Below are 144,179 nucleotides of genomic sequence, written 5' to 3'. Positions count from 1 at the left end.
CCCAGCTCCTACAGCCTGGGCACAGGGTTGGGGGAGGCAGGGATGGCAAAACAGGACACGGGGCTCCCTTGGCTCCTGGAGATGTCTGGGCGGCTCATCAGGCCCCTCTGGTCCTCGGAAGCCACCACTTGTTCCCTGAAGTGGCTGGGAACCCTGGGGCGGTATGCCTGCCTCCGAGCATAGTGCACTGGGATTCTATCCTCTGGGAGGCTTGTTCCTAGACTCCCCCACCCCGGGCCAGCACCCACCAGACCAGCTGGATTTTAAGAAGCACAGGAGGGAGGTCTTCTGAAGGCCTGCCACACGGCTCCTGCCTCCCCTCCCATCTCATTCCCAGGGCTCCTTTTTCTCATTACCCCTTGCCCCTGCACCTATGCCACTAGCCCTTGCCCACAGCTAAGACACTCCCTCCACACACTCCCGCCCCATCCAGCAGAGAGAGCCGTGGGGGCATCTTCTCCCATAGCCCTGTCCTAGCCACCCTGCTTGGCTAAGGAAGATGGACCACCTCGGTCCTGGAGGGTCTCACCCCTTCCCTCCCCACGGCATCTCCCCCGCCCCCCAGAGTGCTGCACCCGCTTGTACTACTCTCAGTGGCTGGCTCTCAGGCAAGTCCCCTGACCTGACCTCTCTGGGCCTCCATTTCCTTTCTTATCACACCTGGGGGTTGACAGCATGATAACAATACCTTCCAGCTCTGACCTCCAGTGATTTTTTTTCAAGGTCACAGAACTGGGCCAAGAATTTCCTAATCCCAAACCCCCTTGTTCATTCCAGTGAAAATATCACCATTCTGTTTACACTAGGACGCCTCCAATGGAGTGCTGGTCATCTGCAGAACAAATCACTTTATCACAGATTTTAAGGTTCCACAATTTCCCTGACCTTCATGGTGCCCTGAGATATGGAGCTGGTGCTTCTGCTTTTCAGGGAAGGGAATGAAAGAAAAGCAGGTTCTAGGACTTGTCGGGTTGGAATGGAAGAGCTATGCAGCTCTCTGCCTTCTCTGACATGATAAGGACTAGTCGGTGTGGAGAGACACAGGCCAGAGCACGCACATGTGGCCACCTGCCCTCTTCACATGACCTGTTACCCACGGAAGCCACAGCCCCACCTTTAGGTTTGTCATCAGGACTTCTAAGATGCAACAGCCAGCACCCCGAGGCCTCTGGAGGCTGCAAACACTTCATTCATCAGAATCCAGTGAGTTTTCCAGAATCCAGTGGAACATTTTTGTTGTTTTAAGGTCTCCCCCCTCACTTGTCCCAGACCTGTGCAACCTTATAGTCCCTCAGAGGGATGGAAGATGAGTGACCAGTGGAATTGTGGTGAGCAGAGCCAGGAGACCCACCATTAGACCCAGCTGTGTGACCCTCTGAGAAATGACTACACCCTATGCCTACATGCAGAACATTCCAGAAGTGCCCACGGAGTCCATGCTCCCATTCCCTGGTGAAATCCCCTACCTCCCTCTGTCATGCAGCGTACAATAAGACCTTCCTCCTCCCACCCCTCCCATGTCCCTACAAAGTTCAGCCTCTGATTAAGGGGAATGCAGACCTCAGGAGGACCTGGAGGAAACCACACCCTAACCAGGGCCTCAGACATGGCCCCACAGTGGCGAAGAGCAAAACGGTATGATCACCAGCCTGCAGGAATGAGGAGTACCTGAGCAAGATGGGGACAAATGTGTCCCTGTCCACAGATGACGTCAACCCACATGGACTTGGACTGAAGCAGGAGGGACTTAGGTGAGGTACAAGACAGAACTTTCTGGTGATGGAAGTTGTTGGACTAGCTTACAGAGAAAGATCCGTTTTTCTGGAGGACTCTCAGATCAGATAGAAAGCCATGTGCCAAGAGTGGCTATGACGCTGCCCTCAGTAGAGGCAGGAGAATGGTATAAATGACCCCGTGGTCTCTTCCAATCCTGCTCAGTGTCCAGACAAGGAAACCAAATGAGTCATCTGTAATCCCCCTGGCCATATTGTAGGTCTGTCCCCTTATATCTCCCAAACAAGCAATCCCAGTACAACAATTGCATAGTTCCAGATTTTTCAAACTAGTACCAGCTTCCAAGCCTAAAAAAACAAAAACAAAAACAAAAAAAAACCTCAATTGTTTAAAGAAACCTGAAATAGACAATAGGTATCCTGTACATGCATAGAAACTTTATGATTTCTCAAGTATCTACAAATCCACCATTTCCTTAGATGAAACAACAGGTTCAGGGATTTACTCAAATCCTAATTAAAATCCAGTGATGTGGTAACGTCAGACCTCTAGGTTCAGGCATTTTCCAGACACCCTCCTAGAGTGTTTAGAACTCTGAGTGCCCTGTGAATACAGCCAGCAGTGTATTGAGGTGTATTGAGGGACTCAGAAACCAACCCAACTGCCTTGCTGATAGAATAATCCTTTCCCCTGCGTAGTAACTTGATGCTCAGAGAAGGACATGCCATCCATGGTGTTTAGGCAAAGGAACACTCACAACTTGCCAATGGAAACCAGCAGCAAGCACATAATAGGTCCTCAGAAAGACAAAGCCACCATGACAAGTGAAGCCAATTGAGCATGATTTAAGTCACTCATAAGTAGTCTTCAGGTGTTTTAATTCTTCCTGTTAAGAAAGAGTTAGTTCATTCTGGGAATTGAATGGAAGCATTTTGTGCCTTCACTACCAATTGAGACTCTTTGGGAAACCCAACACACCAGCAGTTGAAGCAAAAGCTGTAAACCTGTTCGTAGGTCTAGATCTGGTGATACCTTGCTGGAAGACTAGCCAAAGATATAAACAAGTAAATGTTAACTGCAGTGTTATTTATAGTGGAAAAAAAGAAAAGTGGAAAATCGAATATGGTGAAACTTTTATGTTTCCTATGACTTTTGAGAGAATAAAGCCAAATACCAGTGGTACCTATATCTACACTGTGATCACACCAGGTACAATTTTGAAGACACAAATACAAGACTAAGAAGTTCGGCATACCAACATGACTATATTGAATATAGCTATGTCAAAGTCATGGAGTGGCTAATTTTTCTTTTTTCCAAATTGCCATTTCAACTGGAAAGAAAATACCTCTTACAGAAAAACTAAGTCTACAGCACAGGAAAATGTTTACTTAATATTAGTGAATAAAAATGTCTATTATAAAAGACATACGCATACATAGAGTTAGACAAAAAAAGATTTTTTAAAGACTGGATGGACATATGTAAAAAAAAAATTACCAGCAATGTCTTGAAGTTATGAATAATAGATTATCTTTTTTCTCTAAACTTTCCACAAAGACTTTCTCTTTTAAGAATTTAAATATCAATAGGAGATAGATAGATGATAGATATGGATGGATGCATAGGATGGATGGATGGATAGATTAAAAAGATGGATGGACTAAGGTAGATAGATGATAGATGATAGATGATGATAGATAAATAGATAGATGATAGATAGATAGATAGATGATAGATAGATAGATAGATAGATAGATAGATAGATAGATAATAGATAGTGTGTGTGTCTTTTCTCCCTTTTTCCTTCTCTCTCCCCCTCCCCTCTCCCTTCCTTCCAAATCCCCTTCTCTGGGAGAAAATCAAGAGCCTAATTTTCAAAAGGAAAGCAAGCAGTTACAAACATTACAAAGCCAGCTCTATCCAGCTGCTCTGGGATGGGATGGTAGAAGAGATCATCCTGCAGTACACTTGTGCCCCTTCCTGACCTGTTTACTACAGACTACAATCTAGCAGGTGAGAGTGACTAGCCATAGATGTATCTCCAGCCTCAGAGCCCTGAGAATTAGACACACACAAAGGCTCCAGGTGTTGGTGTGCAGAGAGATAGGCAAGGAAATGGGGACCCAGGAAGTCTTAGGCCTTTACCAAGAAGATTAACTGGAATACTTCAGATGTTTATTCATTCATTCATTCCTTCATTCCTTCATGTTACTTTTGAGCGACTACTATGTGTCTATCTTGCTGGGGAAGATGCATATGGATGGGGGATTCCACCGCCAAGCAGTAAGCACTGTCACCAAGGTCTGCTCAAGTCCCATAAGAGCTCAGGGAGGTCAGTGACTGGCCCCTCCACCAGGCAAAGTTGGGGACATATAAGCTGGGTTTGGACAGTGTATGGGATGTCGTCAGACAGGTGTTGGGAGTAAGAGCTCCCCCCTCACTGGGATAAACACAGAAGTATGGGGAAGGAAAGTATCTCAGAGAACAATAAACTTTTTGTACAATAGGTACCCAGTGGTGGGTAGGGAGATGCTCTGAAAGGCTTCTGGAAAGAGGAAAAAGATTAGCTACCGGGGCACTCACATGGAGCCAAGCCAGGTGCCACGGGCGTTGAAGTTCATACAGTTGGGAAGGCAGGGGCTGGGGGCATATGAATACATTACCAGAGCTAATAAGTGAGAAACCCAGAAGCAGGAACTTCATTGCATTCACATGACCCCACTTCTGTGTTCACCCTGGGTGCTGTGGGTGATGAGCAGGTACTGAAGGATCTTTAGGAAGAGTGAGATAGTAACATCTACATTTGAGAAACGAAGGACAACTGTGCACACCCATCAATTCTCATCACCAAAGCGGAAGATGCTCTTGTCCCTGGGGACAGATAGGTTCTCAGAATGGGCAGCTAAAACTCTAAGATACTCCTGGCTTCTGAGCACAAGAATTTCACTCACAGCTGAGCAAAGTGAAAGAGCAGCCCTGTCGCCTGCCTGTTTCCTGCCCTCCCAGAGGCACAGACAACGTCCCTGCCCCCACAGTATGTCCTGCAAAGAAATATGCCCATTTGGCAGTGCCAAGGGCGATGTCCTGTGCAGACGCTGCCCAGTGAGTCCTCCAGACAGCTGATGACCCTGCAGGCGGCCACAACGGTGGGCCTGGAAGGCCATGAATTCAGGTTTTATCTAACTCTGACCCTATAATTTTCTCTTTTCTCTTTCTTTCTTTCCCCGAAGCTGTGATAGGTCTGAATTGGACTGCGTGTCATTCCATGCCATGGTGAAGCACTAAAAGAGTCATGAAGTCTCTAGACTACTCAGCTGACGCTGCCAACAAATGTATCTGATGAAATGCTGGAACTCCAGCCTCCACCAACTGAGCAGGGTGAGCTACAATGCACCACCTCCCACCTGGGCCTCAGTATCCCTGGCTGCACCATGAGGTGGATGGATGACAGGGCCCCACCTAGGATTGTGAGTGAGGATTAGCCCATAAAACTGGCCATAAATGTCCCTACACCTATAAAGTGCCATTAAAGTAATGACTATAGATTATGATCAGAATTGAAGGATGAACATATGCCCATTTGGGCCCTCCCAGAACCCACTCCTTGGCCCAGAGAGCCTGGAAGACACAGGGCTACCCTTGACTTGAACAAGTTACAACTGCCTCCCCACATAGAGAAGCCAGGTACCATGACCTGCAAGGGGACTGAGTAATCATCAGCTTTTTCCAGGCCATCTTTGGCTGAGATTTTAATCCTAAACCTCACAAGATGTTACATCCTTTAATTACCGATCCGGGTGCTTCTCTACCTTCTCCACAGCATTCCAGCAGGTTTTGAGAGCCTGCGATGTCTTGTTAAACCACATCAATAAATGCAGAGTAAAGAGAGAAAGCTAGGTATTTTTCTAGATTATTTCAAAAAAGGAAAAAGTGTGGCAGCCTTAAGTAAGCAAGCAATTGGGCAGAACTTACGTCCTATTACGTCCTATCTTGAGAGTGCCTGATAATTACCTCATTCCACTTTATAAATGTGAAGTCATCCTGAGGAGAAAATTGTTCTGCAGGTAAATTATGAACTGGTCTTTTCTTACGATTTTTACAACAACAACGCTGTTTCCAATGTGTCAAATAAGGCTTTATCTCTTGAGCACAATTCATAAAATAAACCAACCCTACTAGATAACATTTTTAAAATAAAAAAATTACTGTAGAAAGTATTTTGACCACTACTATAAAGGAGAACCGGGCATAATATCTATGCCTCCCTGGAACACCTTTTCTGTGTGCAAAACTATATTTCAAATGATAGAATGGTCATGGTACAAAAACATTTATTTAAATTAAATATTTTAGACAGATCAATATCTACAACCGTTCCGAAGCATGTATAGTTCTTACAAAAAAAAAAGTGGAACAGTTTAGCTTAATATCTGTGACGATGTTTTACAAGATTATTAATATACATTCTGGACTGCACCAGTCAATCATATTGTCAACGATTTACTATTTATTGCCAAATGTCATATACAGCAATAGCATAAAGATTAATTATATCTTATAAGTAATTTTATAGTAGGACACCTTGGAAGGAAAAAAAAGGATCTCTCAACAATATAAAATATAAGCTAAAAATAGGAGAATATATAAAACACATATTTCATACAGGCAATAATATGCTGCAATTAAAAGATAAAACAGCTGCCTTTTCACGCACTGCTAGGTATGTTCCTTCCAAGGAGGTTTGAGAGAAGGATGGAAATGTTTTTGGGGTGGGTCAGGGCTCAGAAACATTTTCTGAATCACAGTGCGTTTCTGTTCTTTGGGAAGTCTGTATAGTGAAGGGAAAGTTGAAGTGTTGGCTGAAGATGTTACCGAGAACCAGCTGTCTGGTGAGAAGAAGGGATTGCCATCTCAGCCGTAGTAGGAATCATGTTTAGTATTTTGAAGCCAGGGGATCTTTGAATTTGTGGCCAATTCAGGGAAGGAGGAAGAACAGTGCAGAAGAGAAGAAATCCTGGGAAAGGAAGAAGGGGAGTCGGAGACAGTGAGAAAGAAGCTCCTTTTGCACGTGCAGAGGGGAGAGTATGCTGAAATTTTGCTCAAGCAATCCACACATTCAGATTGGAGGTAAGTGATGTTGCTGTGCAGAAATCCTTTTTGGGCTCCCTGCTCTTTGGGTCGTTAAGAATATTGCCAACATCAACCAGAGTATCTGATGTAGGGTGGACAGACGTGCATTTAAGGGTGTGCATGCAGGTGTGTGTGTGGTGCACATCCCACATACACGGACTGTATATATTCAGGCTGTGTGTATTCTCTTGAAATGCGTGTGTAATAAAAAATAATTTATCTTTAAAAATAGGTTTAAAAACCAGTGGCTTGAATTCAATCCCATTTTCAATGGTGCAGTCAACCTTAGTGGTTAATTCCCCAAATCAAGACGAATGTTTTGTTTTGTTTTGTTTTGTTTTGTTTTTTCTCAAATTGGAAGAGTCCTTTTGCAAGACCATGATCATTCTGGAAGGCAGCCAAATGCACAAAGCCAGTGTTCTTGGGCTGCGCGCACGGAGTTATCGCCGGGTTGGCCGTTAATGAACTTGCTAAGTCAAACTTCGTCTTCCTTTTAATTAGCCTCGAAAGAATACTAGGTCAGAAAACCCTGGAGCAGAAGGAGCCTTAGATGTCAAGTCTGTCCCCCCACTTTACAGACTGCGGGAGGGGCCTGAAGGGGAAGAGAGAGGGGTGGGGGTTGCACCGGCCCTCCAAGGCCGAACCGGGACCGGATCCGGGGTCCTCGGGATCCCAGCCCAGGGCTCTCCTCACCTGGAGGACCCAGAGATCAGGCCCGCTGTACCCCATGCGTCTGGGTCAGAAGCTGGAGAGGTGTGAATGCGGCGGAGAGTTTGACACGTTCCTTCCCGCGATGGGGACCGGGAGAAGGGAATGAACCTCTACCGGTTAACCATCTTTCAGCAACTACCCTGCCTTACTCCCGGGGTGTGGAGCCAATGAGAACCCATCTGAAGGAATGCACTCAAAACGCAGGCGGCCGGGAGCGCGGAGACGCTCAGCTCGGCAGAGCCCCCTCTGCGCCGCGCACGGTCAGGCCTGCACGCCCCGCGGCGGTCGCAGGAGAGCGGGGAGCCCCGCGCGGTGGCCTCGGTGCTCCGCGCTCGCTCGGGAGGCGGAGGACGGCGGCGACGCAGGGCTGGGCTGGTTGCCTCGGGCTCTATGACACGCTGTAGCTGTTGTAGTACGTGGCCGTGGCATCGGCCAGCACGGAGATGAGGCTGGTCTCTGTGGGGCCTGTTGATGTCACCTGGGAGCCCGGGGCATGCCCACTGAGGGCCACAGCCCCTGCGGCAGAGTCCGGGTGGCCAGGAGTGTTCAAATACTGGTCGAACTCATTGCGATCCATGTCCCCCAGCAGTTCCACCTGGCTCAGCTGATCCAGGGCATCAAAGCCGGGGTGTTCGGGAGGGGGGGAGAGCTGGCCAAGGTGGGCGTGGAGGTTGGAGTGGAGAGGGTGGTAGGTGGCAGGGGAGTAATAGGCAGGAGACGGGGGGCAGGCGGGTACGGTGGACATCATAGAGACGCCCGGGGACTGCCCGAGGGCCAGGGAGCCCAGGGGGTGGCCGCAGTGGAGGGGGCTGGGGGCGTACTCCGGTGAGTAAGGGGGCCCCGGCAGGTGCGGGATGCGGCGGGAGTGCGCATGCTCCTCCTGGCAGGGGGAGGAGAAGAAGGTCTGCTCCGGCTCCAGGACGTCCAGGGGCGACATTTCTGGGGGCGTGGGCAGCCCGTACGGGTACGTGTCCACGCTGCCGGGGGTGCCGCCGCCGCCGCCGCCGCTCGGCCCCTCGTGGTAGCAGCCCCGCAGGCTGGGCAGGGCGGAGCCCGGGGAGTACTCACCCCTGTCCTCCTTCTCCCCCAGCGCCCCGCGGCCGCCGCCCCTCTTCTCGGGCAGAGCGTTCTGGTCCCGGGACAGCGAGCTCAGGAGGAAGCCCGGGTCCACGCGCTTGCAGAGGCGCTTGGCCTGCTTCTTCCTGCGCGGGCGGTACTTGTAGTTGGGGTAGTCCTGCATGTGCTGCAGGCGCAGCCGCTCCGCCTCGTCCACGTAGGGCCTCTTCTGGGACAGCGTGAGCGCCTTCCACGACTTTCCTGCTCACACAAGTCAGAGAAGGACGCTTTCAGCATCTGCGCCACCTGGGGAGGCCGGCGCACCTGTCTCAGGAGCCCGTGCCTCCCTCCCGGCATCCCACATGCACCTCCGCCTCGGTCCCCCATCCCAGCCGCGGGTCCCCCCGCCCCCAACCCACTGCAAGGACACCCACCGCGGACTCCTCGCACCCCGCTCCCAGCCCAGATCCCGGCTCTGCGAGGCCCAACCAACCTCGCCCCGCGTGCACCCCGCGAGACCACTAAGGCCCCCCACGCACTGGGTCACTTCACCTCCGCTGCAAAAGCCGCTAGGTGATGTAAACGTATAAACAATGCGGGATTCACAGCAAAAGGCCCGCCAGACCCCATGTCAGACACAGAATAAAGTATATAACGACCACATTGATTTAGGCTCTCTCTCTCTCTCTCTTTTAACCCTAAGTGGATCACGTCTAATCATCTGTGGCTTTTAATGAAAACCCTGTGCCTTGGCTGATTATCGCGCCTCTCAGGAAGCCAAGCTGTATTTTTTATGGCATAAATCCCACAGGCCTTCTTGTGAGGGAACTCAAGATCAGTCAATCTTTTCAGAGATATAAGTAAATTAGAGGATCTCACTTAGGGAACAGACCATTATCCCTCACATCTCAGGTTCAGTTAGGACCCTGCCATATAAAGCCCATTATGAGAATGCGAGCATCTGCCTGCAACACGCACAGGCACACTCGTACACAGTGCATGCACACATTTGCATTTGCATGCACACAGGTGCACACACTCATGCTAACAACGCTCCCTGCTGTCTCCTTAGCTAGTGGGCTTTGACTGTGGCAGGGGGCAACTGCTCAGCCATTGACTCTTCATACAGAAGCAAATTCTTTAGTTTCTCTGGGTCTCTCTTTTCCTCATTATAAAATGTGTTGCAATACTATCCAACTCAAAACTGTCTCTTTTAAGACGCACCCACACTTGTAGCCCACTGGTGCTAAAGAGCTGGGTTCACTTGCATTTTCTATCCATCCTTACTCCCTTTTGTGCTGTTTTGTAAATTGCTCTAGCATCGCTGTCTCATCTGTCAGTACGTTCATTGCACATCCCTCTGGCTGCTGGTTTTCTGAAGGTCATTTCTGGACACCTTACACTGTTCTCTCCTTGAGTGGACTCGGGATTCTGCAACTTTGAAAGTTCCCTCCTGATTAACATATCCTGAAGTTTGAGACTGACTAGCTCTGAGGTTAAGTACCCCCACCCAGAACAGCTGGCACAGGCACCAGTACAGAGCTATGTGTACTGCTGCCTTGGTACCCCCACTGGCTGACTCTGCATGCCTGGCCCTCAAAGGGCACTGAGGGAGGGCAATTATTAGAGGCGCTCTACCATTGGGATATAAGTTTATAACTATTGTGAGAGAGTTGTCAATTAATATAATTAGCCATCGCTTAAAAGGGCAACTCTAAAAGTGTCAGGAACTCTGGGTTTGGGGTTGGTCAGCAGTTCCCAGCCGTGGCTGAGACTGCAAAGTTGTTGCAAGAGGCCCAAGATCTAGGTACACCCCACACCCTGTCTGTGGACTGAATATAAAATGTGACTCTAGTTTCTAAGTGTACGTGGATGCCATAATTTGAATAAAATAGTCATTTTACATGCCATTAATGTATAACTGTCCTTATGTGCCTTCTCACTCACAGTATACTAAAAAGAGTGGTGATACCAGGTGATTTTTTTTATTTATGCATTTATTTCCAGGTGATGTTTCTAAGGTTAATGATTGGAAAGCTTATAGTTTAAAAAGTTGGGACTCTTGCCTAGGTCAGAAAGGAAAGGGCTGGGCAAGATCATGGGGTGGAAGGGGGACATCCTGCTGCCCCCTATTAAGAAAGTCCATATTTTTTGTTTGAAGATTTTATTTATTCATGAGAGACACACAGAGAGAGGCAGAGACATAGGCAGAGGGAGAAGCAAGCTCCCTTGATCCTAGGACCCCAGGATCATGACATGAGCCAAAAGCAGAGGCTCAACCACTGAGCCACCCAGGTGCCCTAAGAAAGTCCATATTTTAAAAAGCTCCTTGCCCAGGGCCAAGGCCTGCGTGGTTAAATGGGAAGGAATCAACATCTTCCTGCAAAATGAACTACACCCTCTGGAAACCTAAGTGCAAATTGCCAACAGAAATCAGCTCACTAGAGGCATTTGTCAGGCAGGTCCTCTCACCTGCCCTTTCCCTGGGAGCACACAGCCACAATCCTGCAAGGCTCCCCATCCTGAGCTCCTCTCCCACCTCTGGCCTGACACAGCAAGGGAAACCTCACTCTGTTCTGGTCACAGGAGCTGTGTTTGAGCAAAAGGCGCAGTGCCTGGGCCCACCAAAAAAAAAAAAAAAAAAATGTTGAGGGGCCACCACACACAAAAAAGTGTTTTCATTTCTTTAAAAACCTGAAGGAAAAAAGGAACTTTTTGGTAAATATTTTACTGTATTGTATATATATTGTATATATTAATATATTTGTCTTTATGCCCATACAGTATGAAATATAATTTTTAGTATTTTTTATGAAGAAAAGGGCTCCCTGAGACACTGATCCACCAGTGTGTCCTGGGCATATCTAGCCAGGGGACTAGACCATGGGTAGGAGGCTTTTAAAACCAGCAGCTTTGAAAGGGTTGGAACCCTCTCTGTGGGCCTATAGGTTTAGCCAGCAGAAAGGTGGGTGACAGCCCTCCCTCCATGGTACTGCGCTGAGGGAAAAGGAAAAAAGCTCAGTTCTGGGCAGGTGGGGTTGGGGAAGATCAGGCCAGCTTCAGGTGACCACATTCGGTCCCTTGTCTCAGGGCCTGGTGCCCACCATAACTACAAAACGCTTTGAAAGTTTCTACCACTTAAAATGAATAAAAACTCCGTGGAAAGGCAAAAAGGTTAGAAGTAGAGTGGAGTTGAAAGTGCTCAGCTCCAGACGTGGGAGAGAAGAAACCCCGAACTCCAACAAATTTTCCAACGTGCCCTAACATCCTTCCTCTGGCGTCCTGGGGTCTGGCTCCTCCCGGTCCCCAGGCCCGCTGCCCCCGCTGGAACCGGGCAGTGGCGGGCTCCAGGAGAGAGACTTCACTGCCGTCCTCAGCATCTCAATCACAGAATCTATGCTCCTGCTATTGAGAAATACACGATCGAATGGAGTCTATTTGCGTACTTTTTTTTTTTTTGCTGCAGGTTTAATAATTAAATTAAAAGAAGGGATGCGTTCCCTCAGGGTCTCTCTTCACGAATATTCGTTTGATAATAGTCACAGCTTCCTTCTGTGATTGTGCCAGTGGTAAAGTTCAGGGAATGGTGGCTTTCCCGCTTCAGTATCCCTGCCAAACCCCGGTTCCACCAGGCCTCTGCGTTTCCGTCCTGACCTGTGTGCGCGCAGGTCCCGGTCGCCAGGGCGACGGGGACCTGGCCGCCGTCGGCCCCGCCTGTCCCCGGGGACCCCACTCTCGGCTCCCGTTCCAGCCAGTGGGCTTCCTGGCCCACCCCAGCGGGCCGCGCGGTTTCACTCCGGGCCGCGTCCCGATGTCCCCGCTCTGAACCCGGGTGGCTGCGCGCACACCGCGCGCGCACAGATGCCCGACCCCGCGGGCACAGGAGCGCCCCGCGCGCCCCCGCCCCGAGCGTACCCACAGGCCGGGCCCCAGCCGCGAGCCCCCGGGATGGGGATGGGGGCCCCCGCCTCTGCCCCAGCCCTGGCCCTGGCCCGCCGACCTCCCGGGGCGCCCGGCCCGCCCGCCGCCTTACTCACCCAGCATCTTGCTGAGCTCGGCGTTGTGCAGGTCCGGGTTCTGCACCGCCAGACGTTTCCTCTCGTCCTTGGCCCACACCATGAAGGCGTTCATGGGCCGCCGGATGCGGCTCTCCGAGCCCTTGTCCCCTGGCTGGCGGGGGGCGGCGGGCGGCGACAGCCCGTCCGACAGCTCGGCTTCCAGGGCCGGACACTCGAGCCCCTCGGGCCACGGGTAAGCGCCCAACAGCGAGGCCATGGCCGCACGGGGGTCCCCTCCCTCGGCTCCCAGGGCAGGCGCTGACCTGGCCCTCGCGCGGCCCGGGCGTCCAACTTGGCTGGCAGCCGCGGCCCGTCCCCTTATTTATCAGCTTGGGGCGGCCGCGTCCTCCAATGACTCTCGAAGGCGGCGCGGCCCCTCCCTCCGTCTCGGCGCGGGCCCACTCCCGGCGTCCCGGGCCACCGCGTCCCCTCTCCGACCCGCCGGGGGGGGGGGGCCGCCTCCCCGCGCCCGCCCCGGCCCGCCCCGGCCCGCCCCCCGCCTCCCCAGTCCCTCCCGGAGTCCGCGCCCCGCCGCCTCCCGGCCCGCGCGCCCCGGGCGCAGGTGTCGCGGAGCCGGGAGCCGGGCGCCGCCCGCAGTCCCCTCGCCCCGGAGCGGAGCCGGACTCCGGGGCCCTGTCCCGACGGGCCGTGGCCTCCCGCGGCCACACTCCGCCAACTCCTCCCCGCCCGGAACGCCGCGGAGGACCGAAGCCAGACAGGTTTCGCTGGGCCTGGCCGGGCGCGAGGGACGAGGACCAGGAATCCCCCCGGAGCAGGCTGTGCGCCGTTCCCAAGAGAACACTCCTACTTTTTCCAGAATGACCCGGGCTTCAACAGCCTCGCCCCCAGCCAACCTTGGCGGCCGGACCCTGGCAAGGGCTGCGGATTCCTCCCGCCCGGGGTTGCACGCTGAGCTCCCGCAGCCCCCACCCTCCCTCGACGCCCCGGGCCGTGCGGACGGCGGTCCCGCGTCCTGGGTTCTCCTTTATTCACTCTGCCGTCTGACCTCTCTCCTCTGACACCCTCATCTCCACTAGTCTCCTAGGGCCCAGGGGTCTCCAGCTCCCACCTCTCCAGCTCTTCTCTCGGGGAATTTCCCTATGGTTGCCTTTTCTCCCGTCCCGCTGGCTCCTCCGGCTCCTCCGAGTGGAGTCGCTCAGACCCACCCCTCCCGCGCCCCCCAGGACTTTCCAGTTCCTCTCACCCCGACTCCCCAGGGTTGGACAGCAGCTGCAGGCTCTGGGCCGGCGCTCAGCTCGGAGGGCTGAGGGCTGGGAGCTCACCAGTCTCTCCAAGATGCCAGGCCCCTGCCTCCGAAGCCAGCTCACGCCCTACAATGCGTCGTGTCCTCCTGGTCCCTACTGCAGCACCAGAGCACAGTGGGCACTCAGCAACTGCCGAATAAATGAATAGGTGAGTGAGTGAACAAGGCTTAGACACACCCTACTGTAAAAACAACAACAACAACAAAAGCTTGATTAGATCCTGGAATTCAACCTACAAATATTTACTGAGGGCCATCCTTGTTGAAGGGCTTAGTAGAGGTGACCCTGGAAGGAGGTAGCATGGTCATGGGAAGACCCTGGGGTCTGGAGTCAGGACCTGTCTTCAGCGTTTGGTTACTTAACCACTCTGGGGAAGTCAGGTATCTCCCTAGGCCTTTTTTCCTAAACCTAAAATGAGGACGATATTAAGACTTGATCTCACAGGGCTGTTGTGAAGATTCAGTGAGAAAATACATGAAAGCTTAAACACTATATGATGCTTGATGTTACTATAACTCTAGATGTAAAGCATTGTAAATGCTAAGACCAAATTTCAATATCTTAGTATGCACTGAGTTCATAGGTGCCTTGTATACAACATGTGTTCCCAGACCGACCTCAGGGACCCCAAGGGAGGTGGATGGAGTAATGCAACTTCTCTGTTGTTGTTTTTTTTTTTTAAGATTTTATTTATTTATTCATGAGAGACACACGGGGGGGGGGGGGGGGGCAGAGACACAGGCAGAGGGAGAAGCAGGCTCCATGGAGGGAGCCTGATGTGGGACTTGATCCCAGGTCTCCAGGACCATCGCCTGGGCTGAAGGGAGCGCTAAACCGCAGAGCCACCCAGGCTGCCCAACTTCTCTGTTTTTAATTCCCAATTTAACCTACAGACCCCGGATGATAATTTTCATCCTAGAAGGGACTTTACTTCTAAAATAGGTTGCTTAATTTTCCTCTCCTTTCCCAGCAGGATCCAGCAGCAGCAGCCCCTGGGCCCTTGCGCTCCACCCACTATCCTCACAGGTCAGAGCTGATCAGCAAAGGGAGAGGGGAGCCGTGCTGGCTGCAAAGAGGGTGTCCCGCAGCCGGGAGAGCATCCTGGAACCCGAGGTGGAGCGGCAGGGCTGGCTGGCACCAGGGACCAAGCCGGGAACAGGGAGAAGAGGGGGGCGGTGCGGAGAGAATGTGTCCACGGTCGAGGCGGACATCCCTACCCCGGGAAGCTGAGGCCATTTCCCGTGTTGGACCCCTGTGCCAGAAATTCCTCAAGAAAAATCCTTAGGCCGGGACGGTCCAGGAGGAGCGGGGCGCTAGGGCTGTGCCAGGCCGCGGGAGCGCACCTCGTTGGGGGAAGGAGGGGAGGAGAAGGGATCTCATCCAGGGACCGGGGAGGAGGATTTGCGCTGCAGCCGTGGACCCCTGGAAGAAATCGGCTACCACCCTTTCTAAGCTCGTCGCTGCCGGGAGCAGACAGTGCATGCATGGCCTGGTCCCAGTGCGAGGCCCCTAGGGGACAGCGCCCCCTTGTCCGCCGCGGGCGTTCCCACTCCAGCCCCCAGCCTTGGCGCGGGGTCCGCCGGGTTCCCGAGCCCAGCGCGCTCGCAGAGGGGGCGGCGCCCAGGCACCAGCTTAGGAAGAGGCTCGGCCCGGGGAGCGCAGGGCGGTCAAGTGGGATTCCGGAGACCTTTGGCAAAATTGGAGAAAACAGCCGGGGGCGGGCGCAGAGAGAAACAAGTTGTGATTGCTGTTTCCAGTCGTTTCATTTCTTGCACTGCGTCTGGGGAGAGTGCACCAGACTTGAGTTGATCAGGGCCTGGGCGTTAAGGGCCACAGGGCTAGCATGGGTGCCGCCCTCTGCTCACGGGAACCTGGGCTCTTTTGCTCGCTCCATTCCTTCACTGCTTAATTTGCACCACACATTCATTTACCTGGGCAACTATATGTGAACGTGCCCCGGTGCAGGCGGTGCTAAGGGATGCGGGTCCCTGCGACCCCTCTGCCTCTCTCGTCATTGCGACCTTCAGTCCTCCCGAACTCCGTGTAGACCTCAAGCGTCCCCAAAGCCAGAGGCTCGAAGGGCTGAGCGGGGAGGGCCAAGACTGGCGACCCTCTTCCCTTCCCCCTCCCCTCACACCCAACAGCCCCAACACTTGCTGGGGACCCCCCAGGACTGCAGCCAGGTGCAGGATGAGGTTCCCAGTGGTGAATCCATAAGCAATCGACCAAGAAGTCTCAAGTAGGAGCTATGGAGTTGGGTTCACAGTGGAGGAATGGGGGTTCCTGCAGACATGGAAGAGCAGGGTTCCAGTAGCAGTCTGTGTGTGACTAGCAGGGACACAGTGGACACCACCTGAGTACCGGAGCACCATGCAGCTGGACCTGTCCGCCCACAGACGTGAGCCTTACCTTCCGGTGTGTATTGCATGAACTGGCTCTCCGCTCCTTCCAATGATTTTTGCATTCTTTCCTTCCTTTTCTTTTTCCTTTCCTCTTTCCCTAGTTCCCTCCAGCCCTCCCTCCTTCCTTCTTCTTTCTCTTCTCCTCCATATTTTCCCCTTTCTTTCCTCTCTCCCATGTCTTTCTTTAGCTCTGTAGTTGAACACCGGTTTTTAGGAACACAGATCTTGGAGTCTGAAACCCCCAGTGTAAATTGCTGCAACTTACTAGCCGTGTCACCATAGTTCATTTACTTGATCTCAGCCTCAGTTTCTTCATCTGTAAAAGGAGGATAAAATCACGATTACTGATATAGTAGTTGTGAAATCATCTCCTATACGTTAAAGAATTGTGAAATGTTATAATGAATGAATGACATTCTTAATAAAATTAATAGGTTTGGGCCTTCAAAACTTTCCCCTGGAGGAGTTTTCCTTACTCTATTCCAAACTTAAGAATTTTGGTGCCTCTAGGAGAAGGAGAAGGGGAACTGGGAGCACATTCCCTGCTCAAATTGGCAGCTCTGACACCAGAGCTGTGCATCTGGACTGAACTGGTAGAGCCAGAGCTGCCAGCTTTCATCTCTCCAGGGGTTTTGTGTGTATGTTTTGCTGGTGCATTTTGTCCCTCATACCAGGCTGGAAGTTGAAGTCATCATCACCACCATCATCTTGGCTCACACTAATTTATCTGTATTTGATTGACAGTCTTTGTAAAGGTCATTTGCTGACTCATCTGGGCTTCTATACAAATCCTCTTTGAAGCAGGCAGCCCAAATGGTGTTATTAAGCACTTTCCCTGATGAGGCAGGTGAGGCTCCAGCACGCAAGTGACAGAGCAGAGACGTGGCCACACATCTCTTGCCTTCCTGTCTTTGCTACCTGGTTGCAGGGCTCCCAGGGGTCAGCTCCTAGCTTCCCACGCTCAACAGAGCCCCAGGCTGGAGAGAAGGGCTCCTAACCAGCTGCTATGTCTTTCACTGTCCCTGTGCCCTCTCCAGTCTGGTGTCTCCAAGTTCCATGGGACCTTGCCTCATCCAAAAGGTGTTTGAAGTTCAAGGAAATGTGAAAAGCAAATGAGTAAACCCCATTGGCAGTGGGTGAAGTGCATGCTGGAGAGCCAGGAAACCTGTCCAGGCCTGCCAGCTGCCTCTCCCCCTACTCCTCAAGGCTGATCCAGCAACAAGAAGCCCTGACTTCCCTCTGAGAAGCTCTACTCAGAGTTTCTCTTTTCTAACCCAGAGGAAGTCTCTTCATAGTCATTTAGGAGAAATTCATCAAGGTCCCTAATTGAGAATAATTTGGGTAGGTGGGATTAAACCACACAGAACGGATTTAAGAGGTACCAGTGGGTTTACCAGAGCATAAGGAAACTCAGACAGAGCTTCATTGCATCTGAGGTTTAACTGCTTTTCTACAGGGGACAGAGGAAAGTAGAATAGGGTTTCTAAACGGCATTGTTCCTGAATGTGGCTAGTGTACACCTCCTGCCAATATCCAAGCCCCCTTGTAAGAAGGACTTCATACTAACAAAACACTGAGGTCCAGAAGCCCAGGTCTTCTTGAGATGGCCCAGATCAGACTTCCCATGCACAGAATCCCCCCTCTTCAAAAAAGTGCTCATCTCTGATTAGTCATGTCTCCCAACAAATGGTGGCAAGAACCCTGACTTGAAGTCAGAAGACACAAGTCCAGTCCATGGCCTACCACTGGCTGCACAGAGCTGAACTCTGTCACTTAACCAATGCACAGGGTGTAGAGTTATGTGAGATCCAGTGAGTTCATGAACGGCTTGCCTGTATTGTATGCACTCTCCGGGGTAAGGCAGAGAGAAGCCAGTGCTCATTCTGGGATTTGTGTTTGCTTCTCCCCAGCACTGAGGGCCAGGAGAGTTCCAAGCCAAGAACACACCTTTTCTACATTAATTTTCTCCTACTCCACTCTGAACAATGACCAGTTTTTCTCCTATAAGTACTATGTATGTAGGATTGCTGCACTGAAATGACCTCTATTTAGTCAGAAGCTAGACTTTCAGACTTTAGATGGAAAAAAAAACAACAAATTACAGGAAAAACCAATAGTTGTTTCAAGGGGGTATTTATCCTACTGCCTATTCTTTCCAAATGGAGGAGGAAGGGAAACTAAACTAGAAGTCATCTTTAAATAATACACAATGGCAATAGGAATAAATGGGAACAAGTCTTTTCTCAGACTATCTGTACATGAGTTTGATTTCTGGGTAAATAGTGGCAAGGTCATGACTGATGTCATGAGGTGATACTGATAGGGATCTCATCATGGAGAACTCTGTCATCAGCCAATGATTCTGGTATGAGAAGCTAAGAATACATCTTGTTTGTTTAGCTTATGAAATTGTCTTCATGGATGGATTTCAACTTAGCATTATTTTGTGTTGTGCTTTTTAATAAGGTATAACATGCCTATGGAGAAGTCTGTGGATGGTGACTGCTGGCTGAGATTTCACAAGGGGAACACAGCTGCATAAGTAATGCTCAGATCATGAAACAGAATGTTACTAGCCCTACTATTCTTTTTTATTTTTTTATTTTTAGCCCTACTATTTTAAGGCATCTCATTACCACCAAATTGTAAGTTCCCTTAGGGCAAGATTGAATATCATTCTATTTTATATTAATAGAAAATTTGAGGTATAGCAAAGCCAACATATCAGGGGACAGTTGCTATTGGAAAGGTAGTTACTCACAATTCCCAAGAGGGCACTCCATACTCTTGGAGACACATGGGGAAGCATTGGGAGAGGGGCAAAAGCCTTCATTGTGGTTTCCTTAGAAAGGCAGTGAGAGAGAGGAAGCAGGGTTAGGATTGGCTAGTCTGAAGAATTTGGGTGGGCTCTGGAGTATAAGAGCTGTCCCTGGTTATCTGGTACTGGCCTTGAGGTGATTTGGGCAGGTAGATAGTGGCCGAGAGTGCGAGATCTCCATAAAGGAGGTGGTTGTGGGTGTGGGTTTGTATCTGAAAAGTGCACTAGCAGTTGAGTTGTTTACTATGTCTAGGAATTGGCTAGCATTGGGAGGGGGCAGTCCCTTCAGAGTCAGCAAGGTCCCTGATATCAAAGCATTAAGATATAGACAACAAAGGACTCTGTTAATACACAGTTATTTTTGATACTCTAGAACCTAAAGTAATCTGTTGCACATAAAGGAAATTCAGTGGAAAGGGAAAGATGGAAGGAAAGAGGAAGAAAGGGAGGGAGAGCAGTGGGAACAATGTGCAGTGGGTGGGTGGCTAGGTGGACAACAAGACAGCTCACTTCCCACAAGCACTGAAGTAAGTTGCCCATAACAACTCATGTGAACAGGCTGCATTCAACAGCTCCTGGATTTATATTGAGAAAGATGGGATGTCTCGGCAGTCTTAGCTGTCCCTTTATGAAGACTTCACTGGGAAACACACCCCTCATTCAATATATCCACTTCACTGGGAAACACACCCCTCATTCAATATACCCACCCCATCATTCAATATATCCACTCAAGAACCATCTAAACTGGTTCTTGAATGATTTGCCCCACATTTCCACTAGTATGTAATAGTGATCCAGGAATGGATGTGCTCCAGTTTTCTACTGCTGTGTGATTAACCACCCTAATACGCTAGGTGACCCTGTGGGTCAGGATTTTGGATAGTGTACAGTGAAGGTGTCTGCTTCATGATATCTGAGGTCTCAGCTGGAAAGACACGAATAACTGAAAGTAACTTGAATGGTCAGGAGCTGAAGCTTATCTGGAAGGTTCTTCAGCCATGTGTTTGACACCAGGGCACTAGGGCACCAGGGCTGGGATCACTCAAAGGCTGAGCTAAGTGGAGACTGTTAACCAGAGTGTCTATTCATAAAATTCCATATTGTATTGGCTTCCTTTTAGCATGGTTGCCTGATTATAGATGGACTTCTTAAATGTTAACTAGGCTCCAAAAATGAGAGTTCCCACAAACAAGGCAAAAGCTACATAGTATTTTTTTACTTTGGCCCAGAAGTCATATGGCATCACCTCTAACCAATATTCTATTGGTCAAAGCAGTCACAAGCCTGCCCAGATTTAAGGGGAGGGAACATAGATCCTCAAGTCTCAATATGGGAAGGGTCAAATAATTGTGGCATGCTTTAAAACTACTATAAGATGTGTGTATGTGTGAAACGATGGTAGTAAGAACACCATAAATTTAAAATTGACAAATAACTAACTCATAACAACACTCCTTCCCACCCCAAGGTCAATGTCAAGACAAAGAAGTGTGTCACCCTCTTCTTCATGTCTTCTGCCCACATACATTACACAATACCATTCCTTTAAAAGTTCTTCAAAGCTTCCCTAAAGAAAATAATAGAAATAGGGTAATAATAATTTCATTTTTAAGATGGAGAATGCTGAGGCATAAGGTGTATAAGGGTCATAAAACAATTATAGAATGGGACTGGGTCTGGATATGGAAATTTCACTTGAAAAAAGCTTAATGAGTTATGAATCCACATTTGGAGCGGTAATTTGTAAAGTTTTATTGGAAGGGAAAAAAAAGTTTTATTGGAAGGGGTGGTTGAGGTATTTAGTAAGAACTGAAAGTGCAGATAAGGAAAATGGTTTCCAAGGCCTTCTTCAACTGGGTTTTTAACTGTTACCATCCTCTCACTTCCAACACTGGATCTAGTCAACATGTTTGGAGCAGAACTAGTAACAGTCCTGTTTACTTATATAAACAGGTATTTTACCTATTTATTTTTAGCTATTTATTTTTAAAAATAATTTGAAGTGCTCTTACAAATCACATCTTGGTTCATTTCCAAACATCCTACAGGGAAAGCAAGGAATGTATATTATTATCACCCTAGTTTTATAGATGAGCAGCTAAGAATAATAGACCTTAAATGACAGCTAGTGAGTGGCAGAATGGGTAAAATGATTCAGCCCAAGGCTCTCTCAAGACACATTTATTGCTTAATTCTCCACAAGATATAGGGCCTGAAAGAAATGAGGCTGGATCCAAATAAACAACATAATGTGTAAGAAAGTAAACTTTAAAATACAGAAACTTCCACTTCTGCCCATGATGGAGAAATAGGGATCAGATATATCTTCCCACCTTCAACCATTAAACTAGATGAAATATATAAAACTAGAGTTTTCAGACATTGTTCACAGACAGTGTGGAACAATAATGATGCTGGAAAAGATAAATAAACAAGGTGAACCCAATAAGGTGCCCTGCTCATTGTCTGGAGAAAGCTTCCAGATCATAGCACAGGGAAGAGAAACTGAAACACACCAGGGATTTTGCTGTGTCAAGGAGACAATGTTCTCAGCTCAGGGATGACAAAGCAAAGAAGAGACTACACAGAGGATGAGTCTGAAATGATTTGCAGAAGGGTCTCCTGGATATTTGGCTGAATATTCATCTGCACATGTATGTGAAAAAATATGAAGGCTGTATGGGGAAAAAATCTAGAAAAAAGTAGGATAAATAATCTGAGTTCACAAAGTTCCTGTCCCTACCGGCCAAGGTATAAAGACCTCTTAATACATGAGGCATCAGGTATTGTCCTCAGAAGAGTATTGCCTCATAAAAGAAGTACAACTCATAATCAGGATAAAAACAACAACAACAATAGAAATAGAATCAGAAATGGTAATGGAGATAGCAGATAAGTATTTTAAAAGAACTATTTTAAATGTACTCCATATGTTCAAGGAAGACAGAGGAAAACAAAAACATGATGGGGACAGAAATAAAAGATCTAAAAAAGACTCAAATAAAAATTTTAAAGGTGAAGTATACAATATTTGAAATACAAAATATACTAAGATTAACATCAGATTAGACATTATAGAAAAAATATTAGTAAACAAGAAACAACCTATTCATAATGAAAAGCAGAGAGAAAAATAACTGAAAATAGAGAAGCAATAACCCTGTGAGACAATATTAAGTGGCCTACCATAAAAGCAAGTGGAGTCCAGAATAAAAGGAGATACGGAAATCCATATTTGAGAAAATAATGGATAAAATATTTCCAGAGTTAATGGAAGCTATAAATCCACTGTTTCAATAAGATCAACAATCTTCAACCAGAAGAAATATAAAGAAACCACAAAAAGATACATCATGGATGAACTTCTGAAAATCTTAAAAGCAATCATAATTAAAATGACACAGAACTATAAAGAACAAAGATAAGAATTACAGCAGAGTCCATGCTTGAAACTATGCAATCCAGAAGACTACAGAATAACTTTTTAAAGTGATAGAAGAAAAAATTTTAAATTCACAACCTAGAATTCTATATCCAGCCAAAATATCCCTTAAAACAAAAGCAAAAGTAAAGACTTTTCAAACAGGCAGAAACTTAGCGAATTCATTTTCAGTAGCCTGGCACTACAAAAATTCTGAAGGAAATTCTTCAGGCAAAGGTAAGTGATACCAGATGGAAATTTGGATCCACATAAAGGAATGATAATATATGGGTAAATATAAAAGACAGCTTTCTACCTTAAGAACCTCTTTGAAAGATAATTGATTCTTTAAAACAAAACTAATAGCAACATATAATGGTACTTATAACATGTAGAAATAAAATATTATGACAATAGCCCCAAGGCCATGAGAAGGGAAATGAAAACATACTGTTGTGATGTTCTTATTTTATATGTGAGGTGATATTACAGTATTTAATGGTAGACTGATCAATTAAAGATAAATGTTGTAAACTCTATAGCAACCACTTTAAAAAAAGAGCAGAGTTACTGTTGACAAAATTATATCAGAAAAAGTTCAATTAATCTAATTTATCCAAGACATGAAAGGAGGAAAAAAAAAAGAGATAAAGACCAGATGGGACAAACAGAAAACACAGATTAAAACCCAATCATATTGATGATTACATCAACCATTTGTAGCTTAAACACTCCATTTAAAAGGAGGAAATTGTCAGATTGAAAAAAGAAGCAAGACTCAACTATATGGTGCCCATAAGAAAATCACTTTAGACACAAAAACACAGATAGATTAAAAATAAAAGCATGGGAATTCTAGTTTCCAGTCTGGCATGTAAGGAGCCTGGAAATCATCAATCCCATTCTAACGATAAGAAAAAAAAAAAAAAAAAACTGAAAATCAGCAACTCTTCTTAGATCCATCATAGAATTGAGGGTATGAAAAGTCATAGATATGAAATAATAAAAATATATATTCATCTCTGTCCTGGTTCCTAGGACAGAGCTTCTGAAACCCTTGCAATTTCCTAAAAAGGGCACTAGTAGCATCTTTGTTCTTTTGAGGTGATTCTGAGTGGGCATCTCGATGGCCCCTGGATAGAGGTTGGTCACCAGAAAGATCAAGCTTGGGAGGCACCTGGGTGGCTCAGTGGGTGAGCATCTGCCTTCCACTCAGGTCATGATCCTAGGGTCCTGGGGTCGAGTCCCACATCGGGCTCCCCACAGGGAGCCTGCTTCTCCCTCTGCCTATGTCTCTGCCTCTCTCTCTCTCTCTCTCTTTCTGTCTCACAAATAAATAAATAAAATCTTTTTAAAAAAAGAAAGAAAAATCAAGCTTGGAATTTTTCAGCCCCACTTTTACTTCCCCAGACATGGTAGTGGAGCTGCAAATGGAGTTAATAATTGATCTCGCCTACATGAGATAGCCTTCATAAAATCCCCAAAGTATGACATCTGGAGAGGTTCCAGGTGGGTGAACACATACATACCAGGAGGCTAGCGTGCCCCAAACTCCTTCGGGATAGACTCTCCTGTGCCCTACCACACCTTGCCCTATCTACCTCTTTATCTGGCTGTTCATCTGTATCCTTTATCATATCCCTTAATAAATTGGTAAACATAAGGGTTTTCCTGAGATCTATGAGTCATTCTAGCAATTCTGTGGAACCCAAGGAGGGGGGGGGTCATTGGAACCTCTGATCTATAGTCAGTTGTTCAGAAGCATAGGTAACAAGTGAGTTTGCAACTGGCATTTGAAGTGCATGTACACAGGAGGGGAGCAGTCTTGTGGAACTGGACCTTTAGCCTGTGAGATCTGATGCTATCTCTGGGTAGATAATGTCAGAATTCAAGTAAATTATAGGACAGCCTACAGGTGTTTCAGGGAATTGCTTGGTGTGGTGAAGAATTTCCACACATTTGGTGACCAGAAGTGAAATTCTTTGTGTGAGTAGTAAAGGAGACTCACAGGCAAGAAACATACAGTAGGGAAGAACTGGTACTTCCCCCCTAAGCAGAAGGAAGAAAACAGGTTTTTCCAAACACAAGGCTAACTGCTGTCCCCAAGACTGAAGAGTCAGATAGGTGGATACAAAGAATCACAACTTACCTGAGCAGAAACCCATAAGGAGAATCTTCCACAGGAACCAGTACCAGGTTCCTTTTACTCAGTACATCATATCTGGCTTTCAAGAAAAAAAAAATACAAGGCATACTAAAGGCAAAGAACACTGTTTGAAGAGACAGAGTGAGCATCAGAACCTAACTCAGATATGACAGGGATGTTGGTATTATCAGACTGGGAATTTCAAATAACTATGATTAATATGCTAAGCGTTCTAGTCTAACAAGTGGACAACATGCAAGAACAGATAGATAATGTAAACAGAGAGATGGGAATTCTAAGAAAGAATAAAAAGAAATGTTCAAAATCAAAGCACTATAACAAAATTGAAGAATATTTTGAGTCTTTTGGTTCATTAGTAGACTGGATATGACTAAGCAAAGAATCAGTGAGCTTGGGGATATGCTTTTTTTTTTTTTTAAGATTTTATTTATCCATTCACGAGAGACACACAGAGAGAGAGGCAGAGACACAGGCAGAGGGAGAAGCAGGCTCCATGCAGGGAGCTCCATGTGGGACTCAACCCCAGGACTCCAGGATCACACCTTGGGCCAAAGGCAGATGCTAAACTGCTGAGCCACCCAGGGATCCCTGGAAGATATGTCAATAGAAACTCCCCAAACTGAAAAGCAAATAGAAAAAAATGGAAAGAATATTCAAGAACTGTGGGACAACTACAAAATGTATAGCATATGTGTAAAGGAATTATATTCTCATGTAGCAGAATAAAAGAACAGAGAAAAAGGAACAGAAGAAATATCTGAATCAATAATGACCAAGAATTTCCCAAACCACATAATCCAGAATCTCAGAGAAGAGTTCCAAGAAGGATTAATGCCAAAAAAATCTATACCTAGGTGTATCATATTCAAAGTGCAGGAAATCAAAGACAAAGAAGAAAATCCTGATATAGGAAAACTTGCCTTACCTAGAGAGGAATAAGGATAAGAGTCACATTGGACTTCTCTTTAGAAATCATTCAAACAGGAAGAAAGTGGAGGAAATGGTCCAAGTTTTCCACATCCTCACTATACTTGTTACTTTTGGTTTTGTTTTCCTTTCCATAACAGCCATCTTAGTGGGTGCAAAACAGCTTCTTGTAGTTTTAACTCACATTTCCCTAGTGATGTTGAGCATTTTCTCATGTGCTTATTGGCCATTGGCAAATCTTCTTTGAAGAAATATATGTTCAAGTTCTTTGGGGATTTTTATTTTTTAAAATATTTTATTCATTTATTTAATTGAGAGAGAGAGTGGGAAAGGGCAGAGGGGACGAGAGAGGCACAAGTAAACTCCAGGGTGAGCATGGAGCCCCATGCAGGGCTTGGTCATGCGAGATCATGATCTTAGCTGAAATCAAGAGTCAGAGATTAACCAACAGAGCCACCTAGGTGGTCCTCCTTTGGACATTTTTAAATAGAGTTGTGTTTTGCTGTTGAGTTGTAGAATCTCTTGATATATCCTGGATATCAATTCATTACCAGATATACTATTTGCAAATATTTTCTCCCATTTCATGAGTTTCATTTTTATCATGTTCTTTCATACATAATTTTTTAAAAATTTTGATAAAGTCTAGCTTTCTCTTTTGCTGCCTATACTTATGAAGTCGTATCCAAGATATAAATGTCAAATCCAATGTCATGAATTTTTCCTTTATGTTTTCTTTCTAAAAGTTTTAGAATTTTAGCCCTACATTTACATCTTTGATACACTTTGTTAATTTTTATGTATGGTGGAAGGCAAGGATCCAACTTTTACTTTTTTGCATGTGAATATCCAGTTTTCTTTAATACTGTTTGCTCAAGACTGCCCGTTCCCCATTTAATGGTCTTTGTCACCCTTGTCAAAATTCATTTGGCCAGGCGTGCCTGGGTGACTCAGTTAAGTGTCTGATTTCAGCTTAGGTAATGATTTCGGGGTCTCGGGATCAAGCCCCAAGTTGGGTTCCTGGCTCAGCAAGGAGTCTGCTTCTCCTCTGCCCCTTTTCCTGCTCATACTCTCTTTCATAAATAAATAAATAAATAAATAAATAAATAAATAAAATCTTTTAAAAAAATGTTTGGCTATACAGGTAAGGGTTTATTTCTGGGGGTCTCTATTCCATTGGTTTATTTATCTTTCTTTAAGCCAGTACCACAGTATTTTAGTTACCACAACTTTGTAGCAAGTTTTGAAAGCAGAAAGTGGGAGACTTCCAACTTTTTTTTTTTTTTAATGATTTGTTTGACTATTTGAGTCCCTTGAGGTTCCATGCGAATTTTAGGATGGATTTTTCTATTTCTCCCAAAATATGTCCTTAGAATTTAATCAAGATTTCATTGAATCTGTAGATTGTTTGGGCAGTACTAACATCTTAAATATATTAAGTCTTCCAATCCATAAACATGGAATGTCTTTCCATTTATTTGTTTTCTTTAATTTCTTTCAGCAATATTTTGTAGTTTCTTAACCAAGCCTCCTGGGTTGATTTTACTACTAAGTATTTTATTCTTTCTGATGCTATGTTAAATGAAAATTGTCCCTTAATCTCCTCTTGCATTACTTATTGTTAGTGTATAGAAACCAACTGATCTTTGTGTGTTGATTTTGCATCCTGCAACTTTGATGAATTTGTTTATTCTAAGTTTTGAAAAATACATATATAATCTTTATATTTTTCTACATGTAAGATCATGTCACTATGAACTGAGATAGTTTTACTTCTTCCTTTGAATTCTGGATACCTTTTTTTTTTTTTTTTTTTTGGCCTACTTGCTCTATGATGTCCAGTCTTATGCTGAATAGAAATGGTGAGAGTGATAGTTAAGAGACCAAACCGATGGTGGATGGAGTGGAGGTGGGCGGGGTGATAGGTTAAGAGGATGACGAGTATTAAGGAGGGCACTTGTTGGGATGAGCACTGTGTGCTATATGTAAGTGATGAATCACTAAATTTTACTTCTGAAATGGTGAGAGTGGACATCATTAAATTGTTCCTGATATTAGAGGGAAAGCATTCAGGTCTTTCTTCTTTGACCATGATGCTGGTTTGTTCATATATGGCCTTCAGTATGTTGAGGTAGTTCCTTTCTATTCTTCACTGGTTGAGTGTTTTTACCATGAGAATGTTGAGCTTTATAAAATTCTTTTTTTTTTTAAATTCTTTTTTTTTTTATCAGTTGAGATAATCATTTCTTCCCTTTCATTCTGTTAATTATGTGTATTACATTGATTGACTTTGTATGTTGAATCATTCTGGCATTTCAGGAATCAATCCCACTTGGATTATTGTGTAATCCATTCAATATGCTGCTGAATTCCACTTGTGAGTATTTTGTTGAGTATTTTTGCATCTATATTCACAAGGGGTATTAGTTTGTAGTTTTCCTTGTGTCTTTGTCTGGCTTTTGTATCAGAATAATGCTGGCCTCATAGAACAAGTTTGGAAATGTTTCCCCCTCTTCCATCTTTAGAAGAATTTGAGAAAGATTGGTATTGATTATTTAAATGTTTGGTAGAATTCATCTGTGAAGCCATCCATTCCCAGGCTTTTCTTGGGAGACTTTTGGTTTCTGATTCAATCTCCTTTGTAGCTCTATTTGGATTTTCTATTTCTTCATGTTTCAGTCTTGATAGTTTGTGTGTTCCTAGGAATTTGTTCATTTAATCTAGGCTATCTGATTTGTTGGCATACAATTTTTCATAGTACTTTCTTATAAAAGAGTATTTATATATAATCCCTTTTATTTCTATAAAGTTGGTGGTAGTGTCCTCTCATTTCTGATTTTAATTATTTGAATCCTCTCATGTGTGTGTGCTCTCTTTCTTTTTATTAGTCAGTCTAGTTAAGGGCATACCAACTTTATTTATCTTTAATGAGAAACAATTCTTGGTTTTGTTGGTGCTCTCTATTGTTTTTCTATTTTCTATATTTCTTATCTCTGCTCCAATCTTTACCACTTCCTTCCTTCTGCTAGCTTTGGGTTTAGTTTGTTCTTCTTTTTCTAGTTCCTTAAGGTGTAGAATTAGATTGTTGATTTGAGACTTTTTTCTTTTATAATGTAAGCATTTATAGGTATAATTTTCCTTCTTAGAACTGCTTTCTTTCACTGTATCTGATAGATTTTGGTATGTTGTGCCTTAAATTTTGTTTGTATCAATATATATTCTAATTTGCCTTATGAGTTCTCAGAGTCATTGGTTGCTTAAAAATATGTTGTTCAGTTTCCACATATTTGAGAATTTACTAGTTTTTTTTCTGCTGTTGATTCCTAGTTTCATTCTATTATGACTGACAAAGATATGTTTCTGTGATTTCAGTCTTCTTAAATTTATTAAGATTTGTTTTGTGGCTTAGTATATGGTGTTTCCCAGAGAATGTTCCTTATGTACTTGAAAAAAACGTATATTCTGCTGTTGTTGGGTGGGGTATCTGTATACATCTGTTAGGTTCAATTGGTCCATACTGGACCAATTGTTTCTTTGTTGATCTTCTGTCTGATTGTTGTTATTGAAATTGGAGTTTTGAAATCTCCTACTATTATTGTAACTATCTATTGCTCTTTTCAATCCTGTCAATATTTGTTTCATATATTTTAGAGCTCTGACATTTGGTGAATGTCTTATTATAATTGTTATATGTTGGTGAATTGACCGTTTAATGTATAATATCCTTGTCTCTCATAAGTTTTCAACTTAAAATTTTTATATTTTAAAAAATGTTCTGGGGGATACCTGGGTGGCTCAGCGGTTTAGCACCTGCCTTTGGCCCAGGGCATGATGCTGGAGTCCTGGGATCGAGTCCCACATCGGGCTCCCTGTGTGGAGCCTGCTTCACCCTCCCTCTCTCTCTCTCTCTCTCTCCCTCTGTCTCTCATGAATAAATAAATAAAATCTTAAAAAAATGTTCTGTATGCTTATAGCTTCTCTTGGCCCTCATGTCCTCCATTACCACTTTTCTTTGTGTTCATCTAACTTGTAGTGATACATTTTGATTCTCATCTCCTTTTTGTATATTCTTTAGATATTTTTCTGTGGTTACCAAGATATACATCCTAAAGTCATTAGAGTCTACCTTGAATTGATACCAACTTAATTTCAATCACATATAAAAACTCTATTCCTTTACAGCTCTGTTCCTCTCAATCCTGTTATTGATATCACAACTGGCACCTTATATATTGCATAACCCCCGTCATAAATTTACATTTCTTTGTCTTTTAAATACCATAGAAAATAAGAGTTACAAATCAAAACTATAAAAATATTATTTTTTATATTTGTGTATTTATCTTTACTAGAGAACTTTATATTCTCTCTCTTTTTTAAAGATTCTATTTATTTATTCATGAGAGACAGAGAGACAGAGAGAGAGAGAGAGAAAGGCAGACGGAGAAGCAGGCTCCACACAGGGAGCCAGACATGGGACTGGATCCTGGGTCACCAGGATCATGCCCGGGGCTGAAGGCAGCGCTAAACCACTGAGCCACCTGGGTTGCCCTCTTTTTTTATTTTAAGATTTTTTTTTTTTTTTTATGAGAGACACAGAGAGAGAGAGGCAGAGACATAGGCAGATGGAGAAGCAGGCTCCACACAGGGAGCCCGATGTGGGACTCCATCCCAGGTCTCCAGGATCACGCCCTGGGCTGAAGGCAGACGTTCAACCACTGAGCCACCCAGGCATCCCAAGAACCTTATATTCTCATATAGCTTTGAATTATTCTCCAGTGTCCTTACATTTCAACTTGAAAGACTCTCTTTAGAATTTCTTATAGAACTGATCTAATGGCAGTGAACTCCCTCAGCTTTTGTTTGTCTGGGATTATCTTAATTTCTAGTTTTTGAAGGACAGTTTTACGGGATATAGAATTCTTGATTAATAGGTCATTTCCCCATCATCCCCCAATTTCATCATTTTAAATATATTGTCCCATTGCTTTCTCCTGCAAGATTTCTGCTGCGAAATCTACTGACAGTATTATTAGAGATCTCTTGTATGTGATGAGTCACTTTTCTCTTCCTGCTTTTCTCTATCTTTGGCTTTCAAACAGTTTGATTATAATATGTCTTGGATTTATCCTACTTGGAGTTTGTTAAGCTTCTTGGACTCATATCCATATATTTCCTCAAATTTAGTAAGTTTTCAGCTATTATTTCTTCAAATATTCTCTCTGTCCCTTTCATTCTTCTCCTTCTGGGACTCCCACAATGCTTATTTGGTATGCTTGTTCATATCTCACAAGTCTCTTAGGCTCTGTTCACTTTTCTTCCTTTTTCTTTTTGCTCCTTAGAGTTGATAATTTCAAATGTCCACTCTTCAAGTTTACTGACTTCTACATATTTGAATCTGCTGTTGAAACTCTCTAGTGAAAATTTAGATATTGTGTTTTGCAGCAGAGAATTTTGTTTGGTTCTTTTTAAATAATTTCTATATTTTTTATTATGCCATTTTGTTCACATATAATTTTCCCGAGTTACTTAGTTCTTTGTGTTTTCATTTAGCCTCTTAGCAAATTTAAGACAGTTGTTTTAAAGTCTTTGTCTAGTAAGTCCACAGTGTGTTTTTTCAGAGACTATTTCTGGATATTTTGTTCCTTCAAATGGGGCATATTTTCCTGTTTCTTTGCATGTCTTGTGATCTTTTGTTGAAAATTGGGCATTTGACACAGCAAAGGAAATAGTCAACAGAACTAAAAGACAACCTACAGAAAGGGAGAAGGTATTTGCAAATGACATATCAGATAAATGGCTAGTACCCAAGATCTACAAAGAACTTATCAAACTCAACACCCCAAAAAAAAGTAATCCAGGTCAAAAAATAGTCAGAAGACATTAACAGAAATGTTTCCAAGGAAGACATACAGATAGCCAACAGACACATGAAAAAAATGTTCAACTTTACTTGGTATCAGGGAAATACAAATTAAAACCACAACAAGATGCCACCTCACACCAGTCAGAATAGCTCAAATTAACAAGACAGGAAACAACAAATGTTGGTAAGGATGGGGAGAAAGGGGAATCCTCTTACACTGTTGGTGGGAATGCAAGCTGGTGCAGCCACTCTGGAAAACTGTATGGAGGTTCCTCAAGAGTTAAAAATAGAGCTACCCTACATCCCAGCAATTGCACTACTAGGGATTTACTCCAAAGATACAAATATAGTGATTCAAAGGGACACCTGCAACCCAATGTTCATAGCAGCAATGTCCACAATAGCCAAACTGGGAAGAGCTGAGATGTCCATGGACAGATGAATAAAGAAGATGTGATGTGTGTGTGTATATATATATATATATATATATATATATATATATACACACACACACACACACAATGGAATATTACTCAGCCATCAGAGAGGATGAATACTTACCATTTGCATTGATGTGGATGGAACTGGAGGGTGTTGTGCTGAGTAAAATAAGTCAATTGGAGAAAGACAATTATCACATGATTTCACTTATATGAGGAATGTGAGAAACAAAACAAGATCATATATTCCCTATGGGGAGGGAAAACTGAATGGGAAGTTACTAGAGTGGGGAAAAACCATGAGAGACTCTTAGCTAGAGAAAACAAACTGCGGGTTCCTTCCGGGGAGGTTGGGGTTGGTGGTGGATGGGGTAACTGGGTGATGGGCATTAAGGAGGGCCCGTGATGTGATGAGCACTGGGTGTTATATGCAACTGATAAATTGTTGAACTCTGCATCTGAACCAAATGATGTAGTATATGTTGGCTAATTGATTTAAGTTTAAAAAACAAAACTGGACATTTGAGAAAATGGCTGCCCTAAAAGTCTTTGCAGATTGGCACAGGAAACCTTTACTAATTAGCATGTCTCTGAGTCTGAAGATCAGCACAGGGTGAAGGCTTAAGAGTTTCTTAGGTCTTTTCTGGGCATGTGTCCTATCTGGGCTTATGTGTATATGCTCTCCTTGTATCGTTCCCTCCTCATTTTCGTTTATTGCTTTTAACCATCTTAATTTCCCTAAGAGTCTCAGCCCATCTTCTTTCAGGGCCTTAGATGTTCTGTTATATTCCTCTGCCCACAATCTCTTGTCTCCACACATCTGTACCTCTATAGTCCCCTGTAATTTTACATGCTGTGGCACCTACCACTTCCTTCCATGGCTTCCAGCCTAAGATCCAAACCTTGCTGCTATTCCTGTCTGAGCTCTGAGTCAGGCAAGACAGATACAAGTCTCTTGGTTGGCCCATAGACAGGCCCCTCTACTCTCTCTGGCCCAAGGGACAGAACTAAGGGTTGGGTCATTTCCTCTTGACTTCATTGTGGGGTAGTGAGGTGAAGGCAAGTGAATAGACCATGAAAACCCCTAGCATTTGAGTGTAGTGTATTCTTGATTGGGTGTTTCTTTGGCTGATTTCCAGAGATTCTACAAAGTTCTCTTAGTTAGCTTATAGTTGTTTATTTGATGTTTTTGTTGAAGAACTGAGACCTGGAGCTTCCTAGTCTGTCATCTTGCTGATGTCCCCAGTATTTAATTTTTCTGAGTGATTTACACAGTATTTTTAAAAATTTCTTTTTCTAACAGTTCATTAAAAGATAAAAAATAAAATTGTGCATTGACCTTGTACTGTGAGCTTGTTAAACCCATATCAGTTCAAGGAGAATTTTAGGACAGATTCCTTGGGGGTATTCTATGTACGCAATCATATCATAACCCAATATAAAGAGAAAAATGCAATGAAAGGGTGGGAAAAACTTTGGACACTTTACATTGGATGATATAAGAATGGCCAACAAGCACATGAAAAGATGCTCAATGTTATTAGTTATTAGGGGGAGATAAAAATTAAAACCACAATGAGATACTATTATACATCATTAGAATGGTTAGAATTGGGATGCCTGGGTGGCTCAGCGGTTGAGCGTCTGCCTTTGTCTCAGGGCGTGATCCTGGGGTCCAGGATCAAGTCCTGAATCAGGTTCCCCACAGGGACCCAGCTTTCTCTCTCTGCCTATGTCTCTATCTTTTTGTGTCTCTCATGAATAAATAAGTAAAATCTGTTAAAAAAATATTAAGTGGTTGACATATTTAAAAAAGAAAGATTGGTTAGAATTAAAAATATTGAGAATATCAGGTGTTAGGATGTGGAACACACAGAACTCTCATAAACTGCTTGTGAGAATGTAAAGTGGTAGCCTTTAAAAAACTGACAGTTTCTAAGTTAAGCAAACATTTATCATGACCTGGATATTCCACTCCTAGTTATTTCTCCATGAGAAATGAAAGTGTATGTTCAAATAATGACTTGCATTTAAATGTTCATAGAAGCTTTGTGCTTAAGATTATGCAATTGCAAAAAACTCATACGGTCATCTGTTGAGTGGATAAACTGGTCTATCCTTAAATGTAATCTACTTAGCAATAAAAATTTACAAACTACTGACAAATACAATAACACTGTTGAATCCCAAAAACATTATACTAGGTTGATATGGTTCCACTTATATGAAATACTAGAAACAATAAAACTATAATGTTGGAAAGTAGACCAGTAGTTGCCAGGGGGCCAGAGCATGAGAGGAGGTGATTGATTGCAAAGAAGCACAGGGAAACTTACTGGCTGATAGAAATGTTCTATAACACAAAAATTGTAGTGATTATATAACTATATCCACTTCTCAAAACTCATCAAATTGCACACTTGAAAATGGTGAATTTACTGTGTGTGAAGTACACTTTAGTCAGTCTGACTCTAAAAATACAACATTGAACACTAGACATGCGTTTCTTTGGGCTACAAGTACCCACTGCCCCACAATACAGCAAAATATGAGAATAAGAAGAAATAATTTAATTTGTTCACATATTGTTTATGATTTATTTATTCAAAAATATTTCTTAAACATGTATTGGGATGGGCACAGTGTTAGGTGTTAGGGATACAATGAGGAAAAGCTTCTCCCATGGTAAGTATGGGAAAAAGCACATATTCAATGCCAAAAGGAACAAAGAAGAGGGACATGTAATGTAGACTAGGAGTAGTCAGGGAAGTGGGAAACTGTGAGCTAAATACTGAGTAATGAATAGATTGTATTTCTTTCCAAACATGTTCACATAATGATCCTCAGGGATAGCTAGGATATGTAGCCTAGGAAATATTGGGGGCTTTGGAGTCAAGCAGGTGTGGGCTCCTGTAATGGTCTGGCTATTTACTATTTACTAGCTGTGTGACCTTGTGAAAAATGCCAATCAATTAGAATCTCATTTTTTTCACACTCTAAATCTGGGTAATCATAATTACCTATGGGTTGTTTTGAGAATTAATGAGAAAATAATCACCTATATTCCAGCTTAATAAAGATGTCAATAAATGATAATGAGATACATGCATCAACCACACTCCCTGGTTACCATAAACTTCTATTATCCTGGTCAAATCCTAGGAATGAGTAAAGAAGGGTCTGGGGCTCCTGAAACTCAAGACTCTCATAGTGTCACACATGACCAGCAGAGTTGGTGTAGTGGTCTTTGTAGCCTAAGCACTTCTCAGGAGCCAGTCAGGAGAAGGACCTGGTCCAGGAACTGGGAGAGGAAGTCATCCAATCCTTTTCCTTCCTACCCAAGGCATCTCTGCATCAAACTGCTCCTCTGACTTGCATTTTTCTGAAATTTTTTTAAATTAAGCTTTTAATTTTAATTACAGTATAGATAACATACATTAGTTTCGAGTATACAATATAGTGATTCAACAATTTTATATATTACTCAGTGCTGATCATAAGTGCCCTTCTTAATCCCCATTCCCTATTTCACCCAGCCCCTCACCCACCTCCCCTCTGGCAACCATCAGTTTCTTTATAGTTAAGAATCTGTTTCTTGGGACGCCTGGATAGTTCAGTGTTTGAGCGTCTGCCTTCAGCTCAGGGTGTGATCCCAGGGTCCAGGAATGAGTCCCGCATTGAGCTCCCTGCAGCAAGCCTGCTTCTCCCTCTGCTTATGTCTGCCTTTCTTGAATAAATAAAAAAACTTTTTAAAAAATCTGTTTCTTGGTTTCTTTCCTTCACTCATTTGTTTCTTAAATTCCACATACAAATGAAATCATATGGTATTTGTCTTTCTCTGAGTAATTTATTTCACTTAGCATAATCCACGTTGTTGCAAGTGGCACAATTTCACTTTTATGAATGAATAATATTCCACTGTGTGTGTGTGTGTGTGTGTATATATATATCACATATTTATCCATTCATCTATCAATGGACACTTGAGTTGCTTTCATAGTTAGACTATTGTAAATAATGCTACTATAAACACAGGGGTGGATGTATCTCTCTGAATTAGTGTTCTTGCATTATTTGGGTAAATACCCAGTAGTACAATTACTAGATCATAGGGTAGTTCTATTTTTAACTTTCTGAGGAAATGCTATACTGTTTTCCACAGTGACTGTGCCAGTTTATATTCCCATTTCTGGTGAAATTTCAAAAGTTCTCTCCAGTTGTTTAAGATTTTATTATTTATTTGAGAGAGAGAGAGCATGAGGGGAAACAGGGGAAGTGGCAGAGAGGGAGAGGCAGGCTCCCTACTGAGCAGGGAGCCCAATGTGGTGCTCGAACCCAGGACCCTGGGGTCACGACCTGAGCCAAAGGCAGCCGCTTAGCCAATTGAGCCACCCAGGTGCCCCTCCCTCCAGTGTTAAAACTCCCAGATCCATGAAGTAAAACTCAAAACACAAAACACTAGCTCTAGCAAAAAATTTCAAGGTCTCCACTCTTGACCACCCTCTGAAGAACAAAAACCTTTCCAGGAGTATAAAGGGGTTTGGAGCCTGGGGAGACAATCATTTCATCTGTCACTTCATGAACTGGTAAGCTTGGTCAAGGCACGTGGCAATTCTGAGCCTATTTCATCATCTATAACATGAGGAATGTAATAATACAGCTCCTACAGGGTTGAGGTGAGCAAGATAGGTTGTCTCAGGGATAAACATTTGCAAGGATCTTCTGATTTGAAGACCCATTAGATTATGTGGCTAGAGCACACTTGTTCTCCTTGTTAATATTTGTTCACTGGAGACAGAGAGTGCCTTGCCCTATCACAGCAGGATTTTGTAAACCCCCTAAGCTAAATTGCAACAACTTGCTCCACTCAGAGCCGCCTAGGAGATCCAGGTAAGGGCAGGATCCTGAAACCTGTCACCTTAGAAGTCTGAGTCAATGTAACCACACCCCAACCCACTGTGCCCTAGGGCCTGCTCACAGGTTACCTCCTCCAGTGAGGATCCCTAAGCATTCCTGGGACTCTGATGTCTTCAGGATGACCTGACCACACCTTGTTTCATCCTGGAGCTTGTCAGTCATGAGAATCACTGCAGCACAGAAAAAGTGGTTCAGGAGCCCTGGTGATATCTCCAAGAGGACTGCTGCTGCTGGAACTTCCTCATCTGAGGGGACACCAGCCACCATCCTATGAATGGGGTCCTCAGCTTTTTCTAAGAATCACTTTTTTACCCCTTCCATTTGGAAGAGAGAAAAATGCATTGAGGGCTGTCAGGTATTTGGTTTGGTTTGGTTCTTTTTTTTAATCTAATCCTACAACTATCCCTCAAGGGAGGCTTGAAAATTGGGCCCTGGGACGAGGTTATGAGATCTCCATAGCAAGGTGACAGTCACAAGGAAGGCCTAGGGGAGAAACGGGGAGGAATTCATAAGTAAGGTGTCAGGTTGTGTGGGGATGTCTTACATATACCCTGTATTACAGTGTTGAGGATTTGAAGTAAAGTGGAGGCTATGGCAACAGCAATGCACCTTTGATGATTCATTCTCATCCTGGGATACACTTCAGGTCTTCAGAGCATGCGCTCTGGCTTAGCTGTGGCTTGTTCATTTAATTCTTCACTTAAGAGTCCTCTGTACCTGCTATGGGCAAGGCATTGTCCTGGGTGCTGTAGAGATACAAAGCTTAACCTCACTTCAGAGACCCCAGGCTTGAAGGGAAAAATCATACATCCCTAAGTTCTAATACAAGGTAGACTTTGGTAAGTCAGAAAGCAATATGAAAATTCAGAAAAGGGAGAGATTGTTTCTGGGAGCTTTTTGAGTAAAGGCTACAGAAATTATTGACATCACCTGAGGCAGGAGTTGAAGACCAACAGGTAGAGAAATTTCAATTCAGCTGGGAAGTGAGCTCAGTGAGCATGTCTGTACAGCCTACACACTGTAACCATCCACATTTTGGCAACCCAAATGCAACTCTGTTCCCATCTACCCTTTTTCTTATGCTGTCTCTCGCTTTCTGGCTCTCCTCAACCCACCCATTTCCCCTTACTGGTCCCATAAAGGCTTTGTGTAGGTTGTTAGTACATCCAATATTTCTTAACTAGATAGTTTACTTTTATGCAAGGAATGTAGTCATCCATTTTCTAGGACATACTAACTTATTCACTAATAACCGAGCACTATAAAACTACACATCAGAGCACCTGATCTGACCTTTCCATCCCCACATGTGAATACAACAGGCTCCATACTGCAGTGCCTGCAGAACCCACAGGATAAACAGGGTAACAGTAGAAACTTCTTACTTAAATCTAAATACAGCCACTGCTTGCTGGTCCAGGGACTGAGACTGCTTGGGCAAACTGTGCTGAAACATTTCTCTGACACTGTTTCTAAAAAAAAGAAAGAAAAAAAAAAAAAGGAAACAAGTCCCAGCTTGCTCCCACTAGAGTCAGCCAACAGGTGAGGGAAGATAGAAGCAAAGGTATGCACTGTGATCTAAAGCAAATGTTTCATTTTTCAGAAGCATTAATATTTTCTGTAAATTAGAAGAACTTTTTTTTTTTTAATTGGCAAACAGGTTTTAAGAAGCTGAGTGACTTACTCAATTTCCCACTAACTTGGAAAACAAAATCCACTGAGAATTTCTAATGTGCAGTGTACCCTAAAATATTTTCTATAGTCCATACTAATAGTAACTCTAACTGTAACTCTTTACATTGTCAATTGCTTTCAAATATATTCTCATTGTAGATATAAGTTGTTATGTGTAAGCCTCACTGGTAACCACAAAGCAAAAATGTATAGTAAATACACAAAACATTAAGAGAAAGAAATATTTAGAGAAAGCTTAAAGAGAGAGAGAGAGAGAGAGAGAGAGAGAGAGAGAAAGCTTACCACTGAAGGGAGTCATCAAACCACAAAGCAAGAAAGGAAGAAAGCAACAGGGAAGCACTACAAAAACAGCCAAAAAATAATTAACAAAGTGGCAATAAACATACCTTATCAGTTACTTTAAATATAAATGGATTAAATTCTCCAATTGAAAGACACAGAATGTCTGGGTGAAAAAACAAGACCTGTCTATATACTAGCTGCTAGAGATATACCTTTTTTTCCTTCAAATTTTTACTTTAATTCTAGTTAGTTAACATATAGTATAATACTGGTTTCAGGAGTAGAATTCATCACTTACACATAACACCCAATACTCATCTTAACAAGAGATACATTTTAGATATACAGACACACAACACAGACTGAAAGTTAAGGGCTGGGAAAAGGTATTCTATGCAAATTAGAAACAAAAAAAGAAAGCTGGAGTAGCTGTACTTCTATCAGACAAAATAGACCTTAAAACAAAGACCTTGTAAGAGACAAAGAAGGGCATCACATGATAAAGGGGTCCATTCAACAAGAGAATATAATTTTGGAAATATTTATGCACCCAACACAGAAGCACCTAAATATATAAAGAAAATATTAACAGACTTGAAGGGAGAAATAGACAGTAATATAATAATAGTAGAGGACTTTAATACCTCACTTACAACAATGGATAGATAATCCACACAGAAAATCAATAAGGAAATATTAGCCTTAAGTGACCACAAGACAAATCTTCATTCCATTAAGAGGAATAAAATCATATCAAGCATCTTTTCGAACCACGATGGTATGGAACCATACATTAATTATATTCTTCATGAATGTAACTGAAAAATTCAAATACACGGAGATTATACAACATGTGGCGGAACAAAATGGGTCAAAGAAACTAAAAGAAAAATAAAAAAAATATCTTGAGACAAATGTAAATGAAAATGTAACATACCAAAATCGATAGGATGCAGCAAAAGCAATTGAGAGTTCATAATTATGAATGAGCTTACCTCCATAAATAAAAGTCTCAGATAAACAACTTTATCCCTCAAGGAGCTAGAAAAAGAAGAATGAAGCCCAAATTTAGCAGAAGGAAGGAAATAACAAATAGAGCAGAAATAAATGAAATAGAGACTATATTAACAATAGAAAAGATCAAAGAAACGAAGAGGTTCTTTGAAAAGATAAAATTGACATAACTTTAGCTAGGCTCACCAAGAAAAAAAGGGAGAAGACTCAAAATCATAAAATTAAAAGGAGATATTACAATTGGTAACAAAGAAATACAAAGGATAAGGGACTACTATGAACAATTATATGCCAATAAATGGGACAACTTAAAAAAATGGATAAATTCCTAGAAACATACATGCCAAGGTTGAATCATCATGAAATAGGAAATCTGAACAGGATGATTACTAGGAGAAAATTTGAACACAAAGGTTACCAGGAGATTGAATCAGTAACAAAAAACCTGGTAACAAACAAAAGTTCAGGACCAGATAGAGTCACTGGTGAATGCTACCAAACATTCAAAGAAGAATTAAGACCAATTTTTCTGGGGATCCCTGGGTGGCTCCGCAGTTGAGCACCTGCCTTTGGCCCAGGGCGTGATCCTGGAGTCCTGGGATTCGAGTCCCACACTGGGCTCCCTGCATGGAGCCTGCTTCTCCAACTCGGCCTGTGTCTCAGCCTCTCTCCTGTGTCTCTCATTAATAAATAAATAAAATCTTTAAAAAAATTTTTTTTTAATTTAAAAAGATAATTTTTCTCAAGCTCTTCACAAAATAGAAGATGGCAAAACTCTTCCAAACACATTTTACAAGGCCAGCATTACCCTGATACCAAGATCAGATGAGGATGCCACAAACACAAAAATAATTACTGGCCAATATCCTCAATGATCAGAGATGCAAAAATTCTCAGCAAACTGTGAGCAAACTTAACAACATTAACAGGATCATACACCATGATCAAGGTGGATTTATTGCAGGAATGTGAGGATGGTTCAACAACTGTAGCTCAGGCAATGTGATACTTCATTAAGAAAATGAAGGAAAACAAATATAGGATCATTTCAATAGATGCAGGAAAAGCACTTGACAAAACTCAGTATGATAAACTCTCAAAAACTGGGTATAGAGGGAACATAACTCAGCATAATAAAGGACATATTGACAGGGCCACAGCTAACATTAGACTCAACAGTTAAAAGCTGAAAGCTTTTCCTCTGAGATCAGGGACAAGATAAGGATGTCTACTCTCACCACTTTTATCCTACATAGTATTGGAAGTTCTAGCCAGGGAATTAGGCATGGAAAAAAAAAAAAAGCACTCAAAATTGGGAAGAAAGAAGTAAAACTAACTATTTGCAGATGCTGTAATATTACATATAAAACCCCCTAAGGACTCCACCAAAAAGCTTTTAGGGTTAATAAACAAAGTTGGTAAAGTTGCAGAATACAAAATCAATACATAAAAATCTGTTGCATTTCTTTCCACTAATAACAAGTTATCAGAAAGAGAAATTAATAAATAATCCCATTTACAACTGCATCCAAAAGAATAAAATACCTGGAAATAAATTTAACCTAGGTGAAAGGCCTATGTATCAAAAAGTACAGGACATTAACAAAAGAAATAGAAGAAGACACAAATAAATGGAAGGATATTCTATGTTCATGGATTGGAAGAATTATTAAAACAACGTACAGATTCAGTGTAGTCCCTATCAAAAGTTCTAGGTATGCTTCACAGAAATAGAACAAACAATTCTAAAAATTTGCACGGAACCACTAAAGACTTTGAATAGACAAGCAATTTTGAGAAAGAAAAACAAAGCTGGAGGCAAAACATTCCCTGATTTTTAAGTCTATTAACAAAGTTACTTTAATTAAAAATGTATGATACTGACATAAAAACAGAAACACATCAACAGAAGAGAGCCCAGAAATAAGCCCACACATATATGGCCAATCAATTTATGAAAGAGGAGCCGAGAATATACAATGGAGAAAGGACAGTGTCCTCAAAAAATGGTTTAGAGGAAACTGGATAGCTACACAGAAGAATGAAACTGGACCACTATCTTACACCATACACAAAAATTAACTCAAAGTGGATTAAAGACTTGAACGTAAGACCTGAAATCATAAAGCTCCAGAAGAAAACACAGGCAGTAAGCTCCTTGATGTAGATCTTGGCAATGGTTTTTAAAATCTGATATCGAAACCAAAACAACAAAAGCAAAAGTAAACAAGTGGGAATACATCAAACTAAAAGGAAGCAAAGGAAGCTATCAACAAAATGAAAAGGCAACCTACTGAATGGGAGAAAATAGCTGAAAATCATACATCTGATAAGGGGCTAATATCCAAAACATATAAAGTACTCAATGGCAACTCATACAACTCAATAGAAAAAAAATCTAATTAAACAATGGGCAGAAGATCTGAACAGATATTTTTCCAAAGAAGACATATAGATGGCCAACAGGTATCTCCCAAAAATGTTTGACATCATTAATCAGGGAAATGGAAATCAAAACCACAATGAGATATCACCCCAAACCTGTTAGAATGGCTATGATAAAAAAAAGATAAGAAATAGCACATGTTGGTGAGGAAGTACGGAAAAAGGGGAACACCTGGGCAGTGCTGGTGGAAATATAAACTGGTGAACTACTATGAAAAACAGTATAGAAGTTCCTCAAAAAATTAAAAATATAACTACCATATGATCCTGCATTTCCATTTCTGAGCATTTATGTAAAGAAAACAAAACACTGCTTTAAAAAGATATATGCACTCCCATGTTCACTGCAGCATTATTTACAATGGCTAAAATAGGAGGAAAACCTGTGTCTGTCAATGGATGGATAAAGAAATTTATAAACACAGAGAGGAATATTATTTGGCCATAAAAAAGAATGAAATTTTGCCATTTGCAACAACATGGATGAACCTCAAGGTTATTATGTGAAGTGAAAGAAGTCAGAGAAAAACAAATACCATATGATCTCTCTTACATGTGGAATCTAAAAAACCTAAGTAAACAAAAAAAGAAAAAACAAAACCAAGCTAATAGGATAGAGAAAACAGATTAGTGGTTGCAAGATGTAGGAGTGCAAAAAAATGGGTGACTGGTGCTATTCTTTTAAAACAGATAATATATAAATAAAAGTAACAGTGATATGTGAAGTAAGAGCATCCGACAATAGAAAGTTTTGCTAACAACAGGTGAAACTGGATGTGGTAAAGGAGCATGGATTTGTGACCAGGGCAAAAGGTCAGTAGACCCTTGGGCGTTCTAGTTCCTGCTACCCTGTGGCCATCTCGGAGTCAGGTGGAGAGACAACTGATTCATCTGGTTCTCTGGGAGCAGCATTAATCTAGCTACACAAATTGAAGGAGGCCCTTTTAAAAACAATTTATCTGTAAAACGGAATTACAATAGCGGTTATCTTACTGAGTGTTGTGAGGACTACATGAATTATTTAAACTGCTTGGAATAGGGGCCAGGCACATAGGATTTCATGTAGTAGTAATTATTATCTATTAAAATTAACAAAAAAAAGGAAAGAAGGGGACTGACTACAAGACAACATTTGGGAACCTCCTTGTTGGATAAATCTCCAATCTACTTGCCCTCTTAAAATCTGCAGAAAGCACTGAATACAAAATCTATTTTTATCCAGATAATATAAAGCAAAAAATAGGATTTATATGTTAACAATTTAAAATATGCCTAAGAAATGCAGTTCTCAAGAGGATTTATTCCATTGTTCTGACTTCCACTTATATCCAGAAAACTAAGTGTCCTGAAAAAGAGACACTTGGGAAAAATAAAAGCTAAGGATGTCCAGAGAAAATAAAGATTTTTTTCCTTCAAAGCAAATGGTCACACAGTTTGTTCTTTGCTGATGGTGTGCCTTTTACTCAGGGTAAAAGGTACCCATTCGGTCATTAAAATCATTTCAAAGTTCTGCAGCCCATTAAAATAATAATCATCACAAAAAAATAAAAATAATAAAAAATAATCATCATCATCACAGTCTACAGGCTTGCTCTATGGAAGCTGCACTTCATCTTGCAGTGTGATTGCCTTGGAATGCCAAAGAATGTCCCTTCAGCACCTCTGGCCTCTGGTCTTCCCAGCTGGCCCCTTCACTCCATTTGACCTAGATGCATTGCACCTGCATCCTAAATACCTGTGTGTTTCCTCTGCCTACACACAATTCAGTGTATTCTCCTGGCACTTATTTTTATCAGTAAAATAAGTTTAATAACATATATATATGTACAGACACACACATACATATATACACACACATAAAACTATTTATATATTTAAAAGATAGCTCCCTTTAGGTTTCATACATTCCAACTCCCTTCTGGAACTCTAGTTTCATTGACGAGACAGGGCAGAGACAACTCAAGCCTCCGAAAAAAAAAATGACTTTAAACATTTTGGGTATTTTGGGGCACCTAGGTAGTTCAGTCGGTTAAGCATCTACCTTCAACTCAGGTCATGATCCCAGGGTCCTGGGTGGAGCCCTGCACTGGGCTTCCTGCTCAGCAGGAAGTTTCCTTCTCCCTCTCCTAAGCTCTGGAAAGAAAAGAAAAGAAAAGAAAAGAAAAGAAAGAGAAGAGAAGAGAAGAGAAGAGAAGAGAGAGAGAGAGAAGAGAGAGAAGAGAGAGGAGAGGAGAGGAAAGGAAGGAGAGGAGAGGAGAGGAAGAGAAGAGAAGAGAAGAGAGGAGAAGAGAAGGAAAGAAAAGAAAAAAGAAAAGGAAAAGAAAAAAGAAGAAAAGAAAAAAGAAAGAAAAGAAAAAGAAAGAAAAGAAAAGAAGGAAGAGAGAAGAGGGAGAAGAAAGAAGAAAGAAAGAAAGAAAAGAAGAAAGAAAAAAGAAAAAAAAAGAAGAAGAAAGAAGAAAGAAAGAAAGAGGAAGAAAGTTAGTTAAAAAAAAAATAAAAAGAAAAGAAAAACCCTGGGTGTTTTATTAGCCTGGATCAAAGCCTGGGACCTAAATTCTGGGAGCCAAGATAAATCTCAGAAACTAGACCTCGGGCTCTGAATTCCTAAGAATTTTCTCTGTGGGTGTGTGTGTGTGTGTGTGTGTGTGTGTTTAAACAATTAGCCCTGTTCAGAATCTTTAAGGGACTTAAAACCAAACATTCTTTATCGATTTTTTTCAATTTTAAGCACCTCAGGGCCACGGTTCCTATGTAATGCATGACGAGAGTTAGAATCAAGGGCAAAAGGTCAGCAGACCGTTGTGCGTTCTAGTTCCTGCTACCCCGTGGCCATCTCGGAGTCAGGTGGAGGGGAACACACAGCCTCTAGTGCCCCAGCGCCCCCTACACCTGTGGTCACAGGCCTGGCAGAGTGGGCCAAAATGGCAACCTGCGAGAGCAGTGCAGGGAGCAGGCAGCCAGAAATGGGGTTCAAGAAAGCAGAGGGCTGAAAGTAAAAGGAGGGCAGGGAAAAGGGAGCAGAAGAGGAAAAGGATGGAGAAGGAACAGATGAGTAGAAAGAAGACAGAGGGCAAACAAGCTGCAAATGCAGTAGGGACGGACCTCTAAACTTGAAGCAAGCAAACTTTTTCACGTGTCCCAAAGAGGGCATGGGGAGGCCTGAGGTAAAGCTGCACAAGGAGAGATTAACTAGCACACAGGGAGACTGAACTTCGCCAGGGTGTGGCAGAAGGCAGGATGAACACAAAGAGGTGAGACCACTTGGTGTGAGCAGGATGGAAAGATAGCTAACTATTTATACTTTAAAGTGCTTTCATGAGGTAGTCCTAATGTAGAGACTGCCTGATTTCCAGAGGAAATTAACCTCATGCTCTTAGAGCCTCAGCATTTTTGAACCTCCTGAGGACCTCCTTATCACTACAAGTCAGTCAGACCCATGACAGGGGACCGTCCCAGAGCACTAGCACATGGGAACAGATCTGACTGCCCACATTCAGTGAGGAACGGCTGGCTGGAGGCCTCCTAGAGAGAAGACCTCCAAACAGCCACCACTCAGTGGAAGAGGATATTAAAAGTTTCCTCATCAAAACGAAAAACACTGATTTGAGAATGTAATCATATAATACCTGCTTGGCAAAAATGTACGGTTGGCTATAGAACAAAAAGAACTATCTGAATCCAAACTATTGCCTCTTAATCCTTTAATTAGACTAAGTCCTTGAGAAGGAAGCACAATTCATTGTTACTGAAAGAAATCAAGAGCAAATATAGACTATGAAAAACCTACACACACACACGTGCATACACACATAACGATGCTTTCATATACAAATGAATCAACACTCATGCTGAAGGGCTTGCAGTCTAACATGAAATATATTTGTTTATGAGAGCCATGATTTGGGACATTAGAAAGTTCTCCAGAAATGTGGTAGGAAAACTGTGGTAAGAGGGCGAGACTCAGCAACCCCCGGGCATGTCAAAAGATGTGCACAAACTCTCTTGGGTGAACTCTGCTCTGACTTCAATCCAAAAGGGTTTGTACAGAGGGCCCGACAGCTTTAGTGGCTGGAAGGCCCCAGCTCGAGAGAATTTATTCGGAACCTTTCTTCTTTTTCTTCTTCTTCTTCACAGGTGTGTCATGTAATGTAGCGTCGATAGCTACTTCAACTTGGTTTTGTAGCTTTTTCTTTTCTCTCCTTTTCTTGGACTTTAGGGTAATGTCCTGGACATGAGGTGGCCACACACAATCTTCTCCATTTTCAGCAGAAACACCAGAATTCTTGTCCCAACAAGGGTCTCCAAGCTGCCACTCAACTTGGTGTCTCTTCTTCTTGGCCTTGGGTACGGTGTAAGTCTCCACTTTTCTATCTTTTGCCTCTTTCTTTCTTTTCTTTCCATTTTTTCTTTCCATTTGGGTCTCTGCAAAGTCAGGCCCTGCTGCTATGACCTGTGGCTTGTTCTTTAGCTCTGCCATCCTCTTGGCAAAGTACTCCTGTATGGTGAAGGCACTGGTCGTTGTAGTGGAGGATGAGTTCCCATCTGGAGTGGCAGGGCTGGAATCATCCTAAGGTGGGGGAAAAAAGTAAAACCAATTAAGCATCAACTGCTTATTCCTCACAGCATCCCAGAGGATGCACAAGGAGCTACTTACACTCAGGAGGCAGCCAGGCTGAGTGCGCAGCTGCCACCTTGTCTCTTTGTCCCTCACTTTGATAGAGCTGAACTGCAAAGCACAGAACAAGGTGGCTAGACACTGGCTGAATACTACATGTATTCAAACAGAAGCTAACTTTATAAGTAAGCTGGCAAGTCACCTACATGGAATACTGAGTAAACAGCTCCTTAGCAACAATGTTAGAACTGATGACTAAGTACCCAGAATCTCTCTTAAAAAAACAAGGACATTGAAGTCCTCCGGCTCTTTGATTTTGTTGGACACCTACTTCAGCTCTGTTATGGATTACACAAGTCTCTGTGCATTGACCTAGAAGCAGAGATGACACATGCATATGTTAACCCTTCCTGTAACAGGAGCCCAATGCCAATCCAGTACGTGGTATGTCAGAAACACCTGTCTCCTCACCCAGAAGAGGTCACATCAAGGTTTGAAGTCCAAGTGTTCCTTCTCCACCCACAGATTAGCATGGGGAACCCTTCTTCTCTCGGCTAGGGGTGGGGAGAAGGGAGATGGCCCCATCCCTACTCTAACATGGACTAGACATGTTAGACATGTCTTGTTTCCAAATGTAAGGAATTACTCACTCATTAACAGCTGGGATTGAGTGAGGTTTACATTTTAATTTTAAATAAATGTATTCAGCTATAAGGCTTTAGAAGTGAGAAAATTCCTAACTCAACAGGCTGGGATAAAAAATGAAATGCCACTATCATCCTATGGGTTGTGGCTGGCTGGCAATAAGATGATGAAAACCTGTGAGACAAAAGTAAGTATCTATGAGATGAAGAATACAAAGACTATGCTTTAAGTCAAGTCAATGTCCAGAGTAACTATGCCCACAGAAACCTTTAAACTAATTGAGTCATTAGACAATAATTCTAAACTTGGGTTTTCATAATTACCTGGCTTCTTCCTTCATATTTACTTATTTGCACAGAAGAGATTGGTCCTTTCACATTGGGAGTGCGAAATGGGTTTTCTGAATAAATTCGTTACTAAATTAGGATTCTACAAATTATTCTGAACTTGTCAAGTAAAGATCTGCCTATGCAGCTAACTTTATTACAAACCAACATATAAATGGACCATGCATTTTCTTGATACAGAACTAAAAAACCAGCTCAGTGGAATCCATGTAGCATTCTTTCTGAAACCCCAGGAGAATCAATATTCCATCAATGAACAAGTGGGCCTTGAGTGGTCACTGCCCCCAGAGAGCTCTCACCAAAAGGTACCTTGCCAACAACATCACAACATATCCAATTAACACAAATCACATTTTGGGCTAAAAACACAAAATCATGCGGTCAATTTTTAAAATTTCAAAATGTAAAATGCAGAACAGATGGAACAAACCAACTAAGCCTTGGGAAGAAGTTCAAATGTTACCTATCAGCATTCAATTACTGGCTACAATCCCATCAGGTAATTTCACACACAAAAAATTTAAATACAGCGCCCCAGGAGGGGAAAAAAAAAAGTCACTTGTCTTTTCACTCTTAAATGTTGAAAAAGCTGAAATTCTGCATAGAATGAAAAATCTCAAGGTCTCTTGGTGCTAGCTAATCCCCATTTGATCGACAAGAATCCTCTTGCCCGCCATTTAAGGGCACACAGCCACACCCAGACAGCAGACCGTCTGTGAAGGTAAGGTGGCCCATTTATGTAAAACAGGTCTCATTTAGTTTCATGGCATTAAAAGTAGTTTATCTTATGTGGGCCAACTCTTCTGATGTCTGAGGAACTGAAATTTAAATTATATCCTATGGCTCCTTACCTTGCTCACCCTACGTATTTTTACTTCCTGAATTCCCTCTTTGAACAGTTAAATCATAGGAACTAATTGCTCTTATTAATCACACTTTTAATTATTAGGAAATATAAAAGTATTTTTGAGTCACTTGTTGAATTCAGCAGGCCTCTCTAATCCCAGAAAATAACTATGCTCATAATCAACTCCTTATGGTGATAAGGATTTTAATAACCACGGGCCACTGCACACCAAGCTTAGCAGGGCATGGAGACAATCAAGAGGTGCCAGCACCCAAATCCTATTGATCTCAAAGAAAGTGTAGGCAAAACAATGGCTTGCTGAGGGCCATTTACTGCCAAGGGCAGCCACCCTCCTACATGGTAGGAATGTATGTGTCTGTTTCAAAAACCACGGAAACAGCAGTAATCAGTTGCAGATCTGATAGTTGTAAGAGCAGTGCCCAGGACTCCTACTTCATAAGCTCCTATTTTATGATTTTACACAGCATAAACCTAGTTTTACTATAGCGATTGTAATCCCCGTATTCTATATTCTTGGCCATGAATATAAAAGATGTACACCTTTTTAAGAAAATGAAAACTTTTTCATGTTTGGATTTACTTCAACGTGAAAATGTACTGAGAAAAGCAAATGACTATTTCTAGTCATTTGAAATAGAGACAAACTTGCATTGCTCTACATTTTCATTAATCATATAATACAACCTCAAAAAAAAAGCTGTAATGCCACATGTGACTTCGTCTACGACTCTGTAAACTTTTGAGAATGCACCAATTTGCTAGCAGTGTTCTAAAAACTAGCCAAATAAATTACAAATAGCTTGAAAACTTCCAGTTCCATACATACGATAAAGAGAGGTATGGTTAGCTAATCATCTTACTAAACATTTGATCTAAGCCTAGAAATTCAGGAAAGTTTTTTTTTCTTTCCTTAATTCTTGCTATTAACTAATGCAGGTCCTTAGGTGAATCCCATAGCCTCTCTAGGCCTCAGTTGGCTACCATCAAGTCAAAGTAGGTTAAACAAGGTCACTTCTAAGGTCCCTTGAGGGTCTACAACTTACTCATCTCTGAAATGACATTTATGATGGCCATTCCTGTGATAGAAGAGAGCAGAGAAGGTACAGGGAGGCAGTATAAGCAGAAGAGATGAACTCTGTTCACAGAAAATCACCACCCCAACTGTCAAGCCAAGATGCCGCAGTGAGACCAATGTTCCCACAGTGTACTCACAGAAAAAACATTTCTACATCACCTGTAAGAAAGCATGTGGCCGAAAAGTAGATCCAGTAATATCATTTGGAAGAGCTGAAAGAGCCAAATACTATTTGTATTGAAGAGCTGTTCAGAATTTGTTTAAAACAACAGACACTATATAGAGGCTAAAATCAATAAAAGTAAAAAACTGGAGCAACTATTAACTGGAGGATGAATTTATTTTATACCTATATCCTGGAAATCATCCCAAATACTTTTTTTTTTCATCCCAAATACTTCTAAGAAAGGTAGTAACAATCTATAACTTTTAAAAATGATAATAAATTCTCTTTCTGTACTTAACAATTTTGAAGGTTCTTTTTCTATGCCTTGGCTTGAAGATCTCCACTGATCCTTCAACTGATGGGGTTTCAAAGGCACTGATCCTGCCCGATGCAGGATCTCCACTGAGCCTTTACATACCCTAAATTTGTGTTCTCCAAAGGCAGAGAGCATGGGGGATGTGTTAATGATTTTACCTGACTGGAATCAAAACTGTGGTGGGCTTCTGGAATGAATAATGGGCAACCTCTCCCTTGGCTTTTATGCCTTCACAGATTCTTTAAGTCCCGGCTTGAGTGGGCCAAGAGTTTGAATAGCTGCCTAGTAACACTAAGTCCAAGGAGAAATGCAGGCTTTCACTTGGGTCTAGTGAAGGATACAGGTAGCACCGTCATTTGTGGGAGCTGGGCTCCATCACGTGCAATCCCCCCAGCCTTTGTGCTGATCACAGTCTCCTGTCAGTTCACATCGGGCAGGGACGTGTCCGAAGTAACCATGCATGTTCAGGACAAAGCAGGATACCTAAGACGAAGAAGCTTTTCAAAGAAAGAGGTCCGTGAACGAGGAGGGGGGAAAACAGTAAGGGAATAACAAAGCAGTTTTAAAACAAACCTCTCCCTAAATTTGTAATATATCCACCGTAATGCCTTCCTTTTTGTCACTCAGAATGACCCAAGGGTACATTTAGAGTTTTGAAATATCTTACTAGTATTTTAGAAGCTACTCTTTTGAAAATATAAAGTGAAACAGTTTCTTGAGTTGTTGTTTCATGAGTTAGTATGGTCTGTCCCCAGAAAAACCTCAGTCTTCTCATTTCTCTCAGAGCTTATGAGTATGCATTAAAAAAAGAAAAAATCTGGTAATCAGTTTTCCCAAATGATGGCTGGGGTCTGAATTTTTACCCAAGCAAGAAATATTCTGTGGCTTAGAACTCAGGAGGCTTGTTCCTCACTTCACAGAACCTCAATATGTTATTTTATTTTATAATTTTTTAAGATTTATTTATTCATGAGAGACACAGAGAGAAAGGCAGAAAAGGCAGAGATATAGGCAGAAGAAGAAGCAGGCTCCCTGTGGGAAGCCAGATGCAGAACTCAATCCCAGGACCCTAGGTTCAAGACCTGAGCCTAAGGCAGACATTCAACCACTGAGCCACGCAGGTGTCCTGAACCTCAATGCTTTAAAGTCAGAAAGGCACCATGGGAATGCTCCACTCAATCGCAGAAGGAAAACTTGACCCAATGTGGCCATACCTGGATGTACTGAAGAAAGCAGCTATCATTTCTTAGACACCTTCAACATGCCAGTCACTTATTATCATAAGTCAGCCCATGGGACCCTCACAGCAACCTGAGGAGCATCATTCTGCAGGTCTTGTGGCAGGACCTGGCAGCAGGAGGACTCAGATCCAAGGCTGCCAGACATGACGCCCTTTCTCTTTCCAACATGGTATCCTAACTTTTAGCCTGTGTCACACAGACTCACTTGTCACTGATTCTCTCTTTAGATTTGTATAGCAGCTGGTCATATAATCCATGGACAAAGATCCATGCTCAACTGACAGAGGGCAGAAAGTAACTGATACAAAAGCTTCGTGTAGAAAAAAAGCTCATCAGAAATAGGTACCACTTTCTAAACAGAAAAAAACTGCTTATCTAGTTTGCGGTTTATATAAATAAAATATAGCCCAAAGCCAGGCTGAAGAGTTTTATAATTAGTCAAAGTAGCATGTAAATTCACTTAGCAAAGTCTGAGGGTTTTGAAGCAGGAAGTAAAAGCCAAGTCCAACCTTCCACCTAAGGCAAGACTCCCTCATGGATCGATGTCTTAGGACTTCCACCCAGACACCTCCAATACAGACAGTGATTATTTAGTGAGACGGGCAGTCAGTCCCTCCTATTGTCAACTTGCTTTGTCTCTGTTTTCTCATCAGCAAGTTAGATTCTAGTGGTTCAAGCCTATACACTTTGTGCCATCCTGAGAGCTGGAGAATCTTAGGACCTAAACTCATCTTTGACATTCTGAATTACCACTGGGATTGGGGGCTGCAGGGCAGAGGGATGCAAAGGAAACAAGACCTTGTGGAGAGAGATCCTTGGGACATCAATTATAATATTCCACAATCATCTCAGGTGCCTGAAAGATGCCTATAACTATGCATGTCACCTTTTCTTCAATATCCACAGAATTGTGAGTTTGTTGTTTCCCTCAGTTATTTCTCTCCAGAGACTCTGTAGCTCAATGAGCTATCTGCTCAAGCACTTCTTGGTTCAGAATCTTCTGTGTCTTTCAAACATGTATAGTAAGATTAACAGCAAAATGCCCAAATAAAGAGGATTCTCTATTGTTCTCTGAAGAATGTTGTATTTTTCAGGGCAGGAAAACAGAGCAGTTTGGGTTTAGAATTCAGTGAGGTGTCTGGGGCAAACACACTCTAAGTATAAAATCTTAACTTATGATAGCAGATTAGTCCAATGATGGGGTTTCAAAGGCAAAAGCCTTTCAGCTCACAGGCCTTTATCATATGTCCCTGCTGATCTTAAGTGACAAGATGGTTGAAGCCTTTTGATTTTCATGTTAAAACACAAGAGATCATGCTGTAACAGTAATCCTTCAATGAACCTTCTTTCCTCATTGAAAGAAAAAGTAGACACCCCAGAGCTCAAAAGTAATGGTTTAGTAACTGGAGTTATTAGCTCTGACAGCTGTTGCCTGTGATGAACAAATGCTCGCTTCTACTCTCCTCTCTCGTCAGCTTGTGCTGGATTAGTCTGTGAAAAGTTAAGAAAGCCTGGCAAGTGAGTGGTTTGAAAGAACATTTTGTATCTTTTCCAAATTTTTCAGCAGGACAGCTCTGACAAATACAAATTATGTCTTGATGTACACTCCTGGGGTGTAGAAATTGCACCCATTCATTTTGGGCAGAAAAAGTCATGAAGTAATTAAATCACTTATCAGGATGAAGGCAGGCACTGCTGGAATTTGTATGCACTAAACCCTCTGCCAACACACAGAGCAGAATGGGCTGATGGAGTCACTCATTATGTGGGCCTATGATGTTCCTGCAGATCCTTTATACATAGCCAGGGGCATCACCTTCTTGAAGATGGAGCGTAAAATTCCCTCCTTCAATAAGCCTGATCCCTTGTGGAACATCCTCTCTTGTCTGTGGCTAGCAATTAATTAGTTACTTCTATTTTCTGATTTTGCACAATTTGCTGTGTAAGCATCTTCCCAAGAAAATGTTAAGTTCCTTGAGGGCAGAGATTGTTTCTATTTCATTTATATTTGGCACACACTCTCCAAGGAGGAACAATCACATGGTAAGTGCTCAAGGAAAGCACATAAGACACCAAGTCCAAGTGGATCAAGGCTGGGAGATACTCCCACTGCTACCCACTGAGCCACAAGCTTTGTATTTATTGGTAATAAATTTGTCTGCATATCAGGTAAGCCTAATGACTAGAAGGTGCTTGGAAGGGTAGGAAGGAGTCTGCATTTTGTAGTATACGTTCTTCCCATCCAGATGAAACCATTTCCTTCTCATCAGATGTCACTATGCCTCATGGTACACACTGCTTCTTTAATTACTGCAAGGTACAGTTGAGTGCCTTTTAGAGTGATCACCCAGTTACCCTCTATGGTCCTTAGTGATGCAGAGGAGTTCAGTCAGCCGATGCACACTTCTCCTCTGGTCTATTACTCCACATGTTACCTTAGTCACCTCCCAGGAGATTAAGTAAATCGGGAAAGAAAAACCATAGGTGCTGTGTTGTATGAGAATTGTCACAAGCACTCTGTGGGACTGGCTGAACAAATTAAAAGAACAGCCTGCATGGGCTGAATTGCTCTTGTCATCGAAAGAAAAGGTTGGACAGCAAGAAAGTTCTAGGGCCTATCAGAGTAGGACCTTATTCTGAAAAGAAACAATTGGATGAAAGTTCCACTATAAGCTCCAGTTGCAAGTTATTAAGGGTACAGCCTATGTAGCATCCTGAGCTAAAAATATAACCTGGGAAAGCCTCTGATTCTAGACAGTCATCAAAATGGGTTTGTCTCCAAAGTTTAAGCTAAACAATGATCAATACTGCTAATCAGAAAGCAGGAATTGTGCCATTGTGCCAGCACTTCTCTTCCTGCTTTCCAAATGTACCTTTGTGGTTTCCATAGAATTGAAAACATTTAGTGTTTTACTTACAGAACTGTTTCTGCATTTACAAAAAGTTTAGTGTGGAGTCTTGTGTTTTTTCTTGTTTTTTTTTTTTTTTTTTTCCTTCAAGATCTTCATCATTCATATCTGGAGTTAGGCTAAACAAAGTTTCAGTTGTAACCAATATGAGGAATCTGCCAGGGAAACATAACTGCTTTTATTTGTTTGTTTATTTATAAAAGATTTTATTTATTTATTCATGAGAGACACAGAGACAGAGAGAGAGGCAGAGACACAGGCAGAGGGAGAAGCAGGCCCAATCAGGGAGCCTGACGTGGGACTTGATCCCAGGTCCCCGGGATTAGGCCCTGGGCCGAAGGCAGGCACTAAACCGCTGAGCCACTCGGCTGCCCCACAACTGTTTTTAGAGTTAAAAACAAAAAACCCTGATTGAAAAGAAATTTTGATTAAAAGTTGGGTTAAAAATAAAAAATACAATATTGGCAGAATTATGCAGCAACTCAACTGGAAAGCACCTACAGACACTGTGTATTTTGGGGGACAGGTGGCCAAGTGTGCAGATACAAACAGGCTCTAGGAACCCATGGCACGTGTTAGAAGCCCACTGTGCAGGGGTTCCAAGAGAGCGCTGTCTGCAAAAGGGTTGGCAAACTATGGCCCACAGGCCAAATCCAGCCTGCTGATCTCTGAACACCTCACAAACTAAAGAAAGGTTTTTACAGGGCACTTGGGTGGCTTAGTTGGTTAGGTGTGAGCCTTCAGCTCAGGTCATGGTTTTAGGATCCTGTAATTGAGTCTCACATCAGGCTCTGTACTTGGTGGGGAGCCTGCTTCTCCCTCTCCCACTCTCCCCTGCGTGTGTTCTCTCTTGCTGTCAAATAAATAAAATCTTTAAAAAAAAAAAAAAGGTTTTTACATTTTAGGGGCACCTGGGTGGCACAGTTAGTTAAGTGTCTGACTCTTGATTTCGGCTCAGGTCATGATTATAAGGTTGGGAGACTGAGCCCTAATTTGCGCTCTGCACTCAGCATGGAGTCTACATCAGATTCTCTTTCTCCCTCTGCACCTCCCCATTCCTCCCTCAATAAATAAATAAAAATATTTTTTTTTTAAAAAAGGTTTTTACATTTTATATGGTTAGGGGGAAAAAATCAAAAGACTATCTCATGACTTGTGAAAATTATGTGAATTTCAAATATCAGCGTCCATAAATAATGTTTTGAATTTCATCAGTAAAGAATTTGTGGAAGTTTGTTTTCTCTCTAGTATATAAATAAACATAATAGATGCTAAGCAAGTATTTGCTAGACAAATGAGTCAATTTATTATGAAGTATTTACTTTTTGAAAGTGTTAGATACTTTTGAGGTATACACATACATATACACACACATATATATGGAATTGGGGGGCTTTGAGTTTGATGGTAATTCTCAGTGTCCTTCACTTGCTACCTTCCTGAATTAATGCCAGTGAATGGCAGAGAGGCTGCTAATTGAGGTCTGATTTCAAGCAGCAAAAGATAATAGACGAGGACAAAGTTTGGTGGTGAAAGTTTTATCATATATCAAAAAAAGTTTGATCATATATCAAAGTGAGCTTTCAACACCCTATAGTCTTAAAGAGATATTTTTCTAATAACTTTGCTTGCAGTTTACAAACTCAGACAAATTAACTGGACATCTCAGAGAAGACAATGAAGAATTGGAAGGGACAAAATATCTTGTTCTGTACTGGACAACAGTAGAGCAATACAAATAATCCCAAATTCCTCATATTAAGGCCAATGCTAACAAAGCTGTTCATTTCTTCTTTTCTCCTTTTGCCTTATCAGCTGCTCCAATTACCATTCATTAAGAAAAGCCAACATAAACATGTTTTAAAAGGATGGTTCTCTATGGCAACAACTTCTCAAGTAACTGACATCAAAACTACTGACAAGAGTCATACAGCCTCTGGGGGAAAAGAGAGGAAAGAAAAAAGCAGCAGGTTTCCTGCCTCCCTGAAAGGTCCTAAGGCTTGGAAAGTTGCAGTGACTCATGTGACAACATTTCACAACATACTAGCCCTTATAAGATAAATGAGGCTCCTCCAAAGTTAGAAATGATCAATGTGACATAGACACCAAGTTCTTTGAATGAAGTCTAAAAATAACCCAAACTGACTATATTTTATAATTCTAGGTCAACTGGTTCTCTTTGCTGCTCACTGGAGGCAGGACAAATAGCTTTTATCCATAGTTGAAAGCTAGTATCTGAATCGTAAAGAACAGAAGCAGAGGCTACCAGAGGATCTGTCTCTTCCATCTTTATGCCACAGAAGACTTGAAAATTGTTTAGAAATCATGAAAACTCAAACTTAGGCTACCTATTATAGAAAGCATAGCATTTCCTGAAGAACTCAGAGAACCTAGCATTTTCAAACTGGGATTAGAATAGGAATAGTTATCTGGAATAGTCAAGATTGTTTTTAAGAGAAAGATAAATTAAGTAAATGAAGTCACTAACAAAGTTTCTTCCCTTAGTTCTTGTGTATTATGTAAAGTTAACCTTTCTATACTCTTTTTAATTGATCAGAAATCAAAATAATAATTAAAAACATATACTTCTTAGGGTAAATAATTCTATATTTAAAGGACATTTAAGTTACTAGTAAGACTAAATAAAATTGTAAACTCATGAAGCAAGTAATAAAAGTAAATGACACAAAAATGCAATCTTGAAAGGCTCAGGTCCAAGGATTTGGCCATCCTGTCCCTCATGAACAGCCACCGAGCAGCTACTATTTACCTGACCAGAGTTGGTACCCAGATAAGATAAGTCTGTCTCCTATCCCAAGGCAGACAGACTAAAAAATAATAATAAAAAATGAGACAGTGGTAGATCTCAGGTAAGTGGTCTTCCCACCACCAAAAAAATTAAAATAAAAAAAAATACATTGGAAGAATTTGTTTTTAGAATAAAGAAAAACTAAATGATAAGAAAACCAACAACAAAGCAACTTTCAACAAACCCCTAACTGATTATATGGAGATCACGATTTTAAAGAGCTCATAGCATGTAAACATTACTACTATTAAATACACAACTCCTCTGTGTTATTATACATATTAAACATATAATCTCTTATTTTTATGTAGGCTATAATAATTATTTTTTATTTGGTAAGGAAGAATGATAATATATTAAAAGTTTAAGCAAAAAAGAACAAGTAATGCCTCCTCCCTACCTGCTTGGAATCTAAAAAGGTTCTATAAAGTAAGACCTGCTTCCTGTTTCTGCCCCGAAGTGGCTCCACCTCTGTGGAAATTCAATGCCCTGTTGCACAGTGCTTCTCAAACTATCAGGGGTGAAGGGCCAACTATTTTTCTTTTTAAAATCTCCAGTCCATTGTGGAAGGAGACTTTTATACATAGACCAGGACTATTTACTAAGTAAATAAAATACAGTATACAATAACATAGAATACAATACAGTAAAATATTTAAGAATACTGGGAAGGTGAAATTTTAAAAAGACATAGTAAACACAAGTTCTTATTTATGAAACTTAGTATCAAGCTATAAAAAAGTTTCCAGATGCCTACCCTTTTCTCCCCCTTAGTAATTATTTTATTGTTTTATTTATTTTTTAATTTTTTTATTGGAGTTCAATTTGCCAACATATAGCATAACACCCAGTGCTCATCCCACCAAGTGCCCCCTTCAGTGCCCATCACCCAGTCACCCAACCCCCCGCCCACCTCCCCTTCCACTACCCCTTGTTCATTTCCCAGAGTTAGGTGTCTTGCATGTTTTGTCACCCTCACTGATATTTTCACTCATTTTCTCTCCTCTACCTTTATTCCCTTTCACTAATTTTTATATTCCCCAAATGAATGAGACCATATAATGTTTCTCCTTTTCCAACTGACTCATTTCACTCAGCATAATACCCTCCAGGTCCCTCCACATCAAAGCAAATGGTGGGTATTCGTCGTTTCTAATGGCTGAGTAATATTCCATTGTATACATAGACCACAGCTTCTTTATCCATTCATCTTTCGATGGACACCTAGGCTCCTTCCACAGTTTGGCTATTATGGACATTGCTGCTATAAACATCGGGGTGCAGGTGTCCCGGCGTTTCACTGCATCTGTATCTTTAACCTACCCTAACTCTGTCCTTGCCATGGGCTGGCCTGTGACCACACTGTGAGGGGCAGCGGTATAAAGTATTAGCTACCAAAAGAAAGAAAGGTGATGATTCAATGTAGGACAAGTGGCAATCACCTAAGTGTCAAAAATTGGACTCACATCTGACAGAATGTGTGATCTTAGACAAGTCACTGGCCTTTCTGCACCTCACAATAAGTCATTTGCAAAATGAGGAAGGACGGCTACTGAGTGACTTTTCTCAAACACAGTTTTGCACTGTGTGTCATTCTTCAAATGGATTCTTAAACAAAGGCCAATAGGTAACACATCAGAACTGTGGCTGAGGCGGGGCTAGGGAGATTGAAAGCTCATGTCCTAAAACTCCTCTCCCCTGGAAAGGCCCCTGACGCATCTCTGGAGAAACTCCGAGGGCTCTATGCGGAGTTGGAAAAAAAACAGCTATGGTTTTTAAGGTCCATTAAAATTCTAACATTCTACCACATAGCCTTGATAATTTCACAGCACTTAGAATCAGGAGACTAAGCTTTCAAGAATAAAATCAGGCCTACACTATTATATAATATACACAATTCTTAAACTTGTCATTAACGTTTAGAATTCCAGCAACTGGCTGTCAGAAGTGTCCAGTGAAAATTTCTTCCAAAAATGGTAACAAAGTATTAAGCCCGGTCTCCTCAATACTGTAAAGTCCTAAGTTGCAAACTGGGTGCTGAGGATCCAGATGATTCAGAATGATGTCATTCTTCCCGCTTCACCTGGTGAGGCTCCAAAGAGGACACAGAGGGAGATGGTAATGCCCAGATGCACATCACTGGTGCCCCTTCAAACTATAACATGAGAGGCGAAGCATTGCCTTCTCACCAACCATGGCCATGCTCTAACCCAAAGGAAGGTTCCTCTTCATCCTATTTTCATTACATCACAGGATGAAAATCTGGCAGAGAATGTCATTTCTGTTTTCCTGGCAGGACAGAAGGATAGAAGGAAAAATGAGCCAATATTTCACTCTTTTCTTCCAACACTGGGCCATCTGTGTGTCAATTTCTTATTATCACAAAAGCTCTCAAAACCATTTGCTTGATCTGTCAACAAACAAAAAGCCAAATAAATCTAATCCTTTCAGTCCAAACCTATGCCCTGGCAAAAGTCTAACCAAACAAAACAGTCCAGTGACTTACAACTCTTGGGTTGTTCTGGTAGTCCTTCCCTTCACCCTCCACTTTTTCTTCTTCTTTTTTAATGAGCGTTTTATTCTAAATTAGGTTTGTTAACTATAAGACGATATAAATTTTTACTGTATTAAAACAACTTTCAAAAAAGCAATGACCCACTTTCTCCTTTCTGGCTCTTATAGAAAGTAGAGGAAGGCCCCCAATCCCTGTTTGAAGTCCCTGCTGCCAGGAGCTGGTCGGTTTATGTCTCTTGTCCTAGGACAGGAAAAGGATGCACTCTCGGCACCATGTGCTAGAGAGAGATAAGGCCAGAGATTTCTGTCCTCAGCACCTTATCAGCTCTTCCTGCTACTTTCCAGAGCAGACAGCACCAGGACTGGCAATAAACTAAACTAGTCTAAGGCCCGGGGGGTAGAGGTGGGGGTGCGCGGTTGGGTGAGCAGCTTGAGATTGGAGGGAGGGTGGGAGGAAGGGGAAGGGGTATAAAATAGAGAAAAGAGCTGAGGTTTTTAATATATCTTAAAATGCTTCAGCCTACATAAAATTGTCCTCTCCCCTACCCCATTTTAAACACATTTGTTTTATATCTCTTTTTGCTAACACTGCAGTCACAAGGATAAAAGTTTTTATAAGAACTTCCTCTCTGGTTGGAATGCACCACCACTTTCCTTGCTTTGAGCCCTGCCCCTCACTGCCTTGTGCTACTGGCTCCTGGGCACGTAGCACAGGATCCATCTGCCGTTGATGCTCTGACAGGGGCCTATAAACCACAGGCTGCAGAGAGAGTACTTTCTAGCTTTCTATGGGTACCCATGCTTCATTTACACAACTAGCATTTTCTGGGCCCAATTCCATTTCCATGTTGCAAAGGAACAAGCAGGGCTATGAGACACACCCCCCAATACAGAAGGAGGTCAGTCACTGATGGCCTCTTTCATTCTGCAACAAATCACACCTGCGAATCCAAGAAGGTAGCCATGCATTAAAAATCCTGGTCCTTTTTGGGCTGGGGAACAAAGATCACTGCTGGAGAAGAATCTAGACCAAGCAGGGAAATTAAAAATTAGTTATGGCCTCAGTTATTTCTAACGAACTAATATGAAAATAATACAAATTTAGTGGTCTTCTTTTTAAAACTATTACCATGGAAATTTCCAAACATCTAGGAAAGTTGAGAAAACAGTAAAATGAATATAATAATAATATCCAATACCAAGCTTTAACCATTATCAACACATAACCATTAACAACTTTATTCCCATTAATTCAAAGCAAATCAAAGATATACTTCCATCTATTAATGTCTTAATATGTAAGTCTAAAAGATAACAGCTCCAAGAAAAATCCATAACTAGAGTACTATTATCACATAAAAAGATTAATAGAAATTCTTTCACATCACTAAATATTTATAGTCTGTGTTCACACTGCTTTTATGGTCTTTTAAGTTATTTCTTATTATGGTTCATTTGTCATCTATTGTGATTAGTTGATGTGTCTCTTGTCTTTTAGGCTATTCGTTCTCATTCCTTTTTTCGTTGTTTCAATTTCTTATTGATGAAACCAACTCATTTGTGCTATAAGGTTCTCCCAGAATCTGAATTTTGCTGACTGGATCCCTGTGGTACAGTATGGGTTAACATGTTCCTGTCTCATGGATGTCCTGTAAAGTTAAATCTAGAGGCATCTTTCTTTTCTAATGCAGTGCTTCTTCAATACAGCATGTTGCTTTATGAAAAACTGGGATGGATTCATGATTAAGTAAGCTTGGGAAAACAAACTCATGCTATTCCTCCCTTTGATTCATGATGTACACTATTATCTGAGATATCTAGTAGCTGTTACACTTCAGAAGTTCCCAAACTTATTTCACTTTGGAACCCTTCTTGGCATAAAATTCATCGACATCCCATGGAATTAGTGTTCTGCTGAACCTGCTTTAAGAAAGTCTGTTCATACAAATACTGCCATAATCTATTAAGATGAGTAGTTAGTTCTCTCGATTATATCTTACAGCTAAATCTTTGATTTACCTTGTTCTAAGGGGGCGGGCTTTTACCAATGAGCCATACATTTTATGCGAAACTGGCAGACACCTGGTAGAGAAGTGACAAGAGTACCAGACAAGCATTCTGTTAGGAAAACCAGCTTGCTAAGTGACTTTGGAAGAAGAGGCTAGCTCTTCCCTAGATATCTCATTATTAAAATGGTAGTAACCATTCCCAGATTTAGTCAGAAATATCACTCTTCCATCTTCGAAAGGAAGGCAGCAGAGAAATAACATGTCTTAAATCACACAAGTATGTATATGTCAAGTTTTAAGACTGCCTACAATCTATTTTCTTTTTAGCATTATGTGCAAGCCATCAGAACTATATATATTCAGAAAATTGGATAACCAGGGTGAAGAAAGATCTTAGAACCAGGCTCCACTTAAAAGTTTGTGCAGAGTTCAAACTATAGAATGATGAATAATTTCTAATATAATCAAGAGAATAAAAATGGAGAACATAATTAAGAATCAATGAACATATAACAAAATTAAAGTTTTAGAAAGCAATCCCTAAATATAAAATGAAACATATACATCTGATTATTCATTAGTGTTGAATACCTACACAGAATGGAATTCCAACGACTTTAAAACAGCATAATTTGACTGTACATACCCTAATGGGATACCCCGAGGACAAAAAGAACTGGTAAAACAGAACCAAAAAAAACACCTCAACCTGTTTTGATAATCAAGTTACTGCTGTTATTCTGTAACTATCATGTATGTAATGGGAAATAAACAAATGAGTAAATAATAGTATAATGGTTTCATTTCTAGAATCCATAGATTTCAAGAATTCTTATTGTGGGGAAATAAAGAAAAAAGATTAATATAATGTTAAGTCCTATGGTTCTGAATTTGAATCAGTAATACAAATATAAATTCATAATATGTTTTATTATTAAAATTATATATTTCTATCCATGTAACAAGGTCTAGGTACAAAGACCAAACCTAATGGCAATGAACAAACCTACTGCCCAGACTATAGTCTCTAAACATTATTTACCACAAAAAGGAACCAGGAAGAAATGGATAACTCCAAGTCTGAGGCAGCAAATATAAAAAGTAAGCCTGGAAAATCTCTTACAAGGTAGGAAGGAATGATGAAATACCACTATAGGGTCATGTCAAAAGAATTCAGGAACCAACTTGGAGACGCTTCTACTGGGCAAAGATGGAAAATCTGATCATCAATAAAAATAATAAAGGTAACATACTGAAACAACAGATATATTTCACTCCATGAGCGATAGAAAAAAGGAAAACTCAATTGGTCACTTTCAGACAATGCTAGAGAACCTTTCACTTGAACACTGGTAAATAAAAGTAAAAAATCATTTATTTATTACCTCAGGGTAAACAGATGTGTGGAAATTTCTATTCTAAATTTCATTCTAAAATTGGAAAAAAAAAAAAAAAAACAAGATATGAAGGGAAGCCATAGATTGAAAGAAACTTAAAAATAGGTATCAACCGTTACATGTGACCCTTATTTGGATCATGATTCAAAGAAATGTAAAGAGAGCCAAAACAAGGGGTGCCTGGGTGGCTCAGTTAAGAGTCTGCCTTCAGCTCGGGTCATGATCTCAGGGTTCCCAGGAATTGATCCCTGAGTCTGGCTACCTACTCAGTAGGGAGTCTGCTTCTCTCCTTCCCTCTGCCACTCCCATGTGCACTCTCTCTCTAGCTCCCCTGCCATCTCGAATAGATAAATAAAATCTTTTTCAAAAAAAGAAAGCCAAAATCTATAACATTTTTGAAAATTGAAATTGAACACTTATTGATTGTTAGCACACAATTATTAAGAGTATAATAATGGTCTTGGAATTATACATTTTTAAAAAGTCCTTTAGCTTTTAGACATATAAGCTGAAGTACTAAAATACTTATGGATGAAATGTTATGAGTTAAGGAATTTATTTTAGACTAACACAGGGGAGAAGTGTCTGGGGCCCCTCTCTATCCACCTTCATAGTCTAGCCATATACGTATGTTAGCTGTCCCCCAAAAGGCCCTTTGCTTTTTCAAGGATCTGTGTCTTTGTGGAAATGCTCTTCTCTCCTCCTCATGAGGACTTTCAACCTGGCCAACTACTGCTACTCCTTTAAGATGTCACACCATATGTTACTTTCTTTAATGTCTGCAAGCTGAATGCATCGCTACATTACCTATGTTCCAATGCCTTTGTTCCAGTTGATCATGTACATCTTGACTTCCCAACCGGACTGTGTATAGGAACTTTGTCTTATTTATTCATTTAATCATTTGTCATGCAACAATGCTACTGGGTGACAAGGTCAAATATCCGAGTTAAATAGAAGAAGGAATTAGAAAAGTCTCAAGCAGGGATCCCTGGGTGGCGCAGCAGTTTAGCGCCTGCCTTTGGCCAAGGGCGCGATCCTGGAGACCCGGGATCGAGTCCCACGTCAGGCTCCCGGTGCATGGAGTCTGCTTCTCCCTCTGCCTATGTCTCTGCCTCTCTCTCTCTCTCTGTGACTATCATAAAAAAAAAAAAAAAAAAAAAAAAAAAAGTATCAAGCAGGGGGGAAAAAAACAAAGAAAAAAGAAAACAATTAAAATAATATTTCTCAGCAGAAAAATGATGAAATAATGAGAGATTATTACCTGGAAGGAGTCACAACCAAGACTCTAGGCTGAGCCTGATCCTGTAGTTTCAAACACAGATAAATAGAAAACAGTCTCTGTTTATGGCTCACTCATAAGTTCAACACATAAACATCTAACTTTATCTATTAATTTTAAGAAAGTGCCAAGGTATCAGTTCTAGGTCTTTATAAGGAAAAAGGAGCCTAAAATAAAATGTGACCAATGATGATAATGTGTCATGTATCAAGATCAATCCAATTCCAATTAACTGAGATCCATTAAAAAACAGAGTATTATGAATGCCATGCCTTTGCCTCCTTAACAATATATTTATCCTCTTAAAAGGGAAGAAGGGATGAGACGAGCATAAGGATGAGAATCTAAAATTAAATGATTTTTTTTTTTTTTCAGAGAGAGAGAGAGAGAGGCAGCAAGCTCTCTGACTTCAGCTACAGCAACTTCCTCCTAGACACGTCTCCAAAGGTAAGGGAAACAAAGGCAAAAATGAAGTATTGGGACTTCATCAAGATAAAAAGCACCGCAAAGGAAATAGTCAACATTTCCAACAAAACCAAAAGACATTTGACAGAATGGGAAAACATATTTGTAAATGTCTTATCAGATAAAGGGCTAGTATCTAAAATCTATAAAGAACTCATTAAACTCAACACCCAAAGAACAAATGATCCAGTCAAAAAATGGACATGAATTTTTACAAATGGCCAACAGACACATGAAAAAAATGTTCAACTTTATTACTTGGTATCAGGGAAATACAAATCAAAACCACAATGAGATACCACTTCATACCAGTAAGAATGGCTAAAATTAACACAACAGAAAACAACAAATGCTGACAAGGATGAGGAGAAAGGAGGAACCCTCTTACACTGCTGATGGGAATGCAAGCTGGTCACTCTGGAAAACAGTATGGAGGTTCCTCAAAAAGTTAAAAATAGAGCTACTCTATGACGTAGCAATTGCACTACTATGTATTTACCCATAGACACAGACATAGTAATCCAAAGGGGCACTTGCACCCCCATGTTTATAGCACCAATGTCCACAATAGCCAAACTATGGAAAGAGCCCAGATGTCCATCAACAGATGAATGCACAAAGAAGATGTAGTATATATATACAATGGAATATTAATCAGTCATCAAAAAAAAAAAAAGAAATCTTACCATTTGCAACAATGTGGATATAATTAGAAGATATTATGCTTAGTGAAATAAGTCAATCAGAGAAAGACAATTATATGATCTCACTCATATGTGGAATTTAAGAAACAAAACAGAGGATCATAGAAGAAGGGAGGGAAAAATAAGACGAAATCAGAGAGGGAGATAAACCATAAGAGATTCTTAACTATAGGAAACAGGCTCAGAGTTGCTGGAAGGGAGGTTGGGGGGATGGGGTAACTGGGTGATGGACATCATGAAGGCACATGATTTAATGAGCACTGGGTATTATTTACAACTGATGAATCAGTGACCTCTACCTCTAAAACTAATACATTAATTAACTGAATTTAAATAAAATAAAATAAAATAAAATTTAATAAAGAGAGAGCGAGTACATACATAAATAAGCAGAGAGGCAAGGGGCATGGAGGGGCAGGAGAGGAAGAGAATCTTGGAGCCCAACGCAGAGCTCAATCTCAAGACTCTGATATCATGACCTGAGCCAAATCAAGAGTTAGATGTTTCACTGACTGAGCCACGCAGGCACCCCAAAATTAAATGGTTGATTTAACTAAGTGAAATGTCAATATTTAACTTTAAAAAAATAGCATAAATTTTTGAAAAGATTTTCTTAGGAATCATACAGAAATAGGCACACCATTTCCAAACTAGAACTTCAACAACCTTGGAATAAGAATTAGGTAAATATCTAAAGTTTACACTTTATTTACAAGCTTTAGTGATCTGTAGAAATAAAACTAACTTTACTGCTTTCCAGAGTCTACTCAGCAATTCCTGTAATTTAAAGCTACCCTCCTTTTAGAAAGGGCTTTGATATGAATGTTTAGATTTTACTTTAGTAAAGTAGCTTCTGCAAGTTGGCTTTCTTATTTGTAGAAATAAAAACCCAACCAAATCTAGGTTGTTGAAATCAAGACAAAATAAGTGTAAGCACTTATTAAAAGGGATTTGGAGTTCAGGCTCACAAAATGCTTCAAGACCAGTCAAGTAAAACTTAGAACCTCCATATGATTTTAAGAGTTGGAATGAGAATTACAGAAATCCTGGATGTCAGGGCACAGAATTGACTGGAGGCTGGTTGTCATTATTGCTACTACTGCTTGAAACAACTCTGATGCAGAAAAGATAAACTTGTCAAAGAACAACAGCTGACAAATCAAAACCCAACCATTTCAGCCCTGTGCTGTTTGCGGAGATTGAGAGCCATTTGAAGAAATAAACCTCTGAGTGAACTTCCTAGAGGCTCAGTTGGCTTCAGATAAGAATTAACAGAACCTTGACAATCAGAAAGACCTACCAGCACTCTGATTCCTGATAAGAAGCGAACTTATAATTTAAATCTTAAGGGGGGAAAATTATTTAGAAAATCCTTATAAAGGTAAATCTCTTTAGGTTAAAGATGGAGTTTAAAACAGAATTTTCGGGTTGTTATAAAGCAATTCCAATGGAATTACTGAAGATTACAATTTAATGACTGACAAGCATCAAAAAATATGCTAAACTACACTGAGAGCTATTAGTGAGATCCTATTAATTTAGGGCTAGGTTTAAGCTTCTCATTCTAGGGAAGAAATGACCCAGCAAATTAACAAGTAAGAGTCCTGCTTAAGAGTTTACTTTAGAACCAAAGTCCACAGAGACAAGATTCTTAAAGTTCATCCAATAGTGTTTCAGTGATAAATTATTCAAATGACATAATTACAAAATAGCTTGAATTACAAAGCATTCCTAAGGCTAAGGAAAATAAATTACTTAAAAGAAAGGCTTTCAGGTAGCCTCATGGAATTTAATGATGCTCACTTAGATACAAACATTTGCTGTACTAATTACAATTAGTTCTTAACAAATAATCAGTATTTTTTTTTCCTGTGGCACAAAGTTTCTTTAACTCCAAGCTTCAAGAAATTAAAGAAAATCTTGAATTTTCACAACACTGAACAAAACAGTGTTGAAAGGTCCACTTGCAAATCCCTGATTTAGAATGTAGGTTGCCTGTGTATGTGTATCTGCATCTATACACACACATACCCTATTTAAGGCTGGAGTAACACATTGTTACAAAGGAACACAAACAGTGCTGTGACTAGTTCCTTCCTCCTTAGCTAGACAAGTATTTAGATTTATTGGCCAGGCATATCAAATTGCAGATGGTAGAATTAGTTACCTAAAAAGATTCTGGGCTGTGCATACTAGTAGAGGAAGGGGTTTTACATGGTTAAGATTGCAGATCTAGAACATAATAAGTAGAAAGATAAAGCTGTCCATTTTATCACTGAAAGTGCACAGATTCTATGGGACATGAAATGTTCGGATTGTACTTTGAGTCAAGTAACTTGGGCAGGTCAGCTTTTCTGTGTGTAGAAACAGAACCCTCCCGCCTCAGCCTAGGTTATTGAGGTCAAGACATAATTGTTTTTTCAAGACATAAATTTAAGCATTTGTTAAAATGGTATTTAGAGTTCGTGATCCCAGTCATTTCCCCCCTCATTTTCATTAATCCAAAATGCCTTGTAATGTATATATACAATAATCATTTGTTTCTTTGTCACTATAGTCATTAAAAGTAATTAGCTGAATTTGATGGCCAGAGAAATCTAATATTTTTTCAGCCTTTCTGTTGTTTTGTAGTCAACTAACCTTAGTGTAAGTTTGTGATACTCTGATGGGATAGTAAGGTGGTGAATAAATTAGGTACAATTTACCATGTGCCACCATGGGAAGAGCCTTAAACTGTAGGCGATTTTCTTGAGGCAAATTAAATCTGGTAGTGGCCAGCCCAAGTCTGTGAATGGTGTGGCCATTTTCTAAAGTCCATGAGAACGTGAAGAGGCCCTTATGTCATTGCTTCCTCTTCTCACCTAGTCTGTTCTGGGACATCTGTTTAACACCAAGTAGCTCATCCATCTCTGATAAGCAGGGGAAACAAAATGTGGAAGCTGTGTGATTTTTTCCTAGGCCAGGGGAGCCAGGGCCATGTGGGCAGAATCACACCCCCAGAAGGAAAATGGAAAAACCCCCAAACCTCTCTCCATTTGGCTGCTGTACAGGCAGGATCCCTTTGGTTCTATTTTCAGGAAATTAAAATGAGCACAGGTAACAAATGCTGTACTGTGCCCCCCAAATTCACCCTTCAGACCAATGAGTCTGTTCCCCAAGGAGCTGCTAACTCTCAGCTGTCAGGCCTCTCTGGGAACCTGTCCTAAGGTCACACTCCCACTCCTGGGGGATAGGGAGGCTGGACCCAGTGACTGGTCAATGCAGGGCCATAAAACCCAGCTTCTGTCAAAGATCTAGGGTGGCTTTGAAGAGGCCCCTGTGGAGTCAGCTAAGGACATGTGACTGTATCATACATAGCAGGCCAACTTCTCTCCTTGCCCAATCCTGCTTCCTCTTCTTTGCACCCCACCTCCCTCCCCAACTAGTAGCCTTGAAAACACCTCTCAAAGCATTTCCTACATGCTAATTAGTGTCCATTTTTAGACTAGGCTTCCCAAACTGATCTGCAACAACACTGGCCTCCAGGGCTCTCTCCAAAAAGAGTTCTCAGCTGGTAGCAGATTGCCTGTCTCTGTGTTCGCCTTAATGGTGGCCCACAGCTCAGAGGTCCACTTCCACCCTTAGTAACTCAGTGTCTACAAGCCAATGTGTACATTCTATTGTTTTGGAACATTTTTAAGATTCCTAAGTAGTCTCCCTGGTCTGAGTGAATTACCTCATGAGCCAACGATTACTCTGTGTGTGAGTGTGCGTGAGAGAGAGAGAGAGAGAGAGAGAGAGAGAGAGAGATAGAGGTGGGGGGGAGGTAAGAAACATGTGTATTCTTGGTTACAAAACTGCAGAGACTTTAGCAGTCTACCTGTTACCTGATTTTCCCCCCATAAACTCTACTGTTTTTAATGTGAATTTGCAAAATGTGACATTTTTCATGAATATGTACTTTGTGTTATACCAGAAATGCCCAGGCACTAAGCATCTGCCTTGGGCTAAGGTCATGTTCCCAGGGCCCTGGGATTGAGTCCCATGTGGGCTCCCTGCACAGTGGGGAATCTGTACCTCCCTCTCCCTCTACCCCTCTCTCTCTGCTCTTTCTCAATTATTAAATCTTAAAAAAAAAATTCTGTATTTGATGTGATATTTTATTTATGTTTGACATTAATTATTTTGAAGAGCTTACAAGTCTTTCTGATTACATTGTAAATCACATAAAGGCAGGAACCATATACCTGGTAAAGAGCCATGCAAGGAAAATTAATGATAAACAGGGGGTCCAGGAGGGATTAGTAATTTATGTTATAAAACGATCTTGTGTAGCATAGCATTTCTTTAAAAAGTGAATGTATTATTTTTTTTTTTTAAAAGTAAAGGTACTAAAGGACACTATAAAGATAAAATCAACAACATCCAGAATATGGAAAATTCTGTAAGACAAGGAACTCCAAGTTTTCTTTAACAATAAATTCCAAAGAAGTAAGAAATGGGAACCTATAGGTTAAGAGAGCAAAAAATCATTATCAATCAATCACAATATATAGATGTTGTTAGAATTCTAATTCACACATACACACAAACTAAAAAATTCTAAGACAGCTAGGGAAATGTGAACACTAACTGGATTTGATGACATCCAGGGACTGCAGTTTTTATTTTATTTTTTTTTAGAGTGTAATAATAATGGTACTGTGGTTATGTGTTTAAGAGTTATCTTTTTTAAAAAAAGATATCTTTTAAGAAAAAAGTCCTTATCTTTCAGAGATGTATAATGAAATGCTAAAATAAGATAGTAAGATAAAACGATATGATGTCTAGGATTGCTTCAGTAACTGGGGGGAGAGTGGAATACAGCTGACACAAGACTGACCATGAACTGATCATGTGAAGATGGGAATGGGTAGGCAGGAACTCTTTTACTTGATTTTTTCTTTTACATTTTGGGCTTTCCACAATAAAATGTTTTTAAAAGAGAATGTAGGCCTGCTAGTCTATAAGGAGAAGTTTTCCTCGAGTGCAGTAAGAAACCCAAGGCGTCTGTGCATAAGTGAAAGTGATCACTAACTGGCCCAACTGACGCCAGCAGTTCAATTATCATAAGAGAAATCATCATGAACTCCCATAGAAGAAACAAGGCAGAGGGGAACCCAACCAAAGCAACAAGGTAATCCCATATGCACGCTGACTCAGACAGGAACAGAGAAGCCAGCAAAGTGATGTGTTTCCCATATGAGATCATGATTGGCCACCAGCAGCCACTACTAATGTTAGAACAGGGTTTTTCCCTTAAAGAGTCACAATTCCTCTTGCTAGCAAAACAGGAACTGATCCTTACAGGAATATTATGTAATACCAGAGAACTGAGGCAATTGGGAAAAGCAGGATGAGGGGTAGAGAAGAGTGACAGGATGAAGGTGGAGGCTGGAATGGAAAAGCCTCTCAGGGGCCCTTAAAGGGATCAAGCCCAGGACAATTTCTGCAGCCTCATCCCTTCCAGTTTCTTCTTTCCCTCGATTACCAGGCAACCTACAGGCCTACCTTGTCTTTTCCACAAAGAATGAGCAGAACTAAGGAGATACTAGGTAAAGAGAAGAATAATGAGCCAATGAGAAGGGGATGAGGTGGAGCATTCTGGGCAAGCTCCCTTTCACTGTAGAGAGCAGCGGTCAAGTGAGGAACATTTTAGGAATGCAGCCAATCAACAGAGTCCATAAGCAACATACTTCACAGGCTTAGTGGCAGAGCTAAAAATGCAAGTCCTAAAGAGGTAATATGTATGAATTTTGAAAAGGTCATAATACAGTATGCATACATTATGATCCTGCCTCTGAGACAGCCAGGAAGCGGTAGACTCTATTTCTACCAAACCCACTCACTTCCCCATGCCAAGATTATAATTATGGTTATCCCTGGGTATCTAGATCATGGTTTTTTTTTTTTCCTCCTTCTTAGTGCTTATCTATAGGCAATAATTTTTCTGCAGTGACTACTGTTTTTACAGTTAAAAAATCATTTGAAATTAACACACACACATGCAGGGAAAAAACTTACAAGCTTAGGGAAGAGTGCTCTTTCCTCTAGAATGATCGCATTTGGACCAGAATGCTGTTATGCCCAAGAGGCAGCTGCACTAATCATAGGAGGGGGCATTTTCGGAGCTCTCTATAGTACTGGATCCATGCACTTTCACTTCTAGATGGTCCTAATGCCTCTCTCAAGGTCCTTCCCCCCATTAAACCACACCAGCTTGTGTCTAGAGGGATTCTAATGAGGCCAAATGAAAAAGGCTTCTGCCACATGTAGTGATAGCAGAAAGTAGCCAAATAATAAGAAAGCTTAGCAAGAAGACAAGGTTCAAGAGGGAGAATGGGGGGGATCCCTGGGTGGCGCAGCGGTTTGGCGCCTGCCTTTGGCCCAGGGCGCGATCCTGGAGACCCGGGATCGAGTCCCACGTCGGGCTCCCGGTGCATGGGGCCTGCTTCTCCTTCTCCCTCTGCCTGTGTCTCTGCCTCTCTCTCTCTCTGTCTGTGACTATCATAAATAAATAAAAATTAAAGATCTATAAAAAAAAAAAAAAAAAGAGTGAGAATGGGCTTTGGCAGATGTGTCCATGACAACAGTCAAAAGCAAGGAGCTCATAGTATCAAATGAAGTATGAAAAAAACTAGTTAATAGTAATGGCAATGAAATGACAGGCAAGTGAAATGTACAGTAAGTGGGAAGGAAATAAAGGAATGAAGTAAACTACATGGAAGGCCGAGGGTGGTACATACATTTTGTTAGCTAATGTTTCATTACTGATCAGTACCTACAGACTTGCTCCTCCCTTACATCTTTCTAAATTGCAAAACTAAACATACACCCTCCCCCCATGCTTTAAATCCTTTGGTTACTTCCAAATGTTTGCAGAGACTACAGTCTAAGCTCCTAGTACGTGTCTTATTAGGATTCTCTAGGAACCTACAGAAATCTTCCAACCCCTGGTCCAAAAGTCAAAACTAATCTACAGGGAGACTTTCTTTTCTTTTGATATCAAACCCCTCAATAGTGGTTTCCAAAACTTTTCAGTGGAGCACGTACTGGCAATAATATATATATAGCATCCAAGGGTAAATGCATACAGTTGCTCACTAGGAGCTGCTGTAGGTGACCAGCCCTGGGACAGCAGCTACTTCAGGCCCCAACCTGACTGTTCCAAAGGCTCAGGGAATCAGTATCTTGGCACACCTGCAATCCATTCATGCACACTGGCTGCTAAACTCGGCCTCAGAAATCTGCTGGCCTCATATGACTTTCTAGCAAGAGTTTGACTTAACAGGTAGAAGAAAGGCAAGGCTGGTCACGGCCTCTCTCCAACACTGACCAGGGCAAAAAGACTTGTACTGGCCTGTGATACCGCTATAGTCCCTGACCGGGCCCCCTAGTGGAAGTCCTCTTCTAGCCCGACCTGAATAAAGATAGGTTTTAGAAGTCCTGTGGCTCTTAGGACAACCTCTTCCAATCTCAAACTCTACTCAGAGGTGCCCTTTACACCTTGCCTGATGTGGGGAGAAACACAAACCTCCCTGTCCTGGCCAGGGCTTCCCCTTTCTTCCCTTCTATAACTCAGACTGAACAAGGGGTAGGACTGAAGTTTATTTATATTGTATCATAGTCAGAGTCTCTGGATAAAGGTCCATTTATTTAGAAACCTAGACAACCAGTTTCTAATCAGACTAGCACATTTCCCACACAAGTTGGCTTGTGCCTGACCTCCTAATGCCCTCTCCTGGCACTCTGCAGCTCTCCATGCTTTCTTTCAACTTTGTGTCTGCACGCATTGCTACTTCTGCTTGAAAAACCTTCCCTGCCTCTTCTCTTACTAACCCATTTGTCCCTGACGGATAAGCTATGACACCACCACCCCCAGGAAGGTGGGCGCCCATGTGTGCTCCTCTAGCATGCATTACCAAACTGCACTGAAATGATGAACCACTTCTCTCTTTCCATGCCACTGTGAGCTGGGAGGCTGGACTATGCCTTATCTTCCCAGCCCAATGCTTTGTAGAGTGCCTGGCACACAGCTGATGCTCAAGAACTGTTTATGGGATTAATGAATAAGATAAAGCAGATTTATAGTAAAAAGAAATAATCTTAGTGATTAAATTAATGAGACATTTGCAAATGGTGTGCCATATGCAGACCATGGACTCAGATAAGGTTTAATGATATTTTTAGGATCTTCAGATGAACAGTTGTATTGACAGGTCAATGTAATAGGAAAAAAGAGAATTAGTTAAGGAACATGATTGCTTTCATGTTGTGATATAGAGCTCACAGTATATTCAACTCTGAATTAGAAACAAATTGCATTCAAATCTACATCTGTAAGTATATCATATATATATCATATACATATGATATACACAATATATGATATGGCTACAACCTGTATTATTTTCATAATATGTGCTATATAGGTGTAATATACAGTATGCATGATTAAACAAAATAAACCATTTTATTATTTAAGACTCCCATCTTATAGGCCATTTTGGGTATTGTTCAACCTTTTCTCCAATCAGGCATCTCTCACTGCCATGTGGAAGCTGATTCTCCATTCACACTCCCAGTTCTGTTTCACACCATCCTCTTCCTACTTCCATGTTTCTGCCATATCACACTCCCTAGATGTGAACCTCAGTGGACTAGTCAAACCATTATGAACATCTGTTGAGTGTGTACTATATACCAGTACTTTGCTAGGGATGGAGATCTTAGCCTTGAGGAGCTTTTAGAAGCATGAGTTTGAGGTAAGTACCTGCCCTCAAATCTTCTGAGTGTCTGAGCTTTCCTTTAACTATTTTAAAGAGCATTTTATCTAGAGAATCCTCTATTTGCTGGTATACATAAAAACTTCAAATTATTACTTATGGCAAAGACTCTTCTAAGCCAAGAGTTGTGTTACTGAGCTTGGTTTGTTCAAATGTTTTAACTAGATAATTATATCCCCACCAAAAACTTCAAATGGGCTCATGCTAAAGGAAGAATACATGTGTCCACTGGAATGTAGGCACTTGTTTTAAATATTATTATGAAAGGTTATTAATTTCAATAATCAAACAAAAAGGACTCTACTTTCCAAAGTAAAAGTAGGGTGTGTTTATAAGTCATTTAGCCTCAGGGATATCTGTCAAAGCAACATGAATGCAGTTAATATTGTTATAACAAATCATGATAACGTGAGTCACTTATGAGCGTTTTAGTGTATTCCTTATTACCTGCAGAGATTTAACTTAAGATAAATATAAAACAAATATTATTGAAAGGAGTATCTATTAACAGATTCAAACAAGAGGCAAAAATAATTCAGCTGGGGTGTGTGAAAGTTATACAGCCTAGAATAGCTTTAACATAAGAGGACAACTGCATTCAGTGATTTACAAATAGTTCTAAATTTGAACAAGTGTAAACTGTTTAAAAAAAACATTTGCTAATTGCTTAGCAGTTGTTTGTCATTAAACATAATAACCACTCATTTTTCTCTTCAAAAATGAGAATGTTATGGGAAGGCAATGAGGGGTATTTCTAGGAAGGAGCTCAGAAGGACCAAAATATTAATGCCCATTCACTGGTAATTTAACATCAACTAAAATTTGTAATTACAAATATATTTGAAAATACATAGATCCTAGTGGTGCCTGGATGGCTGAGTCAGCTTAGAGGTCTGCCTTTGGCTCAGGTTGTCATCTTAAGGTCCTAGGATCAAGTCCTATGTTAGGGAGTCTGCTTCTTCCTCCCCCTGCTCGTACTCTCTCTCTCTTGCTTCTAAATAGATAGATAGATAGATAAATCTTTAAAAAATTTAAAAATATATAGATCCTGTAAACATTCATACAAACACCTCCATTAACCTATGAAGAAAGCAACTTTGTTTTCTCACAAAAAGCAGCTTTATTATGTATTTGCTGAAGGCTGAAATAGTCTTACAGCCATACCTTGCTTCATTGTATTTCACGTTCATGCACTTCACAAATACTGTGTTTTTTACAAATTAAAGGTTTGTGGCAACCCTGTGGAACAAATCTATGGGTGCCATTTTTCCAACAGCATTTGCTCACTTCGTGTCTCTGTGTCACATTTTGGTAATTCTTGCAATATTTCAAAGGTTTTCATTATTGTATTTGTTATGGTTATCTGTGATAGTGATTATGACTTATTGAAAATGATTCTTAGCATTTTTTTAGCAACAAAATATTTTTTAAGGTATGTATGCTTTTTCTTAGACATAATGCTATTGCACACTTAACAGATCACAGCATAGTGTAAACGTAACTTTTATATGCACTGGGAAACCAAAACAGACTTGCTTTATAGTGATATCTGATTTACTGTAGTTGTCTGCAAACGAAGCCTTAATATCGCTGAGGTATGCCTATACAAAGTGAAAAGGATCAAAGTTTTTGCTTGTTATTACTTTCAAATGAGAAGATAATGGATGCCTTCAAATCATACTTTTAGGATTTAAAACTAAAATCTGAGTGCATGAATATTTTAAAGCATTTTGGTTTTAGTGACATCAGATACATAAAGTGCTCTGAATCTTCCCAGGATCAGAAAGACCATTTATCTACTGTATTTATTTGGGGCAAGCTTCCTTGTTCATGTCAGAATGGGAAATTTAACATTACCGAAAAAGAGAAATGGTGATAAAGGAGGTAGAAACGAATATATCACATGCTCCCAAATATTTACAGGGGGTAAATGTTATGCTCCTCTAGAAAGTGGGTATTCATTTAGAGAATGAGAAAATAAAACTCAAAAGCATCTTGATTTTACAAGTGCAAAATTCTAAGATGAATTCACTCAACAACACAAATTACTCAGGTTGGGTGAAAGTGGTAATATCAAAGTAAGAAAATTCATCAGACCTGCATGGCTAAGGGCTATCAAACCTCAACCCCAGCCAATTAGGTTCACAGAATTTCTCTAACCTGGCCACTGACCACGAAGTTGGCTCTACTCCCATGCTCTCTTTCTTAGCTGCTATAATCAATGAGGTAGAAAGGGTCCTTTCTAAAAGTGCCAATAGAAATTTTCTTTTTTTTTTTTTTTTTTTTTTATTTAAAATTTTCTTTTTTAAATTTTCATTTATTTATGATAGTCACACACACACAGAGAGAGGCAGAGACACAGGCAGAGGGAGAAGCAGGCTCCATGCACCGGGAGCCCGACGTGGGATTCGATCCCGGGTCTCCAGGATCACGCCCTGGGCCAAAGGCAGGAGCCAAACCGCTGCGCCACCCAGGGATCCCGCCAATAGAAATTTTCAACAATCAATGTCACCTCAAGTAAAAAAATCTCTACCTTATAACTTCATGACTTACTTTCTAGTCACTGCTTGTAACCAAAAAAACCCCCAAGACTCTTAAAGTTTTATTACCTAAATAGGTAAAGTTAAAATGCACATGACCTCACATTTTTATCTACTCTATGATAGGGAGTTCCAAATATTAGGACAGTCACCAAAACCTAGGAGTTTGCCCTTATTTATTCACAAGTATCATTTGTCTCTTTTTCATGCTGCCTAAGCAGTCGTTCTCTTTCAAATGAACACAGAATTTATACAGGTGAGTAAAACAGAGCAATTGCATTATCCTCACAGAAGAAAGGATATTTCAAAATGGTATTTTGAGTAAAGGTATTTGAGTAAGGGTATTTCAAAATGGGAACTGGCTGAGGACTTTGGATGCCAAGTGGTGAAAGAGCTCTGAAATTTGGGGAACTAGTAGATTCAGGTGAGAAGGAGACAAGATTTCTAGGGTTACAGATACTGATGGTGAGAAAAAACACACCCATTAAGTGCTAAATGTGTGGAACTGGTGTGTCTGCTCACATAAGAAAAGCTCCTAAGGAATTGCAGGGAAAAACCAGGTAGAGGGGCAAGGAGTGCTCCCATCTGAAGTCAAAGACCCCGGGCAGGTGAAAGGTACAGGTGTTCCCTGGGCCCAATGGAGCTTAAAGGACTTTTGATTTGGTTAATTTCAACCAGCCTGGAGATGAAGAACCAATGCATTTTATCTTTTCTACCCTGTACTCCAGCCTCCATCATAGTGTCACTTGGCCACCGTATCAAATTTCAGAGAGTAGAATGGGAAAAAGGATGACAGTAATTCTCTATTATCTTGATGATCCATCTAGCTAGGCATGTCTCGACACTGCTGTTGTATTTGTTTTGTTTTGTTCTGGGAATACATTTTCCTTAAAATCATAAAATGTTTAGGACACAAGGAGTCCAAGAAAACGAACTTGCTAACTTCTGATAGGTTATAAAAACTCATTATTCTGTCTACATTTTTTAATTGGTAATTTCTTCTCTTAGTGACCTAGAGCAGCTTTCTCCAATGTGTTCTAAGAGATGTCAACAGGTAGTTTTTCAAAAGAGGGGTCCACAGTCCAATAAGTAACAGAAACTTTGGTGATGTACCATGTTTATTACTACATAAAAGGCTCTAAAAAAGATGCAGTTTAAAAACAAAGTTACATAATTGTATGTTTAATGTTTCCCAAATGTATTTGAACACTTGACATGATAACCATTAGCCCTTTCCCTCCTTTCCCCCAATATCTATTCATACTGTCTCTTGTTCCATGGAACACCTTGGGAAAACCCTGCCCTACAGTAACGCTGACAGTAAGAATCCACCAGAAGAAACAATACCACAACCTGAACTGAAGCTGATCCAGTCCCTGTCTCCCTGATCCCACTGTGGCCCACCAATCAGTTTGCAGCACAGTAAAGCAAAACAACAGCAAGTAGGCTGCTGAGCTATGGTCAAAAATATCTGTTGTTGTTTTTTCTTTTTAACACACTCGTGACGCTTACAAGTTATTTTACTTAACCTCTCCAAATCTTCCTCATATTTAATGCCTGTCTTGTCTACCTCTCAGGGTTGGAGTGTCTAATGGTTAATAACATTGAGACTGTACTCTCTACACCAAAATGATGATTTTTGTTTAACCTCTTCCTGTTTAATCAAAAAGCCCCAGTTTAACACTATGCACCTTCAGTATTTAGCTCAAACCTGCAAGGCAGAGCTTGAAGTAGCCTATAGTGATGCTCTACTGATCTTAAGTTCTGAATACATGGTTATAGGAGGTTATAGCAAAATAGTTGTTAAACAACTTTGTGAAGACAAACATAGTCTAAGTCACGTGAATTATTGCAGTTTGAGGAGTATTAATAAACCATTATTATTTTTTTTATAATTTTTTTTAATTTTCATTTATTTATGATAGTCACATCAGAGAGAGAGAGAGAGAGAGAGAGGCAGAGACACAGGCAGAGGGAGAAGCAGGCAGTCTCCATGCACCGGGAGCCCGACGTGGGATTCGATCCCGGGTCTCCAGGATCGCGCCCTGGGCCAAAGGCAGGCGCTAAACCGCTGCGCCACCCAGGGATCCCAATAAACCATTATTTTATTCACAGTCAAAAGAAATCCTCTAAATCAGAGATTTAGAAAAAAATTTGGGCTCGGGCGGCGGCTCTGTCCGGAGGTGGCTGCGCGGCCCCGCGCGGAGGGGGCTGTGCGGCCCCGGGAGCAGCTCGGCGGCGGCAGCTCCGGCAGAGGAAGAGGCTCTTTTCTTTTTGATTTCTGTTTGCTTCCCCCACCCTTTTTTTTCCTTTCTTTCTTTTTCTTTCTCTTTTTCTTCTCTCTTTTTTTTTCTTTTTCTCTTTTCTTTCCTTCTTTCTCTCTCTTTTTCTCCTTTTCCCAATACAACTTGTTTTTGGCCACTCTGCACTGAGCGAAATGACTAGAAGGAAAACCTCACCTCAAAAGAAAGAATCAGAAACAGTCCTCTCTCCCACAGAGTTACAAAATCTGGATTACAATTCAATGTCAGAAAGCCAATTCAGAAGCACTATTATACAGCTACTGGTGGCTCTAGAAAAAAGCATAAAGGACTCAAGAGACTTCATGACTGCAGAATTTAGATCCAATCAGGCAGAAATTAAAAATCAATTGAATAAGATGCAATCCAAACTAGAAGTCCTAACGACGAGGGTTAACGAGGTGGAAGAACGAGTGAGTGACAGAAGACAAGTTGACGGCAAAGAGGGAAACTGAGGAAAAAAGAGACAGACAATTAAAAGACCATGAAGACAGATTAAGGGAAATAAACGACAGCCTGAGGAAGAAAAACCTACATTTATTTTTTTTTTTTTTAAATCTTTATTTATGATAGTCACAGAGAGAGAGAGAGAGAGAGGCAGAGACACAGGCAGAGGGAGAAGCAGGCTCCATGCACCGGGAGCCCGACGTGGGATTCGATCCCGGGTCTCCAGGATCGCGCCCTGGGCCAAAGGCAGGCGCCAAACCGCTGCGCCACCCAGGGATCCCAGAAAAACCTACATTTAATTGGGGTTCCCGACGGCACCGAAAGGGCCAGAGGGCCAGAATATGTATTTGAACAAATCATAGCTGAAAACTTTCCTAATCTGGGAAGGGAAACAGGCATTCAGATCCAGGAAATAGAGAGATTCCCCCCCCCTAAAATCAATAAAAACCGTTCAACACCTCGACATTTAATAGTGAAGCTTGCAAATTCCAAAGATAAAGAGAAGATCCTTAAAGCAGCAAGAGACAAGAAAGCCCTGACTTTTATGGGGAGGAGTATTAGGGTAACAGCAGACCTCTCCACAGAGACCTGGCAGGCCAGAAAGGGCTGGCAGGATATATTCAGGGTCCTTAATGAGAAGAACATGCAACCAAGAATACTTTATCCAGCAAGGCTCTCATTCAAAATGGAAGGAGAGATAAAGAGCTTCCAAGACAGGCAGCAACTAAAAGAATATGTGACCTCCAAACCAGCTCTGCAAGAAATTTTAAGGGGGACTCTTAAAATTCCCCTTTAAGAAGAAGTTCAGTGGAACATTCCACAAAAACAAGGACTGAATAGATATCATGATGACACTAAACTCATATCTCTCAATAGTAACTCTGAATGTGAACGGGCTTAATGACCCCATCAAAAGGCGCAGGGTGTCAGACTGGATAAAAAAGCAGGACCCATCTATTTGCTGTCTACAAGAGACTCATTTTAGACAGAAGGACACCTACAGCCTGAAAATAAAAGGTTGGAGAACCATTTACCATTCAAATGGTCCTCAAAAGAAAGCAGGGGTAGCCATCCTTATATCAGATAAACTAAAATTTACCCCGAAGACTATAGTGAGAGATGAAGAGGGACACTATATCATACTTAAAGGATCTATCCAACAAGAGGACTTAACAATCCTCAATATATATGCCCCAAATGTGGGAGCTGCCAAATATTTAAACCAATTAATAACCAAAGTGAAGAAATACTTAGACAATAATACATTTATACTTGGTGACTTCAATCTAGCTCTTTCTACCCTCGATAGGTCTTCTAAGCACAACATCTCCAAAGAAACGAGAGCTTTAAATGATACACTGGACCAGATGGATTTCACAGATATCTACAGAACTTTACATCCAAACTCAACTGAATACACATTCTTCTCAAGTGCACATGGAACTTTCTCCAGAATAGACCACATACTGGGTCACAAATCGGGTCTGAACCGATACCAAAAGATTGGGATCGTCCCCTGCATATTCTCAGACCATAATGCCTTGAAATTAGAACTAAATCACAACAAGAAGTTTGGAAGGACCTCAAACACGTGGAGGTTAAGGACCATCCTGCTAAAAGATGAAAGGGTCAACCAGGAAATTAAGGAAGAATTAAAAAGATTCATGGAAACTAATGAGAATGAAGATATAACCATTCAAAATCTTTGGGATGCAGCAAAAGCAGTCCTAAGGGGGAAATACATTGCAATACAAGCATCCATCCAAAAACTGTAAAGAACTCAAATACAAAAGCTAACCTTACACATAAAGGAGCTAGAGAAAAAACAGCAGATGGACCCTACACCCAGCAGAAGAAGAGAGTTAATTAAGATTTGAGCAGAACTCAACAAAATCAAGACCAGAAGAACTGTGGAACAGATCAACAAAACCAGGAGTTGGTTCTTTGAAAGAATTAATAAGATAGATAAACCATTAGCCAGCCTTATTAAAAAAAAGAGAGAAGACTCAAATTAATAAAGTCATGAATGAGAAAGGAGAGATCACTACCAACACCAAGGAAATACAAACGATTTTAAAAACATATTATGAACAGCTATACGCCAATAAATTAGGCAATCTAGAAGAAATGGACGCATTCCTGGAAAGCCACAAACTACCAAAACTGGAACAGGAAGAAATAGAAAACCTGAACAGGCCAATAACCAGGGAGGAAATTGAAGCAGTCATCAAAAACCTCCCAAGACACAAGAGTCCAGGGCCAGATGGCTTCCCAGGGGAATTCTATCAAACGTTTAAAGAAGAAATCATACCTATTCTACTAAAGCTGTTTGGAAGGATAGAAAGAGATGGAGTACTTCCAAATTCGTTCTATGAGGCATCACCTTAATTCCAAAACCAGACAAAGACCCCACCAAAAAGGAGAATTACAGACCAATATCCCTGATGAACATGGATGCAAAAATTCTCAACAAGAGGATCCAACAGGATCCAACAGTACATTAAGAAAATTATTCACCATGACCAAGTAGGATTTATCCCCAGAACACAAGGCTGGTTCAACACTCGTAAAACAATCAATTGATTCATCATATCAGCAAGAGAAAAACCAAGAACCATATGATCCTCTCATTAGATGCAGAGGAAGCATTTGACAAAATACAGCATCCATTCCTGATCAAAACTCTTTAGAGCATAGGGATAGAGGAAACATTCTTCGACATCTTAAAAACCATCTACGAAAAGCCCACAGCAAATATCATTCTCAATGGGGAAGCACTGGGAGCCTTTCCCCTAAGATCAGGAACAGGACAGGGATGTCCACTCTCACCACTGCTATTCAACATAGTACTGGAAGTCCTAGCCTCAGCAATCAGACAACAAAAAGACATTAAAGGCATTCAAATTGGCAAAGAAGAAGTCAAACTCTCCCACTTTGCTGATGACAGGATACTCTACATAGAAAACCCAAAAGCCTCCACCCCCATATTGCTAGAACTCATACAGCAATTTGGTAGCGTGGCAGGATACAAAATCAATGCCCAGAAATCAATGGCATTTCTATACACTAACAATGAGGCTGAAGAAAGAGAAATTAAGGAGTCAATCCCATTTACAATTGCACCCAAAAGCATAAGATACCTAGGAATAAACCTAACCAAAGAGGTAAAGGATCGATACCCTAAAAACTACAGAAGACTTCTGAAAGAAATTGAGGAAGACACAAAGATATGGAAAAATATTCCATGCTCATGGGTTGGCAGAATCAATATTGTGAAAATGTCAATGTTACCCAGGGCAATTTACATGTTTAATGCAATCCCTATCAAAATACCATGGACTTTCTTCAGAGAGTTAGAACATATTATTTTAAGATTTGTGTGGAGTCAGAAAAGACCCCGACTAGCCAGGGGAATTTTAAAAAAGAAAACCATATCTGGGGGCATCACAATGCCAGATTTCAGGTTGTACTACAAAGCGGTGGTCATCAAGACAGTGTGGTACTGGCACAAAAACAGACACATAGATCAATGGAACAGAATAGAGAACCCAGAAGTGGATCCTGAACTTTATGGTCAACTAATATTCGATAAAGGAGGAAAGACTATCCATTGGAAGAAAGACAGTCTCTTCAATAAATGGTGCTGGGAAAATTGGACATCCACATGCAGAAGAATGAAACTAGACCACTCTCTTTCACCCACACAAAGATAAACTCAAAATGGATGAAAGATCTAAATGTGAGACAAGATTCCATCAAAATCCTAGAGAAGAACACAGGCAACACCCTTTTTGAACTCGGCCATAGTAACTTCTTGCAAGATACATCCACGAAGGCAAAAGAAACAAAAGCAAAAATGAACTATTGGGACTTCATCAAGATAAGAAGCTTTTGCACAGCAAAGGACACAGTCAACAAAACTAAAAGACAACCTACAGAATGGGAGAAGATATTTGCAAATGACATATCAGATAAAAGGCTAGTTTCCAAGATCTATAAAGAACTTCTTAAACTCAACACCAAAGAAACAAACAATCCAATCATGAAATGGGCAAAAGACATGAAATCTCACAGAGGAAGACATAGACATGGCCAACATGCACATGAGAAAATGCTCTGCATCACTTGCCATCAGGGAAATACAAATCAAAACCACAATGAGATACCACCTCACACCAGTGAGAATGGGGAAAATTAACAAGGCAGGAAACCACAAATGTTGGAGAGGATGCGAAGAAAAGGGAACCCTCTTACACTGTTGGTGGGAATGTGAACTGGTGCAGCCACTCTGGAAAACTGTGTGGAGGTTCCTCAAAGAGTTAAAAATAGACCTGCCCTATGACCCAGCAATTGCACTGTTGGGGATTTACCCCAAAGATACAGATGCAATGCAACGCCGGGACACCTGCACCCCGATGTTTATAGCAGCAATGTCCACAATAGCCAAACTGTGGAAGGAGCCTCAGTGTCCATCGAAAGATGAATGGATAAAGAAGATGTGGTCTATGTATACAATGGAATGTTACTCAGCCATTAGAAACGACAAATACCCACCATTTGCTTCAACGTGGATGGAACTGGAGGGTATTATGCTGAGTGAAGTAAGCCAATCGGAGAAGGACAAACAGTGTATGTTCTCATTCATTTGGGGAATATAAATAATAGTGAAAGGGAATATAAGGGAAGGGAGAAGAAATGTGTGGGAAATATCAGAAAGGGAGACAGAACATAAAGACTCCTAACTCTGGGAAACGAACTAGGGGTGGTGGAAGGTGGGGGAGGGCGGGGGGTGGGGGTGAATGGGTGACGGGCACTGAGGGGGGCACTTGACGGCATGAGCACTGGGTGTTATTCTGTATGTTGGTAAATTGAACACCAATAAAAAATAAATTTATTTAAAAAAAAGAACAAAATTTAACCATACGCATCTAGGGAAAGAGAAACCTGAAATTCACCTTTATTTCTAGTGCTTCATCATCATGACAAAAAATTCCCCAAATCATCTTTTGATATTTTCTAATAATTTGCATTTAAACAAACTAATAACATGCAGAATAGTCACAAAGAAATTCACGGTAATTTCTTTAAAACTTTTGGTCATTAGAAAATAGTAAAACAGCAATTAATATCCTTCCAGTTTCTGATGGAGAGAAGAAATATGCATTAATATATCCATACCAGAAAAATATCAGTCAACTTAATAATGCAATGAAGTATAAAGTTCTAAATGGTGAATTTATTCAAAACAACTGCTATTTTTCTTTAGTAGGAAATAAAAGCAAGTATTTTTAAGGGAGAGAAAAATATATTTACCTTGATTTTTCAGGTATAAAAACTATACTGGAAGTGAAGAATAGATCAGGTGAGACAGAATCCATTCTGGATTTGTCCTATCAATAGATGTGCGTCTAAGATAATTGCAGACACGGGCAGGCTTTCCTTGAATAAACTCAAATAAACTATAATAAAGGAATTTTAAATAAAGTTAAATTTCAGAAAATTTAGTTGAACTTCTCCTAGAGTACATCTGACTTAGGTAACACTTAAGTGTCCACGAAAAGCATGTGTTGTTGAAATAATGAAGAGAAACACAATGCTTAGCCTCAAGGAGTTACCACTTAAAGTTGACTTCTGTGCCCTCTCAAATCCATTTGCTTTAAACATAGCTGGAAACAATTCAGAATGAATTACTGTGGTTACATACTACTTTTACCAGTTTTTAACAGGTGCATGGCTTAAAAGTCAATATAAAGGCATAGTTTCACTTGATGGACATTATTAAAGAGAAAAAAATGTAATTTCTTGTTATCAATCAAGCTTGCAGCTAGGACTCCTGATTAATAAAAGCCAATCAGGGAATTCAAAACCTATATTGGTGGGTATTTAGGAAAAGTCCTTTGGCAGTAAGCTGATTAAAACTAAAATCCTTCCATACCCTCCGCCCCATCAATTGCTTTTGTAACTCTTTCAAAAAGGGAGAGCCACTCTTTCTTAGAAGAAGCAAATTCTTTTGAGTCTAAATGCCTAGTCAGTGTTTTTAAATTGCACATCACAATCACCAGAGGCTTGTTAAAAATGTCTGTATCTAGAGTCCAGGTAAAGCCTATAATATGCATTTTTTGACAAGCTCACCAGGTGATTCTTCTGCCTAATAACTTAAGAACTGGAGGCAGTCAATAAATTACTGCTCAGTAGCTCCTCCTAGTGTCAGCTTTTCAGAAAATACTCGTTTTCCCAAATTGTGCACAAAAAGCGATTACAATAATAGCCCCTCATCTGTAGCTACTTCCAAGACCCCCAGTGGATGCCTGAAACTACAGACAGTACCAAACCCTACAGATATATATGTTTTTCATATACTTATAATGTTCTATTTATGGATTAGGTACAGTAAAAGATTAACACCTATAACTAATAATAAAGTACAACAATTATAACAATATACTGTAATAAAGGTTATGTAAATGTGGTCCCCTTCTCTTTTTCTCTCAAAATATCTTATTGTACTCTATTCACCCTTCTTCTTGTGAGGATGTGAGATGACAAAATGCCTACATGATGAAATGCAGAGAGGTGGATGTGTGACAAAAGCATTGTGACGTAGCCAGTAGGCTACTTGTTGACCTGAAGACACATCAGAAGGCGGATCATCTGCTCTGGAACCACAGTTAACTATGGATAACTGAAACCATGAAAAGCAAAGCCACAGATAAAGGAGGACTGCATTTATTATCAGAACAGCAATCACCATCCAAATCTTCAATTACCAGGGGTCAGAGGAAAGGGTATTTGCTTCCACTAATGGGGAAAATACCTAAATACCTTTCCCTCTTCTTACCTATTTGGTTAGGGATTATTTAGGCTGTTTGAGTTACATATTTGCCTGTACATCATTTTCTGCTTTCTGTGTAAGAAAAACTGTCCCTTCCATCACATGAATTTTAAGAAAGTGAGTTTGTACACACACTTCTATGAAAAAGAAATTAGAGATGAAGACCCTTCCTACCTTCTTAGAAAACAGATACGGGCACAATGATACTGAAATTTTTGTCAATAAAAGACAACCTTTAGAAAAAGGTCTTTTATTTTTGCCTGATTTTAAAAATTTCAATGCATTTGGAACCTATTCTATTCCATTTGGACAGAAGAAAAAAACTATAGAAAATAGTAGGTTAATCAGTTAAATGTATGATAAACCTGCACTTATGTTTTCTACTATTAGCATATCTGAATACTGTATCAATGTAAGATAGTCTTAATAAACTGACTTTAAAAGGTATGTTCATTCCTTGAAGTGTTCTGATGTTACTGCTTTTATTATAAGACAAACAGTCTCCTTCAGGCCCTAGAGGCCTGACAGTTGCCAGGGAGATGATGAACAGACGTGACTGCTCCTGTTTCATTTTTCTCCAGCCTGGCTCTGGCTCATTCACCTTATTCTGCCTTCAATAGCTGCCAAAAAAGATTCTAATTCTTTTCCCAACCAAATCTGCCTGGCTTATGAAAGTCCATCTTTGATAAGGTCTGAAATGCACAGGTGACTGGCCTACCCTGGAGCAAGTACACAGGAGCGGCCCAGCCACTCAGACCAAAGCCAGCTGGGTAGCGACAGCAGAGCTAATACCACTTGCCGCCCCTCTCTCAGTTGGGGTGCAGTAGACAAAAAAACATGATGTCTGCAGGTATCTGAGTGAGGGTGCATGGCATCTGAGCAAGCAGCCATGGGCCATAAGATAAGAGTCAGCTGGCTGGCAGATAAGAGAACAATATTTAAGGACTATGGATTTGAACATGGATCTTAGGAATTTTACTGGGCAAAGTAGGTTTTTTCCAAGTTAGGGTGACTTCTGATGAAGCTGAACAGCGAACCTGTTATGAATTAGGGTCAAGGTTAGTCCTTACTGGGCTATTTGTCTCTAACTGCCTCCTGAGGCTCAGAAAGATTACATTCCTGCCTAACGCTGCATGAGTCCTAAGAGCCTCCTCAAGACTGAGACCCAAGTATGCAAGGAGCCCATACTCTTCCCACTACTTATGCTGTTTTTGCATTTGTTACTTCTGCTCTTTAGGATTTTTTGTCCTTCTTAGTTTTGACTTAAATTACATTTTTCTATCTACATTGTCACTTACACAAAGTTAGACCCTGGATTCAGGAACATTACCTAGTAAGAGCCTGATAGAACCTGGTACGGGTCTGTCTCAGGGGTTAATGAAACATTTAGCACCACATATGTATAAAAGCACTTGCCCAATTTAAGGGTGACCCCGTTGCTCAACTGCACCACTGCAATCAGATGTTACTGCAGGGTTTTACAAAATACCAATGATAATTACTTTGTGATTCTTTTATTGAAAGTGCTGTTCTGAGTAAATTGGATTTCTCTTGATCATGGTTAACTAAAACAATAAAATGGAGTTTATCCGTTTTATTGGTTGAGAATAAAGTACAAATTCCTAGTGTGACACTAGTCTCAAAAGAAAAGGCCACTACTCTTTTCTCTGTACTTTCCCACAGCCCTCGACCAAAGTGCTGACTTAGGAGGTCCCACGTATCTAAGTAAGTGGACAACGAATCTGGCCCAACTCTTCTTTCTGCACAGGCAAACCTTAAGTTTGTATAAGATAGTCACCTCCTTGCTGGATCCTTGGCATAGGTCTCTTCAGCTCTACATTTTATTGTCACAAACTCAGCAAGACACAAATATATGATATGTATGTACAGCTACTAAAAAAGGGAATCCTGGAATATACCACAGAATTCACAGATTAATCATGCCTCATGATTAATCAGAGAGCAAAGGAGGTGGGAGGAAATAAAGGAACGGAATGGGCTCCCATTTGTAGCTCATAGAATTGCCCCTTAAACTCTATTTCTCATGAAGTAGGAGAAAATTAGTATGACTTCAGGTATTTACTTGTACTTATTCCTGCCATTTCAAAGATAATTGGACTATTTACATCCACTTTATAACTTAATGAGTCTCACAGTACTTTCACACAAGTTATTTTATCCACAGTTTCCAGATGATGAAGCAGAAGCCTAGAGCAGGTAAGTGGCCAGATAAGTGGTGCCTTTATTCATTACTTAAGACAGGAATTCTCTCAGCCCAGCCCTTTGGTGGTCAAGCTCCAACCCTATGGATCTCAGTTTCCTTTTCTTAAAGTCAAAGGAAGAACCAGATGGTCTCTTTCAGTTCTATACCTTTCCTACTCGTTCAAAGTCCCACCGAGGGTAAAGTGACAGAACTGGCACTCTCACCTAAATACTGTGGCTTTTAAATCAATCAATACTCACTGAACTATGCTAAAGCACTTCTAGTGAAACAGAACTTCTGTTATCATCGTAACCTCCCCTCCTGGATGTTTTGTGCTTGTAATCAGGATCTCAAGAATCCTAACTGCTAGACCAATAATTTTGCCTAAAAGACTAAACAGAGATATCATCACAGTCTCCCGAGAGACTCTGCTGGTCACAGACTGAAAGTGGTAAAGAAAACATCACATCATGTACAAGTGCCACTGAAATGTGGCCAACTTATAGTACTTTTCCTCCAGTGTGAAAAGTAAAAGACATTCTATATGCCTTACAAGTCACAACCGTGTCCTACAAATAAACTGAGAAATGTACAATGAAGGTAAAGAAAAGGACCCAAAGACTTCCAAGAAATGAACAAACAAAAAGGCAGCTTGGGCAATAGAAAAGGGAAGGAACAAGATTTAGAGTAATCAAGAAACTCCTTGGAATAAGTCATAAATCCTAAAGTGTACATTTCTGAGCATCTTCCTTCTCCAGAACATACAGAATAACTTCAGGTACGCTAAAGACAATTTCCTCAGAACTCCTCATTCCACACATATGCATACATGCACACACACACACAATTCCTCACCCCACATACAAGGTAAACTTTACTCTATGAAAACAACTTTCATCCATGGAAAACCAATTAAATTTGGATACTCCAGATCTGGAAGAGCTTTGCCTTCCACTCCTTCCATCTCATAAAACCACCACTTTTTAAAACCTGATCCTATTCTGGGACTGTTGTCTCTCTGCCAGAATCCAAATGATGACGCAAACCTATTGGTGACCCTATATTCCTAAATCTTCCTCCTGGATCTAGATTTCCCAAGCCCTCATGAGTAGTCAGATGACAGTGGACTAAGGAAGAATCAGCTACTCTATCACCACACCACATTCTCCATTACATGCAATTGGGATGATGAACCATACATAAGTAAGGAATATGGTAGACCCGCAGCTGTGAGAGGATGACGTGCTCAAAGAACAAAGGGATTTATTCTGTAGAAGACTCAAACTAGCCATTACCTTTCATCTCCTTTATTGTGTCTCTCTGTTGGTTCCCATCCCTGATTTCTATTAATATTAGTATAGATGACAAGAAGACTTATTGAAAGGATTTGAGGAAAGAGTAAACTAGGACATATTAGGACAAAAATAAACAGGGCACTAACGACTATGCACTTGAAAGATGACCATGACATTTTGAACCTACCACACAAAATAATCACACCATTCTTTCAGTAGAGCTAAATTAAAGAATATTATAATTAGGAGATTCTTTACCAAGTTTTAGATTATGAAAACTCTCAATTAATACACAGTGAGCCCCCAATATTATTATCAACAATTAACAAGGTTTTGCCACATTATTAAATCATTTCTTTGATCTTCATGTATGTATTTCTAAGCAAATTCCAGATACCAAGTCATTTCACTCCTACTTCCTCCAGTATAGATCTCTTTAAAAAAAAAAAAAAAAAAAAAGACATTTTTTTTTTTATACTATCACATTAGACCATCGTGGGAAACTCTTTCATGAAGATGTTACTCCCTGAGGGCAGCGATTCTTGTCTGTTTTGCTCAACGATGCATCACCAGTGCCTAGAACACCAGTGCCCAGCACAGAGACATTTAATAACAATCTGAATACATGAACGAGCCACGACTTTAAATATCAATGCTTGTTTAATTCAACAACCTTGCATTCCTTGTCTCCCCTCCTCAATGGCCGGAGGCTGGACTTGGGCTGCACTGGACGACTCAGACAGGCAGAGTAGACAAGGCAAGGACAGTTAAAGGCGGAGGCAATGGTGTAGGGAAACAAAAATTTGAGAGGACAAAGGCTGTCTGGAGCTGACTGAAATGGTCCTGGTGATCTGTATTTTGGATCAGCGGGTGTTAGCTCTTAGAACACAGACCAGGTGAGCTGGTAGAGGGCCTAATACACTCAGCTAAGGGACAGTGCATTTGTTAGACACAGGGGACTATTCGAGCAGGACAGTAATGTCATAAAAGAGGGATTTCATGAAAATAAGTAAGAGGATGTCCTGATAATAGAAACTACTGGGGTCAGGCAGACCACTTAAAGAGAGTAATTCAGCGGTAATAACAATTGGTAGTAATAATGGCCATGACTTTGGAAGAAATGGAAAAGCAGAATGAATGTCATAGATATTAAAAATACAAAATCAACAAGAATCGATGATGAACTGACTGGACATGAGAAGGTGTCGAAGGAGAGAAAGAAATCAAAGATCATACTCAAGTTCATTATCTAACTATTCTGGATAAATACAACAAACAATGATGGAAAAGATATTGGAGCTTTTACTTTTTCCCTCTGCAACTCTGGGTACATTTAACATACTCACTGTCATTCTCAAATGAAGTGTTCCCACCAGTGCTTTAATCTAAGACTCAGGACCAGAGAATTTAAGGCTAGGTTCAAAGTCCCAAGGGCAGTTACCAACAGATCTAACACTGAAATGGAGATCTTCTCCTGTCCCTCAGTTCATTACTCTTTCCACTTTGACATCATACCTAGTTTCCATTAATCCTCCTCAATAGTGCAATTGTAACTTCTAAGGCCAACCTGTCAGGACGTGAGGTCTGTCTCTCCTGGCAGAACACCTTGTATTCCTTCGGTGGGAGAGGAAAATGGGAACCAGGGACAGGATGTCTGAGCTTTGGCTTCCTGTAATGTGTGTCTGGAGAAAACATACAATGGATGCAGCTTGCTGGCTATAGGAATCACACCCAAAAGGCTTCCATGTTAGGGTGTTCACCATGTGTATTTCTGGAGGTTTCGGATACTTTCTGCCAACCACTCACACATTTCTATACAAGAAATTAGGAATTATATATTTCCATGATATACTAAGCAAATTACTTGTGCTTAACCCACAGGAGGAACCAATACTAGAGCTGAGGGAAAGAAAGAGTAGTGAGGAAAGTCACTTCCTTCACTTCACAGGAGGGAGGGCTTCTTCAGTCTTCCTCAGCCATATATTCCAAAGGTGGGAGTAGGAGATAGCCATGAGAGGAAGGAGCAAGAGGCAAGTGGAAGAGAAAGTCCACATGAAAGACTAGGGATGATGTAAAATTTAGTTTATATCTAGGCCAGTCCTGTTTGAAAGCACCTTATAAGGAAATAAATCTGAGTAGCAAATAAGTGTTTGTTTGTTGTTTTGAAACAGGAATAATGCCAGGGCCAGGACTTGAAATCAACCCCAACCCCCCAGCCCAAGTCTTTTGAGATAAAATAGTTTACATTTGGAACTAATGGATAGGAAAAGGGGTTGGTAAATTTCCAAACAAATTTTTCTTTTGATGTGGAAGGGTTTCATATTAATGTTTCTGATCTTCCTTCCTTTAGTAATGATTTGCTGAATATCCCTGTGCATTAGGCCCTTGATGCACTTCCAGAATGGCGAACAAGAACCATTTTTTTCTCTAAAATAAAAATGTGTAAGGAATACAAAGCGTTTAATCTCTGGGTAGACTGACCTTGAGTTCCACCAGGCAGGACTAAGCTGCAGCTGGAGGGCAGGATGAGATGTTCAGCTGGCAAGAAGGAGGCCAGACTCTGATGCAATGGCCTCCCCACCCCATCCCTCACCAGAACCCAGGCCATGGTCCCCAAGTAAGAACGCCTTTCTAGACAAACTGAACCTCACCAAAGGAAAGTCCTGGTGCCTGTGCAGAGCTTCCCATTGGCTGTTTGATGACGGACTCAAGTAAAAGCCAGAGAGCAAAGGGACATCAGATTACAGGGAAATTCTCCAACATGCAAAAAGCCAAAACCAAAAGGAAAAAGGAGCTCAGAGGAAAAAGAGAAAAAACAACCTGGAGCTCTAATAAAACACTGTGCTCAGAGATAAGGGAGCACTCTGTATCTATGAAACAAGAACAGGATGCTATTTAAAAATAAACGAGGGCAGCCCCAGTGGCGCAGTGGTTTAGCGCCGCCTGCAGCCTGGGGTGTGATCCTAGGGACCTGGGATGGAGTCCCATATCGGGCTCCCTGCATGAAGCCTGCTTCTCCCTCTGCCTGTGTCTCTGTCTCTGTCTCTCTCTCTCTCTCTGGGTCTCTATGAATAAATAAGTAAAATCTTTAAAAAAAATAAAATAAAAAATAAAAAAATAAAAATAAATGAATACAAAGGAACAATTGGATGATGAGAAATAGATCTTGGAAATTAAAAATAGGGAGAAAAAACTTAAAATTTTAATAGAAAGATTGCAAGAAAAAGTATCAAGAGGATCCTTACAAAAGTAGAAGATACAGAAAAATAGGAGACATAGATGAAAAAAATCTGAAGAATAATCCAAGATGCCCACTGTGTCATTAGTGACTTCCAAAGAAAATAGGAAAAAATTATCAAAGAATGAATAAAAGGTTAATTCTCCAGAACTGGTAAAAGAACATGGATCTTCACACTGGAAGATTTATCAAGTATCTAGTGAATAAAAATACCCAACTAACTCACACTTCCATGAGAATTTAGAAATCCAAGGATATCCAAGGATAAAAAGATTCTAAAAACTCCTAGCAGAGGTGAGACAAAACAGATATACGTAAAGCACTAAAATAGAAACAGCAGCAAAGGAAATCAGAACGAACTAGAGTAATACTTTAAAATCCTGCAAAGAAATGCTTTTCAGTCCAGAATGCTATAATCCACCCAATCTGCCCTGGTATTAGGATAGAGGTTTTCAGAACTGTAGCCCTTCTCAGAAAGCTGGAAGAAGATGAGTGAGGAGACACAGGACAGAAGAGGTAGTGGGAGCAGAATGAATGGAAAAGTCTGAGATGATAGTAGTGAAGCAAACAAACAGCCAGTCAGAGTAAGCAGGAAGTAGGGGGTCCTAAGAGGGAGATCCCTTGGGAAAAGACTGCACTGATTAGCTGGTGTACTTTACATGGCAGAAAGTTTTATATTATAAGGTTATTAGAGGGTATAAAAAAAAATACATGGACATACCCTTTGTTCCCTGCCAGAAAACAACACAAAATTATAAAAGGCAATGTACACTTATAAAAGAAATTATAGTACACTATTTGGCTTAACCAAGAATAGTACCTATATAGTCATAAAAATACAGATACCAAATACCAAATTAACTAATACTTATGTCAGTACTTTGAGTGGTAAAAAGGCATAACCTACCAAAACGGAAGTCCAGAAGATGTCAAAAAAATTAAGGCATCAAGAATATCCATGTAAGATATTTTACAATATGAAAATAAATACCATATAATTTTAAAAGAACTGGAAATTCTATAGGGAACACTTGGGAGGTGAAGTAGTGCGGGATGTGATGGAAGAATGCTGCTTTTCATTAGAAGCTGATGAGTGCAGCTCAATTTTTAAAATCAATACGTATCTATCACTTTGATTAAAAAAATAATAACAAACATTCAGTGAGTACTCCCTATCACTCTGTGCCAGGGACTACTTCAAATGCTTTATGGATGACCTTACTTAATCTCCAATCTAACAATCCTTTTAGGTAATACTATTATTAACCCATTTTAAGGATGAGGAAATTAAAGCAGAGAGATGTTGGGTAACTGCCCCAGGAGCTCCCTGCTAGCAACTGATGGAGCCAGGATTCAAAATCAGGCTGTGTGGACCAGAACCTGGAGATCTTAACTCTGAAGAAGACAAGAAAATATAATTTCACAAATTTTGGAAAAAGTGGATTTCCACCTATTGATAAACGTAGTCACAACCCATCAGACTAACAGACATGAGTAAGTGGAAAGCATTTATTTTCTCATATCTAAAATCCTATATTTTTCTATCAACAATAAAAAACGCAGCCCAAACAGCAAGAGCAGCAGAAAAGAAAAAGTTGGAAAAAATTGCAGTCACACAAAGTATAGTTAAAAAATGACTAAGTTTCCTTGATATATGAATTTGTTGGAAAACCATTTATCAACAGCCTGTTTCTCTCTAGCAGAGTCCCTCAAGCCGAGAGCCATGTCATTCCCCTTTGACTGATTAATTAGCCAATCAGGGGACATTTTTCATTGTGAGGCATGATGGTTTATTCCAGCTAATGTTTGGTCTCTAATGGCGACATATTAAAGCCAACTCGGCTATTTTAGCCCTGTGGAGTGACCAAAAGGAAAGGATAGAAGATAAATCAAAAGAGCTCCCTTCAGTTTCCCTTCAGTCCTTAACAAAACCCCCAAGGAGCAAATGGCGGGAGGAAAGATCCTCTACCAATAAAGAGAAAAAAAAACAAAGAAAAGAGAGGTGGAAATGCCTTCAAATCAAGGGGATCCTCTCCTGTGTCTGAGGAGCAATAATTTATCCTCTGTTGATTAACAGACCACTGATAGAACAGGCACCAAAAAGTCAATATCTAGCTCTTCTTCCTTTTATCAAAAGCTGTGCTCAATAGAAAATCTAGCTCTGCAATGCTTCTTACTCACTTGGAATGATTTCACTGGCACACTGAATGAGAAGAGGCCGCGAACAGCCTGATTTCAGGCACTTTTCACACTAGGATCTCACTTCAGTCAAGCAGTTGCCCACTGCGCTGCAAATCCTCCAAGCTTCTCATCAGCCCTATGTCTGTGACAGGCACCAAAGCATAAAGAAGAGATGGTCATGTATCAGAGGAATACAAGTTCCTACAGAAGAGAGATGTGAATATTCACATATCCAGGAGACAGGAAGCACCTCTCAGATACATATATAGTATACTGCCGAGCCCAGTCAGCAAAGTGGTTCTAAGCAGCTACTCTTTGCTGCGCAATTCCACTTACATACATAAAACTACCTGGCTTTCTCACCTTCAACTATGCCAAATATTACAATTAACAGTTTGTGTCAAATGAGATCACAAACATGTTCCAGTTGCCTGGAACAAGATCTACCACCACCACCATCTTTAACATCATCCTCATTATTTTATGAATCTCAGAATCTTTCAGACAGGATATCGATTCTCCTGATTCCTTGTAATCTTAAAGTCAGACTACTTATACACTTACAGTCAGATGCCTGGACCCCCTTGACATTTCAGTTTGAGACCCAGGATACGTTGCTCATGTTACATCTTCTTTTCTATGCCTTGTCCATTCAGAGACTCCTGCCCTTTGCACGAGGATCAACCATCAGTTCTCTGTAGATTTTTCTGGCATCATGGTAAAAATTAATGGTTCTCTGGTCTGTGTTTCCCTAATGTCTAAAATATAATTCAACAACGGAGTTCAATTCAACAAAAACTTCACTGAGAACCTACTCCATACCAGGCATGGTTCTAGATGCTAGAGAGTACAAAAATTCCTGCCTTCACTGGGGCTTCCAATCCATCGAGGAAAAACAGTAAACAATTTAGTGTATCAGTCGGCAGTAACTGCTATGGACAATAAAACAAAGGAGAGGGTATAAGAGTGTCAAGGTTTTTTGTTGTTACTGTTTGTGTTTTCAATTATAAATAAGGTGACATTTGGATAAAAATGTGAAAGAGGCAGGTGTGAGCCATTCCACATAAAGGAGCCACCAAGTACTTAAACTTGGGGTGGGAGCATTCCTGAAATACTAGAGGAATAGCAAGGAAGCCAGTGTGATGAGGGCAGAGCGGATACAAAAAAAAACAGAAGATGAGGTAAGGCAGTAGTATGTGTCTATGTGTATATGAGGGAGAGAAGACAGAGACTGGGTGGCAGGGCAGGGGGCATAACAAACAGAACTCCAGGCCATTGTAAAGATTTGCCTTTCATACTTGGGAGAGTTTTGAACATAGTGATATGATCTCAATTACACTTATTAAAACACTCAAGCTGCTATAGGAAAAATACTGTAGAAAAGACTCTCACACTCTTCTAGAGAATTTGTTACATTATATTCAATATATTTCTACATCTATCCCCTCTCACAGAAGACCATGAATTCCAAGAAGGAGGCCAAGTCCTACTGTCTTTGCAGCTTTAGCAATTAGAGTAATCATCAGGATATACTAGGTAAATTTTTATAACCACTGACGTTTCTCCAGCTTTTCCATTATTAAATAAGTGCCAACAAACTATGTTTACTGTAGAAAAGAAGAAATCAGAACTGTACATAACCTATAACAGGGTATCTTTTGTGTCTGGCTTCAAAAGCATTAATAGAAGTAAAGATTGTACTAGGTACAAAGAATCATCTTGGTTCAGATTTAATATCCTTGGTAAACTATTTACTATTTTGTCCTTTCATATCTCCAAGGATGTTATATTGTTCAGATGGACTTCACTGAAAGAAAAGGGCAGGGTAATGGTCTCCTGTCTCTTCTCTTAGATGGCATTTAATTCCACTTGTAAATATCTCCAAATGTTAAATTTTCTATGATGTCTCTAAGTAATTCAAACTGTCCACTCCTCCTTTGAGGAACATTCTTTATATCTAACTTAATCTCTAAAACTCACATTATAAACCTGTTTTCCCTTTCTACTGTTAATAGAATCAGACTCATTTCCACTGTAATGACAGAAATTGTCCTGCTTGATACAGGGGCATAAACTAGATGATCCTAAGTGTCTATCTGTCCTTGAGATCCTATCATCTTTTCATAATCAGACTCCAACAGTACTAAAACACTGTAAATCTTTGGGGAATAAGGATAGCATCAAATACATTTTGAAGCTTTTGAAACTTGTTAAATTCAGTATCATCATCTCCATGAATACTCACTAAGTGTTGATGGTAATGAAGAGCTTTTACCTTAGTTTATTTATTTTAAAGCAATAAATTCTTTGCACATTACATCTACCCCAAACTATACAGGACATCCCATTAGAAGGAAGATTACTGCTTTAATTATTACTTATATTAAGTATTAATTTTAAAATTGATATGCTAAGAAATCCTCTATAATTGCTATGATGGCAAAATGGTAACAAAAAACCTCTTTGCTGGAGGACTTTAAAAGGGAAGATTTAATGCACCTGGGTGTTTCAGTCAGTTAAGCGTTAACTCTTGATTTCAGCTCAAGTCATGATATCAGGGTCATGAAACTATCCCTCACATTCAGCTCCGCGCTTTGAAGCCTGCTTAGGAGTCCCTGCTACAACCCCACCCCACACACATTCGGAAAGGAAAAAGGAAAGGAAAAGGAAAAGGAAAAGGAAAAGGAAAAGGAAAAGGAAAAGGAAAAGGAAAAGGAAAAGGAAAGGAAAGGAAAAGAAAAAAAAGAAAAGAAAAGAAGGAGAAGGACTTGTTGGCAATGAGTGAGTTTAGTCAGTACATATATTAATAAATACTGCTCAACATATGACTATGTGCACATGGATTAAAATTTTCTCATTTCTATATTAGGTTTATTACTCACCACCTTAAATCTGTGTTAACAATTACAATGATGACAGTGATCTTGGCAGCCACAGCTAAGGTACGCTGGGCATTTACTGCATGCTAGCGACTTGCTAAGAACTTTACATGGCTTTATTTAATTTTTGCTAGATAATTTATTATTATCCTCATTTTATGAATGAAGAAACTAAGGCTCAGAGAGGTTAAATAACTTGCCTCAAATCAGTCTTCACACTACTCATGGGCTCAAAAGCAGGCTTATCAAACTCTAAAGTTAAAGAGCCTATTCTCAATGCCATACTCCATTGAATGAGCCTCCCTTTAGAAGAAGCCCGAGAAAAAATAATTCATTAGATGACATCATTTCCTCATTCCACTGGTTAAGACAGATCTACCAGGTTCACCATCAATACACAATCACAGAACCACAGAATGACAGCTCCTTAGAGAGCCATTTCAGTTTTCTAGGCAACAAACCACCGCAAAACTCAGCAGCTTAAAACAACAATCCTTTCCTTATCACACACTATTTCTGTGGGTCAGTAATTCAAGGAAGAGCTTGGCTGGGTGGCTCTGGCCCCAGGTCTCTCTAATGTGGTATTGACCAAAAAGTGATTAGAGCCAGCACAGCAGCGGGTGGCCAGGACCTTTCTCTTCACATAGTCTTGGGCACCTGCAAAATTCTCTGTGCCATACTCTCTTAGTGGGCTAGTTTGGGCTTTGAGCTTTCTAACAGCTGAAAGGCAACTGGACCGCTTAAATAAAGGCTGGAGCCTTGGAGAGCAACAAGTATTTTAGCCAGTAAGGCCTTGTAAGTCACACAGCATCCCCTCCTGTGACATTCTATCACTATAAGCAAGTCACAAGCCTTCCCAGATGGAAGGGGAAGGGACTGAGCTCCACCTCCTGATGAGAAAGCTGCAAGGATCGATCTAGAAGAGTATGTGGAATGGGAAATATCACTGAGGAAAGTCTATGGAAAACAGAATCTAGTAAAGGACATATAATTCAACACTCTCACTTTATAGATAAGAAAACAGAGTTAACAGGCTGAAAAAGGGCCATCGAAGACAGCTAACTTCACCTTGACACTCAACATTTCTAGTAACTCTTTTAAGTCTTGGATTGCTAAAACAACTTACTATTTTACCTCAATATTATTCAATTTCCTGCTTTAAGACACCAAAGATTTTTCACATTCATCTCCTGGATAAGGAACCTAAGTAGATAAAGCCAAAATTGTCCAAGTACAGGAGAATCAAGAAAAGGAATCCAAGAACGTTCCTTCCTTTTGTAGTCTATGAAAACGTAAAACTTCAAGTACCATTTCAAATATGAGTATTTCGTGTCTTCTCTTTACTTTAGAATCAGGAGACCTTAGCCTTGGAAGTACTCATGTGCAGTTAGTTCAGACTCTTATCAAGTACAAGAATTCCTCACAGAAACAAACTGTGAGGCACATCCTACAGCTGACCAGCCCATGCTGCATCCTTTCTCTGAGGAGAAATCTTCCTGTATATTCCATCCATCAGTACTAGTTCTTCCTTATGAAGCATAACAAAACAATCTGTTCCTTTTCTAGAAGACCAGTAAAACCATTTGGACATTCAAAGTCAGGATTTCTCTGTAGGCAAGGCAGAGTTTCTGCACTGCTCATTTGCTAGCTGCTGTCCTGCTTTCCAGATGCTTTGGTCCCTAATGCCAGTCTCTGACCACATTCTTAAAATATGGCACGCAGGCTTCAAAGAACAGGCTTCAGCCTTTATTTCTGTCACGAGGGCAGAAAATAAGCAAAAAGGATGTTGCTTTCAGCATGATACAGCCCAAGCCCATGTGCAGGATGGCTGCCACACTACATACTTAGGCTTATGTGATACTGTAGTCAGGTTACAAGTCCTAGCCTCCAAGTTAATGCTCATTTAACTTCTACCAAATGAGATCTTTCTGGGATTAAATGAGACTTTGCTTATCTTCATAAAAGTTTATCTATTTCGTTTTGGTTAAAGTGTTTTCCAGCTTAGATTATTTTGGATCTTGATTTTGTTATAAGTGGTCAAAATGATGACGAGAATTACTGAAGTCACGAATGCTGGTAAAAAAAAAAAACAAACTTTAGACTGTAAATGTACTATTTGGCCTGTTTGTGGTATTAAATTTCAATTTATCTCTAACTAAAAGGTTCTTCATTAGAAGACTGCTTTAGCAAATACTAGGCTGGGAAAGCTGTCCAGCTTTTGAATCCTGATGCCCAGACCTGGGGTGAAGATTGGGGAAGGCAGAGTGATAGAGGTTGCAGGGAAGGGGATAGATTCAAATTTAAGAGTTCACATCCTGTAAACCGTTTACAAAACTCCACCTAATTCATGAAAATAGGTTATTAAAACGAACATCTCGACCTAAGGAGGAATGACTTTTGATTCAAGGACGTTCCAAGAAAAAATGTTTAAAAAGGCCTTTTCCAATCATCTTCCCTTATGAGGAATTGAAGTTTATAGAATTAAAACAATATCCCATGAAATCAGCAAGAAAAAGAGAAAGGTCTGCTTGGAATTGACTTTTCAGATTTGACAATCAGTCAGAAATGGGAAAGAAAGGGGATTCATGATAACTGACAAGGAAGGGACATAAGTCATGCTTTGGTTCAAAAAGCAAAAGCCGTCAGATTATTCAAGCAAAGAGATCATTACCTGGGGTATCCGGGGAGCATGCAAGAAATCCAAGGTTTCTAATTCAATCAGGTTACAGAGGGGGAAGAAAGTGACAATGATTTTGCCAAGAGCTTATGCCAGAAACATGCTGTTTAGAGAAACAAAGTAGGAATGCTGGTAACACATTCTCGATGCTTGATATGGTTTAGGAGTATTTTTGCTAGTGATAAGGCTGAATCAGGAAACAAGCTGGATAGAGGAAGGAAACTGGGAAGGTGGGGGAGGGAAAAAGTGAGAAGCAAAGAAAAAAAAAGGAGTATCAGGAAGTTCAACAAGATAGGAACTAGTGGAATTTGTTTTTCAGTGTCTCCAACTCCCACACCAAGTGAGAGAAGACACACACACACACACACACACACACACACATTCTCTCTCTCTCTCTCTCTCTCTCTCTCTCTCTCTCCCCCCCCTACAACTCCTGGCAGGCAATGGCCAGCACAAGTACCTGCTGCAGGTCTCAGGGGGCTCCCTAGTAATTTCAGTTCAATATATTCGATCATTTCTTTGTCTCCATATAAAAAGCGCATACATCTCCAATTTAGGTGCACTCCAAACCAGAGTTATTGTCTTCCTAATACAAAGATGATGGGGAAAGGAAAGGAAGGGACTTGGAAATTAAAAATATACAACCAACCATTCCCAGACAGAGCAGTTTATTAAAAGTTTTCTGAGTAACTGGTAGCTTGTGATGATCTCTCATTATTTAAGCAAGTAGTTCTGAACAGCAAGATTCAAACAGGGCAACAGTGCCTCTAGATAGGCTCTGTGGCTGGAGGAAATACTGAGCACCAAGAAAAAGTAAGGTTCCTGGAGACAGGAAGGCTCTGTTCCTCTACATGACATAAGGCTCCCTCCTACGACACAAAGAAAATTTCATTGTGATTTTTTTTTTAAACTAGGAAGAGATTTTTTTAATGCAAAGTACTGGATTTTAATGATTCTTTTCGGATCAAGGACTCCCTGGAAAATCTGATGAAAGTGTTGGACTTTATATATCCATACCTACATGTACATGTGCCCAAGAATTCTGCATGCAAATTAGAGGAGTTCACCAATCCACTATAAGAAGTGTACCCCAGGGAGCTCTGCCGTACTGACATGCCACAAACCTGTCAGGTAATAATGGTATCACTTTATAGATACACATCACTTTACAGTTTCATAGACTTCTGAAATTATACAAGTAAACAACTTAATTGATACATTTTGACTTTTTTTTTCTTAAAAAAAGATTTTATTTATTTATTCATGAGAGACACAGAGACAGAGAGGCAGAGACATAGGCAGAGGAAGACATAGGCAGAGGGAGGTTCCTGCCAGAAGCCTGATGCAGGACTCGATCCCAGGATCCCAGGATCACACTGAGCCGAAGGCAGATGCTCAACCACTTGAGCCACTCAGGCTTCCAATACATTTTGGACTTTAAAGACATCAAACAATCTGATTTCTACAAGGCATTTTCTAAAGATATGTAAGATAGAAGACATAAAATCCAGCAGAAGACATAAAATCTAACCGGCCTAAGTGCCCAAGGTAGATCACAGAAACTATGCTCAGCCCTTAAAACCTGGGTATTGATCATTACTGATGTGAGAAGACTCATCATATAATTGTGAGAGATTATGTGGTTCATACATACAATATTCAATTTTGAATTAGATAATTTTGTTGACAGTAGTGGCTGCAGAGGTTAAGGTGGTGCAGGGGAGGGGGTAACTGGGAGTAGTCTGAGGAAGATCTTTGCAGTGAGGGAATAGTTCTGTAATTAACTGAGACCGTGGTTACAGGATCTATTTATGTGATAAAGTGACAGAACTACACACACCAATTTCAATTTCCTGGTTTTTACTTTGTGCTATAGTTATGTAAGACGTAACCCCTGCGATACCTGGATGAAGGGTACAAGAAACCCCTCTGAACTTTCTTCAACTTCCTGTCCATCTGTAATTACTCCAAAATTAAAAGTTTTAAAGCAAAAACACAGGAGAAAAAAAATCAAGGGCTGCAGCTGTTTCTCGGATATAAACGTATTCAGATCCTTCAAATCATGAGACCAGAAAATGCACAAGTAACATAACATCTATGCTCTAGAAACTCAAGCTAGCTCTCTTAATTCAGTTCCAACAGCAAAGTATAATGGTTTCCAAAGCTGGACCAGGCATTTGTAATATGCTTCTGAACCCATCAGAAAGGTAGTGATGTTTTGAAAGCTGAACCACTATTTTCAGCAATATGAGAGTAACAGCCAACCAGTTTCCCACAAAATGATGATAAAGTATTAATGACTTATGCCTTTGACAAAAATCTCAAAGAAAACTTCTAAGGCATAACTAAAATCATTTAAACATAGATTTTTTTTTGGGGGGGGGGGGACAGGAAAGTTAACTAACTTTGAGGTAGAGGAGAAAGGACAATGACTCTAGAGTCAGAGGCACCTGTTTGTGCCACCTTGGACCTTCATAACAAGTCCTGCTGAGCATTGGTTTCCTCATTGCTAAAAAGGTGACAATAATGCCTATTTCATAGGACTGTTCTGGGGATAAATGAAACACTATCATAAGTGGATAGCAAGTGATTGGCACACAGATGCTTCATAAGGTTGTAGTTTCTTTTCTATCATTACAACTATCAGGAATTATAGATATCAGTAAGTTTGGTTTAACGTGAGAGATAGGATGTTGCCCAAGCCAGGTGTGGTCAATGCCCAAGGTTCTTTAAATCTAGATGCAAAGACAAGATCAGTATCAGCTCCTTATCCAGAGCACCCACAAAGGATTATTGTGTTAAAAATCAATACTGCCACAGTGTCTAGGATTCTTTAGGTATTTGACCTCCAGCAGCACCTTTACCTTGGCAATGCCAAATATAAATTCTAGGCCAATGTTGCTATGGGGGTCAAGGGAGTAAACACAAAGTGATACTCCTTCCAACTACAAACAGGAGCCAAAAGAGGTGGTTTTTTCAAACAAATCTGATCAAAGGCCTCCTGCCCTTGGCTGTAAGAACTGTTGTAACTAATATGGTAAGGTTTCATAGCAACAGTTTATTCAAGGAAGGTATGGGTGTGCCTCAAGAGAGCCAACTCCATATGAAAATCCAAACGTATCTAAAACTTAAACTACACAGAGAGGTAAACCAAGAAACTGACTCTCAACTATACAGAACAAACTGATGGTCACCAGAGAGGAGGTGGGTGGAGGGATGGATAAAATAGGGCTAGGGAGAGCCCTTGTGATGAGCACTGGGTGTTGTATGGAAGTGCCAAATCACTATATTGTATACTTGAAACTAATGTTACACGTGTGCTAACTAGAATTAAATAAAAACTAAAAAAAAGTTAATCTGCTTTACAGAAATACTTTTTAGTTGGCATCTTAAAATGTGATTAAAGACATTCCATCTTACATATGCCTATAGATATGTGCTAAATGTAAAACATCACAGAGGCTTTGTCTATTCATGTGGTACATTCAACAGTGTGACCAGTAGCATCAGCATCACCTGGGAGCTTCTCAGAAATGCAGACCTTTGGGCCCCAACCCACCCTCAAGAACTGGAATCTGCAGTTTAATACAATTCCCAGATGGTCTGTGTACATATTAAGATTCCAGAAACCCTGTCCTAGGCAATATTCATAACATGAAAGCCAGGAGCTCTCCCAAGTGTTACATACCAATCCTTACTCGATAGTATCACTCGAGTTGTCTGGGTAGGTTTTATTTTAAATTAAAACTGTTTTTTTCTTCTGATACTTATTCCTGGGCCCTAACCCCAAATTTGGATTTAACTGGTCTGGGGTGAAACCCTGGCATTAGCATTTTTTTAAAGTTCCTCAGGGAACTGAGTGTAAGTCCTGTTACACTCTACTGGCAGACCAAGCACTGCACCTTGATATAAAACTGCCTCACCAAACAATCAGGATTTTCAATGCAACAAGAGGAAAGTCTTAAGCTGAAATGAGAGATTAAGAAGTACCTGGATATAAATGCTACACAAAACACAGTATTATATCAAGGCTGGTCTCTTCCACATCAATTGCCCGTAATAGATTTTTCCCTAGGCTAGTACCAGGGAATTGTTTCCGAAGCTCCTCAAATACAGGCTCACATCAACAAGGTCATGAATGACTACACCACAAAAAAGCCAAGAAATGCTCGATAGTACTGAAAAACCTCACGGCACCTAACATCAGGACTTACTGACAGACATCTGTCAGAGGATTAGAAACCTCTAATCTCCTATAAGAAAAAGCTTTTCTGTGCTTACCCACATAAGTTCTTTTATTTATTTTTTATTTTTTTTCACATAAGTTCTTTTAAAGTTCTACTTAAAGTCCATCTATAATACCCTTCCCTGATCTGTTCAACTGTAAAATTTCAAAGAGAGTGCTAAAAAAGACCAGGGTTGCAGGCAGAGGGGCTGACAGCAGGGAGGAAAAAGAAGGTCAAATAATCCAAGAATGCAAGGATTTGGAAATGCCAGCATAGTGGGAATCCAAGACTGAGAGACCTGGAACAGAAAGGTTATCATCAGAGATCCAGGGTGGGCCATGGGCTGATGCAAAGGTATAAGGTGTAGGGACCACGGGAGGGGATCGTTAGGGCAGGGCAAAGCTGTTAGAACACCCTTGAGGATACTGAAATTACTGAGGAAGACCAAAGTAGAATGATTCAAGAGGAAGACTCATACAAGACTGACACAAAGTCTTGAGTGAACAAGGCAAAGGGCCCTATCCAATCCAGGTCACACAGTAACCACTGAAGGGCAGAGGTGTGACCAGAAGCAGAACTGTCTGATGATCCTCAGTTCTTTCCATCAGCTTCTCAGTGAATGAAGCATCCAGTGTGGCCTGATGTCAGAACACCTCCTCCCTAATGACCCACCTGCCTTTGACATGACTCAACAGAGACTTACAGACACCGCCCCTGAGCGAGCCAATGGGGCCCAGGCCTGCCTCCTCAGTCCTCAACCGCTAAAGGTGTAGAGGCAGAAAAAGTGCTGAAAGATGGAATTTAGTCCCAACCCACAGAGGAAATCACCGAGCACGATTTCTAATAACTAGACTCTTTGAAAATAATATTAAGTAACAAATAGCTACTGTCCTGAAAAATTCCTGTCGGTCTAGAAAAAATCAGAAATAAATGACACAAGTCTTTTTTTTTTTTGTTCTACAGTCACCAAGGGCCTTGGCTAGGAGCCAATAAAGAAACTGTAAGTAGGACATATCAGATTAGTTGAGTAATAGCTATAGCAACCATAATGGCAGATTTTTGGAGACAACATCAATTTTAAAGTTTTATCCCTTTATCTCCAGAAACCCAAAACTTCTATTTTGATATCCAAACGACCTAACACTTTCAAATTGCTTTTAAAAGAGAATAGACCAGAACAGGAGTACATACATGATACTGTTCCTCCCCAAGCCATATCCCAAATAGTTATACAGTCCAAGCAGAGCAAACAAAACCACTACATGCAACCACCCCTCTCTCCTGGAATAGGAGAGACATTTTCCCCTTTGAATAAACCAGCAAAGACATTCCTCCCCAAGTTTATTCTAGTCCTCACACAAGGGAAAAAGCAGGTAACCATATCCTTTCTCAGAATTCTTGTAAAATATATTAACTTCCAACTATTATTATTGAGAGGATCACATTTAGCTTCTATATGAAGCCTCTCAACAAGTGTTTTTTGGTAAGTTTATCTAAAAAGTACTACCGGTAACATATAAATAGTTCTATGCACAGAAAGTCAAGCAGTGTTGAAACAGAACATATATCAAATGTATGTGGCTTAATACCTCAGGAGTCTTCTTACTCTGTCTTTTTCCAAAAATGCAGTCAAGATCTGTTTTGCTCCGACATGAGAGATCCTTCCCTAGAAAAACAACATGGTGCCTTTCAGTAATGCCATTCTTCCTAAAATAAGGAGCATAAATATAAACTAGGACAATCCTGAAAGCAAAATGGGTTTTGGAAAAGAAACAATTTTGTAAACTACTGATATTCTGCCTCCCCTTTGCAGACTACAACACCTTAATTAACAAATAAAATTAAATTTAAAACTCAGGTAAGTATTTTAGAACCGGAACCCCTGACATTCTCCTAATCACAGAAACAATCAAGAGTACGTAGCATGAGAAGAAAACTGGATTTTAAAGGTAACTCTACTACTGGTATGCCTTTAAGGTATGACTTCTGGGTCTCCAGATTCCCCATTTATAAAAAGATACTATTTATAAAGAGACATGAGTTACTTAAGATTATGAAATGCAGAATAAAAACACTGCTAGCTACATAGCTTTTAAACACACAGGAATGAGGGCACACTGTATTTTTAACACATAGAAACTTAATAACTAACTGAATGAATGAAAAATTTACAAGAATAAATGGAAATAAAAATGACTATAGAAGGGTGAAAGGATTTCAGATTTTTCTCTTTAAAACGTTCTTTACTATTATAGCTCTATCATCTTTAAGTAAAAGGATACATAATAAGAGCAGGAAATTAAATGGCTTCTGGCAAAGCACTGTCCAAAGGATCTATGATTCTTATTAAAAACACTAAACTCTTTCACTTAATTTCAAAACCCACAAACCAACTAATTTAAAATTCACTTCTTTGGAATTTCCTCTTCTACCAATAATACACTGTGAGCAGTCAACCAAATCTATTCCCATTTGTCAACTACATGGTAAATCCATTTTAAAATGTAACTGCTACATGTAAATTCTTGAGGCTCTGGGGGAGTGAGACTCTGGGTCAGACACAGGAATTTGTGTTCTGAGTAGGAAGCCTGAGTTCCAATGTCACAGACTCACTTGTCTTCTTAGTTTCCTGTAGCAAACTGACTTGGCAAAGTAATGGCATGACCCAGAAGGTTCTAGTTCACTGACTATCACTGGGGCATTCAAATATGATATTGCTCAGTGACTCCATGAAATTAAAAAACAAAACACCCTTCGATTTAATGCAAAGCCAGGCGCCATAACCAGTTTCATAGGCAGCAGTACTAGATTCAATGGTCCAGTCAGTACAACCTGTTCCTATCAGGAAGGATAGGCTCCTCTGGGGGCTCTGTGCTATTCCTTTTCCCTGAGCTAGAAACAAAGCCTTCCTGGTTCTGATTATTAAGCAGACCCAGACAAAAGACTCCAAAGGAAACCTCCTTAAGAACAAAAAGAAACATATCCCAGATAGGAGCACAGAAAATGAATCAGAAAGTGGGGAATAAAATTGGTCATGGTGGGGAGAAGGGGACAAATCCTCAGGAGGTCTAGAGATCTATTCTGAGCTTTGTCATCGGCATAACCCATTTTGCACTGCTAAGCACATTCAGGGTGGCAGTTTCTATTTCAGAAAAAGGGAGCTATACTTAGTTCAAAATATGTATCGGCCATCTTTCCCTAACCTACCTTCTGGAATGGAACAGATACCTAAAACAGACTCAAATTAAGATTTCTTTTAAAGCAATTCAATTAAAAGGAATGTTAGAGGGACCGAGGAAGGGAGGGTACATGCAAGATCACAATTCTAGAACAGGATGTCACACTATGAATGTGCAGAGATTGAAAACAAATCTAAACATAGGGCAAACTGCCAAGCTGGGGGAGACGGTAAGCTGTACCAATGAAGGTGCAAGTGTTTCTAAGGTTTTGGTGAGAGGTTCCTGTATCAGAAATATTTATCCTTTAGCAAAGTTCACTTAAGTAAGTGTAGAAACCAGGATTGCTACAGGCCTTGCTCTGGATTTGATCTGGAAAACAAAACACAGAGAAGAATTAAGAGTCAGAGACCAATGGAAAGATCAAAATCTGAAGATTAAAAAAAAAAAAAAATCTGAAGATAGAAGTGATACTGAAACAGTTATTAGTTAATGGTACCTGTTGAATAGTTTATAAATGTTATAAAATTATGGCCACTTTTGAATAAATATTAATATACTAAAACTGAGTTTGAAAGCTTATTGGTCTCAGTTCTGAATTAAGGTCAACTCCTAGAAAATACTGCTGATAAACTTAGATGTTAAAGAGAATGACAATCAAAAACAGAACACAATAGGAATTACATGTTATCTGTCTGGATTTGGTTCATCTATCTGCTAGTCTTTAATTGGTCATAACATTTTGAGAACTAGGAAAAAATGCTTCCAGTGGCCAAGCTGATGTCACCAAGTCCATAAAAGGATGAGCGGGTGCTTTCACAGAAGAGTTCTTGATGATCTTTTTTAGCTGTGTTTCTAATAGTCATGATGAGGTTTTCCAGTCCATCAAAATGGCAAAGGAAGGGGGGATGGTACCGCTACAGCTAGATACATCTATGACACCAAGAGGTTCACATGGGAAGCAAATGAAACTACAAAAAAATATAAGGACTTAAGAAGCACAGAGATTTAAAAAAAAAAAGAAGAAGAAGAAGAAGAAAAAGCACAGAGATTTGGAACCTCGTATTTTAAGGGCAAAACTCATATAGAACCCAAAACGTTCTATAAAAAAAAACACAGTACTACAGTACCATATTAGAACAAAGCCTGGGGGGGGGGGGGGGGACAAAGAAACTTGAGTTTTCTACTCAGGGTAATGGGGTGAAGGCCAGGAAATATAGGTGGGAGAAATACATACATTTGTTAAAAACAACACTTTAGGTATTTGTAGGTACCTTCACTTGCTTGGAAAATTCATTTGCATTCCCGAGTCAAGAAGGATACAACATATGTTATATTTTGAGTTCTGTTTTTAAGGAAAATACATTGGACCAATAATAAGCCCAGGTCAGAAGATTATGGCGGTAGCACTGAAAGGGTGACGTCAGAACACCAGGCAAGCTGAAGGAATCTGGAGTAGGGGGATGAAATAAGCGAGACCCTTACAACCAACAGAACAGCCAGAATTTTTTCACTGCCTGCAGTGGTGCTATTTTAGATTTAAACGGCAAAAGAATCCCAAGAGGAAAAGCTACACCCATCACTAGCAGAGGCTATGGGGAGGAAGCAAGCTAGGAGTACTATAGTCTGTGTGTCCAGGCTAGCGAGCCAGCTGCCAGGTCATGTGCTGTCCAGGCAGGTTCTGTGTTTAAGAAGCAAATATTGCCAATGGTCACAAGAGTAAGAAGTCTGAGTACAATCACCAGGATGAAGCTGCGCAACCACAGTTCCTGCCCCTTTCTTCCACCCACCATACAACTGTCAGGAGGCAGAGAGCAATGCTCTCTTGAAACTTTGCACTATATATTAAAACCTTTAAAAACGGTATTGTAGGGCAGGCCTGGTGGCTCAGCGGTTTAGTGCTGCCTTCAGTCCAGGGTGGGATCCTGGAGACCCGGGATCGAGTCCCACGTCGGGCTCCCTGCATGGAGCCTGCTTCTCCCTCTGCCTGTGTCTCTGCCTCTCTCTCTCTCTCTCTCTCCCTCTCTCTGTCTCTGTCTCTCATGAATAAATAAATAAATCTTTAAAAAAAAAAAAAAACGGTTTTGTAGAATTTGATCTTTTCCTCTCCCTAAGGAGAAGACAGGGCCTGACAAACATTTTTCGAATTAAAAGAAACTGCATGCAAGTTTAGGCTTTTTAAACAAACATGGATGATACGAACTTTTGAATTAGATAATAAATTGTTTCATCATTAAGTTAAAATCATAAATTTGGGACTCAAGAAAGAAATATGTATCAGAATGAAAATGATATAGCTGATAGGTAGGCAGTAGCAAATTTTACATTGCTGTTTGCTACTGGAATCTCACTAAAGTCAAATTTTTGTCTTCATTCTTCCCACCAAGCTATGTATAATACCATCTTCCCATGTTTTAGTCTCTGGACCACGGATGCGAGTTACAGTATAAAACATCCTCATCAAAGAAGTGAATGAGTTACATTCACTAGGAGCCTACTGGCAGGCTAAAGTGTTTATCATCCATTATGCTGAACAACCAAAAGTTCCATAAAATGGGTCATTTCCGAGAAATCATAAAAAGGGACCTACTTTAGGACCCAATAATGATTTAAAAATCTTTCCTCATGTTATAACAGTAGAAGCAGAGTCTGGAAGAAGGTAAATGCTGAAGTGATCTGAGAGAGTAATGCAGCACCCAGGATCCCTGTGATCTGAGAAGATCATCCACCTTAGAGACAACTTAAGGTTTCTCATTCATATCCAGAACAATTGCTGTACAAGGAAAGACTTTAAATGAGAGAACTCTATTCTTTCTCCATGGCTTAAGATAGCAAATAATTATTTTCTGGATTTCTGCCTCCTTTTCTCACCTTTTCCACTCATTCCCCAATCTGCGTTTCCTCTATTTTCCCACTCAATCTCCTCTGCTTCCTTTCTGACTATGTATCTTGAACCCTCTTCCCTGTATACCAATGCCCCCCTTCTCCCCAAGCAAAGCTAATAAATCAGCAAACCTCATTCCAAGAAAGTGAAGGCATAACACACCAAACAGGCTGACAGGGTCACCTGCCAAGGGAGTGGCTTAACTAGAAATAGAAAGCAGATACTCCCAGCATCCATTAGATTAAAGTAGATTACAGAGGTTTATCCCAACTGCAGCAAATGCTTCAGGTGAAATCATGCATGTAGTTAGGTACTAAAGGGAAACTGGATTTGCTAAGGTGAAAGCTTAGAAGGCTGCCCTACCATCTAAAAGTTACAAGCCACTTTTAGTTTAATTGGCTCAGCATCTTTCTGCTATATCTTTTTTCCTATAAATTCTAATGAAAAAAAGAGGGATTATTTAAGGACTGGTTATAAAGTGGCAATTTAGCCTGTACTCAGAAAGACTGAGGAGCCAGCAGGAACTGTCTTCTGTTCTACAGAGGGTCAGGAGTAGAGAGAAACCCTGATCAGAAACCATACAGGAAAACAACAAAGAAGGGCCTCGCCTGAGAGAAAGGAGAAGGGATAACATGAAGAGCCATACAAAAACCATACCGGCTGGGAGAGGTAAACAGAAAATGCCCATCTCTCCTTGTACATGTTCTGAAGCTATTCAGCTCCCAACTCCATTTAGCTCTGCCATGGGTTCTCACTTAAACCAAACCCAGACCAACCTTTTGGGGTTCTGACCCCAAATAAGAACCACCATTAACAGACTAGTGGGAATTCTAGCTCCCACTGCTATTCAGGCAAGTTCTAGGAGTCAGGGAATTCCCAATCATATTAACTAGACTAAAGCAAAGGGATGTGTGTTTCTCAGCCTATGGAGGTAGAAAGGCACATCCAGGGGGTACCTGGGTGGCTTAGCGGTTGAGCCTTCAATTCAGGGAGTGATCCTGGAGTTCCAGGATCAAGTCCCACATCGAGCTCCCTATAGGGAGCCTGTTTCTCCCTCTGCCTATGTCTTTGCCTCTCTGTGTCTCTCATGAATAAATAAGTAAAATCTTTAAAAAAAAAAAAAAAAAAAAAAGGCGTGTCCCATAGAAGAGCCATCATATGGTATCTAGATTACCACAATAGGATTACATTCATATTTATACTTGTAGTATGTAATAAGTAGGCTTTTACCTGGAAAGTGTACTTAATACACAATACTGTTCCATAGGAAAACATGGGGGGGGGGGGGGGTAGTTGAGAAGCTCAAGTTAAATTGTTTCTTACTAATACCAGACTGCCACCTCGTGGTTACACAGGACAACTGCACTTGCAAGTGGCTGCAATAGTGGCAAGGGAGAGGGAAGGTGTTGATAGAGGACATTAGGATTCACTGGCTACCCAGTTCTCAAATACATTTTCTAAAGCTACTTTGCAATGACCATGGAATGTCTAAGTTAACACTCCATTCAATGCCGGAATGGTGTAGAATAATGTGAGTCAGCTTGGGAGTGAGATTCCTCAAAAACAAGAAAATATAACTAAAGAAGTTGAGCGTGGAATTAAGATTATTTTCTGACCTAGCCACTAAAAGTCTCTGTTCTCCTTACACAGCAGGTTGACTTCTGCTTCCAGCTTTGCCAGAGGACTTACATATAGTCTAAAGCTAAATATGGGGTCCCACGTCGGAGCTAATGAACCCGCACTTTAACTAGATCTCCAGGTGATTCACAATAGATGCTAAAACTTTAGCACTGCTTTAGATCAATCAAACCAGTTAGTCCATCCCTACTTGTCCATTTTGCACGTAAAATATGAAAGTTGGAGCACCTAGGTGGCTCAGTGGTTGAATGTCTGCATTTGGCTCAGGTTGTAATCTCAGAGTCCTGGGATAGAGTCTTGCATCAGGTTCCCCATGGGGAGCCTACTTCTCCCTCTGCCTATGTCTCTGCCCCTCCCTCTCTGTCTCTCATGAATAATGAAATCTTAAAAAAAAAAAAAAAGGGGGGGGGGGTAGCCCGAGTAGCTCAGCGGTTTAGTGCCGCCTTTGGCTCAGGGCGTGATCCTGGGGACCCGGGATCGAGTCCCATGTTGGGCTCCCTGCATGGAGCCTGCTTCTCTCTCTGTGTCTCTGCACCTTTCTCTCTTTATGTGTGTCTCTCATGAATAAATAAAATCTTTAAAAAGGGGGGGAGAGGGGCTAAAAATTTGGTGAAAGCTAAAAATGCTTTAAGAAACCTACCATGAACACAGATTTCAACAACAAATAAAGAACTGCTTAATTTTACCTTTTGTGAATTTCATATAATGAACACGGTTTTTGGAGATTTTGGACTTTTCTTCGAGGCTGAAAGTTTTCTTCTCTTTGTTGTCTGAGGAATCTTAAAAAAGAATGAAAAGTATTAAACTCTGACTCAATGTAATCCACTCTCATTTATTCTCTTACAATGACATGGTCTTATTTAAATGGAACCTTTAGGAGTCCTGTCATTTATTACTGAACTCCAATCAAACGATTAGAAATATTCTTCTTAAACTGTGTACTATGAATCAAGCATGACCATTCACACAAAATTTGTAAAATCCTCGAGGAAGAGAAATGAAAACTTGTGTTTACACAAAAGCCTACACATGAGGTTCATAGTAGCCTTATCTTTATCATAGTAAAATACTAGAAATTACCCAGAATTCCCTCAATGGGTGAATGGCTAAGCAAATTATGGTGCATCCTTCAACTGAAACATTACACAACAATAAAAAGGGTTTGGGGTGGACCTCAAGGGAGTCGTGCTTTGTGACAAAGGTCAATCTACCCACTGTATGTTCCATTTATATAACATTCTCAAAATGACGAAACTATAGAGCCAGACAGGGATGAGGAGTGCTGGGGTTGGAGGGGTGGAAAATGAGTGTAAATATGAAGGGGCAGCGTGAGGCAGCTCTTTTGTGGTAATAAAACAATCCTGTATCTTAACCATGGTGATGATTACATGATTTTATACACATGATAAATTCCACAGAACTACACACAGATACACACACATATATGCATGAAGGCTAAAAAACAATACTTAACAGTCTACACAACTGTCAATTTCCTGGTTTTGATGTTATGTTTTAGTTATATTAGATGTCAGCACTGGGAAAAAGTGGGTGAATGGTACTCAGGACTCTTTATAGTACTATTTTTGCAATTTCCTGTACATCTATACTTGTTTCAAAATCAAAAGGTCTTTTAAAAGGTGAATAAAGGTAGGTTAAGTGACAATTTTAAGAGATCAGGCAGTGTGACGGAGCAGAGCTGGCTGGCACTGAGCCATCGCCTCAAACACTAGATTTCACTGGAGACTCACATTAAGGACAAAAATAACAAAAACAAATTACTGAGGAATAAATTCATGTGTTGACTCCTTTAATAAAAGAAGAAAATGTGAGCCAGAAAGTTGTCCCTTGCCTAAAAGAGCAAAGCAAGTAGATCTAGAGTTAGAGTCAATTATAAGATAGTAACTAGTTACCCGTATTCCCTCACCCTTATCTATGTGTCAAGGTCAGGCAGCAGAGCACTGCACACACACATAATCATAGGGAGAAAGAGACTGAATTTTCCCAAAGTTATGTCATAAAGAACTACAGACACAAAGTTAGAGAAAGGGGGGAAAGGAAATTTTCACTTTAATACTCGGGCAAAACCAGCACATGCCCACTGAATGTTATGGTAGTTAGCTGTAATCCTTTCCAGAAATTAGTTTTTTTTTTTTTTAAAGACTTATTTATTTATTCATAAGAGACATGGACTGAGAGAGAGAGGCACAGACACAGGCAGAGGGAGAAGCAGGCTCCTCTCAGGGAGCCCAATCCTGGATCTCAGGATCACAACCTGAGCCGAAGGCTGGCACCCAACTGCTGAGCCACCCAGGCATCCTGAAATTAGCGATTTTACAAACAATATGGATTATAAAGTAAGGATCCGAAGGATATAAAGACAGATATTTTAAGGTTTCAGACAATGCCTGGCATGGGTTAATTATAGCACCAACCTGAAACCTTCTCTTCTGCAGTCACTTTTCAAGAGCTTGGGGTTTTTTTTTCAGACATCCCACAAGTAAATTTTTCTCATCTTTTGGAGGTCAAACACTTAAGGCTCATAATATTCTTAATTCTGGTGTTCCAAACATAAAGTCACTTAGTAAGTTCAGAGCTTAGATGATAGCTATTATCAACTGAAAGCTTATTAATAAAGAAGTACAAGGCATTGAACTAAGAGCTTTCTATGCATTCTTGCAGTTCACTTCACAATCATCCTACAGGGTAGAAGCCATGATGATTAAATTGACTTCAAAGAAAGACACTGAAGCCCAGAGGGATTAAATATGGCACACACAGGAGGAGGCTCTGAAGGGATCCAAACCCAGGTGGGTATGAGTGATAGTCCACATTCTTACCACTACACTGCATCCCCAACAGAGCTGCTCCTGCACTTCAAAGGACAGTAAGCATCACCGGGGGAGCTTTTCCCTCTGCCAAGGACACAGACTTCCCACAGTATATGGAGCATAGACAGCTAGATCTTAGGGGAATCGGCCTCTATCTACTAGTCCATATGTATTCTTTCTCCAAGCTGCTCGGATTCTGAGTGGATGCAGCAATCTGCCTCTCCTCCTCCACTTCTCTCACATGTTCTTCCCTCACTTTTCAAGAGAAGTGTGACTCTTCTCTTACCAGGAATAAATAAGGCACAGGCCAAAGTACTAGGAAGCAACCTTTAGTCAAAGCAGCAAGACCAGCTCCCTCCCCACACCAATGTATCTCACCCAGAGATGCATTTCCAGAAAGATTTTACTGTTATAATAATTATTTATCAAAATTTATAATGCCTCCCAGTTTTATTAATTGTAATCTACTGATATAATGACAACTTAATCCACAGAAAAAATATTCACCCCTAAAACCTTGGAGTCATTAGAAATAAACCGAAAATTTCTATGTATGTGTTTTGGGCATTGAAATAGAATAGGATGATGAATTCTAAAAAGTTTAAGCAAAAAAAGGACATCTTAACATAAAATGCTATTGGGTATATGCAATGGAAACACTGTTTCAGAGGAAAGGGAATTAAGAAATATAATAGTTCTAACTACCAAAGGGCTTGCTGGGTGTATTTCTAAATACGTGACAATGGATATCAAATAGCTCTAGTATTTATCATCCACTGGATACATCTGAGACTGATGTAAGGGTTTTGTCTTAAAATTCCAATATTTCCCAGTAGGCCAGAAATGATATTCTTTGCAACTATCTAAAACTATGATTAAAAACCTTACAGATGTTGCTCTAAAAAATGTAAGACAGGACATACTGGTTTTCAAAATGTATACAAAAAACCCTTGAAGATCCCTGTCCTTAACAAGAGATCGGCATCCCAGTTTATTTTCAGAAATCTTTAAAATCACAAAGGACAAACTATCTGAGGGAAGTAACAAACATTTCCTAAAGCCCTGAAGTCAGTCTGCCAAAAAAGCGAAGTTCAGTCTGGTAGAGAGAACTAATTAATAAAATTATTCCTAAAAATGAAATTTTGAAGGATATACTGAGTTTTATGCCCCACCAGAAAATAAGGGTTATGTCTAGAATCTTTGCAGGATTCTAGGGAGAGGATGGTATGGAATCTCTGCTTAGTTAAAAGGCGTACTGTGTGAATTTGTAAACAGTCTTAAGGAAGTAAAAATATTATGGTAGAAAAATGTTAAGAGGTTATTGGGCCATCTGCTTTTCAGCTTGAATACGTGTAATATGAACAAAAATTCACTTGAATGAAGATATTGTATTTACCAAGGATTACATGGCAGAAAAATAACCTACTAGTTCTTCAGGTCCATTCCTTGGCCAGGTCTTCCCTTAAAGGAATATTCTAAAGGCATTCCAGCACCTGGTTTCTGGCCGGCTCTGTGCCTGCTGCAAGGCTACTGGCACCCTCTAGTGGTCTCGAGGTGGAACTACTTCCCCTCTGCCTTCTACTTGTCTTATGCACAGAAGAATCAGCCTGCACAGATGGACCTGTGGACAGGGCTGCATGAGGACAAAGGGCTACCACCTGGAAGTCCTGACTCACTCTCTGCCTTCTTAACAAATAATACAGGGTTCCCTGGGTCATTTCGCTGACTGTATTTCTGGGAATACACCACGAAGGCCTGACTATACTGTCTGTGCTTAGCCTCAGCAATTAGCACATGGAACAGTGATTCTATCCCAAACCAGAGTTTTTGCAACTACAATGGTATTTCTCAGAAAAAAGTAATCATGATACCCTCAAAGAGAAAAGGTAACTTATTAGCTATCACTGTCAAATCTCAAAAGCAAGTTGCTCAAAAAGCTTTCTTTCCTTAGTACCTACAAAAAAAAAAAAAAAAATGAATCTCATGGCTTTCTTTTTGGAATCCTGAAGCTGCTAATTTCTTAATAATTCTATCACCTAATAAGTTAAAGTTTTCTCTAATTCAGTACATGAAGGAGAAAGTTATAATACCAAAGTGTGAAGTCAGCTCATTTTCCCTCTTCAAGGATGAATGTGTGGATCCCTTGAAGAAGAAAGAGAGCCCCAGACTCAAAACCTTCTGCCTCGATGACTATAGTCATGCAAAGCCAGCTCAAGACTATCTGACACACTAATCAGGTCACTGAACTTGTGTAGGAAAAGTGACTGCCATTTATACGTCACCAGATACTCATTAAGGTAGAATGTGTTCCCTGATATTCAAATCAGGTTACTCTTTAGTTAACCTTCATTACAGGTTTAATAAGTCTTAAATTACTTAAGTAACTAAGTCTACCAGAAAGGGACCCAGGTAATTTTTAGATTTCTTTTACTGTGACAAATATCATCACATATAGGAGCATCTGAAGCCTGTACAGTTAGTCATAAAGCAATCTCTCTCCCTGCCAGCACTTCCTAGATTAGAAAACAGAACACTGCCTGAATCAAGAAGTATCCAGCAATCCTGTGCCCCCTCTTCCTAGAATGGAGTTTCTCAACCCCTAAACTATTGACAGTTTGAGATGAATAATAATTTGTTTGAGGAGGGAGGGGCATAGCTATGCTGTGTACTGTAGTATGTTTAGTTGCATTTCCGGCCTCTACCCACTAGATAGAAATAACATCTCCCCAGCTATGACAATGAAAAATGTCTGCAGACATTGCCAAATGTTCCATGAGTGCCAAAATTGCCTCCAGTTGAGAACCACTGTCCTAATAGCTACCATTATCCTGATTTTTGTAATAATCATCCTTCCTCTTGCTTTTTGTTTTGGTTTTAAACATTTATTTTTTTTTGGCGGAGAGGGGGACAGTAAGAACCACAGCAAGTTCATAAAACATAATGTCACAAATAACCTATGTAATTGCCAACCAGAAAAAAAACAAAAACAAAACAGAACCCTAATATCCCCCCCAACGTTCCCCATGGGTCCCTTCTCAATCTCATCCCCTTTCCTCTCCCCTTAAGTAATCACGATTGTGACTTTCATAGTAATTGCTTCCTTGTGTTTTAAAATAATTTGACCACCCCGGTATGGTACCTAAATCCCAAATTTTTGCCTGCCATCTTTTCTAAAAGTGGAATCATACTGGGTATTATTCTCTGTGTCTTCTTTCAGTCAACATTAAGTTAATGAGATCCTTCTACACCAGTGAACATACAATAGCCTACGGGCCAAATCCGACCTACCACCTGTTTTTATAAATAACATTTCACAAGAACACAGCCTACACCCTACACCCAGGAGTTTATATACTGTACTGTATATTGCTGATTTCACACTCCAAGAGCCGAACTGAGTGGTTGTGACAGACACTATGGTCTGCAAAGTAGTTCTCTCTGGCGCTTTACAGAAAAAGTTTGCCAACCTCTGCTTTGGACTCTTGCATGTAAGTATACTTCATTTCTTTGCATTTACAAACAGAACAGTTTACTTCTCCATTCTATGGTTGATGGACATTTGGGTTATTTCAAGTTTGGGGACACTGCAGATTATAAGTATTCTTTCCTTTGGACTGAAGTGCATCCTTTAAAATTTCCTTTATTGAAGGTCTACTGGTGGTAAAGTTTTGTCTGAAAACATCCCATCCACTTTCTTGAAAAATATATTTGTTGAGTGTAAAATTCTAGGTTGCCAATTATATTTCCCTCTATATTTATTCCAATGTCTTTGGGTTCCACTGTTAGGAACTCTGCTTTCATTTATAACTGTTGCTTCTTTGAAGGGAATCAGTATATTTTCTCTGGCTGCATTAACATTCTTCTCTCTTTTGTGTGCATGCCTGTATGTGTGTGTGTTTGTGTGTGATGTTCTGCTACAATGTTACACTATTACATCTGCTATTATGTTTGCAAGTGAATTTTTTTTAATATAATTTGCTTGAATTAAGTTTTCTGGATCTGTGGATGTGTTTTATCACTAATTCTAGGCCATCTTCAGCCCTTCTGCTCTTAAATTCTGCCGCTGCCCCATTCTCTCTTCTCTGCACTGCTGAACTCCTATTAGATATTAGATCTTCTCACTTTATCCTCCAACTAAACTTCTGTTTTGTATTTCCATCCTTTCCTCTTTCAGGGTTGCATTCTGGATAACTGTCTTCTGATCTATTTTCTAGACTTTCTTCAGCTGTGTCTACTTTGTTATTAAACCTAATAGCACACTCAGTATCCAAGCCTGTGTGTGCTAGAAACTGGTTCCATTCATCAATAATGCAAACTTAGCAAAACCTGATAGGAAAGAAAAAGCTTAGGAAACAAGGAGATTTGGATAAATATTCAAAGAAAACCCTCACCTTCCAAAGCTTTGCTACTTTCAATTATTTGGGAACTGAGAAAGTGAGGGGAACAATTTATTTTGGTATTTGTTTCATTTCTTTCTTTTGCACTAGATTTTAAGCTTCTTCAGAGAAGGGAATGAGTCTTTTTACCCATTTCTGCAACCTCAGTCTTCAAACAATACCACCAAGAAAGTGAAAAAACAAACCAAACTGAAGAAAATATTTGTAGATCATATACCTGATAAGGGACTGACACTTGAATATATGAGAAACTTTTACTAAACAATAAAGACCCATAACCCAACTAAACATTGGACAAAGGATCTGAATATCTATTTTTCCAAAGATGACATACAAATGGCCAATAATCACATGACAAAATGGCCAACATCTCCAGCTGACATGGAAATGTAAATCAAAAGCACAAGTAGATACTACTTTGTAGCCACTAGCATGGCTATAATCAAAAAACAGATAATAACAAGTGTTGACAAAGATGAAGAGAAATTAAAGTCCTCCTACACTGCTGGTGGGAATGTAAACTGGTGTAGCTCCTTTGGAAAGCAGCCCAGCAGTTACTCAAAAAGTTAAACAAGTAACCACATCACCCAGTAACTCCACTCTGTATACACCTTAAAGAAATGAAAATAAAAGCCACACAAATACTGACAATGTTCACAGCTGCATTATTCATAATAGACAAAATAATAGAAACAACCCAAATGGCCATTGACTAATGAATGGATAAATCATGGTATATTCACACAATGGAGTATTATTTGGCAACAAAAAGGAATGAAGTACTGACACAGGCTAAAAGATGAACCTTAGAAACATTATGCTAAGTGGTAAATCAGTCACAAAAGACCACATGTTGTAGAATTTCATTTATATGAGATGTCCTGAATAGGCAAATCCTTAGAGACAGAAAGTAAATCAGCAGTTGCCTAGGCTGGTTGGGGGGCTCATGGGGGATGATGGCCACTGGGTAAAGAGGTGATGAAATGTTTTAAAATGGGTTCTGGTGAAAATTCTGTGAATATACTCAAAGTCATTGAACTGTACATTATAAATGGGTAAATTATATGGCATGTGAATCATATCTCAACAAAGCTGTTAAAACACACACACACACACACACACACACACACATCAAGTCCTTGCCCTAGCTCTCTCCAGATTCTTAGCGGTTTCTTCTGGGTTTTACTTCCTTCCTATTTCTACATAATATCCTTATATTGCTATGTCTTACCAATTTCCTATTGACTTCTGAAAATGGCACTAAGGAACAGGATGCAATTTTCAGCTGGCAGTAAGTGTGGACCTTGCTGAGACAATGCAAAGAAGCTAACTGGGGGAAGAATGTTCTAGAGAGATGGAGATACTAGTACAAAATCCTAAGGCAAGAGGATGCTTGTTATAGTCACAAACCAGCACAGGGATCAGTGGCTAGGATGGAATGGGTAAGAAGGGGAATGGCAGGAGATAAGGTCACAAAGGGAAAAGGTTCATATTATGAGATTCTACAAGGACTTTGGCTTTTATTCTGAATGAAAAGGAGGCAACAATGGTGGGGGGGAGGGGTAGTTGGGGCAGGGGTCTGAGTAGGAGCAGCACAGACTTACACTTTGAAAGGATCACTCTATTATGCTGAAGGAGACCATGGATGGATGAAGAAAGAGAAATTTAGGAGAATAGCTCCTAACCAGGGGTATTTTGCTCAGGAGACATCTAGCAATGTCTGCAGATATTTTTGGTTGCCACAACTGGGCAGAGGGAGAGATACAAACGACACCTAGCAGGAAGAGGTCAGGAATGCTGCTAATCATCCTAAAATGCATATGACATGCCTCACAGCAAGGAGTTACTTAGCCCAAAACATCAGCAGTGCCATGGCTGAGAAAACCAGCTTTAGAGGCTGCTATAATAATCTCTACAAGAAATAACAGTTGCTCAGACACTAGCTACAGTGCAGGGGACATGAAGCAGTCAGGGGTTGGGTATATTCTGAAGGTAGAACCAACATTTCCTAGTGAACACAGGTCCTTGGCTTCAACAACTAGAAGGAGGGGACTGACATCAACTAAAATGGGGAAGACTGTGGATAAAACCATTTGTGGGGCAGGGGTGGGAAAGTAGCCAGAACTGGAGTTTGAGTATATTAAGTTTGAGAAGTTGATAGCTGATGACACCTCAAATGAAGATACTGAGCTGGGGGTTCAATACAAATCTGGAGTTTAGGAGAGAAGGTAACGCAGTCTCAATAAATTACCAAACATTCCAGCCATGGTTTATATCCAGCCATCATGTAATAAAGAACTGGTGTAGCTAAAAGATGAGAGAGGTCCCAGGACTGAACTGGAGGGCCCCCAGACATGACAAGGCTGGGTAAGAGAATCGCAGCAGAGATTAAAGAGGAGTGGCCAGTGAAGCAGGAAGAAAAGCAGGAGATGGTGGGGTCCCGGAAGCTATGGAAAGCGAGTGATTCAAGGAAGGGTGAACATCACCTGTGGCAGGTTACCTTACCTGCCACAGGTGAGGTAAAATGAAGATTAAAAAAATGCCCACAGGATCTAGTAACATGAAGTCACTAGTAACTTTGCCAAGGGGAGTTTCTGTGGAGCAATAAGGCAGTCTGACTGAAGTGGGCTTAAAAGAGACAGGAGGAAGATTCCCTATCTTCTGCCCATGAAAGGGTAACTGCTATGAGTCATGCCCCTCTACCACAAGTAATGGGAAAACAAAAGATATGAACCAACTCATCAGACACTGGACAACAGGCAGTACAGGACTGTCATCCTTGACAGATGGGCAACAAAATGATGTGAGCTCTAGGACTGCCTGGCTTTCTGTCAAGAGGCAATTTCTGGATGTGGCATAAGGAAGGGAACCCACAAAGTGTGCAGGGTTGGGGGAAGTCTTACTGAAATGAAAACACATGTCCACAAAAAGATATATACACAAATGTTCACAGCGGCTTTGGGTACAGTAAGCAAAAACTGGAAACAACCAAATGTCCATCACCAGGTGAATGCATAAACAAAGTATGGCACACTCAATGGCAAACTATTCAGGAATGAAATGAACTATTAATAAATGCAGCATGGATAAATCTCAGAATCATGCTGGGAAAAATATGCCAGGCAGAAAAGAAAATAGAAACCTAATCAATATGGATAAATCAGGGGTTGACCAGGGCCAGAGAATGAAGTAGGGGGCAGGGGTGGGTGGGGAGGGAGGAGCAGGGGGCTGACTGGGAAGTGACCCAAGATAATTTTTTGTAATGATGAAAATTTCCTTATCAAGGTTACTACAATTACAAAAGTATATACGTTGACCAAAACTCACGGAAATGTACCCTCAAAAATGAGTACATTGTATTGTATTATATATAAATTATACTTCAATGAAGTTTATTTTTAAAAAATATTCTAGGTAGAGTCCTGCTTCTAGTAATGGTGAACTGGCTCATTTCAACTGTCTCTCTTGCAAAGAAAACTACAACACAATATTGGAGGGGCAGGGTGGATGGCTCAAAGACCTGACAGTGGAGCAAAGCAGAGAATTACAGTCCCAATTAACGGTACGGAAATCCAGAGAAGTGAGTGTGATGTTTGGGGCTCCCCCTCCTGCACCCCCACTGAGAGTCTGTCAATTCTAGAAGATGCAAAAGAGAGGTGGAACAACTAAGCAGACCATCCACATGACTCAAGGCATATTACAAGTTTTTACAAGAAGAGAATTAGAACTGAAATCAATGGATAGAAAATTTAGAGTTTTGTGGCAAAAGGGAGAAGTACAGAGAAGTGGCAGTAAATGAGATAAATGGGCTCAAGGAACAGTTTTAAAATTAGGTTTTAAACAGTTTTTTGAGTAGGACATAACACAGGTGGTACACAGTCATGAAGGTACAAAAGGACTACAGTAAAAGCGAAGTCGTCCTGTCATCCCTCTGCCCCAATACTTAGCTCCCTTCCTAAAAGCAATCACTCTTACCAGTTTCTTCAGTATTTTTCTGCAGATATTTTATGTATATAAAATATTTACAGAATAGATATTCTGAAGCTATTCTAGGTATATCAACCTCAGCACCACTGATATTTGGAGCCACCACCACTGATATTTGGAGCCAGTTAAGTCTTTATCACTGGGGGCTATCCACGTGCACAACAGGATACTAAACAGCTTCACTGGCCAGTATCTGGATGCCAGAAGCACCTCCACCCCCAGTTGTAACAACCAAAATGTCTCCAAACATTGTCAAAATCACTCCTAAGTGAAAGTCACGGATATGTATACCCAACCACACACACACATGCATTTCCTCTCTATATTTTTCTACAAATGCATGCCATACATACGGTTCTTCATCTTCCTTTTTTACCTTAAAATAACTGGAGATCATCCATCAGTCGCATAAAGATTTCAAATTGTATTTACATCTTGCTGCCACCAAGTACAGCTATTTATAATGTTCATTATCGTAAGAGCATTCTATTTTTAATCTGGGGAGAAAGCACATCATTGCCTTTGATTTCATTAATGACAACTAGGAATAGCCTAAGTATCAAGCCCAAATGCATCCACCTACAAGTATCACTTTTTATTCATGGCACTATATTCTAATTACTAAAAGTAATCAGAGGAAATATTCTACTTTGGAGTTCCATCTATACACATAACAATAATAATAAAGATTATAGCAGCTAATGTATATTAAGTACTTACTATAGAATAGGCAGTGTTCAAAATATTTTAGTCATAGTAATATATTTAATTCTCACAAACACCTTTCAAGGATGGTACTATTATCTCCCTTTCACCAAAGAAGAAACCAAGAGACAGAGATGTTCAGTAATTTACTTAAGGTCACATAAGTACAGACATCAGAATCAAGATTCAAATCCAGGCAGTATGGCTTGAGTGTTCATCTCTAAACCATGACATTCCATTACTCTTCAGTCAAAACCTTTTAAGTCTTATATGATCACATTTGCACTCATATCTGTCTTTCTACTGATTTCAACCGACATCCTGAATATAAAGATGTTTCTGGGTCCTTGAGTTTTACCACTGCATAAATCCCGCATTCCTAACACCAATCTAGGTAGTGTTTTCACAAAACATTTCCTTATGTTCTTCTCTAACAAATTAGCATCTTTTATATTAGGACCACGTATCTTTTTACAGAGAATTGTTAGGATACTTCTAATAGTTATTCCATGGATAAGGGAAACTATCCAACTTACAGATTCCAACAAGAAGGAATCAGGGAAAATACAAACAGCACCTTTCCCTGCATGCCTCACTGCAAATCTTCCTAGAGTTGGATCTGCCCTATGATTTTACCAATGACCAGCATATCCTGCTAGCTACCTAAGCAAGGACTGCCCCATATAGCTACATATCCTCATGCCTAACTTGGGATCCAGCATGCAGCTCAACGAATGTTTGCTGAACTTGGCTAATTTTTAATTTCATTCTACAAAGTTCTTCCTCTTTTAATTTAACAAATATCTTTTGATAGTTCACTATGTGCCAAACATTGTGCACGGGGAACAGAAAGAAATTCCTTTTAAAACTATTTGCAGAATACAACTCAACAACAACAAACCCAGTTCAAAATGGGCAAAGGAATTGAAGACATTTTTCCAAAGAAGACATAGAAATAGCCAACAAGTATATGAAAAGATGTTGAATGTAATTAATCACTAGGGAAATGCAAATCAAAACCATAATGAGATATTGCCTCACACCCATCAGGATGCCTATTATCAAAAAAACGAAACAAAAACTACACAAAATAAAAAACCCAGAAAATAACAAGCATTCACAAGGATATAGAGAAACTGGAAGACTTGTGCACTGTTGGTGCAAATTTAAAATGGTGTAGTCGTTATAGAAAATACAATGGCAGTTGCTCAGAAACTTAAAAATAGAATTACCATGAGATCCAGCAATACCACTTCTAGATATATACCCAAAAGAACTGAAAGCAGGGACTTGAAGAGATGTTTATACATTCATGTTCACAGCAGCATTATCCACAAGAGCCAAGATGTACAACCGAAGTACACACTGAAGGATGAATGATAAACAAAACGTGGTCTATACATACAATGAAACACTACTGAACCTTAAAAGAAAGGCAATGATACAACATGGATGAACCTTGAGAACATTATGCTAAGTAAGATAACCCAGACACAGAAGGACAGATACTGCATGATTCCACTTATATGAGGTATCTAGAGTAGTCAAATTCAGAGACAGAAAGTAGAATGGCTGCGAAGGGCCTGAGAAAGAGAAAAATGAGTTTATATTTAAAGAGGACAGAGTTTCAATTTTACAAGATGAAGGGTTTTATGGATAGATGGTGTGGTAGTTGCACAACAGTATGAATGTACTTAATGTCACTGATCTGTACACTTAAGAATGGTTAAGATGGTTAATTTTATATTATGTATATTTTACCAATGTTTTTTAAAAACCTGTTTGCAGAAGAGCTAACAGTCAATATTTCTTCAGTGAATATCCAGCAAAATTAACTGAAGTTACATCCCTGCCTTCCTAAGAGCCATGAGACAAAAAACTTCCCTTAAAAATTAAACCAAAGGCCCACAAGTTTGAGGATTCTACCATCCATGTCCTTCCCCTCAACAGTATTATCTTTCTCTTAATTTAATGCGTAATGCCCAATATTCAATTGTTTCATTTCCAGTTTCTAGGCCTTAGATACACAATTTCTAGTACTGATGCCCTGTAACAAATTTTACTATACCAGAGTATTCTGAATTTCTGACATACATTCAAAGATACAATGCACTTCACTAGGTAGAATCAATACAAAAAGGCTTTTCTATGAAGAAAAGCTGGCTTCGGTTTGTGGTCCCACTTGGTACTTCTTGCTTTCTATTTTTTTCTCTTGTTTTGTATTTTAAAAGCAACTTTTTAGTCACAACTCAAGGATCCCTGGGAATCACTTTACTAGTTGAGGTGGTAAACTGATTTACCTTGCCATTCTCAAACTCCTACTGAGAAAAAAGTATTTGCTTTCAATGGTGAGAGCACTATTAAACATATACAGAAATGGCTATCTGTAATACCTTCAATTTCAGACATATTATGCTTACAGTAAAAGGAGTTGGTAAAAATTGAGACATTACATCTTCTATAAACCTAATGGATAACAAAGCAAAGGTTTTTCTACCTGTTGTTTCCTGCCCATGGCAAGTGTTCAGGTCAGCCAAAAGCTGGTTAAAATCATCCTGATGAGCAATCCAGTTATCCTAAAAATACCCCAAAAAATCAATTAAAGGCAAGCCTGGAGTTTAAATACACTGGTTGAGATAAGATACACTTTAGAAGCAAGGAAATCTGGTTGTTAATGTGAAGTTTTAAATGTTTCATGAAAATATTATGCTATAAATTTGAATGAAGAAATTAATACAAATTTGAAATCTAATTTATCTATATTAATATGAAAAATAGGCTTTGGGGTGCTTGGGTGGCTCGGCTAGTTAAGCATCCAACTCAATTTCAGCTTGCGTCATGATCTCAGTGAAGTACTCCATACTCAGCAGGCAATCTGCTTGAGATTCTCTTTCTCTCTCTGTACCTCCCCAACCACACACTCTGTCTCTCTCAAATAAAGAAATAAATATTTTTAAAAATTCAGAATATTTTAAAAAATCAAATTTAAATTTTTAAAATTTTTTAATTTAAATTCAATTGGCAACATACAGAACATCATTAGTTTCAGAGACAGAGTTCAGTAATTCATCAGTCGCATATAACAAACACCCAGTGCTCATCATACCACATGCTCTCTCTCCTTAATGCCTGTTACCTAGTTACCCCATTCCCTCTTCTACCTCCCCTCCAGCCCTCAGTTTTTCCCATAGTTAAGAGTCTCTTATGGTTTGTCTCTCTATCTGATTTCTTCCCATTTCATTTCCTCACCTCATGGTCCTCTGCACTGTTTCTTTCTTATACTCCTCGTGAGTGAAACTATATGATAATTGTCTTTATCTGACTGACTTACAAGATTAAAAAAAAAAATTTAAAAATAGGCTTCTTGGAAGCCTTCAAATGTGGATAGCTTATCAACAGTCCACTTATAACCAAATAATCAACAGGCAACCTCTTTGCTAAATACTATAATAAAGAAAAATAAAATTATTATTTTTTTCTCACTATGAGAATATTATGTAAGTCAAAGGGAAAAAAGCAGCAATAGACTTCAGGGCTCTCTTCTTTGCTCATTTGCACTTAAAATATTTTGCCTAACTCTATCTGTTCGTGTTGACCCCAATTTTACAAAAGAACACAGAGGAAGGGAGTAGGAAAGACTCCCAAGTACACTGGAGCACCCTCGCAGTACTAACACATTCATTATAACAAAAACAATTGGACTTTAAAAGAGAATAGGCATCTCCAAAACAATCTAAACCAACGGGAAGCAAGGTATCAATGTTGGAACTTGCCTCATACACACTTCTGAAGATGATGAAGTTAGTTAAGGTATGTTAAATAGGCATATTGGGCAATGCTTCTAAAAAATTAAGTGCACTATACATCTATCTCTAAACAACCACCTTCAAAGCCAACCTCATATAAACTCTTTCTTTAGTGTTTTAAAATTTTAGCTACTCTATCAGCATGATTACTATTTCTAGTCCATTACCTAGTATACTGAATCAAAATAATTTGGTTTACCTAAAACAGTTCTCCAGATTTCCTATCAGATTCTGTTGCCGTAAAAATTTAAAACAAAGCTTTCAGCTTAGGCACTTTATAAGGTAAACAATAATACTGAAAATGAAAAGCATGTTGGGCCATTAATTTTTAATTACAGTGTTATGTTTTCAAAGCATCAGTATTTAAGGGGAAATGTGAATAAATTCAACTGCTGAACACCAAGAGTCAGAACTAGACAACTGGCACAGAGATAGGTCACCACTTTCTTGCAGAAAAGACATTTAGTTTCTTTCTGAAACTAAACACTACCAACTTTTAATAAAATAAACAAATATCAAAACACAGTTAAAGATGAAAATTCCTTACTGTAACCAAAATTAGTGTTTTTATAAAAAGAAAATTCTTTTCAAAGTTTAGCAATAAAACTAATTTGGATCTCTCAGACATAAACAAGAATCCCATAAGGACAACAAGGGAAGGTGGAGGCACATGATGTGATGAAGAGCCAGCTTAGTTATGGGCTCTTTAGTTAACCATAACATGGAGGATACACCCTTGAACAGTTGAAAGCTGATCAATCTGATTGGATTAAAATGTTTATATTTATAAAAAAGCAAATAGTGCAGAAAAAAACCCCAGTAGACACAGTGTTGCTCACTTCATTATTGATTGTAGCTCCAAGTCCCAGATGGTTATTTTTAACTTGAACTTTAATATGATCTGTTGCTCCTTGCTCCTGAGCCCCTAAACCCTGTGGAGATCAAACACAAAGAGAATTAGCATTTTTATTAGGTATAAAGACAGATTGCATCTTTCTTCATCAACCATTCAATTATTAAATATCCAGGAGTCAGGCACTATTCTTACCCTCAAAGAGAACACAGTCTAATGGATGTATGTCTTCCAAAGTATGTCTGTAATACCAATACACACAGTAACAAATGCTAATTCTTCAACCTGACACCCACCTTACGGACCATGTAAACACTGTGGAGAACATGCCTTTTTGTGATGCTCACAATCAGAGTACTACCACCAAACTAATCGAAGCCCATTAGAGATATTACAAATCTATGGCTCTCTCCATTAAATAATTTTATAAGACAACACTGAGAAAGTAGAGAAAGGGGACCCCAAGTCCCCTGCATCAATTAACACTCATATTGTTAAGTGTCCCAGAGAACTTAAGTGTACTGAAGAAACTAAAAGGCAACCAGGTTGGCTCTAGGTTAAGTGGATAAAGAGAAAATAAGATGATATAAAAGAGACAGACCTCACAGGACCTTGAATATTATGGAAGGAATTTGGATTTAATTTTTTAAAACAACAGGAAACCGCTGAACTTCTAAGCAAGGAAATGCCATGATCTAATTTTTGTATTTTAAAGGGTATTGTGGCTGTTGTTTGGCAAATGGCCCAGAGGAAGAACAGAAGGAGGGGAGGGAAGCAGCTGTGAGGCTGCAGCAGTGACTGGGGCCAGCGATGATGTTATGTAGCCCAGGACAGGGCCCTGGGGAGGGAGAAGTAATGACTGGGGAGGCGAGAAGTGAGAGAGCTAGAGGAACCAAGCATGACCATTTGCACAAACGGGGAAGACTTGAGAAGCAAAAGATTGAAGGGAGGGGGGGGTGGATCAAGAGTTTTATAACAAAAATGATAAACTTGAGGTGCTTACTCAAGTGGAAATGTCAAGCTAGGCTGGTGAATTTACAAATGTGAAACTCAGAGGACAGATCTGGACCACGTATAGAAAAGGGACAGAAAAAAAAGAAAAAAGAAAAGAAAAGAAAAGAAAAGAAAAGAAAAGAAAAGAAAAGAAAAGAAAAGAAAAGAAAAGAAAAGAAAAGAAAGAAAAGAAAAGAAAAAAGAAAAGAAAGAAAAAAAAAAAGAAAAAGAAAAGGGACAGCTCTCAGAATTTAGAAAATTCAAAGCATGGTATGGAATGAAAGTGCTCACCTGAGCAGACCACAAAAAAAGCCCAGGCTGAACCCTGAGGAGCTCCAAAGCTCAAAAGCCTGGAGGAGGAAGAGCCAACAACACATTCAGGAGTGGCCAGTGAGGCAAAAGGAAAAAACAGATGGGAGGGCAGTATTGCGGAAGCCAAGACAGAAGTATTTCAAGAGTAGAGTAGTCAATTATGTCCAATCTGCTAAGGGACTGAATAACATGAGAACAAAAAGAGGAGCTACTGGATTTGTCAACAAGATCAGTAAAGTCCTTCAAAGGAACCATTTAAACACAAAGATAACAGTAGAAATCATATTTCAGTCAAGAATAAATGGAGTGTGAGGAAAACAAGAAAATGTGTATTCTAAGCTGTAAAGGGGAACAAAATTACTCTTAGCAACATAAAACACTGAAGGTTAAGTATGATTCTAAGTGCAGCTAATTAATAGGTACAATTTATGAAAGATGCCAATCACGGCAGTTTAAATGATAAAGAGAATTGACTTTCCTGTTCAATTCTAACTTTATCATTAAATTCAGTTATTTCTCCAAAATAACTTATTTATCTAAAATACAAATTTCTCCCAGTCTCCAAAGAAAGATGCGTCCTCCTCCTGATTTGCCTCTTTTTTTTGCTCCAATTTCTTTTGCTCTTCTCCAACATACCTTTCCTTTAGACCACCCCATTTTTTCTAGCATCCTCTGGCCAAACTTGGAATCATCATTGCTCCACGCAGTGTTTCTTGGATCCACAGCCCACTTCTGCTTCCTCCGACCTGTAAATAACAAAGTATCTCATCGGCAACTCATCTTTCAAACCTGGAAAATACTACACAAATATACAGGAGACCTAATATGTACACATATACTTGCAAAAAATGTGACAAACAATATGTTTTATTACATACAGATACTGGATTCAACATTTGATGAAATATCATAAGACTGGATCACTTACCCTGGCTTTCCCAACTGTATATTCTCAATATACAAATTGGCCTAAGATAAGAATAACAATGTTCCCTCCATATGTGACAAACAAAAATAAATGATCTACCATCACCTGGCCTTCCACACTCAACTAAAGGTAGAAATTGAAAGCACCTGTCAACACAGGCGTCACCATCACCAGTAGCAACAGCAGAGACTACAGCTTTCCTTCCCATACGTCACATACCAAATGCTATCCATACGTTGTACTCAATTTGCAGTAACCCAATGAGGATGGACATCCTGATCTCCATTTTTCAGACAAGAAAAATCTGAGATTTAAAGAAATGTGTCTAATGCCCCCAAGCAAAACTCGGAGCCTCCATACAAAGCAAGGTTCAAATGACGTCAAAGCTTATATTCTTAATCCACAGTCATTATGATCTTGAGGAGAGCCAACTATACCCTCCCTATCTGTGATCGACAGACACTTGTGATACCATCCCTCGTCACTAAAATGCCCTAAAGCCACATGCCCCTTTCTCTGAACTTCCAGAAAAAATTATCTGCTGCTTTTCTGGCATTTAACTCACATTCTTTGTATTGTGGCTTTTATATCCATCTCTTCTGTTTTCTATTAGACCATCATTTCCTTATGGCTCATATTTGTGTGTTTTTCTTTTTTATGCCTCAAGAAACAGAAAATACTGTGCCCATAGCAGGTACTCAGTAAACATGTAAATGGAGGTATGACTGAGTTAGAAAGAGAAGAAATGAAAAAAGAAGAAAGGAAGGAAGGAAAATAATTAAGGGAACTGCTTTGAATTCCTTCATATTAAGTATTTTTTAAATGCATATCAATAACTGACCATTAGGAACTCAAATTTATAACTGTAGTTTCAAGGAAAATGACCAGAGATACAGAACCTCAAAAGTTCATAGAACAAGAACACAAAGCCTCAAAGTTAATTATGGCCAAGTAAGAAATTTGGAGGTCCTCATTATTATTCACCTACTGCAACAACCAAAGCGCAGTGTCTCACTATCAACAACAGTCTTGTAATTTCATCCTCCCTCCTCCCCTCCCTTCTTTCTTTAAGAAAGGTAGCTGAGGGGATCCCTGGGTGGCGCAGCGGTTTAGCGCCTGCCTTTGGCCCAGGGCGCGATCCTGGAGACCCGGGATCAAATCCCACGTCGGGCTCCCGGTGCACGGAGCCTGCTTCTCCCTCTGCCTATGTCTCTGCCTCTCTCTCTCTCTCTCTCTGTGACTATCATAAATAAATAAATAAAAATTAAAAAAAAAAAAAAAAGAAAGAAAGGTAGCTGATACATACAGCACCTCACTTAGATGTGTCTGGAATCTTAGAAGCTGGACTACCCTACATCCTCCTACAAATGGACCTTGAAAGCTTGTTTAAAGGTTCTAGCGGGGAAGCGTAGCCATTCATATACCCTTGACCAAAGAAAGGTCCTCCTTATCCCTCCTGTATTGAGGAAGGTCGTCCTCTTCAACCTAGCATGCAGTTTCAGGAGAGGCAAACATGGAGCAGTGAGGAAGGGGACTCCCGCCTAGATCAGCCCAATCAACCCTGGCAATCAATGGAGTAACAGATGTCACAGCCAGATCACCCTCACACCTTCACAACATAATGTAAAAATAACACAACTTCCAGTCAGAGGGCTAATTTTACTCCACGTAAAATCAATAAAGAGACCCAAACTACATACATCCTAGCAAAAATAAGTAAACCTTTTACAAGCATGCAGAAAAAGGCTACTTATAAAGCAAAACAAGTTGGGCTCAAATCTACAGTTTTGCAGGAAAAATGTGACCCAAAAGTGCTAACCATGGCTAAGTTACTTTTTTTGGTTAACATTTATTTATTTATTTATTTATTTATTTATTTATTCATGAGAGATACAGACAGGGAGGCAGAGACACAGGCAGAAGAAGCAAGCCCCCCAAAGGGAGCCCAATGTGGGATTTGATCCTGGATCCTGTGAGCAGAGGCAGACTTTCAACCGCGGAGCCCCCCAGGCATCCCTAAGTTACTACTTTACTATCTTAGCAAATATACAGCTTAACGCTCCCTCTGCTAATAAACAACATACTAGATCAAAGCCTCGTTAACCAGTGTTCTCTCCATAAGGCTGCTTACTGGTATATCAGAATTCATGCCTCCATACAGTAAGTAGTGCTTGCCAGGGGGTTCTGAATAGGGCTTAAACATTTCTGAGAATGAATGAGGCCACCCCTTGCAATAAAAACTCTAACAGTTTATGTTACATATGTGTACGCAGCAGATAATAAATAGTGCTTATACAAAAGACCCCCAAGGTCAGTTCCGGCAGAAATGTCAGATATCCTCAACCAATGGGGTAGGATAGGGCTTCCTCAATAAGGATGTTAAATGGAGGGGGAGCGGTGCCCTCCCTTTAAATAAAAAAGGGCAACAATGGGTGAAATGAAATTTAATAGTATTCCATATTAGAGACTTTCCCAGAATCTTTACTACTCAGACATGTAGATCCTCCTAGGGCAAGTAGGCATGCCATGTTTCCCAAATTTATTTAATCAGAACCTTACTTTCCTGAAACACTTTCTGGCTCTATGCTGTAGAAGTTTCCAGGTTTGAGAAATCCTGGCAAGAAAAAGACTGTCACTGGTCTGTGCAGATTGGATCAACATTTACATAATGTGTTGTTATTCTTATTCCAGTTATTCAGCTTTGCTAACCCTATGTGCAGAATGGAGCATTGCAGGCCTCCCTGCTAGTGTTCGGAAGGCTTGCTTACAAGGTTAGCAGCTTGGCTGGGAACTTGGGTTTCAGGAAGGTTCCTAGCATTCTCAGAATTGATGAAGGGTTCACTATGCCTGTTTATATAAACAATATGGTTTATACTGAATATTCGGTTTTCCTTCTGGGAGTCAGGAATTTTGGTATATGCCAAGCAGAGCCTGCCTAAAGACCAGCCTCCAGTAAACATAACAGCAGTCCCTAACAAACTTCCCTGGTTTGCAACACTTCACAAGTGTTGTCACAACTTGTACTGGGGTAATGAAGAATGTCCTATCTGACTTCACCGAGAAGACTCTGGAAGCTTGTGTCTGGTTTGCCTTGGACTTTGCTCCATGTATCTTTTCCACTTGCTGATTTTGTTCTGCATCCTGTAGCTGTAATAAATCTTAGCCATGAGTACAACTTTCTGCTGAGTCATATGTCCTGAATCTGAGCAAATCACTGAATCTGGGGTGGTCTTGGGATGCCTGACACTATGTGGAACAGCAGTATAAGTGACAAACGTGGGCCTCAGGGGAGAGTACCCTGAATTTGCAGAATCACTACTTGGGATGATGTATTTATTCTCTAGCAGGGACTCCCCCTATGCGGAGACCTAACTGTAGATGGTTCCATCAGGACACTTTTGGGGTAACCCCAATAAACAACCCTCCTTACAAGAGCTGTAAGAGATTTCATTTTTCAATCACTCCATGCCTAATACCACCTGGTTTATGCCAGGATTCAGCTTACTCTGAAAGGTATGTGGAGTCCTAAGAGCCAGGAACAGTTTTGTCTTTTTGTCTTGAGATATTCAAGAGCTCAAAATATACCATCCATGTACCATGTATTCCTATTTAAAAATTCAAGACAATAATCAAACTAAAGGAAACTGCAGTACAAAATCTTAATGCAATGAGCATTATTATAATCCATTAATTATAGTGTGATTTGACTACAAACATGATTGGAAGTATCCAAAAATGGTCTTAAAAAGAAAAGAATCTATGAAAAAAGTAGTAACTTGATAAAAATCCGTGTCTAAAATTCCAAATAACGTAATGACTGGGAAGTGAGTAAATTCTTGTCTTACATAGGGGGAGGTTTATCTAAGCTAGATTCCTTGTCTTACATAAGGGAGACTCAATAAAATAACACTTGATAATTACGGAAATACTAATAAAAAATATTTTTGAGACACCAAAAGAGAACTATTCGATTTTAAAAACAGGATAAGTGCCTATGGCGAAAATAAAACAAAATATAGTCAACATGGCAAAGGAAAACAGAGGAAACAGCATGTTTAATGAATTGAAAATGTTCACTAATGTTAAGTGGGGGGAGACTGTACCTACAGAATTACCCCAATTTTATAAACTAGAAGAAAAAAATAATTGCTAGGAAGTGAAATTATGAGACTAGCATTTTTCTTTGCTCCTATTTTCTTATTTCTAAAATAAGAACAGCAATCCTGGGGCACCTGGGTGGCTCAGTTGGTTGAGCATCAGTTGGTTTTGGCTCAGGTTATGATCTCAGGATTCGAGATTTGCACTCCACACTCAGCAGGGAGTCAGCTTGAGATTTTCTCCCTCCCCCTTTGCCCTCCAACCCCTACCTCGCTTGTTCGTGCTCGCATGCTCTCTCTCTCTGCCGAATAAATAAATCTTTAAAAAACTAAAATAAATTAAGAACACCAATCTTTTGTTTAGTATTTTTTTAAGATTTTATTTATTTGAAAGAGCGAGAGAGCGCGAAAAGAGCACAAGCAGGGGGAGTGGCAGAGAGGAGAAGCCAACTCCCCACTGAGCAAGGAGCCCAGCAGGGCTCAAACAACAGGACCCTGGAATAATGACTTGAGCCAAAGGCAGCCGCTTAGCCGACTGAGTCACCCAGGTGCCCCAAGAACACCAGTCTTATTAAAATAAGAACATCTAATCACAAGGGATGCCAAAGACAAACAGCAAGTTATTTTAAAAGACAACACAAAATATCATATATTGTCATGGCGAAGATTTGAAAATTTGGAGTCACAGTGCGGAGAGAGGAACTGAAAATATTCCCTTGAAATCATGCAATTTGAATTACTGATGCCTACAAACAGCATTTCACACCTTTATAATAAGCATTTCATATTTTGAAACATTTCATGTTCACTATCTCACGGATTTTTTTTAAAAGCCAATCTAGTAATGAAGATAATAAAGAAGTTTTTTAATATCCTGGAAGAAACTGATCATGGAAGAGACAAAAATGAACAGCAGAGCCAGGGCCAATGTGTATGCTGAAATAATCATATATCAGAGAATATTAAAACCAGAAAAGATCCTAGCAGCCCTAGTTCCACAAATGAAGAAACAGCGCCGAGTCCGTCTAAAACATATTCTTTTCCAGAAGTCTCTGTTTTAAAACAATAAACCGCTGGCCCAGTGACCAAAAAAAAAGGTAAAGACACAGAGATAACTAGATCAAATTTGTCACTTTCTAGCTCAAAGACTCGGGACAAATTATTTTCTTCTGAACCTGGATTTCAACTGCTGTAAAAAGGGAACGGTGCCTTCCTCCTTGTGTTTTGGGCTCCCATTCTTCCACTTTCTTAGATAAGAGGATGCTGACAGCATTTATTTCATTGAACCCCTGTGTGATTGCTGTTGGTCTGTTAAACAAGCTGTTTCTGTTCATTGCCCATTACGCACTTTGAAAAAAAGTGATGGGCCGGCTTTTCTTGAGCAAAGCTCGACTGCCATCTGGTGACAGGCAACTTTTAGTTAGATACGTCCCGAAAAAGTCAAACAGCCTCTCAGAGAGAGAGAGAGAGAGAGAGAGAGAGAGAGAGAGAGAGAATGAATTCAGGAACTTCACGAAGTGAAGACAACAGTCAAACTGAAGCGAGCTGCGGCGTTGCAGCCAACACTTCTGTCGTGCAAGAATGTTAACAATTCCAGCTAAGTCCGAACGGCCAGTCTTACTCAGAATCACTCGTTGGTCCTGCATCCTCTTAAAAAAAAAGAAAAAAGAAAAAAAAAAAAAGGCTAACTTCTTGCGTTTGATGTCTTCGAGAGCAGGATTTCACGGCCTGAAGAGATTCTGCTGGCCCAACCGCCTGCTTTTTTTTAAAAAGATTATTTATTTATTTATTCATGATAGAGAGAGGCAGAGACACAGGCAGAGGGAGAAGCAGGCTCCACGCAGGGAGCCCGACGCGGGACTCGATCCCGGGTCTCCAGGATCGCGCCTTGGGCCGAAGGCGGCGCCAAACCGCTGCGCCACCCGGGGACCCCCCACAACCGCCTCTTCGTAAGCAGAAGCAGCTGAGGCCCGGAGAAGTGAGAGAACAGCTCAGGGTTTGCTCGGCCGGCGTCCGGGCTCCCGGTCGACCCACCGCGCGCGCGTGCCCGATCTGAGCGCAAGGACAGGAGTCCCACGTGGACACTCGGTCTCTTTCACTAGCCGACCGGTAGCTAACTTCCCGGGAAGGCTGCGTTGGAAATCTCCGCGGCAGGCGGGGCGAGCCGAGCCGACCTGGGCTTCCCCGTCCCCCCGCCCCCCCCCCCCCCGAGGGGGCGTCCTCCCGCCCCGCCGCGCGCCGGCGACCCGCATCCCCGCGCCCCTCAGCCCGCCCCGGGGGCGTCGCCTGGAACCTTCAGCCTCGCGCCCTCCACTCACGCTCAGCCAGCATCGACATGTCGACAGCCTGGAACGCCGCGAGCCTCCGGACCTGAGCGGTGGCGGCTACCGAGCAGCCGGCTCGCGGAGAAGCGAGAAGCGCGGGGCCGGCAGACCAGGTGGACCGCGGCGGCCGGGCGCGTACTGGTGACGTAGTCGAGGTGCGACCGGCCCTCGACCACGTGGCGGCGAGTGGGCGGGGCGAAGGAGTTGGGGAGGTGCGCGAGCGCAGCCGCTCTGGGGCGCGGGTCGGAGGGCGGCGGGGCGGGGCGGGGCGGGGCGGGGGGTCCTGTGCGGCTTGGCCGTGAGTGCCCCGGGGCGAGCGCCCGGAGGGTTACCTGTGCCGTTCTCTGTTGATTACTAAATGCCAAGCACGGTGCATTCTGGAAATAAACATGATCCCTGCCCTCTGTTAGCTCACAAGAAATACGTAAACAACAGAAGTTAGGGCGGTCCGTGCATTTGAGGAGTTTGAGAAACTCACCTGGAGGGGAAGACCTTGCACTACGGTGTCTTTTCATAATGTCCTACTTCTACCCTCTGGGGTAGGTAGGTAAAGCAGATACCTAAGCACCTATCTATGGGATCCCAACTTAGGGGGAGAACTAAATGTGGCCAAAATTTTTGTCTCTTTGTAACATGATGTCTTCAGCAAGACTAAGTTGCTCTGAGCTTTGCCTTTATCATAATTCTGTCTGTATCCACACCAATACCTAGCAAAATAATTTGAAGATGATAGGGGCTCTGCAGCCGTCTGTGACTTTTACCTGCAGTGTCTCAGTCTCCAGGGGAGCGCCAATGAGATTCTGGCGATGAGACTCTTAGGCAGTTAGGAAGGATGTGTTTTTGCACAGGTGGCCCTCCCGCGGAACTTCAGGTGATGGTATAGATAGAAGGCTTTCGGGGATGGCTCAGCGGTTCGGCGCCTGCCTTTGGCCCAGGGCGCGATCCTGGTGTCCCCGAGATCGAGTCCCGCGTCTGGCTCCCCGCACGGAGCCTGCTTCTCCCTCTGCCTGTGTCTCTGCCCACCCCTCCTCTCTCTATGTCTATCATGAATAAATAAAAATAAAATAAAGAAGGCTTTCCCCTCCTAAGTAGAACATAAAGAGAGCAGCCAGGTGCCATGAGAAGCTGTATGAAGGACTAGACTCCTGTTCTAGATGAATCTGCCCTTTAACTAGGAGTCTTGACAAACAGGGTTAACTTCTCTAGTTTCATAAAAATCAGAAAAAAGAAACACAAAAGAATAGTTACCTCTATCAGTGAATATCCAGGAGCTGAGGGGAGTGAGGAGATGCAAAATTAATGGAATTTTTATAGCTAAGTCTGGGACCCCGTAAGTTGTGACACGGAGAACAGGATTTAAGTGGGGAGTTGGACTTGCACAAAATTCGAAAGGCAGGATTACCCAAGTCTTTGGGTAATTAGCTGATCTGTTTGATGAGACCGGAGAAAACAGAAGGTAGTTACATAAGAGTGAACAGTAGTGAATTGATAAGGAAGTCAGAATTTTCAAGCACCACAGATGTTGGTATGTGACTGCAGAAGATGGTTCTGTCTCTTGGATAATTAGAAAGATTGAGACAACTTTTTAATACTGTTTCCGTGGTCCGGGCGATAGGTGGTCAAAACTAAACTAAGATTGTTAAGTGTAGCAGTGAATGGCAAGGAATGGTTATGCCTTGTGATCTGGTGAGATTCTGCCTTTCCAGGAAATGTTCAGTCAGAGGCCACAAAGGAATCCTATAGAAGGTATTATCCATTTGAGTGAAGGCAGGATAGACTAATGGATTCCAAGGTTTGTTCCAATTCCAGCATTTCTTGTGTTTGTGAAATATCAATGAGGATTATCTATTGAAAAAACTATTGTCAAGTTTGGAATTTAAAAAAATAATATATAGAATCCTATTTATATGTTTTAAATTGTCAGCTGAGAGTGAATATTATGCTTGTAAAAGTAAGGTGATTCAGTATAAGACAGTCTTATTCTTCAGTCTCTTGGCAGACCCTCTAAGAGCAGTACTTCTCAACCTTTAATGTGCATGTGAATCATCTGAGGATCTTATTAAAATGCAGTTTCTGGTTCAACAGGTCTGGGATAGGGCCAGAAATTCTGCATATCTAACAACCTTCCAAGAATGTGGGTGCTGATGATCCACAGACCTTACTTTGTGCACAGGCCATCAAACAACCAAAGGTATAAATGAACTCAGGGTTAAAGTATATTTTTTTTCTTCTGTTCAAGCAAAGTACTTGATGAAAAACACCTTTAGGTAAAGGTGACAAACACTTTCAATATACTTTAAAGAACTGAACCTGGATCCATCCTAGTCCTTTCCTTCAGGCAATCAAAGACCAAGATAAGAGACAGATGATTGTTAATTCTTTAGCTTTTTTTAATGTATATTTTTTATTGAAGTTCGATTTGCCAACATATAGTATAAAACCCAGTGCTCATCGTCAAGTGCCCCCCACAGTGCCTGTCACCCAGTCACCCCATCCCCCAACCTACCTCCCCTTTGGCTACACCTTGTTCATTTCCTAGAGTTAGGAGTCTCTCATGTTTTGTCACCCTCTCTGATTTTTCCCACTCATTTTCTCTCCTTTCTCCTATAACCCCTTTCACTATTTTTTATATTCCCTGTTTCTTTAGCTCTAGCGAATCACAATCAGCACCCACCCCCGCTGCCCCACTCCACACACACACACAATTATAAAAGCTAGTTACACATTCTGTACAGTTGCAAAAAAGAATTCTCACACGTTGTACTACATCTGTATACTATATGTCAGGTATATCACTAAAATTTTTGTCTATAAAATAGAACTGAATCTTTCCAGTTAATCTTAGCTCATTCCTAAGAGGCACCAGGCTGATATAAGGGAAGGAAAAAAGCAGAAAACATGACAGAGTCTAAATTCTACTACCAGCTTACAGTGTGATCTTGGGCAAGTCAGGTGGGGAGGGCAAATATTTCACTTCTTTTGATATCACTGATCCAATCTATGAAAAAAGGATGATCACTGAGATTATTCCAGGTCTGAAAGACTCTCATAAAATTACTCTAATCAGAAAAGCATAACTTGGGACGCCTGGGTGGCTCAGCTGTTAAGCATCTGCCTTTGGCTCAGGGCATGATCCTGGAGTCCCGGGATCGAGTCCCACATCAGGCTCCTTGCATGGAGCCTGCTTCTCCCTCTGCCTGTGTCTCTGCCTTTCTCTCTGTGTATTTCATGAATAAATAAAAAACCTAAAAAGAAAAGAAAAGAAAAGCATAAGTCAGTGATATGAGCATTAAAAAGAATATAATATCATAATATTTAAGAAGTTGGATTCTGAAGCCAGACTTCCTGGGTTCAAATCTTAGTTCTGTCACTAGCTGGTAACCTGCTGTGTCTCTGAGCAGATTACATTACCTCCCCATTCCTCTATTAAGAGGAATAATGAGATGATTTGATATATGTCAAGTGCTTAAAATGGCATCTGGCACATAGAAAGCATTCAATACAGTATTCAATAAAGCACTGTTATAATTTTAAAGGAAGTAAAAGTTAGAATGATTATTTCAACAAATGTTTGTTTCAGACATTGTGCTTTCTGCTTGAGTTACAAAGGTGAACAAAAACAGTCATGACCCTTACCCTTTTGTGTTTGCAGAGAAGATAGACATGAATCAAATAACTACATACATAAATATAAAACTAGACCTGAGATAAATACTGGAAAGAGAAAGACATGAAGCTAGGATAGAATATAAGAGGGGATTTAGGAAAATTCAAGAAAGCTTCCACAAGGAAGTGAGAAGTGTACAGTGGCCAGGAAGCCAAAGGTGCCATTATCCTCTCCAAACTGAACCCAGAGAGTCTGGAACTTGAACAAACCTGAGAGACTAATATCCATGAGCAGTCAATAACCAATGCCTTCCTCATCTGTGGCTACTTGTACACTGTCAGCAGCTACTTATCACCTGATGCCACCATCAGCTTTGTCTATGACACAGGCATGGGGCACAGCAAGGCCCTGACCATCCATCCATTCAAGAACCGCTACAAGTACAGCAGCATGCTTGATTATAACCGCCTGGAGAAGAAACTCTTACCCTGGGACAACTTCAACATGGTCACCTATGACATCGGGCTCTCCAAGATGTGAAAAGCCTCTCATATCAGGAAAAGCAACAGAAGATGATGTTTAGGGCTCCTGAGGGGAGAGCCAGCCAGGCAAAGCCCACACAGCTTTTCTCTGCTTTGTAAACCTTCATTATTAATCCAGAAGAATGTGCTTTCTCACCATGTCTAACTGTGAGGAAATAATATTCAAGGGACAGTTTCACAATAGGTTCCTTTCTTCTGTCGGCTTTTAAAGGGTTATTTAACCCTTTAATAGTTCAAGTTTTGTGGTGATTTGGGGCAAAAGCTATAATGCGTAGTAGTTTTTTTTTGTTTTGTTTTGTTTTGTTTTCATGAAAACCACAAGGCTTTTTATAAAAGTCCCTGACTGGCTAAAGAATGTATATTTGGAGGAGGAGAGTTAGGACAAAACAGCTTGCCCCATGTGGCCTCCAGGGTCATCCTCTGCATGTTGCATGGTTGCCATAAGCCACAATAAAAAACAGCACTTCTAGAAGAAGAGGAACATCTCTGCGGCCTGCCCTGAACATATGTATCAGTTGGCTTCTAATGCTTCATGTAGTGTCCAGTTATATAACCTCTGCCCTGTGAAATAAAGTGATATTATATACCATCATCCTTGGAAAAAAGAAAGAAAGTGAGAAGTGAATTAAACCATGGCCTATTCCAAGGCTTGATGTGGCTGAATGCAGAGCAAGGGAAAGTAAGGCCACATAATTGAGTAAGGGGCCAGTTCTTATAAGGCCTTGTGGATCATAATTAGGATTTGGATCTTTATCTCAAGAACTATGGGAAGCCATTGAAAACTTTTTAAGCAGGGGAGTAATACACATTATAGTTTCTAAAAGCTCCCTATGGTTTGTTGTATGAACAGAACATATTGAAGGCGGAAAGATATTTATAGGGAATCCAAATAGCAGGCAATTGTAGTTAAGGTGAAAAATGAAGGTGGTTGTAAAAGTGATGATTAGTTGTTTTTTTATATTCAAAAGACTTTTAGAAGGTAAGGTCAATAGAAATTGATGATAACCTGGATATTTGGGAGTTAAGAAAGTTGTCAAGAATCTCAAAATTTCTGTAACTGAAATGGTGGCATTTGGACATAAGGGATAAAACAAACTAAGTTTCAGACATGATATGATTGAGATGTCTTTGAGTATGAGCATCATCAGTTAGACATAGGAGTCTAGAGCTCAGGGGACAAGTTTGGGCTAGAGATAAAAGCTGAGAATCATGCAAATTCAACATTAAATAAAGCCATGGACAGTGAAGTGTGCATCCAGAAGGAATATGGAATGAGAACAGCAAAAGGCCGGGCTTTAAGGAAGTCTAACATTTAATGGTGAGAAGAGAAGGAAGACTCCTAGGAGAGATGGAAGGTGTTGTGTCAGAAGTAAGAGGAAAAGCAGGGGGGAAATATTTAAGAGAATGATGAAGTGGTCAATAATGTTGAAAGCAGCCAGAGATCAAGTATGAATACTGATGATTCTATGTAGCAATGAACCAATTTAATTGTGTCTGAAAGTCTCTTTGTAGACTAGGTGATTAAAAAAAAAAAAAAAAAAAGAGTAAGTGGAGGGAATTTAGAGTCCTGCAAGATAAAAGAGAATTTGAAAGAATTAAGGAACAGGTATTTTTTTCTCCAATTTCCCACTCCACACACCTAAAAAGAGAACCACCATTCGAAAGGGCACTTTGCCACACTGAGATCAGGTAGTGCTCTTGAAGTAGAAGTCTTACATCAAGCTTTCCGCGGGTATCCTGTTTGTCCCTCTGCCTATGTCT

At 40.6% G+C, this 144,179-nt stretch overlaps 2 protein-coding genes across 3 annotated transcripts in view; both read right to left on the bottom strand.

The window, feature by feature from the left end:
• The window catches only part of SOX7 (SRY-box transcription factor 7), a 17,766-nt gene extending 4,665 nt beyond the window's left edge, over positions 1–13,101 (bottom strand). Inside the window, exons 1-2 of one of the 2 annotated variants that reach the window (XR_005378610.1) lie at positions 12,672–13,101; positions 7,561–8,895 (exon numbers count right to left, since the gene is read on the bottom strand). Coding sequence is in view for 1 of the 2 variants with exons in the window: in XM_038573662.1 (XP_038429590.1) it covers positions 7,967–8,895; positions 12,672–12,909 (1,167 nt within the window). In the remaining variant the exon portion in view is untranslated. Of the gene's footprint in view, positions 1–6,051; positions 8,896–12,671 lie in introns of those variants that run through there. The other variant, XM_038573662.1, reaches the window with a different exon arrangement.
• A 32,937-nt stretch (positions 13,102–46,038) lies between these two features.
• Positions 46,039–138,421, bottom strand: PINX1 (PIN2 (TERF1) interacting telomerase inhibitor 1). Its single transcript, XM_038573661.1, has 7 exons — positions 138,264–138,421; positions 131,557–131,666; positions 129,602–129,694; positions 127,454–127,532; positions 113,723–113,815; positions 106,928–107,004; positions 46,039–46,921 (listed from the first exon to the last, which is right to left on the bottom strand). The coding sequence occupies exons 1-7, from the start codon at positions 138,280–138,282 to the stop codon at positions 46,448–46,450; spliced, it is 945 nt and encodes a 314-aa protein (XP_038429589.1). The 5' UTR covers positions 138,283–138,421; the 3' UTR covers positions 46,039–46,447.
• Positions 138,422–144,179: the final 5,758 nt, after the last annotated feature.

The sequence above is a fragment of the Canis lupus genome, chromosome 25 (genome assembly GCF_011100685.1).
Source record: "Canis lupus familiaris isolate Mischka breed German Shepherd chromosome 25, alternate assembly UU_Cfam_GSD_1.0, whole genome shotgun sequence".
NCBI lineage: Eukaryota > Metazoa > Chordata > Mammalia > Carnivora > Canidae > Canis > Canis lupus.
The sequence above is the reverse complement of the archived record's forward strand: the minus strand, read 5'-3'. Positions and strand labels throughout refer to the sequence as shown.

Coding starts and splice junctions, on each gene's coding strand:
- PINX1 (XM_038573661.1), bottom strand. Junction 113,816..127,453: donor CCATGGGCAGGAAACAACAG/GTAGAAAAACCT, acceptor TTCTTTTTTAAG/ATTCCTCAGACAACAAAGAG. Junction 46,922..106,927: donor AGAGTAAGAAGACTCCTGAG/GTATTAAGCCAC, acceptor CCCCCACCTTAG/GATGATTCCAGCCCTGCCAC.